The sequence below is a fragment of the Malaclemys terrapin genome, chromosome 5, assembly GCF_027887155.1.
Source record: "Malaclemys terrapin pileata isolate rMalTer1 chromosome 5, rMalTer1.hap1, whole genome shotgun sequence".
Taxonomy (NCBI): domain Eukaryota; kingdom Metazoa; phylum Chordata; order Testudines; family Emydidae; genus Malaclemys; species Malaclemys terrapin.
Genome location: NC_071509.1, coordinates 121443053 through 121587231, shown reverse-complemented (window position 1 = coordinate 121587231; position 144179 = coordinate 121443053). Strand labels below are relative to the sequence as shown.

The following is a 144179-nucleotide window of genomic DNA, read 5'->3' as shown; positions in this document are numbered from 1 at the left end:
GAAAGAAAGACCCCAGTGCAACACCCAGCAAGAGATCCGATACTACAGGGAATCCACTGAGCTACTAAACTAGCACCTGGAGAGAGGGTGTACCGGATTACAGAAAAAATTCTGTGCCCTTCCATATTCTTACTGTTAAGTTTTCTGGGAGTCCAAAGACCTCCAGTCAGTACACAGTTGCTGGGAAAGGACCAAGAGAGAGATTAACTAAGTATAGTACAAGCAATGCATCATTCAGGCTCTGCGGATGGACACAGAAAGAACTACTTACACTTTTTCGTTTGCATTTTGATTAACAGTAAGGTGCACAACAATACTGGGATAGACCCCAAGCAAAAATTAAGAATGAGCCTCCCCTCCTTCATAATTTCAAGGTCACCCCTTCCCACTCTCAGGCTTCCTGTTTCTCTCCCTACAGAGGGTAGAGAGCCAATTTAGAAGAAAGCAATGGGCCAGATTAACCAGCAGGTCCTGACTGCTTTGCACGGCTCCAGCAACAGCAAGCAGTCATATATCTGGTTTAAGTGATTTGCTAAACTGCATTTATATCTTTGTATCACTGAAAAGGGGAAAAAGCTGCAAAAAGGTAAATAAGGCTCCATAACCTTTCTATATGTTTAAACCAATCCTATAGAATTTAAAAGAACATGAAATCCCTGCTATAGAATTCTAGAGGATAGTTAAAGAATCCAATAGAGAGAATTTCATCCTCTATTAAAGTCAATAAGAATTTTCCATAGGAAAGAAAAGTTGTCTCTGCCCCTGGCGGAAACTACTAGAGCTCCTCTCCTTTACAATAATAGTGGTAGGTAATGGTTATTCCTTCCTTTCTCCTTCCCTCCCTTCCTCCATCCACAGGAAAGGTGGACTGGGCCAGTGGTGGGTCTCACCCCAGACACAGATCCACAGAATTGGTGCTATGCCCCAGCTTTGGAATGGTCTCTAGGAGGAACCCCTTCAGGATGCCAGATCCCCTAGAGGTCTCCTCGCTCTTTCTCCAGGGTAAGTCATGCGGCTTCACCGCCTCCTTAGACTGGACCTCGGGGACTTCAGCACTCCTGCTTCACACTGTGGGTTCTATTCAGCAAGTCCAGGTGAGCCAGGCCACCTGTTAGAGACTTGTACACTTTTTAGGGACCAATGCACCTCTCCAAGCATTTGCAGTGACGCTCACACAGCAATGTCGAAACAGTCGGGTTTATTAGTCCTCTGGAACATAGCATAGGAAGTCCTTAGGTTAGTCTAGAGGAATGAAGGTTAAAGCATAGTCCATTCTGGTTAGCTCAGAGCCCAGCCATGCTGTAACGAACCCCATTGTCCAAGCTCCATCTCTCTCCGTCCAACTGACCTCCTTCATCAGACTTTCAGGTGTGCCCCAACTGCTTCCTGCAGCCCACACTTAACCCCCACCTCAGACCCTTCAGTCCTTTGTTCTCCAGCTGGGGAAATGCTGCTCAGCCCCCTGCTGAGAGGCAGGGAAGTCCATCTCTCTCTGGATCATTGGTTGCTGAAATCTGTGTATGGGCCATTAGATTTGCTATTGTCTTCTCAGATGTTCCACTGATATGGGGAATAAGGCTCACTTAGACCCAGACAGCTAGGCGCTATCCACACCTGTGTCTTAGCCTGTCCTGAGAGCAAACAGACCTTTTCCATCCACTAGGTAACAAATAGGGGAAAGTGAAGCACATAGGCTTCACACACGTATTACAAGAAATTCCCAATTTGTCACAACCTGTCCCCTGTGAGAAGAATGCTTAGGGGAGGATGGCTGCTGGCAGGGTTTTTTTGGTCTGTGCTCCATTGCTGCTCCTAGCATTGACCAGCAACCTGTGCTGCGAATAGCACAGACAGAAGCAAAGGAGGATAAAACAAGCGTTCCGTCTTTGCACCAGCCCTGCTGCTGGGCTGAGCAGCAGAGAGGGCCCCGAGCCTGAAGGGGGTGGAATTCATGAGCCTGATTAATAGGAAAGTGCCCAGTGGAATTATATTCTTCATAAAAGGACTTGCTGCTAATGAAATGCTGTTCGTGATGAAAGGCCAAATGCAAGATGTAAACAAAACAGAGCATACTCTATCGTGCTTGGCTTCCAGGAAAGCTATTGAGTTCTGTAAAGTGGGCTAAGAGATCTACAGGGAAATATATACTCCACAAGTTCAGGGCTGTGCTAAAATATAATGACTATGACTTATTACAGGCTCTTCATTCTACCTGAAATTGAGTAGTGCACTTTAAAACCTCTTATAGTAATCTGGGAAGCCAGGGCCTAAGATATTTGCTTACAATTATATGTGAACTGTGCTGATTCATAGCCGCAACAAAACTCTTTCTCTTCCCTTTGGATGCACTTTCTACATGTTGTTGCACTGGAGCTTGTATACGTCCTTTCCTTGATCTCCATCTATTTTTGTTCAGTTTCAATTAATCCAAAGTATAATAAATTTCTAGCACACAAGGGTGCTAGAAAAAGATAATTGAACTTTCCTGGCACAGTCTCTGGGTTTGTGGTCACTGCTACTCAATATACTGGATATACCTAAAGCAGCATGCAATGACCCACAACTGTGTAAACAAGCACACCGTGGCTGTTGCCTTGTTAGTCTTTTTGTCTTTGAGTGACTGATTTTTTTTTCACATAATAAAAAGTGAATTTTGCATTCATGAAAGGTCAATGGGACATGTATTTATCCAAAGTGAAGTTGTATCAGACTGTGACGTGGCAGCTGCCCATCACTGGCTGGCAAAGGGTTAATAGCAGCCAACCAGAGGAAGGCTTATAAGCAGCCAATCAGGGCCAGGCTGGGTCCTATAAGAAGGGCTGCAGGGCAGAGAAGAGCAGTTTTTTGATGGTGCTTGAGGGAGAAAGCCTGGCTACCTGTAGAGGGAAGTACCTGGGACAGAGCAGTGCTGGGCAAGGGAGGAAGTAGAGCTCCAGCCTGGGTGGTTCCCAGCCTGTGGCCTTGATAGAGGGGCCAAGTAGGTGCTGGGGCTATGGGGAAATGGCCCAGGGAAAGCAGGTAGCGGCAGAGGGGAAGGAGAGGCTGTGAGTGGCTGCCAACTATGGTGTTCCTGGGTGGGGGCTAGAGTAGCGGGTGGGCCTTCTCCCCCCTCTCCCCTGCTTTTGCCCCACTGGCTGCCAAGGGAAGTGGCCAGCCAAAGGACTGCAGTTTTCCCCTGAGTGAGGGGCTGGACTAGAGCCTGCAATTTACCACTGTGGTGAGAAGTTGGGTGAAGGACTACTGGCTCCCCTGGAAGGGGGGGAGACAATGGAGTTGTGGCATAGCCAGAGGGCCATGCCCTGAAGAGGACACTGTGGTCTGGGAGCGATGGAGGTCTCTGGAGATGGTGGAGAAGCAGTGATGGAGAGTGAGACCGCTAGAGGTGGGTGCCCTGCTGATGGACAGAGCAATTCCTGGAGCAACCAGCAGGGGGTGCCACGGTGGTGAGCACAACCTGTTGCAATGAGCATCATGAGTACAAACTTTCCTGGCTGCCCTTTTTCAAGGGTATTCATTAGGGTTTCTCAAACTCTGTCCCATCATTCCCCTCCTAAGGGAAGGAAAAAATATTCAGGACTGGAAATTTGGGGGTTTTGGCAGTTTTTGGCAGAGAATGGAGCAACGAAGGGGAAGGATGTTAAGGCAATGGATATTGAATATATATTTCTACAAGATACATTGCAATGGCTGGTGTTAGGCATATGCTACCACCGTTCATGCATATTCACATTTGCTTCAGCTAGCCCTACCCTTTTTAACTTGTTCAAACTGTTGTATGCATAATGGAAAGGCCATGGGGATCAGAATAGAAGTAATAGTACCAGCTAAATAAGGTGCCCATATAGTCTATTTTTTCTGTCTGTTTGTACATCTGGAGTAAACAAATGCTCCCACTATCTGTATACAAACTCTTACCTTGCTTTTAACTGTTTGTAGAGTGGCAAAGTAACACTGTCCCTTTTACAGAGCTGTTTTTTTCTTTCCTGCAAAAAGGGGTAAATTCAGGACTTGAGTAAACTATCTTTAGGACCTTATTCGTCCCTCTTTTATGTCAACAGCAGAACTCCAGTTGACTTCATTGGAACTAGGATCAGCACACTGAAGTCATTATGGAATTATGTTGGGTTTTCTTGTACAGGAGATGAGTCAAATTTCATGGCTTATATTGCAAAGCATTTCCTATTATCATGTAAGTCATTGGTTACTGTTATGTCCTTTTCTTCCTACTCTCACCATGAGAAGAGGTGCCATTGGGGTGAAGCTCTAGGGAAAAAGTGTCTCAGGGAGAAAGGAAAATACTAAGTTTTGAAAATAAAATACATGTTGCACATATTTTACATAGTAAAAGTGGTCACTGGGACAGGTCATCCACACAGACAGTGCTAGCAATTTTATAGAATAAAAGGGAAGGATACAATTTTATAGGATAAAATGGGATACATCCCATTTTCTTTAGATGTATTAGCATGTACACGGCCCCATAGTATTAGTCACAGCATGAACTCATTTGTTCCTTTAAGCACCACATCCCCACAAGATCTTAGAGTTTTATTCCAGATAAGCAGCAGTACAGATCTGGAGATGATATAGAGTTCTGGCTCAGTGAACATAGTCAGAAACCTATACCATAAGAAGGTAAACTACATGAGCACACACAAAGGGAATCATGTTATGGCACAGCGCATCGAACCCTCAGCAAATGGTGTTGAGTGCATAAGTTATAATGCAGTATCTCAGATGTCCTTTCTATTATCTGTTTACAGATTGCCCATAACGGACACTATTGTAAAGATATCAGTTCAGAGAGATGAAGTTCACTGAGCCAAGACTGCATGAAATAACAGCACATTAACCATTCAGCTGGGAGTGGGGAGGACAGGGTGCATGACTCTCAACCAGGCTGTTGGCTTGAGGTGATGTTCCTTACCTAGGCCATTGTTTGCTCTTTCCTGCCTGGTTTCTTTTAACAACCCCTTTTGATATCTCTCAGATTCCCTTGGGGGCATACGGTATTTATAAAAATAAAGACAAGCATTTCCCAGTTTTCCCCACCGAGTGCCTCTGTCACAGTTCCACATTAACTGATTGAAGGGTATGCTTGACACCCACAAAGAATAATTTTAAACAGTCTCCTTCCTCTGCCTGTTCATATGGTTCTGCTGCTGTGCACTACTCCTTGTGAATGCTGCTGCCTGTAGGGTAAAGTCTCTTTTGAGTGACATTGGCGGTCAGGGAGACTTGAACCCATCTCACTGGGTTAGGGTCACAGTATGGTTGCTTTGCTATCAGCACACTCTTCTGGCTCTACTCTTCCTCTGCCTGAGTCATCTCTGCTTCCTCTTTGTAACTAACTTAGGTCTTTCTTCAGAATGGGTGTGGGCACAAACTAAACTTCAGCTGCGGGTAACATACTGTGCCTGTCTCCCCACCCAGCCAAGTGCATTTGCTGTCCAGGGTTTGACTTTTAAATGTTGCTGTTGTTGGTTGCTGCTGTTTGGTGGTTGCTCCAGCTCCTCTATTGCCTGCTACATTTTATCAATGGAATTATTTTAAATGGAGAAGTGAATGCAAGTCACTACAGAACAGTGGGACAGAGGGAAGACACTCTAGCTTTTTGCCAGGCGTTCTCTGCTGTGGTGAAAGTCAATGAATCACGTTAGTGGGCCAAGTTACTATTGGTTCAAAACATATCAGGATTTGCCCTGTGGTAGGTTCCTCCTAACTGCTTCTGTTTTACAAACTTTTGCCCAGATCATGAAGTCCTTAGCCAGGCAAAACTCACTGGGGTGGGTGTGTGTGTCTGAGAGGGTGGGATGGGGATGTGTGGTTTTTTTTAATGGAGAATTGTTCTTTGGTAAGGGTTTCTGCCTCTACCACTGCCACCCAAAGCCAATGAAGTTGATGGGAGCCTTTCTATTGTGTTCAATGGGCTTTGGATCAGGTCACAAGTGTTCCAGAAACAGTTGGTCAGTAGAGACTAGTAAACACTCAGAAGTAATTATCACTCCCTGATTCACCTTTTATAAAAATGTATTAGTGTTTGTAATGGGACATTGACCCTTTATGGCTAGAGAACAGTCTGGAAGGCCTGTTGCTCTGTTCCAGGTGTCCAAAGAAAGTGGATGAAGTCCATTTAAAAAAAAAAACACCCTGAAGCTGTCACTGGGAGAAAGGAAGATGACTTCAAGGAGCAGTTAGTGTTGGGGGGGCGGGGGGGGGAGAGAGAGAAGGTATTGGGCCATCCCAGACCATTGTGCCTTTAAAGGGACAGTGACCAGGAACACTGTAGAGTGGTGGGCCAAGGCTCTCCTCTCTCCCAGCAGGCCCAGACAGGTGTTTGAGATAATTAGACACACTGTGGAAGTGTCAGGGGAGTGGTCTGATGACTGACATGGGTGACTCAACAAGTAGGATCCAAGCCCAGTTAGAACGAGCTTGCTGAGAGGAGGATGACAGTTCTAATACTTAGTCCCAGAAAGTGTGGTGTAGAAGCTCTGGACAAAAGGGATGAGTTTGCTGGCCAGAGAGGCCAGGATCTGAACCACACAGCCCTATGAAGGAGGGCTGTGGGGCCTTGAACCTAGGAGTGGGTAAAGAGGGCTCTTCTGGAAGTGGGACTAAATTAGATCCCAAGAGAAGGGGAATATTTTAAAGAATTTTGAGTGATTGGATTATTTCCAGGGCACTGCAGTAGAATGCCATGCTGCATGGAGATATGTGTGGAGACTGCACCCTTTCTGTAGTAACGGTGCCACATATGACATCTTGCAAAAAGGCACTGCAGAACTTTGGCTTATTAGACATTAGTCATATTTTTTTTAAAAAAGTAAAGGATTTCTTAGTTATATTTATATTTAACCCACCACATAGAGCTGAGTAAACTTTTGTGTGTGAAACACTTTGCTGAAAAAAATGCAGATTTGTGTTGAATTCACCCAATTTGTCTTGGCTGAGTTTGTCGTTCCCCCCCCCCCCCCCCAAGAACCCCCAAACATTTTGTTTTGATGCTTTCTGAAGAAAACATTTCAATTTTTTTAATTTGAAATGCCATTTAAAAACTTACTTCAATTTTATTACAACTTCAAAATGAAACGTTTTTGATTTGGGCTGAATGAAACATCTAGTTTGACCTGAACCAATTTCTTCCTCTCTCGCATTTAAAAAAAAAATTATTTTACAGCCAGCAAACTGAAATTTATTAACACAGTTCTACCTCCAAAGTCAAAGTGCAGTCACAGCTACAGGAAAACCATCAAACTAAGATTCCAGAGCTCACCAAAATCCAGATTATTGTGTAAAAGCACAGTTCATAATACACTGTAGTCTCACTACTGTAGTGAGCTGGTAGTCTCTGTCCAGTTCATCGGTCCTAATTCAACTAAGCACTTTAACAGGTAAAAATTTTAATTTCAGCACATGCTGAAATCCTATTAACCCCAGCAAAGCTAAATGTGATCAAGCACTTTCCTGGAGCCTTCAGGTCAGAGTTGGAGGGGAAGGATTATTGACCGTGTACTTCTGTGGAGAGAAACTGTAGGGCTCTTAATCTGGTACTCTTTATAAGAACTATATTAACATAAAACCCATCATCATTTGTGCCCCAGATGTGATCTTCTCATGTCACCATTGTCTTGTCTTCAACATTATAAAAAAATCCTTTTCTGACAAACAACCTATAAACAAACACTTTAAACAAAAACTCCTTGCAATGATTACAGCCTTCCTTAATTCTGGGTCAGACCTGTTAAGGCCCCAATTCAACAAAGCACTTAATCCTGCAGTGAGGCACATCTTTGAATGATGCTTCAAGTACTCCATCAGATTATAGAATGATGGGTTTATAATGTATTCTAAATCTGTCACCAAGGATTAGATAGGAGAAAAAAAAATACTCTCCAGTCCATTGTTTCAAAAAGTTAATTCCTTTGTGTTTTTAGCAGCAAAATGAATTCTTCTAATTGGAAATGTGCAAACTCAACTTTATCTGGGAGGCGCTTAAATTCTATGGTGATAGGTGTTGTAGGAAACCCTCACCTAAAGTTATAACAAAACATTGCATAGATAAAAACTCATTGTACTGGCGGCTCTAGGCTTATTATAATTAAGTGACCTTAATACAGTTGCAGCTATATATCCCACTCCAGTACAATGATATCACACCATCCACGCACCAATTCCTGCCCCTGAGTGCTTTCAATCATAGAAGACAAGCAACAAAGGGTGGGAGGTAGGAGATCTAGTAAATATAGCAATGCTAGGTGTGTATTTTATATACACTTGATATATACATTCTTGTAATAAACGTTATCAATTTTAAGTGAAGTTCAGAAACTTCTCCCCCCATGTAAGTAAATGTCAGTTACATGGGCAAGCAATTTCCTGCACACAGACAGATCTACAAGAAGAACCGAAGGTTCTTCTAACTAATGCCCCCAAACTCACCCAGCATCCCTCCAGGAGTACTAGAGGAGTGTGTGCTACAGCAGCTATTCCCTCATCCTTAAAAAGGGGCAACATATGCTTTCCCTGTGTACTGCCAGTGTTTCTAGCTGTGGTTCCTCATACCCCTATGGGAGGCTAGCACAGCCGGCAGGACTGGCCAGGAATAGGGCCTTTGTTGCCAGCAAGCACTGTACTGGGGCACATAAGGTGGAGGAGGAAGACTCTTTACAATTCTCTACACAGGTGCAAGGAACCAGCCTTTTTTGGCCCTATAGTGGCCGAGGGATTGTGTCTTTACTTGTTTTATGAAGCAACCACCACACTTAAATGTGCTCAAAACAAGAAATGATCAGAATGTTAAATCACCATTCATTGCTTTTACAAGAGAAGGATAGATTTCCTCTGAAAGCAAAGGAGTTACCGGTATTACTTTTTTTTAAAAGAACATTATTTTATGTGAGACACAACAAGTTACATCACCTATTCAAAATACTGCTCCTACTTCCTTCTCAAACTAACGAGACTTCCATGCATTGCTATTCAGTATCATTCATACATAAAAGCCTAAATTGCTAAAGTAATATCAGCCATGGAAACTTAAAAAAAAAAAAAATTTAAATGGTCCCATTTAAACTGAGGGATGACTTTAGTTTTATTTGTAATTTAATTTTGAATGTGCTAAATAATCAGATCTGCCTTTGAACAGGAAAGCAGAACCAAACACTATAAACAAATCAATCACAATTAACTCCTTGCTCAAATACAGATCTGCTCTTGATTTGGATGAACCCCAGCTTATTTGGTTGTTAAAATTTTTACTTGTATTGGTTCTAGCCATTTCAGAGTGTATAGGAATTACATTAAAAACTATGCTAAAAACATTATAAAGATTGCAAAGTCAAGCACCTAGAAGTTAGGAAATACCAGATTTAAGGTTGGTTGTATAACCTTAATTCAACATTCTTGTGGATTATGGCACAGTCTTTAATTACATGAACACATCCTATTTTTCACACAGGAGCCTTACCTCAATGAATGAATAGTGATTTAACATTTTTTGTCTTCATTCATTTAATGCACACCATTTAAACCCTTTAATGAATATGAAATTGCATATTTTCTCATGGGTGTTTGTTGTGCTCAGCCCACTGTATCTGTGCATCACAAAAATGAACATAGTCTCTCAGATGTTGTGTAGTTAAGTGGTGTTATCTCCATTTTACAGGTGGGAAAACTGAGGCACAGAAAGAGTAGGCCAAAATTGTTGGAAGGGTCCACTAACTCTGGGAGTGAAATACTAAGGGCTTGACTTTTTTTTTCTCTTCAGAGCACTTAGCACTTTGTACATTCAAAGCAATGCTCCAGTTGATTTCAGCAGCAAATGAGAGTTTAGCACTTCTACAAATGTTGACCTTCAGGTATCTCAGGTTGCACATCCAGGAAATAAGGAATGCGCAGTTAGTGGCTGGTTGTGAAAAGGCTGGTTTAAGTGAGTTGCTCAGCATCACAGAGAAACTCATGGCAGAGGCAGGAATAGAATCCAATTATCCATGGTGGCATTAAACCACCCTCTTTTCTCTTCCTGCAGTACCCTACCCCATTCACCACACACCTTTCAACCACCGCAACAAATCAGGCGGGGACAATAGCCTCTTTCATTACACAACCTTGATTCCATCCTGGAGGATGGTCCTTCTTGTGCATTGAGTGACAGAGGGATCCTACGAGAAAAGTAGTATGTGATCATGTAATAAAAGACTCCATTGTAATACATACACATAAGGGGGATGAGTTATGGTTGTACAGGCAACCTTAATGATGGCATTTCCTAATTGTTTAGTGCTTGGTTTAGCAACTTTATGTTCTTTTAACAGTTCTGCATATTGCTTTAGACCTTAACCATATAGAAACAGCTTTTAGTTTACCAGTAAATTCATATTGATTTCAACTAAGGTTTTGAGTGGATGGTTTCTCCAGTCCAGCATGGATGTTTGAAAGCAAAAGATGCACCATGCTGATCTGAAAGTGGCCATTTCAGCACAATTCCTACTTGTAAAAACCCTCAGAACGTTTTGCTTTTTGTTTCAATGCAGAACAAAGACACATTTTGAAACCTTGAAAGCTGCCATGAACTGTCAACTTCCATTGACCTGTAACATACTTCCCTTTTTCTACTGAGTTTTTAAATGAACAATATACATAGTAGAAAAGTCAGAGCTGCCTTCTTAGTGGCTGATATCTGGGCTCAGGTCCTAGTGACAGACACAGGGCAGCCCTTGAGTGCTGAGGGGAAATTCTAAACCATCCTGCAGTTCCGCATTCCAGTCTCAGGCCCTGAATTCCAGGTTGTAGTCAGAGTTTGGCTCCCAAACTCTCCTGTCTTTCTGGGATTATTTCCATTCCTCTAGTAAACAAAAGACTTAATAAATGATTACTAGACATTATAAGCAGGTTATAGATTGTTATGATCACCTCAGTGGGAGATGCTGTGAGTAGTTGTAAGTAACCTGTTGACCTCTTGGATGCTAACAATTTATTAAAATCTGTTAATCATTTATTAACCCTTTATGAACTCATTGTAAATGAAACCTTTTAACATATTACTCTTTATATTATCAACGTTTCACATATGATGACTGAAACCAAGGGTGCATGGAAAGTGCTCTTAATGAGAACAGCACTGTGCCCGACTCTAGAGAGATGAAGAAGATATTAAATTGGTTGATGTATGCTGGATAAAGGGAAGGATAAAGTTCAGTACATCATGACATAAGCATTTTTTTTTTTTGCAATGGCATAACCAGGAACCATTTAATTATCTGCCAAATGATATCCATCTCTTTAAGAAGCACTTGAAGTGAGGGCAACAAAGGCATATGCATTGTGATATGTGTGTATGTGGACTTTGACCACAAAGAGAAAAGATGGGGGTGGGAGGGGAAAGGGTAGTGGAAGCTGAAAGAGAATTGAGCAATTCTATATTCTGAGCTCACTGAAGAAGAAAAATACAATAATGTGAAATTCTCAACTCACAGATCAGCTGATGGTTAGACAGGTGGTGAACTGTGGTGTTTACTCTGAAAAGCTTGCTTGTTTCATTGTCACTGACTCTTCTCGTCCCTCTCATCTTCGTTTCATTCAGCTGTCAGTATCTTGTCATAAACCAAACTAATAAGCTCTTTTGAGCAAGAAGTGTCTCTCTACTGTGTGTCTGCACAGCGTTTAGCACAATGGGGACATGAGCCCTGATCAGCACTACTGTAATACAATAAGAAATGCATTGACAGGTACGATAAGTTTATTTTAAAGAAGATCTGTTTACTTCAAGTGAGTAATGGGCATTAGGAACAGATGAAGTCCCAAGAAACGGAGATCCTCTTTCTGTGTGCAGGCATAGTAATCTGAAAACCTCATCAGGAGAAACATAGATGCCTGAAATGTAAGCAGAATAGTGGCTGAATAGAATATTTTCTTTGAGACATCTGGAGGCTAGTTTGATAATAAGGAAGTTCAGCGGTTTCAGGTAAACTTCTTTGAATTTCTTATACAGAGCAAACAGGCAGAGACCTAAACTCTGCCTTCTTGTGAAAAAGTAATTCTCTAGACTTTTCTTGCTGAGATAGCCAGCAGACGCTTGGGCCAAAACTTTCAAACTTGAGTGCCTAAAGTAAAAGCACCAAAACACTGTGAAAAAGATTTGTGGATCGTGGTGGACAATCAGCTGAATATGAGCTCCCAGTACTAGACTGCGGCCACAAATGAAAAACATGAGTAATTTCTCTTTACATCCTTCTTGATAACTAACTTTATTATGCAATATTCTTTTCACTGCCCGTATCTAACTTATGATGATGTCTTCAACACTTAATTCCAGTCCTATAATACTAGGTAAGAACCCAACAAATTAATACTCATAGGGGTCTGACATAACATTTTCCTGCACCTTTTAAAGTCACTTACAAAAGTCCAGCATGGATGGATGTAAAACTCTGCCATTCATATTTGGTAGGTATTTACAACCACTTTGCACTGGTGTAAGTGACTGCCCAAGATACAAACACAGACATGATGTATCAGGCTCTTTGTAGCTCTTCTTTCTTGTTTTCTTTAAGGGACTTCTCAGTCTGCTTTTGTATCAATTGGTGTTTGGTTATAAGATAATTGGTAAACAATGTTCAGTAGATAGGAAAACTGTACTGTTTGTCATTATTGGTACTGACAGTCCATCGTTTCCTTTGCTTCTAGTGGTGATGCATCTGTTAAAAGGACAAGGCCAACTGTTACAGACATAGCACATACTCGAAGAGTTGATTGCAGTGTTATATAGCAGGGGAAACATGAGCCTACCCACTCATATAGTACCATACAGGATATCAGCTGAATATATAATATGCAAGACCTTTAACTTAATAGGTGTAGGAAAGGCAGTAGACTGAAGGTCCCTTCAAATGGGTGTGTGACAGCAGAGAGTGGAAGAAAATCTTTTAAGATTAAACAAAAGGAAAGTGTCAAGTCATCTAAAGATATGTGGCAGGAGCCCCCAAAACATGCAAGTGCCATCAGATATGTGAAAACTTGTATGTATTAAAATAGCATATGCTTAAAGGTACCTGAGGGGATAATGAAACAGCAATGAAACTTGTGGCACAAGTGTAGTCATATTGAGACATCAGCACTCCTGTTTCACCTGCACAGGCTATGCATTCCAGCCTGAAAACAGGGCTCTCCTCTCAAGGGTGCAGTAAAATGCTTAAATTGAGTCCCAAGTTATTAACGCCTGCAATTCGCAGGAGCAAAAAAAGGAGACTAATGTTTGTATGACCCATTCGGTGGAGGAGTTGGTGTGGGAAGTCCAGGCAGGGAAAGAAGAGTGGTTAGATAAAAGTAAGTGTATTCATCCTCTCTGACAGTTACAATAATGCAGTGGGTGTAGTAGTGACTAACCTCATTAACTAGGAAGGCAATGTAGACAATCTCTGGTGGAGTGCTGCCATCCAGGTAATGTAATGTATCTGCACTGGCTCAGAAACTCAGATTTGCAGCAGGCAACACAGGTCTCTTAACACCTTTTTCTGAAGCATCTGCCACTGACCTCAGACAGGCTGCTGAACCAGATGGCCCGGGGGTCTGATCCAGAATGGCAATTCCTGTGTTCCAAGTATTTAACTAACTGCTCCCAGTTAACACAAGCATGCAGGTGTGGTATGACCTAAAGGAAGGTAGGAGTGGGTGTGGGTGTGTGTGTGTGTGTGTGTGTGTGTGTGTGTGTGTGTGTGTGTGAGAGAGAGAGATGATTCTCGTATGTGTCTCTCCTCACGGTTTGTTTCATTCTACAATATTGATGTGCTCTGTAGGGGGAGAGATGCTCAGAGGAAATGCTGGACTTGGCACTCAGCTTGCTAGGGGTGCTTAGGTTAGTCTAGTCTGAAAGAGTGGTTGTAGCTAGGTAGACAGGCTGCCAAATGGCATCTCTGGAACATCAATAGTTACTTCTCATGGTAGAGCAGCACTTTAGGTCTCAGAAGTGGCAGAGCACTGCCTATTAAAAGGTTGTCCAGCCCTGCCCACTAGACCTCATTTTCAGTTGCTTATAATTTTGGCAAACTTTAACTATTTGGGGTGAAATTCTCATGCCAGGTGTCTGCCTGAATTTTTGTTTTAAAAAACAAATTGCCAATAATAGTCACTGTCTTTCTGAAATGAAGCTAAGTGAAAAATACATTTTGCCCATCTTAAACTATTCTAGTGAAATATTCTAGATTAAATGGTCTATTTTTTTTGTATAGCTTTGCATGGGAATGGCTTTGGTGTCAGGGATGTGCCTTTTGCCATTCCTGTGAAAATTCACCCACATTTGGCCAAATTATATGTCTTTGAAAAATTCAGACATGCTCAGTAGACATAGATTTTAGCAGCTAAATTAATTGTAGATTCCATGTGCACTGAGCATGCTTCAGCCTGGGGTTGAGTGGGACTTGCTCTGCAATTGCAGCTCTGGGCTGAAAGCAGGTAGTCTGTTTCTCTTGTGCTCTCAGTGATCATCCCCTTCCTGGGCCCAGGCAGCCTATGATGAAGCTGCTTATTTCAACTGCAGAAGGGACAAGACCTGGATGTGTTGGGGAGTAGATGGCGACAGAGAGCCTGGAGGGAACTGGAACTGGAGTCTGGCAGCAGTGGACAGAGGGAAACCAAGGCAGTCTTAGTTCTGGCTTTTCCTAACTTTTTTGAATGACTGGCTTTGCCTTCCTAATCTTCAAATGCAGGTTTTCTGTTTGTTTTTCTCATGCATGTGTATTCGTATTTCTGTTTGAGATTTGGGCAAGAAACGACAACGTTTTGCTAGCATCCAATTATTACTGAATAGAGTTTTGCATTGTATTGTGTGTAAGCTTCAGCAGTGCTGGTGGAATACTTCTGAGAGACCAGGTCTCAAACAGCTTGCTGTTGTGTACTATTGCTTACCTCATGGTGGGTTATGCTGAGACCCAGAGGTCCACAATCAACTATCTTCCAATATTCCAATAACATTAAAAGTCTGCCCAGCACACACAAACAAGGGCATGATCTAGCATACAAAAATGCCACTCTGTTCTGCGAGAGCTATGCACTGGTAATGACTGCCTGATTGGATCCTATAAATGCATTAATCAGAAGTTTAGTCGACTCTTTTTTCAATAAAGATGAATTTACTATCAAATATTTTTCAGCTACTAGAAATGCTTAGTTAGGTACCAAACAAACATGATAGTTTTTCAGATAGCTTGTTGCTGGATGAAAGCTTTATCAATACCACCTCTCAGACAGAAAATCCAAGTATTGTGACTTTTAGACTAATTTTCCAGTATCTAACTTTCTTGAAACCAGAAATATTTTCCTTTTTATGATTAACCATGATAGCTGTAACAGAATCAATACCAGCTTTACCCGAATTAATTTTTAAACCCCTCTTGGGAACATCTCACTACTTTAAGATTCCCAGTTATGGATTCCAGCTTTGAGAACCTAGGGGCATCTCTCTCCATCTTAGGCTCCAAATTGGGTAATCACAACAAAAAAGGCCTTTAAAGAAAGTTCCCCGGGTGGTGTTTCCACATCAAAGAGCTTTGTACTTAACAGGTGTCAGAGAGAATGGAGAGGCACTGCTGCTTTCAGCTGACTCCCGTTCTCCATTAAGTCTTAGCTTGAAGAATGGATCCAGGGAACTCTTTTATTGGTGAGACTCCTTTGGTAATTCCTGCTGCTTTTGGAGATTGTAAGAAATGGCTGGCAGGTAAATGAACCAAGAAGCAAAAATAACCCAGACTAGGAAAAGAAGATGGACCAAATTCAGCTCCTACTGACTCCAGTGTAAATCCACAGTAACTTTGCTAGAGTCAGTGGAGTTACTATGGGTTAACACGGATGCATAATGAAGAACAGAATTTCGTCTGATGAATCAATTATGTGAAATTCTAATCCAAAGTACTGCTTCAAAAAGAATATATCCGAAGTAGTTCAACTTTGTGCCAACAGCATCCGTTCTATGAATACAGTACCGCGCTCAGGTCTGTAACATTCAGCGTGCACATTCACCAGTTTAGCTCCCTCTGAGCACCACATTTAAATATCTATAAAAAGTTGTTAGCACTCTAATGGAAGTATGTAAGCAATTAAGGTGGTATCCATAAAGATGTAGGCATTGCAATGCTCAGTGTTGCAAAGCCTAACTTTTAAGTGCCTAGAAAAATCACAGGCACAACACTGCAATCCCTAAAGCCAGTATACTAGGGGGGGAGCTGCCTAAGATAGCCAAAAGGAGAAGAACAACAAAAATGATTAAAGGTCTAGCAAACATGACCTGTGAGGGAAGATTGAAAAAACTGTGTTTGTTTAGGCTGGAAAAAAGAAGACAGAGGGAACATAACTATTTTCAAGTACATAAAAGGTTGTTACAAGGAGGAAGGAGAAAAATTATTCCTCTTAATCTCTGAGGATAGGACAAGAAGCAATGGGTTTAAATTGCTGCTAAGGAGGTTTAGGCTGGACATTAGGAAAATCTTCCTAACTGTCAGGGTGGTTAAGCACTGGAATAAATTGCCTAGGGAGGTTGTGGACTCTCCATCATTGGAAATTTTTAAAAGCAAGTTAGACAAACACCTGTCAGGAATGGTCTGGATAATACTTAGTCCTGCCATGAGTGCTGGGAACTGGACTAAATAACCTATGATTCTATGTAGTTATACTGATGTAAGTTTATAGTGTAGACTTGGCCTAAGGCCTCGATCCTGCAAAAGCCTGGTCTACACAGGCAAGTTGTTTTGCCAACAGGCAGCTTTTGGCGACGAAACAGCATAGGTGTAAACACTGCAAAGCCACTCTTTTGTGCCAAAACTTCTCCATTACAGCACCGTAATAAAACCACCCCGACAAGAGTCCTAAGGTATTTTTGTGCTGAGGCTTTAGAGCTGTAGTGCCAGTGTAGACACCGTGCTTGATTTTTAGCGCTGTTGTTGGCCCCCAATGGTGTCCCACAATGCCCATCCTGACCACACTGGTCAGCAGTTTCAAATCTGATGCCAGGTAAACAACTTTATGCCTCTCCCCCTTTAAAGTCCTGGGAATATGAAATTCCCCTTCCTGTTTTCTCAGTGTGCAGAGCTCACATTGCATCTTCCCAGCTGAACATGGTGGCTCCACGCCACAAACGATCTTCTGCTTGGACCATGGCAGAGCTACTGGATCTGATAAGTGTTTGGGGAGAGGAGGCTGTCCAGTTCCAGCTGTGCTCCAGCCATAGGAATTTCGATACCTATGGCGAGATTGCACACAGCTTGCACAAAAAGGGATTTGACCGGGATACGCTGCAGTGAGGAGCATAGGTGAAGGAGCTGAAGAATGCGTACCACAAAATGAGGGAGGCAAACAGTCTCTCCGATGCTGCGCCCCAGACCTGTCATTTTTATAAGGTGTTGGACGCTATCCTAGGTGGCGGCCCCACCTCCACCAGAAAGAGCACAGTGGATACTTAGGCGGGTCTGGAAAGTGGAAAGTGGACCTAACCCAGAGGAAGAAGTCATTGATGAAGATGTGGAGCCCACAGCAGAGTTGCCTAGTGGTGTGTCCAGTCAAAGCTGTTCTCCACTCCAGTGATGCCTAGCCAATCTCTGCAATTGCTTTCTGGCAAGCCAGAAGCAGGAGAGGAGACCCCTAGTATGTGGTTTTGCTTTGTGAAGTTCTGAAGCAGGTTGAGGGCAGGGAAATGTAGAAGGCTGGCTTTGTTTCTGTGTGCTGGGCATTTCCCCACACAGTTAGGCAGTATGGCAGAAAAGGGAGTTGATGCACTCTGAGATTTCATGAGAATCCTCCAGAGAGATCGTTAGCAAACTTTCCTGGAGCTATTCAGCAATCGTCTGCCAGAGGTTCCTTGGGACAGCTGCTTTATTCCTTCCCCCATTGAGAGACTCTCCCATGCCACTCTGCAATTACTTGGGCAGGGACCAAAGCTGCACACAGGTGAGCGACATAGGGACCAGGCCAGAAGCTGCAAACGTGTAGCAGATGCACCCTTGCTTCCTTGCTTATTCTCAGGACTGAAATATATCATATAGTGACCACTGCCTGTGGAAAACGGTGGGAAAGTTTAGAGTGTTGCGCGCGCACACACCCATAAGTGCCCTGCAACCTTTTCAGATTGCTTTTCTGCAATATACAAGGCCTCTACCGCAGAGTTCACTCACCATTCTTGGGGTCTTCTGCCTCATGTGTGCTTGCCTAGGGTCACCAAGACCGTGATAGGTATGTTACCAGCAGTGAATTAATGTTACTGTTTCAATGCTCTGTGGGTAGTTGACAATAGCGCTTCTGTTTATTGTGAATTATGCCTCTCCAGACTTCACCCTGAGAACCAATCCTCCAACAGCAGCTGAGCATCTGTGCAAGATAAGAAAATGGCCAAGACAGACCAGGGAAGATGTGTTCAGGATGGTCTTTCAGCAGTCAGAGGCAGAAAACACTGAATGCAAGAAGTGGAGGGAAAGCGACAAGCAGAAAAGACAAGAGAAGTATTCTTACAACAGGGATGCCACAGAGAGGCTGATTGACACTCCAGAACTTTAATCTCACATGCTCCAGACTCTCATAACACTGCAGACTGTGCAGATGCGTGCCCGCCTTCCCCTTCGCAACATTGTGAACTTTCCCATGCACTCTCCAGACTCCCTCTGTGCACTCCTTTCTGCCTTCTGGCACTTTGCACTTTCTCTGCAATCATTTCCCCCCGCATGGACAGGTTTTCAAATGAAAGCTGGACCATACTCCGCTATGAAAATCAGCCACCCCCCCACCATCTCCCCCCACCAACAGTGTGTGTGTGTCCGTGTGGTGTGGTTTATTGGGCAATAAAAGCAAAGTTTTTTGTGGTGTTTTTTAATTATAAGCATATATTGTTTTTTAAGTGTTTCTATGCAAGTTATAATACCTCATGGCTCCTGAAAATCAACAGGCACTTTCATTGAATCCTAGGCCTTAACAATCACAACTACTTCCTAGCCTACCAAATGTAATTAACCTTTGCAGCCCCAATCACAGTAACAAACATTACTGGTTTTCATCTTTGCAGCATTGCCTCAAGGCATCCTTGATTCTTATTGCCCTACGCTGCCTATAGCCCTGGGATCTGGCTGCTCAAAATCAGCAGCCAGGCATTGTGCCTCAGCAGTCCACTCCTGAGTAAACCATTTGCCCTTCCCTTCACAAATATTATGCAATGTAGTACAGGCGGCTATAACCATGAGTATATTTCCCTCATTCAGGTGTAACCTGCAATATAGGCATCGCCAGCATGCCTTTAATCAGCTAATGGTCAACAGTCATTCTGCACCTACTCAGCCTGTTGTTGAACCTCTCCTTACTGTTATCTAGGTTTCCTATGTAAGGCTTCATGAGTCATGGCATTAAGAGGTAGGCCAGGTCTCCCACGATCACTGTGGGCATTTCAACTTCCCCTATGGTGATCTGGAAAGAAAGTCCCTGCTTGCAGCTTTCTGTACAGGCAAGTGTTCTAAAGATACATGCATAATGCACCTTTCTGGACCACCCCGTGTTAATATCAGTGAAAAGCCCATAGTGATCCTCAAGCGCCTACAAAACCATGGAGAAGTACTCCTCCCAATTGATGTACTTGGTCGCAAGGTGGACCAGTGCCAGAATTGGAATATGCATGCCATCTATCGCCCCTCCGCAGTTAGGGAAACCCATGTCTGTATAGCCATCCACAATTTTGTGCACATTGCCAAGAGTCACGGTCTTTCACAGCAGGATGCAATTAATGGCCTTGCACACTTACATTAACGCAGCCCCAACGGTTGACTTCCCCACTCCAAACTGGTTTGCGACCGACCAGTAGCAGTCTAGAGTCACCACCTTTCACACTGCGATTGCCACACGTTTCTCCACTGAGAGGGTAGCTCTCATGTAGGTATCCCTGCACCGCAGGGCTGGGGCAAGCTCAGCACAGTTATAGGAAAGTGGCTTTCCGCAGCTAAAAGTTCTACAGCCACTGCTTGTCATCCCAGACTTGCATAACGATGTGATCCCACCACTCTGTGCTAGTTTCCCGAGCCCAAACGTGATGTTGCACTCTCTTCAGCTCCTCCATGAATGCCAAAAGCAAGAAAAGGTTACTGCTTTCCGTGTTGGATCACGTCAGGCAACTGTGACTGCCGTTACCTTTGTAACTCCACTGCCACTTGCGATGTGCTACTGAGAGCTTGGAGAGCAGTGTGGGATCCATTCCTTCTGATAGATGTGGTGGGGAAAGCAGAAAACAAGGGACGTTGAAAAATGCCGTGAACTGAAAATGGAAGCACGTGGAATGCTGGGACAGAAAGCAGTGCATCACAGGGCATTGACCCTGGACCCCCTACGCGCCGCAAACCCCTCCGCCTTCCCACAAGACCTAGCGGCAGAAGGGGGAGAGCGGCAATGTGGAATAGCTACCCAAACTGCACTGCTCTTATTGGCAACGCAAGCGCTGCAAGTGTTAACACACTATGCTGCCAGTGGAAGACAATGAGGCCACACAACAGAGGTTTTCTTAAAGTGCTTTTTTTTATCAGTGACAAAGCTCTTGGTGAAAAAACTCTGCCAGTGTAGACATACTCTTACAGTGTATACAGTTAAGCATGTGCACGCATCATTACGGTTGGCACATTAGTCCCCAATCCAGCAAGCCACTTGTGAACTGCTTAATTTTAAACATATGAATAGTTTCATTAACTTCACCAGACACTGCTTAAAGTTAAGAATCTGAGTCTCTAATCCATCTAATTGTCTGCCTGACAGCCACTTATGTCTGCATGGAGTCCCAGTGAAGACAACAGAGCTCCACACGCATGCAAGGGTGAAAATGGAATAGAAGCATATCTTGTCCAACTAAAACTATGCAAACTTTGAATTGTGAACACGAGTGTTTAAAACAATCCTCACAGCGAACATTGGGTGAGTCATGAGGAATCCAAAGGCTGAATTATGTTTGCATAAAACCCTTGTCAAATTTCACACAATTAACAAGGTCATGAAAATCATGATTGTAGATTTTTTTGTAAATAGTAAAAAAAGCCTCCAGTAGTACTAATTGGTCACTGGAGCTAGCTTGCCCATTTCTAGTAATTTTTTTTATCATCGCTGTAGCCTAAGATGGCTTCCTTTCATACAGCAGCTTTTCAGGTTTGCAAAGGTACTGTATCTCTGTGTGATGCATCACAAGAGCCGTATGGTAAAATTGAAAGCTTAAGGCACTCCTTGCAGCTACAGTGGAAAGCTTTTAACTTTAGAAATGGTGTCAAAGTAAATGTGTTTTCAGTGTCTCTGTATGTGCCAGAGATGTCTTTTTAAAAAAACTTCAGTGAACACACTGAATTCAATTCACTGGTTTATTCTACAACATTTGTCACTGGCAATTGTTCTTTTTCAGAGTGATTAAGGCAGATTTAGTTGATTGCTAGCAACTAAACCCATAAATTATCCTACAGCACAAGACTGATTGAGTTTTCATTATGGTTTCATTGATTGATTCTTGCAATAGATGCTCATGCAAAGTAAACAGCACCATTAAATAAAGATTTGTTTAATCTGTTTGCTGTTACCCTTTCTCCAGTCAAGAGAAGCTGCAGGCAAGAACCTATTGTTACATTAATAGTACTATGGGGACAATCTAAAACCAGAGGTTGTAGAAAATATTGCTTAACGTGACTAACCATTAGAGATGTAGGGCCAATTCCATCACTGGTGTAATTCCATACATTCAATTGAAGCTCCATCCACTTATATGTCTGAATTTGGCTTGCTATATTTAATAGCTTTTTCCGACTCTATCTATTTTCCTCTGTTCTGTCATTGTTTAAAACTGGCTCTTTTCCATCTATCCTGGACTCTTTTTTATTTTTATTTTCACTGTGTTAGTTGCTCTCTCTCCTCCCTGCCTTTTTGGTGCTAGATGCCTGCTTTTATTCTACTATATTGTATTGCTTAATACCAGGATATCATGCAGTCCCTTGGTAAACACAGGAAGGAAAAGAGACCCAGCTTTTCTGAGTTGCAGCTGTAGACTTCTACACCTTCCTAAGAGAATTTAAGGAACAAGTATATCTGAGTATGTGACAGCAAGGGTGGGATCCATGGAAGGATTTAGGCATTACAACACTGAGTGGCGCAGCACCTAGAAAATCCAAGATATATCACTGAGGTCCATGAAGTGGTTAGGCTCCCTGTTTGATGAGTAGGGAGAGATAAGCACCCAAGAGTGTGATCTACAAAAACTAGCATGCTAGGATCAAAGCTTCCTATGCCAGCCACTGGGAGATGCTGACCGGGGCAGTGCTGAGCCCTGCCCCCATGAATTTTAACCTTAAAAAGTAGACACTGAGTGAGTTTAGGCACCTACAACGTACGGATGGAGTTTTGTGGATTGCAGTGGAGCTAAAACTGGGATGCTGGCACCTAACTACTTTTGTGGATCCTACCCCATGTCCTTACTTATTGCCAAATTCTGCTCGCATGCACATCACTGTAAATCTGTAATAAATCTTGCATCTGATGAAGTGGGCATTCACCCACGAAAGCTTATGCTCCACTACTTCTGTTAGTCTTAAAGGTGCCCCAGGACCCTCTGTTGCTTTTTACAGATTCAGACTAACACGGCTAGCCCTCTGATATTTGACTTCATTCACTTTAGTGGATTTAATCCAGGTTTACTCCAAGAGCAAAATTGGGCTCTAAATCAGTCCTTAGTCAAATGGCCCCCTGAAGCCAATACAAATTATGCCTGAATGGGGAATTCAATAACTGCTCAGTATGAATAAACTATACCTTCTGGGCTACATTTGCTGGGCCTGACTTCACATAAAACTGCAGGAGGATAAAAGGGGGTTAAATGAGTTTGGTACTTTACAAATCCTTGGACCAGCTGGGGACCAGACTGGTTTCTAGTATAAATCCGAATACCCTCAGGACTGTTTCAATTTATGCCAGCTGCCCACAGATCCAAGAGCCTGTTGTGGCAGCAAGGGATCAGTTGAATGCAGTAGAATCATAGTTTCCATTCTCCCAGACATAAACCTCTATACTACAGGTTAGGGAATGGTGTAGGTGTTACTACAATAGGTTAGGAGTTGCCTGTAATAACTGTAGTAACTTAGGAATGTTGCATCTTGACCAGGTTATTGTGATGATTACTTAATCCATATTTTGAGTTAATTCAATAGCAGGAATGTCATAAAATATGCACAGGAAGAGGATTGGAGGTAGATCCTGATGTCTACTTCCTAGAAAAGGACAATACAAAAAAGTAGCGGTGCCATTTCAGATTTTGGGGGGGCAACTTTAACCATGATTCCAAGGGCTACTTAGGCACCTGAAAACTTTAGGTTTTTTTTTTTTTTTTTTCAGATAATAACTTAGAAATTAGCTGATAGGGCACTGTATCGAATTCCTATATAAAAAAAGAGGATTTAATAAATATTAGACTGACTCAGCTCTATACTAACATGTTCTCACATCTTATGTCAAGTCAGCTAAGGGACACTGGTTAGGTTTAAAATGTTAATGTATATTCTTTGTTACTAATTCTTGAATACAACAATTGAAACAATTGTAGAAAAATCTAATTACTTTCTGTGACGGGTTGGATCACAGAAACCGCCTTGGGAGCTGCCACCCGATGTGCAAAGACTACCCCTGCTTCTGTTTTCCCTGTCAACTCAGGACTCCAGCACCCTGTCTTGCTGAGCCAGACACAGATCCAGGGTCCGAATCACTTGTCCTAAAGCTGCAAGTTACCTGTAAACAGCTCACAGTAGTGTGCTTGTCTTTAGCACTCAGATGCCCAACTCCCAATGGGGTCTAAACCCAGATAAATCCGTTTTACCCTGCATAAAGCTTATGCAGGGCAAACTCATAAATTGTTCGCCCTCTATAACACTGATAGAGAGATATGCACAGCTGTTTGCTCCCCCAGGTATTAATACATACTCTGAGTGAATTACTAAATAAAAAGTGATTTTATTAAATACAGACAGTAGGATTTAAGTGGTTCAAAGTAGTAACAGACAGAACAAAGTAAGTCACCAAGCAAAATAAAATAAAATGCGCGAATCTATGCCTAATCAAACTGAATACAGATAATTTCCTCACCAGTTCCAGAGTGCTCCCTTTTACAGGCTAATCTCCTTTTAGCCTGGGTCCAGCAATCACTCACACCCCCTGCAGCTACTGTCCTTTGTTTCAGTCTCCTTCAAGTATCCTGGGGGGGGTGGGGGGGGTGGAGAGGCTCCTTCTTTAGCCAGCTCAAGACAAAATGGAGGGGTCTCCCACAGGTTTAAGTAGACTCTCTCTTGTGGGTGGAGACCCCCCTCCTCCCTCCTATGCAAAGTCCAACTCCAAGATGGAGTTCTGGGGTCACCTGGGCAAGTCACATGTCCCTGCATGACTCAGTCTTTACAGGCTGAAGCCATTGTCCACATGGTATCTTGCATGTCTCCAGGAAGACTTCTCATATGGATTGGAGCATTCCAAGATGCATTGTTCCCCAAGTGTTTCCTGATCAGGTACTTAACCTGGTGAATTCCTTCCTAAAGAAGCTGACCAAATGCCTCACAGAGCTTACTTAGAAATCAAGCAAGCATACAGCCAGTTATATCATACATACATTTATAAACGCCCCCCCATAAAGCCTTATGGGGTACGCTGTCACACTTTCTATCACTTTTTTGCAGTTCATCAAGCTTGGAATAGATCATTTAACTTTGGAAACATCTTAGTAGGGTAGGGGTTCCCAAACTTGGTTCACAGCTTGTTCAGGGTAAGCCCCTGGCGGGCTGCAAGATGCTTTGTTTACCTGAGGGTCTGCAGGTACGGCCGCTTGCAGCTCCCAATGGCCGTGGTTCGCCGTTCACGGCCAATGGGAACTGCGGGAAATGATGACCCAGCCCGCGCCACTTCCTGCAGCTCCCTTTGGCCAAGAATGGTGAACCATGGCCACTGGGAGCTATGAGGACCTCAGGTAAACAAAGTGTCTCGCGGCCCGCCAGGGGCTTACCCTGAACAAGCCACGAACCAAGTTTGGGAACCCCTGTACTAGGGTAAGGCACCATGAGTTTATTCTGAAGCTGCCTGGGGCTCTAGAGGTGTTACCTCACTACAAATAATAGACTTTCAAGTCAATTCCACAGTATTGCCAATCCCAAAAGTTCAAAAATCATGAATCAGGCTCAAGAAAAATCATGAAATTGGCTTTAAAATAATGAGATTATGTAAAAATACCAGACTTGGGGTTCTTTTTTTTTGCCGTCTGCTTTTTGAGACTTTAGGGTGCACTGGGGCCACATTTTGAAGCTGTCTCTACAGCCACGAGGACTAGAAACTTCATTTTTCTTTAAGAATGAAGGCTGAAATCATCACATATCCACCTGACTCCAGGAGCTGGGGCTTTAAGGAAAACAATTATCATGAGACTTATGACAAAATCATGAGAGTTGGCAACACTGCTTTTACTTCTGTTTAAAGGCTAGTTACTTTCCAGAAGGCTTTTAAACACACCACTACAGTGACTGAGCTGCAGTTCTAACAGCAGAATATTTAAAACCAAACACCAAGAACAGTTTATAGTTTAATGTTGAGAAAAAAACGGAGACTTCTGAGGTATATCAGGGCCACCGCAGGCAGGAAAGGAAAAAAAACAGGCACGGGAGCCCTGGCAGCTCTTCCTCTAGAACGAAAGTTGGAGGGTCAAATCTTCTAGTCCTTAATCAAGTAAAATTTCTATTGCCATAAGTGCCTCTACTCATAGATTAAACATCACAGTGAACATGTGATAACATGTGTGGTAAATAACTATACACTTCATACTTAACTACTGAGCTATCTTATCCAGAGTTACACATCCTGTATGCATTGGATCAGGGACTGGATTTTCTGGCATATTTTGAACAGTGCTGAGCACACAGATGGTGCCCAGTGAATAATGCAAATTATGACAATAATTGTTGACTTTATATGGAGTCTGTGGATGCAGTTTCTGTTCTTTGTTCTGAAATTGGCCTGAATACAACAGAAACCCTACGAATTTGAGGCATAAACACATCTGATACTCATACAACAGTTTCTCATTCCTTCCTTTTCTCAAACTCAGAACAAAAAATGACTGAACAAAATGGTTTTCAGTTAAAATGTAAAATTGCACAGCATTGCTGTACAGGTCAGCATGGGACAGAACCTGCCACACATTGGGAGTTAAGTGATCGCCTCTCATTCTCCATTCTTCCTAACCTCTGTGCTGCTTTTCATGCCGTCAACCATGACATCCATCCTAGGACTGTTTGCTGGAGTCTCAGAGATCTGGCCGCCTTGGTTTTGCTCCCATCTATCAGAGTCCTCTTTTTTTTTGCAGCATGCAGCGGAGAGAGAGAGGCTGGTCTGCTGGATAAGGAGCTAGCCCAGAAAGACCTGGGTTCTACTTCCCCCATGGACTTCCTGTCTGACCCAAGGCCAGTGCTTTGAGGACAGAATTTCAAAGGTTTTTAGGCACCCAAAGATGCAGCTAGATATCTAGTGGGGTTTACAGAGCACCTAACCTTCCAAGTGTGTTTGAAAATCTCACTAGGTGCCTAAATACCTTTGAAAATCTGGCCTTTAATCTGTTTGTTCCTCAGTGCCCCATCTGTACAATGGAGATAACAGCACTGCTCCACCTCCCAGAGGGACTGGGAGCAGAAATTGGTTAGACATTGTGAGGCGCAGCCTCAGATACCATGGTGATGGGGCCGCATAAGTACCACAGGTAGAGTGGGACCTTCTCTATACACTGCTAGCCCTTCACTGGGTTTGATCCCTTCTTTTCACCTACGCCCCCAAATCTCCCCCTTTTCTGAACATAACCTTGGCTCAGTGCTTTGCTGTATTTTTTCTGAGTCCCCTGTGTTCTCTCTAAAACAACTCCTCCTCCTCCTCCTCCCTCCAAGGAGGGATTCCACTTTTACGGGCTAAACTTCCATATCCTTAATTTAATCCCCAGCCCTTTCTTATCTTAATCACCCTGCCTTTATTTGTAAACAAAATACTGCAGGTCTTCCTGCAGGTTTCAGAGTGGTAGCCGTGTTAGTCTGTATCAGCAAAAACAATGAGGAGTCCTTGTGGCAACTAACAAATTTATTTGGGCATAAGCTTTTATGGGCTAAAACCCACTTCACCAGATGCATGGAGTGGAACATACAGTAGGGAGGTATAAATACACAGCATATGAAAAGATGGGAGTTGCCTTACCAAGTGGGGGGTCAGTGCTAACGAGCCAATTCAATTTAAGTTGAAGTAGGAAAATCTCAACAGTTGATAAGGAGGAGTGGAAATCACTTTTGTAGTGTTAATGAGGCCAATGTAAACAAGGTGGCCCAACTGTTCGAAATGGAGTAGATCAGGGTAGCTCTACACACTACAATAATTTGGCCTTATGTATACAATGTTGGAAGAAGGTGGTTACAGAGAAGACCGCCAAGTGTTCATACAGATTATGGTAAAACGAGTCAGATTGAGCTGCTTTTGGGAAGGTGATAACGGATGACTTATCATCTTGGTTATTAAGGGATGGGTGTTTAGAAAAGACAACGAAAATGTTTTAAAGTGCTGACCAACAGTGGGAAAGGGATAGACTTCCTCATTGGGATACAGACTGATTTGGCAGCAAGAGACATCTTTTTAGGCTGCTGGACCTAAACTGCTTAGCCATGTGTCATGTTCTGGGGCGCAATCCAGACCAGCGAGGAGTTGTCTCTACCTGCCCTGTAACCATGGTGTCTTACATGCTCTGCTATTGTGGCTTACAGCCTGGACACCAACAGCCAGCAGAAACAGACGCACTGAATGTCTGTATGCAGCTCTAATGCAGCAAATTTGATTTCAGCCATCTGCTTGTTACACCCCAGAAACACTCTGGTATCCAGCAGCTTGGGTTCACCTAGAAAGGTGACACAAACAAACGCCAGTCCTGAATTTTCCTAAAACGGTGTGTTCTGCAATATCCAGCCCTTAACACTGGATTAGTCAGAGGAATAATATGGTTCCTTTGTTCCTCTGAAGAGACAGAATGCATAGCTTATCACTTTAACTGGAATTAACCACTGCAATTCAAACACAGCCGAGGGCTGGTTTATATTAAAAGTAAAACGAGTTTGTTAACAAAAGAATATACTATGAAGTAGAAGAAATAAAGTTAGAAAGGATTACAAACAAACAAAAGTTAAAATGTGCTTTCTAATGCTAAAACTTTAACAAGCTATTATCTCTGTATCAGATAAGATTCTTACTACACTTTCTTCCAGCGCTATAGCTGACCACCTCTCTGGTCAGGAATTCTATCTACCCAAACACAACATGCTCAGTTTCTGTGTCTTCTTGGGTGAAAGATAACTCGGGTTCTTTGCTCTTCTCTTTCATAGTCCTTTGAACCTTTGAAATACAGTCTTCTGAAGGCTACCCTCCAAAATGAAGTTCATTCAAGCTGTGAGAAAGAAGACATGGAGTCTGGTAGAGAAGGAAGTTCTATGCCGGTTTCTTCCACCACTGCCATTTGCTAAAATGCAAACTGATCTGTTCCTGCCCTCTCAGATGCAAATGATGGCCATGTGATTGTTAATCAGCTCTGATGATATCTGGAGGCATTGACTTGTCCTTTGTCTTGGAGAAACCTGTTTACCCACTCTCCAGACTTGTCTGGTAAATATATTTTAATTCCATGTTTCCTCCATAGCTGCATGGTCCCTTGGCCATTTACCATACATACACCATGGAAAAATATGAACGATGAGTACGTTATTAGTTTTCCAGTGATACCTTACATGACACTTATCAGATACAGTTTATGAAATTAATGAATTGGGATACAATCAACTGGTCAAGCCAGCTGAAACTGGCCACCAGATACCAGCAAGCCGCTTGCATTGCTGTGCTGTGAGGGTCACACCTTGCAGTAGATAATATTTCCATACTCCATAAAGCAAGTCTTGTGCATTCTGTTGGTCTTATTGGAAATCCTGAGAGGTGAGCAGGCACAAGCCCGCCCACATCTAAAGGCCCCTCCCCTAGCCTTGTGGGAGAGACCACTGGACCTGGGAACCAACTGAATTCGGGGGACAACTAATGAGTAACAGGGTCAAGAGTGAAGGTGTGCATCTATTGGTGCTTGTAGTGTTCTGCTGGATGCGAGTATATCCAATTATGTCTTATTTTGTTCTGTTTTTCAAAAGTTTACCAATAAAACTTGCTTGTATTTAGGATCTCCTGCACTGAGAGAGGGAGATTGTGGGGGAGTGGTGGACAATTGCTGTTAAGGTCATCTTTTGAGGGTCAAAAACTGAAGAGTGATGTCTGGGAAATGGGACCCTCCTGGCATGGGAACAAGGATAGACTTACATAGAATCAATTGTATGATGCTGGTAAAAAATAATTTTTGGAACAATTAAAAAAAACAGCTCCTAAATCTCCGGTGTCTGAATAGTTGAAATTCAAGGGAGAGTTAAAACAGGCATCAAAATCGGATGCTAATCCCACTGTATCTTGTTTAATAGGAATAACACAAGCAGCCTCTTATTTTCCTTGTCTTTCAATTCTCTGTCATTGTCTGTCTGTTTCCCAGGACAGTGAACCCGGCTTGCTGTGCAGTCTCTGTAACCTGTCCATTCTCCATTGATCTCGAACCTAGCAGGTTATCTCTAGATCTTCATTAATTCTCTTTCGTAGTAAGAGAAAGTGCTCTCACAGCTACAGAGGTGAAGGCCTAATAACATACTAAAATATAACAAATTCCTTCATAGTGCTGATTTTTTCCATGTAAAAAGCAATCCTTGGTGTGGCTTATATGTATAAAAGTACCTTGGTGTGGTGTGTGTAGATATAAAGGTTTATATAATGCTCATAGCAGTGTGTCATTGCCATAGTACAACAGAGTCATGTAACACAATTTAACAGCATGTTAATATTTCTCGAAACCACTTTAATCTGGGTCTTAGATGAAGGATTGCACTGGGTAAATAAATCCTGGGTGCTGGGAAATTAATCTTTTACAATGCTTATGCTCATTGGTGGAATCCTTTCAAAGGGGATTTAGGAACCTAAATACCATTCACTTTCATTTAGGCACATAAATATGCAGATAGGTGCCTACATCCTGTTGATTTCAAAGATTTACTGAGGGTGGTTTTTTTAAAATTCAGTGTCACTGCTGACACTTTTCAAATTGTCCAGAAAGAACTGGGACATATAAGTAATACAACCCTATAAGATTATGTTTTCATTCCACTGGATATACTTTCTCTTATATACAGCAATGAATAGGAAATAAAACTGCTTGTTTTAATTCCTTAGGCTTTTCTCTAGGCTTAAATGATATAAAAGAAGCTAGAATCTGCTCACCAGGAATCCTGCTATCCCACTCTTGCAATAAAACAACAGAAATCCTTACATGTTGACATGTCCCCTCCAACGTGTGACAAATAAATTACAGCTATGATCCTCTCTCCCTAGCAGCAGGAGGGAGGGTCTAGTATCCCGCACAAGAAACCCTCCCTTTCAAGTATAATTGTACAGCACTGGTGAGTGAGACAAAACACCTTTATGTAATGCAATTATTGTTAGGAGGAAGAGGGGAGGAAAAACCTCGTCTTGAGGGCAGGGTTACCTAAAGGAAGAGATTTGTATTCTCAGTCAGCCTCCTCTTAGAGGGAGCAATAAACCAGGTTTCTGAACAACTGGCAGATTTGAAGCCAGTAGGAGGATGAACCAAATGAAAGTTTATCAAGCTGTACAGAGGTATTAGAAGTTCACTCATGATCTAGGATGTGCCAGCCTTCTGCCAGCATGGTTGTGAGGGGAAGAAACCCTGTTGTTGTTACGGGGACGGAAGACATCTCCGCGCTGAGCATTTGGTTCCTGTGTTGGATGGAAGGGGAAGTGTGACACTCCCTGAAGTCTAGCTCTCTGCCTCTTCTCCTCCTTCACTCTATTATCTCCCTCCCCCTTGCTCCAGTCTAGGTGATGCAATAAAAATAAAAGAAAAGCTGGTGCTTGGGGGATCCTGCTGACTTTTGGCCTCCTGTGACACCAAATTGTATTATCAAATTAGAGAACAAGTCTGATTATTTCTACTTCACAGCCAAAAAAAAAAAAATGTCTAGTGCATCAAGCCCTGGATTTTTTTTTAGTGAGGAAGGAGAGTTGTCTTATTTTCTATTCATGCCATATGATTGGGGGGTGGTGGTGGTATACTATGATGGCCAAAAATTGAAAGACTCTAGTACAACTAAGGTGCCAGATCTAGGTTTTTGCAACATTCATGTTTTGGTGTGTAAATCTTTTTTGGGGTGGGGGGAAGAGTGAGTTCAGTAGGAACAAGTAAACTTCAACTAAAAAAAAAAAATGCTTACGTGACTTACATAAGAACTGCCATACTGGGTCAGTCCAAAGGTCCATCTAACCCAGTATGCTATCCTCCATGAATTTGTATAGTTCCTTTGTTGAACCCTGTTATAGTCTTGGCCTTCACAACATCCTCTGGCAAAGAGTTCCACAGGTTGACTGTGTGCTGTGTGAAGAAATACTTCCCTTTGTTTGTTTTAAACCTGCCTATGTCCTATTTTCAAAAGTGAATTAGGCACTTGGAAGTTTAACTCCCATAGAAAGTCAATGGGACTTAGGCTCCTAAGTAACTTAGGGACAGTTTTTCAAAGGCATTTAGGTGCTTAAAAATTCAGATAGGCAGTTTCCAAAATCTCATTAGTCACCTAACTTCCAACTCTAGAAACTTTTGTGGTGTATCTGCATCTGTAGATGGTAAAACGCATTTGAAAGTCTGGTCCTTAGGCACTTTGGAAAATTTTATTGCTATTCTCTTTTCATGGTCAATTTGGGGGCTTAGAGGTAAAGATCAGTAGGATCCACCTTTCCCTTTTGTCCCTTGGGTATCTTGCATGGTCTTAATGTGTGTGAACTTAAATAGATATGCACCCACCACCATGGATTTGTTATGTCACCTGGATCGATTGGTCTTCAGCTGTCGTTAAGACCGCGCCGATCACAACATGTCCAGCATTCTTCTTGCATTCTTGCCTTTCTTCTCCACGTTTGTCTGAAATGTTTAACAGTGTCATCTTCCCATCTTCTTGGAGGCTGACCAAGTGGTCTTTTCTGTTCTCGCGGGTACCTCTCGGTAATGATTGTGGTCCACCTATTGTCCGTGAGCCGTGCTATGTGGCCCGCCCATCGTATCTTATTATATCTGCTTTCCATGACAATATCTTTCACACTACTGCGTTCTCTAATCATTTCATTTGGGATACGATCCAGAAGGGAAATTCCCAACATAGCTCGTTGCCCTTTCAGCTACCGACAGACTCTGTTCTTCTCTTCATCAGTGCCCACGTTTCACTGCCATACAGCATGGCTGGCAGAACTGCTGAATTGAAGATATTTGTACATGTGGTCTAGTTGATTTTTCCTTTGAGGATGTCCCTGATGGAATTAAATGCACATCCTGCCCGAATCCTTCGCGAGAGTTCTCCATTCATGTCTCGGTGCATATTAACTTCTTGGCCCAAATATATGTACTGTTCCACTTCTTCAATTTCTTCTCCTGTTACCGTTATTTGGGTTTTTCGTAAGACATCTGATCACATGTATTTCATTTTGCAGCGGTTCATTTTCAGACCAACCTGACTGCTTTTCTTGTTGAGTCTTCATAGCAGGCTCTGCAGTTGGTTGGTGCTTTTGGCAATTAGTACGATGTCGTCCGTGAATCTGAGATGAGATAACCGTTCTCCATTTCTGTTAACACCACTCCTCCAATTGATCTTGTTCATAACCATTTCGAGGCAGGTGGTAAATAGTTTCAGTGAAATCGTATCTCTTTTCTTTACACCTTTCTCGACTGGGATGCGGAGAGGACTTTCAAGGAGAGTAATGTCTGTTGTACATCCAGTATTCGCTTCCTTCAACAAACTGATGTACTGCGTGTTAATTCCCTACTCTGCGAGTACCTTTAATATTGCATTGAACTAGATGCTATCGAAGGCCTTTTCATAGTCGACGAAAGCAATGCACAGCGGGAGTTTGTATTCCCTCGCTCTTTCTAGGAGCTGGCTAAGAGTAAATATATGGTCAATGGTGCTGAAATTTCTTCGAAACCCTGCCTGCTCTCTCAGCTGTCATTCATCCAGACTCTGCCAGAGTCAGTTCATTATCACCTTTGTAAAGAGTTTATAGATATGAGAGAGCAGGCATGTGTTATGTATCCAGCTTTATTTTTGATAATGAATCAAAGGGGGGTGGAGAAGCTAATGATTACCTACACCATACCGGGGTCCCTGCCGTCCACAACAGTGAGAGCACTGTGAAATATTATTTTCACCCAGTCTCTGGGGATATGTCTACATGGCAGCAAGGAGCCAGCCGCTCCCGGGAGTAGGCAAACTCGGGCTAAAAATAGCTGTGTGGACGAAACTCTCCACTGCCAATCCCATTAGCAGTCAGGAGGCGTGCGGGTGCTGAAGCCATTGCGCTGTCCCGCTCTTCTCCCCACGCTCGCCCCATTTCAGGCTAAGGAGGGGGTGGTGGGCAGGGGACTACTGAATGCGGGAGTGGATCTGGAGAAGGTTTCGTGCCTCCGGGAGCAGTGTGTGCCCCCAAGGATGGGAGTGTGGAGCTGGCTCTCTCCTCCCTCTGGCAAATCAGCCCGAGAGGGTGGGGAAGGAGGGAGAGGGGCTTGCTTTGCACGCTGAAAGTGGATGAGCATCCCTCCCCCGCTCTCCTCCTCCCCTTCTCCTCCTCACTCTCTGCCTGTGGAGCTGGGACCTGGGTGCGTTAGATGCTGGACTCTCTCTCCGCCTGCTTTGTCGGGGATGTACTGAAGAGAGGAGCAGCTCCCCCGGGGACTCTCTGCTGTGCACCCCTCGCCTCCCTTTGGTGCCAGTTCTAACACGTTTGCAGATTGAAGACCCCGGCCGGCGGTAAGTAGCCTGGCCAAGGCGGTGCTGCTTCCCCTCCCGGACTGATGGAGCGCGCGGGGTGGGAGCGCTCGGATGCTCCAGGGTTTGTCCCCGAGGTGAACGGGGCTGGGGAACCTTTTTTGGGGGGAGGAGAGGTTTAGTTTGGGCGAAGTGGAAAAAGCCTCTCCTTGAAGCATGGGTGTGGAGCTGCTCGTGTGTTGGGTGGATCTGTACGTGCCTATCCCTGCGGAGTGTGATTTTTTTTTCTGAGTGGGAAGAGGGATAGACCCAGTCTGCTAGAGAGACAGGATGGTGGGGCTGTATGTGCCTTATGGTCGTGGCACCTTGCCCTGTCTCTGTGTGACCCGGGCTATATGCGCCTATATTGTCATGGTGCCCTGCCCTGTCTCTGTGTGACCCGGGCTATATGGGCCTGTATGATCTGGGCGCCCTGCCCTGTCTCTCTGGGCGGCTGGGTCCGTATGTGCCTGTCCGGGGGGGTGTGAGTGTGTAGTAGGGTGGGCAGTGCTGGGTGGGAGCCAGGTGTCCCCCTCCCCACTTGCTTGTGGGTTCTCTCGAGGGCGGCGCTGCCCCAAGGCGAGGCTTTGCCGTGGATCCCAGCAGGAGCCTCCCTCCTTTCCCACACCCAGCATGTGTTCCACAAACTTCGTTTTTACCCATCCGCTTAATCCCGCCTCAAGCTTCTTCGCCGGGGAGGCAATTACGGTGTCCAACTAGTGCAACTCTCGGGGGACAGGGGGATAAGGGACTGAAGGCATTGTCGTCTGAACGGTCACTGCACCCGTGCACAGAGATGGCTCATCCCTCCTCTCTCTGCTCGGGGTAATTTCCGCTAGGACACAGTGTCCAGGTAGCTGCATCCTTCTGGGGAAGGGCGGGTCTTATAAAACGGAATTGGAGATTTCCCCTGCGGGTAAGGGTGAGTGTCAAGTCTGGTTAGATCTTGCCTCACCCTAGTAGCTCCCAGAGAGATTGTCTGACAGTCAGAGAGAGAGATCTCATGCATTTAAACTGAGATTCCTATTTACAGCAATGTGAAAGCTGTTCTCTTTCTGTGGGAAGGGTGACAGATTTTGCAGTGTGTGTTAATGAGACACAAATCTCGCTCCTATTTTTTATTTTCGCATTTAAATGATCACAAGTTGGTGGTGGTGGCTGCAGATGTTTCTTTAGACACCCAGTCCTCCTACTCAGCATCGCAAGAAAAAGGGAGGTACCGGCATCAATAGACTCTTATTCTGTATGTGGGTGGAGAAATAAATGATCAAGAGTTAATTTGTTTAAGGGATACTGCTAGTGTTTTTTTTTAAGGTCTTTAATGAAGTTCCTGGTCCCACACCTGTTCCTGAAACCACCTGCCAATGTTTGTGGCTTTACAATCACATTTTCCTTTTCAAAATTATTATAAATGACTCTTTTACCCCTTCTGCCACCGGAAAGCCCCACACAAATAACAGGGGAAACTGATTATACAGGGTGGGAAGAGAAACTGACTATGGCAAAATGCTGTCAGAGGCACTAAGCAAGCATATAGGGAAAATAGATGTTTTTTTCGTTAATCTCTTTCAGTTCATAGATTCTAAGTCTAGAAGGGACCCCTATGAATATAGGGATATAATATAATTATAATAGGGGTTACTTGTAATAATAGTAGGTAAACAATTTTCAGAGACACGTGATTTTTGTTTGTTTTGTTTTGTTTAGTTTTTATGTTGATGGTGTGTTTTTAACCACACTGGTGCCTCTGAGTGCGGAGATGTGGAATATCATCTAATCAAAGACCTAAATCCCACAGTCCTTGGAACAAAACTCCCATTCACTTCAGTGGGAATTTTGTCTCAGTCAAGAATCAAAGGATCTAGAAAAGACCTTTTATGTCAACCAGTGCACCTCCCTGTCAGAAATGGATTATTATCTACAGTAAATTGACACCTCTTCATTTATATGGCCTTTTTTTAAAGGCTAAGCTTGTCCTACTTGGTTTGTGAGAGTACTGCATAAACCTGATGTGTGTCTGCAACACTGTTAAACTTGTTTGTGTAGTAGAATGTGAGAAAACTGAAAATATGAAGGCTGTTTGGAGAATTGCACTTATTGTTGTATCCACTTGTTGAACCACTTTTATTCTGCATGAAATATTGAATACTTCTCTGGACAGATACAGATATGTATGTCTGTAGATAGATAATATGTGTGTATGGATGATTGACAGATAAAATCTTTTTATAAATAAGGTTCCAGTCAGAGTTTGAACAGTCTTTCCTTCTGAAAAATATTTTTGTATTCAAAATGTTTCTTATTTTTTCCCCCTAGTGCTGTCTGTGTAAAGAAAATCTTTAGCCATGGATGTATTCATGAAAGGGCTTTCCAAGGCTAAAGAGGGAGTTGTGGCAGCAGCAGAAAAAACCAAACAGGGTGTGGCAGAAGCAGCAGGAAAGACGAAAGAGGGCGTTCTCTATGTAGGTAGGTGGGCAATAGAAAACAAATTGCTATTAACCTATTTGCTTCTGTTTGCTGAACTGAATGATCAGTGAAAGGACAAGGATCGAGAGATACCTTGCTATAAGTATAGAGTAACTCAGTAATAAAGCTACAGCAATGGAAATGAGATCAGAATTGAGTCCTAAGTCTGGAAGTAAAACCTCTGTAAAGATGGAAATAATTCTTGCTAAATCCATTGGTGTGTCATTGCATTGTTGATAGCCACCCATTATTTTAGCATGGTGCTAAAACCCTAGTACCATACCATAGATCTGTGCCATACATGGCACTGTACTATAGGAGACACGTGCCAAAAAAATAACTGGCTCACTGTCCAAGAGCCCTAACAGTTTAAGGGCACACAGGCTGGTACAGTAATGAACAATATACAAAGACAGAGTGACAGATGGCTTTATAACCAGAATGCTACCGAATATATAGATTTTAAAGAGTTTTATTTTTAAGAAAAAGTCAGTTAATTTGGCAATTTATCCAACCCTATCCTTCCTGCTGTAAAAGCAAAAAGGATTCAATAGTTGGAAGGGAATATAATCAGTTGTTTTTCAAGATTTTAAATAAAGATTCCTGATATTCATCATTCTGTGTACAAGCATCTCATTCCCTTACCTCCCTTGACTGAGTTTCCTTAATGGATACTTGTTACATTGTAGGCCCACAGCACCTTCCTTCCATGGGTCGTGAAGGAATGACCATAGCAACCCTTTGAGATAGGAGAATTATTATACTGCTTTTACAAATGGGAAAATTGAGACAAGGAGAGATTAAGTGACTTGCCCATGTCACACAGGGAGTTTGTGCAGAGCTGGGAATAGAATTCACATTTCAAATTCCTATCCAATGCTTTAACCACAGGCTTATCCTCGTTGCTTAGCAGGTTCCTAGCGCTAGAGAACTGTGTCGTCCAAAGGCTGTGATGAAAAATTCATAGGAAAGAGCCTGTAAAACACATGATGATTAAATGGTTGGTTAGTTAAAATAAACATATGCCTCTGTTTCCTCCTAAATTAAATTAGGTGATGGAAAAATGTGAACGAAATAATATATTCTTTTCAGCATGTGTCCTTTCTGTTTTTTCATGGTTTTATAGGTAAATACTGGTACAGATGCTGTGTGTTCCTAGGGAGATGTGCACAGATTTCAGAGGATGGTTGGAAACTGGAATAATTGCCTTGATATGGAAGTATTGGGTTTGCCACACACTCCTTTTGTTGTTGTCCCCCCCTTCCACACCCCCCCCCCCCCGAATCCCAATGCTCTTCCAGGTTAGCATTAGTTTTTAACAAATTATTTCTGCTCCAGATACTATAGACTACTCATTTTAGCCCATCTTGAACATTCTTTTCCAGTTAAGCCATAGCAAATTCCATTCCCAGGTAAGCACAGAAAGCAGTAATTTTGCAAACTAAATTTAAAATGAATATATGTTTCAATGTATGTAGGCATTTTTGCACAATTATCAGAATATCTTTTAGTATTTCATTGTCTATTATTAGTTTTCAGTGGTGTATGATTTATTTCCTTGTAGATCATGATAACGCTTCCATGATTTCTTTTTATTAGGTATGCTCATAAAGTGTATGCTGAGTTAATCTTCATGCCTTTTCCATTTGCTGTGATATTAGGAATGCTGAAACCCAATCCTGCTTCCAGTGAAATCAATGGCAAAATTCCCATGGTCTTCAATATGCTTAGATTGTGAATTGTTGGGGTTAGGGTCTGTATACTAATAACTAATAATAGTGCAGGAGTGATCCCACACTGGACTGATTTCTTTCATAAAGGAAACATAAACATATATGTAGTTTCACTGTAACAGGTAAGGAGCTACTGGCAAAAGATCCACTCTCCTTCAGCCCAGGAATGATGATAGCTAGTGTGTATTGCCTCTGGAAGTTCCCTGGCTGGAGTTGTAGTTAAAAATGTCAACTGATCTAGGTTGGCCTGATTCTCCTTCATGCCCTGATGTGAAAAGGGTAGCCATGTATTCCACTTTTTACCTACCCAGCACAGGGCAGTTCTCTTTTCTCCTGCTCAGCCAGATCAGAGGAAGAGGAGGAGAATGGCTAAATTCCTAAAGGATTGGTACAGTGGAACTCATGTATAATGGAGTGAAATGCATTGAAGCAGTTGTGGATTTTCATTCCACATGGCTGTATGTGGAGTTGCAGCTATAACTGGGTGCATTACAAGTGGGTTCTGTCATGCTACTGGTTGATACCTTCCCGAAAAGACGCTATTGAGACCAAAATTGAGAGGGTCTCGATAGTAATTTTTAAATTTCAGTAGTCAGCTAGTCAATGACTCTTTGCCATCAGTTCTTGGGGAGGGTTTAATGAGAAGCTAAAGTTTTTCTGTCCAAATTACCGCTACCTATTATTCAGAGCATAGTAAAAAAATATCTAGTGCAAAAAAAGATGGTAAGAGAATCCTATGGGAAAATATCCATTGTCTAGGAAGCAATGGAATCATTGTAATGGCTTAATCTTCTAGGGCACAAAGGAACATTTCTATCTATGGGTCAGAGGACTATGAAAGACTTGAGAAAGTTTGGATTTTATTTTACTTATCTTCATCCTGAATGCTGTTCTACTCTCCCATTGTTTCTTTCCTCCTTTCTTAGCACCTGACCCAATGTCCGTTGCAGTCATTGGAAAGCCCTCCCGGTTGGGCTTTGAATTAGGCCCTGAGTTAGCTTTTTTCTTACCCTCTGTGTTCAGAGTCTTAGCTTGTGTGCATCAGCATAGGTCCAGTGAAATCAATGGAGCTACATTGATTCACATCAGCTGAGCATCAGATCCTTCATAGTTAAGGTATAACATACAAAGGAACTATGCTGATTAGTGGTTACTAAGAGAAGGGGATTGGGATTCAGCAACCAAACCTGGATTCTGGTTTCTGCTCTGCCACTGACTTGCTGCGTGGCCTATGCAAGTCACTCAGGCCAGATTGTTTAAACTTGAGTCCCACTGTCTTCATTAGAAGTTATGGGTGCTTTGCACGTCTGAGTTTAGGAAGCTAAATATGGATTACTTAACCATGTTTATCTTTATGCAAATTTCATTTAAGTGAGTAAGGGCTAGATTCTGATTTCAGTGAGACTGTGTGAGGAGTGTGGTACTACTCAATGCAAGTAAGAGTATTTTAATCTGACTCCGAGTATAGCTTTGATGCTCTGAATCAGGGAGTACAGTCTGTTAGTCTTGGCTTCAAGCTCTCACTGTCGCCAGGGAAAGGGATGGGGTTTGTCCAGAGATGGCGTGTGGCAGAGTGAAGCTTTGTTGCTCTGGTTTCTCTGCTTGTGAGTGATCTTGGTGTAGGACAAAGTGCCCCCCCCCCACAGGTTTAACTTACATTTGGCCTGGCTAGCTCAGTATCAGGTATCTGGGAATGGATCCTCTCCTGGTCAGGTCCTACTCTCCACTGTACCCAAGCTCTGGTGTTCATATTTGTGTAGATTTGATCTGACCCATAGCAGGTGCAAGGCTACAAAACTGTACCTTCCCCATATTGTTTAGATCGTAGGAATGCCTCTGCTGCAGCCTTCTCTCAAGACATATGTTGGGTTTTTTTTGGCAGTAGAAAAGCTAGTGAGATAGCAAAGATATTCCAATTCTGTCTGTTGGAATAATGAGGAGTCTAATTCCTGCTAAAGTCCTTGTGGAAACAGTTCCCTATAGGAACACTCAGAAGCAGAAGCAATAATATCTCCTCTCTCCCGTGGGGTCATGCTTCCCTGTCCCCAACTAGCTGTTCCTTAAAGTGGTGCATACACCACTGCAGCAAGCAGGGCTGGCTCCAGGCACCAGCTTACCAAGCAGGTGCTTGGGGCGGCCACTTCTGAGAGGAGCGGCACGTCCAGCTGTTCAGCGGCAATTCGGGGGACGGTCCCTCACTCCTGCTTGGAGCGAAGGACCTCCCGCCGAATTGCCGCCGCAGATCCCGATCCCGATCGTGGCTTTTTTGTTTTGTTTTTGGTTTTTTTGGCTGCTTGGGGCAGCCAAAACCCTGCAGCCGGCCCTGGCAGCAAGAGCCTTAGCCAGCCCTATATCTGAATGAGGCTCCAATTCAGTGACGTGCTGAAAATACTCGGCACCTGTAAAGAAGTGTTCAGAAATTAATGCCTTGCCGGATTGGGCCTCATAGCCAACACAGAAAATAGCTACTTAAGTTTAATAGTGCTGACAAATACTATTGAAATGGGAAGGAAGGGTGGTAGCTATTATTTCTTGACTTTTCATCCAGTGGTCCATATTCTGGTTAGTGCCTGAAAACAGGAGTAATGTCCACCCCCCGTCCTCCTGTGTGGTCACATGAACAGTGTATATAGGAAAAGTAGTGTGTATGTGTGCCACTATTCTGCCTGAATTGTGTAATCTGTGCAGAGGGGCCATTGCTGAATCAGAGTGTAAGTGCAGACCATGTTTCTTGACTGCTAGTTCATGCCCTTTATCACCCTTTCACAGCTCCTGTCAGACAGGGCATGAGGAATGGCCGGAATAAAGGCAGCCACTTTCCGTCATATGCTCCCACTACTGGCTGCAACTTTACTTAGGTGAGCCCCTGGGCCTCTCCAGCCAGAATTTGTCCCACAGAATTCAGCCGTTGTCCTTACAGGACAGTATTCTGACACTGAGCAAAGCCTAAGTAAAAGGGAAGCTGTGCTACAACACAGCACAAGTCAGGTATGAACATGAAGTGTGAAGCCAGGAAAACTGCATAGATAGCTGGCTACTATCTACTGCCAAGTATGAATTTGCTTATCAGAATCTGTACTTTGGATGGATCCACTGGCCAAACTCTCATGTGGGCAATGGGCCCACTCCCCACTCTCCATAGACCTGATTCTTTATCTCAGTTATAGTAGTGTAAATCAGGACTAACTTCACTGAAGTTAGTGGAATTATACCTGTGTAAAGCTAATGTAAGTGAGGTAAGAATCAAGATATACGGTATATTCCTTTCTGGAGATATCTGCGGTGGAGAATTCCTCTGTGAGGATTTTTTGCTGCTTTACCCCATCTCTCCTCACCCCAGTTAAACAATTAAACATCATTATCAGGCTCTTATGTACTTATGTACAATATGTCACTTGAAGGATTTAGCCCATAGTAGCTAGGGAGTCAATCCAGCAAGGGTGTGAGCGCTCTGGCTCCAATCCAGCAAAGCACTTAAGCATGTGCTCAATTGTAAGCACATGAATTGTCCTATTGAAGTCAATGAAGTGCTTTGTAGGTCCTTTCTACAAGTCAATGGAATTGCTTGTATGTTTAAAGTGAAATGTGCTTTGCTGGATTGAGGCCGGGGCACCTATGACATGCAGGATCGAGCCCTGATGACCTAAGATGAATCCTTACACATTGAAAGGACTTCTTCCGCTTGTTTTTAATCAGATAGCTCAGAAACCTTGCAATGATACCATCTGGAATGGAGAAAAATAATCTTGTGTTTTTCCTTGTACAAATTGAAGAATGAATATAAAGAGGAAAGGACACCATTTCTTCACCCTTTCTTCTGATCATTAGCTATTTACTTAATTTTCAGACAGAGAGACAATCTTCTCCAAAGTACCTCGGGCAAGTCTGGCATCTTCATTTTCTGGGCTAGAGAGTGAAGTCATTTCACATGACGCAAAGAAACCATTCATTCTCTCTCTCTCACGGGATTCTTATTCTGCTCTTACTCTTTAATAACAAGACACTTTCAATGATGTAAAAGTTCATAAATCTGATAGTACAGATAATAAACCCCAGGGTTTAGGTTTAACAAACTGGCACCAGTAAAGTATGAAACATAATGCTTATGGAAACTGTGTGCTGTTCCACAATATTTACATTTATATTAGTGTGGTTCCCTAATGTGACAACTCTAAAGAATCATTGACCATCTCTTTCTTCTGACACTAAACAAGAAACTTTATTAGAATAAGGAAAACCATGTTAAACCTAATGCTACTTTCTCGCTGCTTCACTGTAGAGCTTCTGCCTAGAATTTTCCCCAGATCCTCTTGTTTGGCTTCCTACTACAGATTTAAAGAAACAGTGTACATGCACACTGTTGAAAAGCCCTGTACATAAAATAATGTGCGTATACTCTGTGTGTGACACATAAAAATTATCCAGATTAATAAAATAACATAGCTAGAAGTCTCTAAATACTAACTCCTTGGAAAAATGTTTTCTTATATAATAGTGTGCATAATAAAGAAACTAAATGCTTTTTAAAATTTAGATCTCAATACTGTCCCTCGAAGACCTAGTCCAATGGCATTATAAAGCTATTATTTTGGTTTCCATTGTATGTATCACATACCCGTTCTCTGCACTGTAAATTGCTAGGCCTGGTAGGCCAGAGATGGGCTCATCCCCTTCACATGTAGCTAAGTTATAGAATCAGAGAACTAGAAGTCTGGCATGGAAAAAGACATTGAGGGTGGGATTTTCAAAATCACTCCCTGTTTGGTTTATTTCTGCTCCCACTGATGTGAATGGCAGTTTTACCATTGACTCCAACGAAACAGAGCCCCTTTCCTTTCCAATGCAGGATTTTTCCCTACAGAGCCAGGATACATTTGCATATGCATCCCAAAATTGGTTTGGCTACCACATCACACTATATACTCATGTCCTGTATTATATCTATTACTGCTCACTGTTATCTCTAGGTGTCTCTCAGCATAAATGCCTTCCAGATTCCACTCTCATTAAACCATTTGTTTCAGATTACTTCCTACAGAAATATTAGCTTGCATTTTTCCAAAATGAATTTCATGACCATGTTTCTATTACCACTAGGCCCTTTTATATCATTTTCCAGCCCTCACTCTTTGCAGTTCCCCCTGATTAAGACCAGAGTAAAGACTGCAGGATTGGGTTGTAAGTCACATATGCTAACCTGGGTCCTGAGGCTACACAGCCTTACACACATGAGTAATTTTATGCATGTGCAACATTAGTGAAACTGCTCACATGAGTGAGGTTATTCATGTGCAAAAGTCTTTGCAGGATTGGGTGCTTACTTAACGAGCTGTTTACTAGAACACCTAACATAGATGCTTCCCCCACTCCACAACTCAAAACATGGCCACTTATCTTCACCCTTCATTGATGGTTCTCCAGGCGATCTTCAGTCCTTATGCCATTGCTTATATCAAACCCGATTTGAATTAATTGTAAGCATTTTACGAGACACTATGACGATTTATTAAAATCTAGCTGTGCTATATTTACTGCTTTCCCATCACCCACTCACTTGTACCAGTATTTGCTAACTGGTATTTCCAATGCTCATAACAAAATGATTTTTGCTTTGTTTAGGTTCCAGGACTAGGGATGGAGTTGTTCATGGTGTCACAACAGGTAAGCACACAAGTACATTATTTCAACTGTCTTTTTATCTAAATCGGATGGCTGATTTGTCATAATCTGTTACATGGGTTCTTCATTTTTGCACAGCCTCCACCATAGAGATTAACAGCCTTGTTTGGGCAAGTCTCTTTCTCCTTGAGTGTGGACAAGGAAGGGCACCAGGTGTCGAATGTGGGAGAGGGTGAAAGGAAATGTATTTGGGGGATATGGGGTGGAGTGGGATGCTTGTGTATCTGTCAGGAGGACTGAGACTCATGCTACTGGATGATTTGGGGGATGAGGGTATTGTAAAGTGGGTGACGGTTGGCCTGGGGGCTGGGATGAGAGTGCTGATGCTACCTGGGGATTAGGAACTGGGACCAACACAACCAATGGTGGGAGCAGAGGATGCAGAAGCTGGTGGTCAGGAGGTCACAATTAGGGATTGTGCAGAGTGGGAAGGAAAGGCTGTAGGAAAGTAGGGAGCATTTGAAGCATACAGTAGAGATCAATGTCAGCAGTCAATGAGTGATGGAGTGTTTAGGCAATGCTGGAGCTGCTGTGATGTATGCTTTCACCTTGTGCAGATCTACCAAGGCCCCAGAGGAGAATACATCTGGGGTCTGTATCACAGGTGGCACCTCTGCTTTTTGATCCTAGCCATGAACTCTTATTCTCATACTGATCTCAAACCTGAATGAGTCACAGGGTTTGAAACTCTTCCATGGCACTAGAGGATATGGAACTGGAGGATGGTTCTCTTTGCACCATTTCAATATATGAAGGGACACAGTAGAATGAACTCATAGGGCCTGATCCAAAGCCTATGAAAATCAATGGAAAGAGTCCCACAGATTTCATGGGGCTTTGGATTGGGTCCATAATGAAGAGTGGAAGTGATATTTTCCCAATTTTTTTCATATGTCTGTAGAGCTATATCTGTCTGAATTTGTATACAGCAGGTGATCTTGTGTTTGTCTAATCCATTTAATCTATCTGAAACTGGAGCTCTAGCTCTAGCTAGTAGCTGTAGGTAAAGGTGTCTAAGCATTTACATTTTATTGCTCTGTTTTCAACTGCTCAGAACTTTACAAAACTGTCACTTTTTGGCCTGAAATTTACCAAAATTGGCCTCTTCTTGGGGATGATTTTTTTTCCCCTAGAAATTTTGAGCAAAAACAGTTCAGCCATTTTTGAGAATAAGGAGAGGGGAAAATAACATTTCTCACATTATTAAAATGATTGTGATTTTATTTTTAAGAAAAATCAGGCCTGGCACTGAAGTAGGCAGGAATAGGAAGCTAAAAACTGGCAGGAAAATTGCCCTTTTGGGAGAAGTGCCTTTAAAAATCGTCATGAAATTTGCTTTGAATTTGTCACAGTTATGAAGATTTGAAAATTGTACTTTGCACATGTACAGTCTATTTCAACAACATTAGCACTTTACAATTTGACAAATAGGCTTCATGGGGCATGCACATGGCCTTATTAGCTGTACAGTTTAAAAGTCAGTGAATCTGTGGCCTAGTCTTCACTTACCGGCTGGTCCGGAGGCACGCCATCGATGTTCTGGGATCGATTTATCGCGTCTGGTTAAGACGCGATAAATCGATCCCGGATCGATCCCGGAAGTGCTCACAATCGACGCCGGTACTCCAGCTCGCCGAGAGGAGTACGCGGCGTCGACGGGGGGAGACTTCCGGCCGCGTCTGGACCGCGGTAAGTCCGGAGTAAGGTACTTCGAATTCAGCTACGTTATTAACGTAGCTGAATTTGCGTACCTTAGTCCGAAGTCCGGACTAAGTGTAGACCAGCCCTGTGCATTGAATTGATTTGAACAATAACAGCTGTGGTAAGGCAAAAATCAGTAAGCAATATGGTGCAATAATCAGTCAGATGCAAAGTCAGTGAAACTCTCTGATATCCACACAGAGCACTTAGGACTTAAGCTTGTAAGCTGTTTGAAAAATCTACATAGTACACTGAATTCCATGCAATTTATCTTCTTTGGAATGATTGACATGGGGCATATTTACACTGCAGCTGGGTGCATGCCTCCCAGTCCTGGCAGATAGACACACACTAGGTCTAAAAATAGCAGTGAGGATGATGTGGCATGGGTGGTGTCATGAGCTAGCCACCTGACTATGGACCCAGGGGTACAGCAGGCTGGTACTTGGGTGGCTAGCCTGTGCCACGAAATCAACACTACTATTCTTAGCATACTATCTCAAGCAGATCAGGGCATGTCTGTCTATGCATGCTTGTAAGCATGCTTCCAGCTGCAGCATAAACATTCACTTAAAGGCCTGAGAAAATACCCGAGCAAGAATTTCAGAGGTTCTGAAGACCACTGTGAAAGTTAATAGCTCAGGGTATGTCTACACTAGCCACCGGATCGGCTGATAGGGATCGATCTATCGGGAATTGATTTATCGGGTCTAGTGTAGACGCAGATAAATCAATCCCCGATAGCTCTGCCGTCGACTCCGGAACTCCACCACGGCGCGGGTACGTCTAAACTACCCGCCCGATCGGCGGGTAGCGATCTATCTATCTATCAGGGATCGATTTATCGCGTGTAGTGTAGACACGATAAATCGATCCCGAATCGCTCTCCCGTCGACTGCTGAACTCCAACTCGTCGAGAGGCGGAAGCAAAGTCAACGGGGGAGCAGCGGCCGTCGATCCCGCGCCGCGAGGACACAAAGTAAGTAATTCTAAGGGTACGTCTACACTATCCGCCAGATCGGCGGGTAGTGATCAATCTATGGGAATCGTGTCTAGTGGAGACGTGATAAAATCGATCCTCGATGGCTCTGCCATCGTCTCCGGAACTCCATGGTGGCGAGAAGTGGAAACAGAGTCGACGGGGGAGCGGCAGCGGTCGACTTGCTGCCATCCTCATGGCCAGGTAAATCGACCTAAGATACATCGACTTAGTACGCTATTCTCGTAGCTGAAGTTGCGTATCTTAGATCGATCCCCCACGCAGTGTAGACCAGGCCTCAGATAAGGAATTAGAAAAGAAAGACGTTTGGGATAAGACAAAGTCTTTTTCTATTGCCCACTGCCCCACAGAGAAGCCTAGAGGAGATAAACAGCAGTTGATTGATGCTCAACTATACAAAGTCTACATTTTTGAAGAAAAACGTGTTGGGAGGCTTATTTAGCCCTGCTTAACATCATATGCCAAATGAATGGTTGAGGAATAAGCAAGGAGGGGGTTTTAGCAGCAAAACTAAAACTACAGCTAAGCAACCAGCTCTGACAGTGCTGCAAAATTTAGTCTTCGGACACATACTGAGGCATTCTGAGTTGGTACAAGTCCTTGATATAAGGTTTGCAGCCTGACATCAATCTAAGCTGGCCAGAGCTCAGTTAAGGGTTAACAGGAGGAAGAAAAGGAAACTCCACTTGAACTAGCAGAGGATCTGTGGTGACTTGTGTGTCTGATGTGTGGCGTATCCAGACAACCAGCATGGGCATCCAGAGAAATAAGTGGTGGTGATGATGACCAACTGGATTTGAACTTGAAAAGTCCAAGGACATTTTGTGAATCTATGGAATTTGTGGCAACATTAGAATCTTTTTGTGCAGCAGCCTAGTAGGGATTAAAGCCGCCTATCATGAAGAAAGTGGAAATGATTCATTTTATGAATCCTGTGAGTACCAGTCTATCTCTGATATTCATGAGAAAGGGGATTCCAGCTGGATGCATTACACGTTTGAGAGGTTGGGGGGGGGGGGGGAGGAAATGTTAAATTTTGTTTGTAAGACAAAGAACATGGACAATGATGCAAAACATAAGGGCATCAGTTCCGCTAAATGCTTCTTCAGTGAAAAAAATTGACCATAAAAGGATCATTATGAATTTTAGGCAAACCAGACTAGAACATCATAACTGACTAATGCTAGGCCTCATTCAGCTCAGGAAATGGCTGACACCGAGCTGAATGGACAAGGCTTAGGGTTACTGATAGTAATTCCATAATATTTTTGTTTAATTCTGTGCAGTTAAGCTCCAGTAATGGACTTGGGTTGTTGAATGTAAATTAAAAATATGAAATGGGTAGTAACTTTGTACAATTACAGTGAATAGAGCAAACTTGCTACAAAAGCTGGAGAACACAGGTTCTAAAGTGAAGCAGTATAGTTTCATATGGAGTAAGTGTCTAGAGAACTTGCTCCCTCCAGTACAAACTGGGGAAATTGCGTTTAAGAAATGAACCTTTGGTATCTGAACAATTGGTCTGGAAAGCAAAGATAGTGGGTGAATTCAGATGTGGATTTCATTATAGCTAATGATTGTATAATATATGCTAATAAAGTGTCTTGTAGACCAGTCCATGGAAATTAATCCTGATAAATCATGCTATTTTCATCTAAATGTGTGATTGAAATATTAAATGTGATGAGTTGTGTCACCTTGAATTGCATTGGAATGTTTCATGTAACCCTGTGTTGGAACTAGAGGGGAAGAGATTGACTATTACTTAGCCAATAATTCAGGCAGGCTGCCTTAAGTGGCTTCAGATTGTACTCTCCACATTAGCTTCACCATGGAGTAATTCTGGCTCTCAGGTTCCAGCCAAATAGCCGATACAGCGAATATCTTGATTACCATCAGAAGGCTTGAGGCATTTCATATACATTGTCAGCAGCGACTACTGGGCATAAGATGGTTTGATTTTTATCAGTAATAGGGATGTATTATTGAGAAATGGCCTGGAGAGGACTGACGTTATAATCAGTCACCACTGGTTGCACTTTTTAGTCAGATTGCCTGCCTTGGAGATCAACTTGAGGGGACTTTGCTCAGCCATGGACTGGCAGCAGCCATGTGATTGTCCATGGTTAATTTGGCTGCACCAGATCTGCAATAACCCCGTGGGGCTTTTAGACGTGTAGAATAAAGCTGTACAATGTGGCCATGGATATTTGGCACTATGGACCCTCGCTGTCTAAGTGTGCTGTTGCTGTATTACTGTGGGGGCTGATAGCTTAACAAGACTGCTACGTAGAGTCTAAATTACTACATAGAGTTTTACATAGGATATGGTTTGATCAACCTGATTAGATTAATTTGATATTAATCCACTTCATTCTAATTTGATTTGTTTATGTTTATAAACAAATCAAATAAACTTTTGTTATTTAGTATAGATAGTAAAACGGAAACTTGTGTGGTTTGGATGGTTCTTCCTTGGAGTTAGGGTCCCTGAGGAGTTCCAGGGTAATAAAAGAGAGAACTCTTTGATGCACCTAGTGGTGGTGCATAGAACTGCCTTGTAGTCCATATAACTGGTGCCTGAGCAGGAATCTTGGTTTTTGAGGGAAAATTGACTTCTGTATTGCCCATTTCTTTCAATAAGCAACATGGGCTCCAGAAATTGTGAGGGCTTGGGATAGACAATATGAGCCCATCAACTTAAAGGATGACCAGTTCCCTGTAATCATATCAATACTCCTTACAAGCAGACAAGAGGAAATATTCGCTCAGTCTTTCTCTGCTTTTAGCAGAGGAGAGGGTGTGCACTTTGACATCTTCTCCACAACTGCAGTTTGCTGCACTTATATGAAGAGATCTGAGAGATCATTGTCTCAGCACCTCTAGCACCTGGTCTCATGCCAAAGGATGGGCCTCTGTGACTCAGTGGGAGACACCTAACCTACTTAGGTGCTTTTGAAAATCCCACTTGATACTTAGCAGCATCTTCAGGCACATTTGTAAATCTGCACTAAGTGACTTTTAAAATTGGGCTTAAGGTTCACATACATGCTTTTGAAATTTTTACACCTGAATATTAGCTAAAAGCTATTCTTGGCAAACCCAGTATAATACTAACCTTGTATTTCTGGGAGTGAACACGCTTTGGGTGGCATGCTTTACTCACGTTCTGCAGAAATCAGCTCTGCTTATTGTTTTGAGATGGAAGCACTTCAAATGAACATTTGTCTCTGGAGAAAGCAGCTTTCCCCAGGAAAGCTATTCAGCAGCCTCTTATGATTGTCGAGTTTTGTATCCCAGCCCAGACTAATGATTTGGCAATGGCGTCTGAGGTAGTAAGAGAGAAACTGGCAGATGGGGTATTCTCAAGCCTTCAATTGTGTGCACGGAGGCAGGCACACATCAGGTTCAATGCTCAGCGTTATCATTTTCTTTTGCAATGTGTTTTATTCTTCTCCCTCTAAGCCAGCAAGATGCAATTATGCTGTGCATTTCTGTTGGTTTGTCTTTCTGTTTCTTTACATACACTAGGTGCTATTAAATATGGACCTAATGCAACAATTTCTCCTGTAGATTGTAACAACAAGCTGTTTATATTGTTCCACAGTAAACCGTAAATCTCTTTAATGGCACCTATTGTGTGTCTTCTGTCAGGTTAACCTTGATACTCTATAGTGAACTCTGTAGCTACTCTTCTGGTTCCCATCTTTATTATGTGTGTGTATATATATATCTCCTCAATATGTGTCCATTTTATGCATCCGAAGAAGTGGGATGTAGCCCACGAAAGCTTATGCTCAAATAAATTTGTTAGTCTCTAAGGTGCCACAAGTACTCCTGTTCTTTTTGCGGATACAGACTAACACGGCTGCTACTCTGAAACCCATCTTTATTATATATTTTATGATTACATTACTAAACCCAGTGACAGCAGTCAGATTCGTTGTCCCTTTTCCTTGTTTGCATGCATGTACTAAACCTTTCCTGAAGAGAAATGCATCCCTTTTCAGGAAAAGAAAACATACGCCCAGAGAGAAGGCTTTCTCTATACACTGTAACATTTGTAACTATAGTCAGTAGGTAATCACCCTTGCTATATATCAACTGTTGTCACCTCAATGTAACCTAAGAAATGTGGTTTTAATAATGGCATTGTGTACGCGCCATTGTATATCATAACTGCATTAGTACATCTGTGGGGCCCCAAACTTCAGGGTATTTTTCCTTGTTTTGTCAGTGATACAGAATTAACTGGGCAGATCTTTAAATAGTGTAAATCTGCATGATTTGATTGAAGTCAATGCAGCTATGCTAATAGTTCTATTGAAAACAATGGAGCTATGTTAGTCAACAACAGCTGAGAATTTCGCCTCTTGTCTTCATCAGTGCTCCTGTTTTTGACTAGAAGTGGTCGAAGTTTTTAAAAACGTTTTTTTCAAAAAGTGCTTGTTTTTATAAAAATGCTAATGAAAAACATTAGACTTTTGGATAAAAATCAACACAACTGAAAAATCAAATCTGTTTATTGAGGTTTTGTTTAGTTGGTTTTGGATTGTGGTCCTCACCCACTTTTTTCACCTTTCCTGCCTCTCCCCCACCCCCATTTTACCACTGGAAGGAGAAAAAGGGGGAAGAGGGGGATAAATAACAAAAGCCTTTAAAATTTGTTCAGTTTTTAATTTCTTTATTCAAAAATGGAAAACTTCAAAATTTTTGTGATTCTTTTTAAATGAAACATTTTCCAAACATACTCACCATTTTTAACCAGCTCTGCTTTTGACAATTCTTTAACCCATTCTAAATAATCTGGAGAGCAAACAGCTAATTAGTTCAGGGCAGAGAAAGTACACTCAGAACTGTAGAAAGTTCTCTGGGCATGCACAGGTCCCTGCTTTGGCTGGAGTCTCTGGCTGCCTCCTCTCTGCCTTTCCCGCCCCCCCAAGGCTACATGTACAACATTGTGGTCCTGATTCATGGCTGGGGCTCCTAGCTACTACTGCAATACAAATAATAACCATCAGAAAATAGTAACAGTCTGAAGTTCAGCTTCCCCCTTCTATTTTTACTTCCACTGTCAGTGGGTATGACAAAGAGTTAAGAACATAAGAATGGCCATACTGGGTCAGACCAAAGGTCCATACAGCCCAGTATCCTGTCTATCGACAGTGACCAATGCCAGGTGTCCCAGAGGAAGTGAACCTAACAGGTAATGATCAAGTGATCTCTCTCCTGCCATCCATCTCCACCCTTTGACAAACAGAGGCTAGGGACACCATTCCTTACCCATCTTGGCTAATAGCCATTAATGGACCTAACCTCCATGAATTTATCCAGTTCTCTTTTAAACCCTATTATAGTCCTAGCCTTCACAACCTCCTCAGGCAAGGAGTTCCACAAATTGACTGTGCGCTGTGTGAAGAAGAACTTCCTTTTATTTGTTTAAAATCTGCTGCCCATTAATTTAATTTGGTGGCCCCTAGTTCTTATATTATGGGAACAAGTAAATAACTTTTCCTTATTCACTTTCTCTACACAACTCATGATTTTACATACCTCTATCATATCCCCCCTTAGTCTCCTCTTTTCCAAGCTGAAAAGTCCTAGCCTCTTTAATCTCTCCTCTTATGGGACCCGTTCCAACCCCCTAATCATTTTAGTTGCCCTTCTCTGAACCTTTTCTAATGCCAATATATCTTTTTTGAGATAAGGAGACCACATCTGTATGCAGTATTTAAGATGTGGGCATACCATGGATTTATATAAGGGCAATAAGATATTCTCTGTTTTATTCTCTTTTTTAATGATTCCTAACATCCTGTTTGCTTTTTTGATTGCCGCTGCACACTGCGTGGACGTCTTCAGAGAGCTATCCACGATGACTCCAAGATTGCTTTCCTGATTAGTTGTAGCTAAACTAGCCCCCATCATATTGTATGTATAGTTGGGGTTATTTTTTCCAGTGTGCATTATTTTACATTTATCCACATTAAATTTCATTTGCCATTTTGTTGCCCAATCACTTAGTTTTGTGCGATCTTTTTGAAGTTCTTCACAGTCTGCTTCATTTGCATATACTTCCTGCAAGCTGTCTTTTATTACCTAACTTGTTAATAAAATTTTCTAATGGGGACATTTGCTTGTTTGTTTTCCCCCCAGCTATTGTCTGTTGATGTTGTATAATCGCTTATAGTAATCTGTAGAATGAGCCATTTGATACAGGAAGCTGAAATTCTTTCTATAAGAAATTGAAGGAATCTAATTGCTGGAAAGAAATAAACATTTCCAAAAGAAGAGCAGTGAGTTTGTGCACCACTTGGGTATAGCTAGATCTGATTTCTGTTATTTTACTAGTAAAATTGTGGGTGTGGATACATCTTGTGGGCCAGATTTTCAGAAGAGCTTAGAGACCATTTGGACACCGAAATAAACTGTCATAGATTTTCCAAGAGAAGCCGCCGCATTAGATGCTGATCACTTTTGACCCTTGTTTAGGTGACTAAGTGGGAGATGAGCTCTTTTGAAAATCTGGATCTGTATCTTTAAAGCATGGAGTCATATGATCCTAATCCTGCTTTCTAGATTGACTTCACTACAGTGAAAGCTGCTGGTGTGGGAGAACCTTTGGGAGTGAATGACCAGAAAGATCACTGTAAGATTCCACCAGGCATAATGGAGAACTATTGATGTGTATGTAGAGTAATTGTATTGCCGTCTCCCTAGAGCCATGGGTCTGGCCACTAGTTCAGTTTGCTCTGATAGGTTTGGTTTGGTTTGTATTTATTTTTTGTGTGACATGGGCTTAAAACCCCACATTGGAGTAAAGATACATATAAACCTTTGTCTGAGAACGAAAGTCTTCAGAATGTTACTCACAGGCTGAGAAACAATGACTCCTGTTTATTAAGAAAATATTTTTTTTTAAATCCTGAGAAATTAATAACTGGAATTTGACTAGTTTGCTGAATTGTTTGTGATTAGCAGTAACATACAGTCAGTGTGTTCTGTGAACTATCAAAATGTGGTTTTTGCATTGCATTGAACGTAAATGTTATGAAATGTAGATGGGCATAATAAAGGGCCTTCTGCTAATAACCTCTGTCCCACACAGTACAACCTGATAACTAAATGAATGAATGAATGTGGTCAGTAAAGCCTTACCAAGCAACAACAGTTGTGCCAGAAATAGATCCTTAATTCTAGTTGTGCTACCACTATTTGTATGATCAAATGATGATGTTTCATTGCTTATGATTCACTTGGGATGTACAGAAATTGTAATGGTCTCACTGTCTAACCATTGATACTGCACTGTCGGCTTCTGTATTAATAAGCCACTTTATCCTCTCATTCCCTGACTAACCTTTATCTCCCAGTACTGTAATATATTCTTAATCTCTTGCTTTTCTACAGTGGCTGAGAAAACCAAAGAACAAGTGTCTAATGTCGGGGGAGCTGTGGTGACGGGAGTGACGGCAGTAGCGCAGAAGACAGTGGAAGGAGCAGGCAATATTGCTGCAGCCACTGGCTTAGTCAAGAAGGATCAGTTGGCCAAACAGGTTTGTGTTAGTTACCAGATTTTTATTTTTAAAGGTCAGGAAGTGACCAAATCAATGGGGCCTCTGTGAATCCACCAATGTAAAGGACCTGGGTGGTGGTGGTAGCTGGCTGCAGGTGTGTACGTCTGTCTCTTGATCTGGTGAGGGGTATTTATATAATGAGGTTGACACTGCTACATGAATGAGAAATGAAGAAGCAAAGGGCTTGAGGAAGTTAGGAGCTTCAATGGGAGTTGAGCTGGTAGCTCCTTTCTGGTTTCTTTGAAAATCTCAGCCTACAAAACATTAAAGTGTACATTAAGGATGGTCCTGAATGCCTTCTGATGGGTCAAATTAGAATGCTGGAACTGTATGTCATGGCTGCCATTTTGGGGATTGGACAAGTGACCTCCAGAGCTAAAAGCATAAGCTCAGGGGGTCTCAAAGTGGGGGTTGGGATCCCTGAGGGGGTTGCGAGGCTATTACATGGGGGGTTGCGAGCTGTCAGCCTCCACCCCAAACCCTGCTTTGCCTCCAGCATTTATAATGGTGTCAAATATATAAAAAAGTGCTTTTAATTTATAAGGGGGCGTCACACTCAGAGGCTTGCTATGTGAAAGGGATCACTAGTACAAAAGTTTAAGAACCATTGCATAAGCTACTACAGCTTGAGTTCAAGGGCGAACTCATATCCTCTGGATTGGGCACAGAAGGAGCAGTGTAACATACGTTCACCCGTTAATTACATTGGCATACTCAAACGCTAAGAAAGTTTTGATCCAAATCTAAATTTTGCAGCAGACTGCTACCTCCGTACCTATAATAAGATGAACTCAAAGTTGCCTCTGAACTTCTCTGACCTCTGCAGGTCAGATTCTTTTCTAGCGTGTTGTGTAAAAATAATTGCAGTTATTTTTGTTTCAGCCCAGAGGCTGCCATTATCAGTTGTCCTATACCACCAATTCCCATATTTTGGTATCTGATACACTGTCATTATATTTCTGTACTTACACCAGAGAAAAAGTATGGTCTCAGATATCAAAGCATGGTAACTGTCGGTAGATGATGACTTCTTAATGACTATCATTGTGTATATTGATCTCTTGGGACAAAAACAACCAAAAGACAGAAGTAAAACAACTCATGTTATGTATTATGCACAAATATTTTTAAAGTGATAGAAAAATAGGAGAATGTAAAGAAAAAAGCATTTGCAAAAGAATGGATTTTAAATGTAGGGCGTTACGCTGCACTTAGACTGAATAAATTGCTGTGTAATTTTTTTCCCATTTAATAGCAAGATAAGCTGTTAAAACTGAATTCTTTCCAGTAGCTCTTCTATATCCTTACTATCTGTTTTAAGACAGACAGAAATGCACTTTAATGAGTCTCTTTATTGTTTTAGAAAAAGAAGAATTACACTGCGAGTGGGCATTTGTTGCATAGGAGTAGGTTGGTCTCAAAACATCACATTAGTGGTTTTGTTAGTTTTTTCAAGCAATTTTCATGTTTTATTTTTCATCCTTTTAAATTCAAATGTAAAGAAAATGCTGCCAAAATGTGTCCCAGGTGCTTTCTACAAGCTATTTTGAAGCATTTAGAAAATTAAATACCTAATGAACTATCAGGGGAATGAGATGAGTGAAAAGTTATAGAGCCCACACCCTTATTTTCTGCTAAGTTTTGTTGTATCTCTTCAGTGGCTTTACAGAGAGAATTGCATTCTTTGCTGTTGGGTAGCTCTTGGAACTTGGAAGCATTCTATGCAGTGTCGTAGGCATCAATTTTATGACCATATATGATTACTGTTTCACTCTTAGCCACTCCTAATGTTTGTGATTCCTGACTTTTAAAATTATAACTTTAACATTACATTAATCTACAGTTATATTTCTTCCTTGTATTTTTTTTTAAGAAAAGCACTATTCTGTACTGATTTTACTGTCTAATCCTACTTTGTATAGTGAAAAACTTATATAGCTATGAAACTCATTAGCAATAACAGAATAAAATCCCATCCATAGAACCAAAGAACATCTGTAGTGTATATTTATATTATTCCACAATCCTATAAATAGCATAATAAATTCTAAGTGTAGTTGAGATTTTGTACTTTGAATGTGAGAACCAATTTTTCTATTTCTTACACTGTCATTATTTATCCATTCCTATTTATTTAGGCTGAGGTTGTCAAAGCCCTCTGGGCCTCTTTGACCACTCACCTCATTAGCATTCAAATCTCTTAGGCAGCTTTGAGAATTTCTGCCTTATTGTTTTCGCAGAAGAGGAGAAACCATCTAGAACATAGCAAGTTACAAAGTTCAGCTGTTTAAAATATTTTTATAGCAATGTAGGGTGGGGGCTTCTCCTGTGTATAATACAAAAATGAGTGAATGGATTTTGCTCAAATTTGCCAGGTAAATTTACATTTGGGCTGAGGACAAGAATGGAACATTTCAGCGAAAATTGAATATTTTTCAAATAGCACGTGTCTGAGCATATGAAATTGGGGTATACATTGGACATTTGGATGTAACTTTAAGTAGCATGTGTGTGTGTGTGTGTATATATATATATATATATATATATATATATATATATATATATATACACACATGCTACTTATATATATACGTCCTGTGCCAGTTAAGTGGGTTATAACCCCTGTTTGGTGCTCAGTCCATAGCGAGTAAGAACTTTCTACTCTTACTAGTAAACTAACTCCTTTAGCTCAATTGTTAGAAGTCTGTGCCTTTGTGTCCCAAGCTTCTCTCCTCATGGATGACTGATAATCAGGGATGTTACAAAACAAATGATCTAATATCCCTGTGTGCAACGTCCGAGCTTGCATATTGCTCTCACAACATTACTCATTTTGTAAAGTTAGAAATTAAACCATATTAATTGGAATTGGACAGAAAGAGGGTAATGAGCTGGGGTTCCTTTGCACACTTGAATCCAGGATGTTTGCTAGTGTGGTGTCACCTTCTGAGTTTGCTTCCAACTTTGTGATAAATTGTGCCTCCCAGTTCATGTTGCCTAAGCGCTTAGGCACAGATTCTGCAGATGACAGCATGTGAGCAAACTGATATAGGCTCAGAGGGACCCCATGTGAGCACGGCACTATGCCCACACATTTTCAATTGCAGGATCAGGGCCCATGAGACTGATGTGATCAGCTCTCTATAAATACCTGACTGCAGGACTAAAACCAATAGACACTAATATCTGTTTCATGTGACTGCTCTCTGAGGTTAGGAAGGGTTTTTGTTTTTGATGATCTTGAAGTATAAAGCAGGATAGAAATGAAATATCTCTGCATTACCAAGTCCCTCTTATTTGAACTGTTTGGACTTGATTCCCTCAAGATTTACAGTAGCACTTGTGAAGGATTATATCACTGATTAACCATTTCACTAGTTAAGTTATCGCTGGCATTATTCTCATGAGTGAACAGCAGTTTAGTTGTGCCTTTCAAATTCCTTGTTAGGGAGAGGGATCATAGGCCTAACGGAATGTATGCGTGTTCATATGTAGCTGCAAGACTACTTGTGGTATAGAAACTCTGGTCAGATGCCTGGGGAAATGCTTTCTGTGTGGGCTACATCCATCTGAAGGTGCTAATATTAATAATTAATAATACTTCCGTTCCTTCTAAGAAGTTAAAAACTGGCTGTGTATCATTCTACATGGTCTGGGAACATGAGAAGTACTGTTAGTGCTCTAACTGGAGACCAGACCAGAAGGCTTCTGTTACCATGAACTGCAGCCCAAATTCTAACACTATATACCCAGGCAAACCTTGACTGGGAAGTGGTTAGGTGACAAATCAAACTATGGTTGACAGGGCTGATTTGTTTATTGGCAGTTTCAGTGCTGCCTATGGGTTTTATGATTTGGAAGGAATTTACTTGTGGACAACAAAGCAAGAAGTGTCACACTTTATATTAAGTTCATAAATAATTTTAAAGAGTTAGAAAATTATTAGAAAATGTTTTAATAAATGGTTAAACAATTCCTATTGACGGTTATACAGTCAAAAAGGTCAGTAGGTTGCTTATAATCATTGCCTATTGCCATCCACGTGTGTATCATCTATAACACATATTACTCATGTAAAGTGAGAATGAGAAATCAAGATGCTGAGTTACTGAGTTCTATGTTTGGCTTCAACTTTTGTTTGGTTCCCCCATCTGTGTGCTGTATGAGTCATGTTTGATAATAACTCTTAATCTCATAATGATCAAGGAGAAAAATGGAGAAAATAAGATAATTATATTCACAGTAAGAGAATATGCTTTCCCTGTGTAGAGAAAGCCATCCAATAAATCCCTTGGGTGTCTGTTTGCTTCAGTACACACCGCATGTAGCTCCCATTAGCATCAAGGGGAGTTAAAGAAGGAGTACCATGGAGAGAACACACTAAAGTTGTGGTTTTTAACTCGGCTGATGTTACAGCTCATAAACAAATCTCAGGTGCATTTTATCTCTAGTAAAAGTAGTGATGATTATTTATGTTGTGATTGTATCCAAAGGCCCTATTCAAGATCAAGACTCGCGCTAGGCGCAGTATAAACATATGTTTAGACATGGTCCCTGCCCTGAAAAGCTTATTGTGTAATTAAATAGACTTGCATGCCTTCTCCTGAAGGTCTTTAGTTTTTTATATCTGATCGCTTGTAAATCCCACTGTAGAACAAAAAAAAGCTTTCCACTTTCAACAGTGACTCTGAAGTGGCAGGCGGAATTGTGCTTGTGAGTCTATAAATACAGTATGTGGGGCTGGGTGATATAGCTCATCAGTGTAATTACCATGCTTTCACTGGGGAAAAAACCTGTTATGTGAGGATTTTGTTGACTTCAATGTTAAATAATTCTTTCCTACAGGAAACGTTATTAAACTAAAAGCCCTTATTAGTATATATTGCACATGAAAATGAACACAAAAGCATAAAAACTGTAGGAATTTTGCGAGTTCCCTTTCCTTTTTTCCTCCTGATATAATATGGTCGTTGTTCTCTGGATTCTTCAGAAGACTTTAATCATTGTTCCACATGGCTGTTCAGTGAAGGGGGACGATTAGACCAGCTGAAGAACACAGCATAAAAGCTACTGTAATTCAGATGACTATTTTTATTACTTCTCATGGTCAACCAACTTTTTCCATATACCTGCTGACTTTAACCAGTCCCTAAATCTCTTTTTGGGGTCACCTTGACCAAATGACTCTACACATGGATCTTTGTTCCCCCTGTGTGCAGGGGAGCTTTGGGAGGCATTGTGCCCAATAAGAGGTTGTGGCTAAAGTACCACAATAGAGTTTTATGTGTGGAATGTTCCTTTTAATGTTGATGAGACAGGACTAACTTTAACTTGAATTAAGCCAACGGGCACCATAGTGAGTTCCATGCACTTATTATTTGTACACTTGGGCTGAATTCCAATTCTAATGGGCATTAGGTATCAACATCCCTTAAATGTCTTGGGCTTAATTTTTCATTGATGGAATGTTTGTTTTTCTTTTTCTTTCTCCTTTCTGTTAAACACACATTTTAAAAAATTGGGTGATGCATCATCTTTAAAGATGTCATCATCCCATAATGTGAACTAGGGCTTTTGGGTATTCCTTCAAATGTACTAATTAGCACTCCTGTAGCTGGAAGAAACAATAACTAGGTACACAGGATGATTTTGATCTAATTTAAAATGGATAGAAAATGCCAAAAACTGATCAGCAAACTCTTCCATGCATTCATGTCTGCTGATGATGTCAAGTAGTTTAGGCTCAAAATTTGACCTACAATAAAGTTATTATCTCGGGGAAACTGCCTCAAAATTTGAAATGTCGAATTTTAAAAAACCCAAACAAAATCCCTGTGTATATATTAGCACTACAGTAGAACCCCAGAGTTACAAACACATTGTTACGAACTGACCAGTCAACCACATACCTCATTTGGAACCAGAAGTACACAATCAGGCAGCGGCATAGAACTGCCCCCCCCCCCAAATAAAAACAAATACAGTACAGTACGGTGTTACATAAAACAAAGGGAAAGCAGCATTTTTCTTCTGCATGGTAAACTTTCAAGGCTGTATTAAGTTAATGTTCAGTTGTACAATTTTGAAAGAAGAAACACTGAACAAAACGTTATGGAACAAACATTTCAGAGTTATGAACAACCTCCATTCCTGAGGTGTTCATAACTCTGAGGCTCTACTGTAGTTCTCCTCAACACTATATAGAATATAAATTACTCATTTATGCCCTGTTCCAAAGCCCATTGAGGTCAATGGAGTGATGCCCGTTGATTTCAGTGGTAATTCAATATCTCCTAAATATAAGTAGAAAATATGATGTGGAATTTTTCTCAGGTGCTCGAAATTGGCCTAACTCTGCTTGTAATGAAGCCAGTGATGAAACACCCACTGAGTAAAACGGGAGCAGTTAGGTCTGGTCTACACTACATAGTTAAGTCCATGCAAGGCAACTTACATCGACCTCGCTATGGAAGTGCCTATACTTAAATTTCACTCCGGCTGATGTGACTTGCCCCGCTGTGCCAACTTAATAACTCCACCTCCATGAGTGGTGTAGAGTCAAGGTTGATGTAGTTAGGTCAACACATTGTTAGGGTACACTCTGCATTGCTTATATCAACTGTTACTAGCTTTCAGGGGCTGTCACACAGTGCCCCACACTGACAGTACAGTCCATACAAGTGCTCCTGGTGAGGACATGCGCACCTGACACAAAGAGCCAAGCATAGAAGAGTTAAGCCCAAGTATCATCATTGTGGCTTAGGAGTTCTTGTCATGGACCAGCAACCCACTGTGGTAAGCACTGACCAAACACAGAACAAAAGACATTCTTTGCCTGTTGTTACTTACAATCTAAATAACAACAGATGGATACAGACAGATGGGGGAGTGCAAGGGAACAATATTGGTCAGCTTGGTAGGATTTGTAGGAGTCATGGCAAAGAGAGTTTGAAGGAGAACAGTGAAGTGGCTTTATGGAGCAGCATGGGAGAAAGCAGAATGGTACTTGTTTAACAAGTGAGCAATCAAGGCTAGCATCATGGGCCAGTCAAAGGCAGGAATCAACCTTTCAGTACTGAATGAGAGATAATAGACATGAAGGAAATAGACTGTAAAGGGCCTTGAAAGCAAAACCAAGTAGCTTATGTTTGATGCAATAGAGAAGGGGGAGCCGGTCGAGAGATGACAAGAGAGTTGTGATGTGGTCAGAAAATCAGGCACTGGGGTGATCTTTGCAGTTATACTCTGAGTGGATATGGGTGGGGCAAGATGGCATTTGTTAAGGCCAGAGAGAAGGATGTAGCAGTAATTGAGATGATGAATCTGGACATGAGTTTTAGCTGTTTGGATGAATAAGAAAGACCATATCCTAGAGAGGTTATGCAGAAAAAGTCAGCAAGGTTCAATTATAGGATGTGAAGGCCTAGAGAGAGGTCCAAGTTGAAGATGACGCCCAGGTTACTGGCCTGAATGACAGGTAGGATGGTGGTGTTGTCCACAGTCTTCAAAAAAGGAGGAAGCAGGGGCATTTTAGTATTCTATTCAGTTACCAAACACCACACTTGATATCTTGTTGGTAGTTAGAATTGTTTCAAAAGACAAAACGTAATTTACTGTCTCCTGGTAGCAGAGATAGCAGGAAAAAAACATCCTGACTTCTAATCCCATTTGAAGGAAAACATGAGAAATACCATTCAAGTTTCTTTTGAGAAGTGACTTAATAGGATGGTTAAAATGCAAATGAAGTTCTTTGCTTTTAGATGGCCATCCCCACCCTACATACTATATTGCTGGCAACGATGTTTTACCAAGGTACCTGTAAAAGCTTCTCCATCCAGGGAGGCAGGACAGCATCTGGAGAGGGCAAATGCTAGGTCTTCTCTGCTTGCATTTCAGCTGGTGTTGCTCAGGGAGGTTCAGAAGTGGGGTGTGTGTGTGTGTGGGGGGGATTGTGGCACAATCTGTCCTTAGCCTTCCTGGATGATGGACAGTGGGAAAGGACTGGTCCCTTCATGGAGGAGATTGTTAGCGCTTTCCTTAGGGAAGGCAGGATACCAATAGTTTTAAGGCTCATGATTAGCCTCTGTCCAGAAAGCCATGTCTTGATGTGGACATTCTATTTGGTTATTGACCCCAATATAATCTTCAATAGCTGTTTATAGTCATTAGTAAGGTTTGGCAAGATAACTCCCACAGTAACCATATGCCTTGGACTTTGTTAATCTTGGAATGGACCTGAGTCTGGCATGGTGATGGCATAGATTATACTGGTTCATCTCCTGCTGATTGATGATACTGAATAACATGCTGATGTTTTTAGATCTATTTACTGCCTTGGATACCACCGATCATAAAGTATTATAGCAGTCTGTAGTGGAAGTAGGTGGAATGGCTCTTGAGTGGCTTCATTCTGTTTTCTCTATTTTAGGAGTCCCAGCTGCATAGTTTTAGGTGCTGTACAAACATGTAACAAAAAGTCAGCGCTTCCTTAAAGATCTTACAATTTAAGTATAAGACTGGAGAGTACAGAAAGGAAGGTTGGTCCAAGGAGGTAGCCTGGGACTTGAGAGTCCTGGGTTGGAGTCCTGGCTCAGCCACATTATTTCTATGTGCCCTTGGGCAAGTCACTTAGTCTCTCTGCTTTGATTCCCCATCTGTAAAATGGGGATATAAGCACTGCCCATCTCAAAGAGATGTTGTAAGGATAAACACATTGAAGATTGTGAGGTGCTCAGATGCTCTGGTAATGGGAGGCCATATAGATGCCTTATATTGAATAGGTGGATATCACTATTTTTCTTCTGGTCTAATTCTCTCCGTTTCTAGCTTCTTACATCAGCCCCTTCCCCCAGTACTCTCCTTTCTGGAGTTTGACTATCATTTGATCCATTGATTTACACCTCTACCCCTATATAACGCAACCCGATATAACATGAATTTAGATATAACGCGGTAAAGCAGCGCTCCGGGGGGGCAGGGCTGCACACTCGGGTGGATCAAAGCAAGTTCGATATAATGCGGTTTCACCTATAACGTGGTAAGATTTTTTGGCTCCCGAGGACAGCGGTATATGGGGGTAGAGGTGTATTTTAATTTTTTAGTTTCCATACTCTTTATTTTGCATTTTGTGCTTTTTTTCGCTCACTCATTCTTTCCTCTGGCCTCTCCTCCTCACTCCTGTACATTTAATCTTTAATATCCTTTCCAGTTAACTTAATTTCCTCCCAGCACACTAGAGGCTGATACATTTGTCTCCTCTAATTCTAGTCATACTTAGTGTGTGTTATATAAACCTTTTCAGTTAATGTGGCACCAGTTCTTTTTTCAGTGTCCCACTCCTTCCTGTGTATCTGTCTGTGCCTGTGTGTGGGATCTCATGCAAAGCTCACACAAATGTATTTTTCAAGATCTAAATACGGTAGCAAAGCCTATATTAAATATGCAGGGGGATGCTGCTTGCTAAGAGGGTGTATGAATTCAAGTTCATTCAGGGATAATTCATATTCATGCCGACTATTGCTATCCCTTCCCACTGTTGCACAAAGGATTCTTGAATGACCTCCGATTGGAAATAATGTTTATAACTTACAGGGGTTGTGCAAACTTACTAGTATTGTCTGTCCTGAGTGCTGGGGGTAGGTTTACAAGCCTGCAAATGTCATCAGTTACAATAGCAACATCCCTAGTTTCCTGCCTCTTACATATTGTGTCAGAGCCTCTTTGCCTATCTTGCTGACCTCATAGGACCAAAAATGTGTATTACAGTAAGTGCCCTTAAGATTTGACATTTAACCCTGATTCACACATCACTTGCTAGGACAGCAGTTTACATGGGATGCAGGTTGGTAATGACTGAAAGTTGTTACCCTTCTGAAGATGTGTAAAGTTAGTTGTTGCTCATTGTCCAGATCCTAGTATATATGTATCCACATAATAAAAAACAGTATCCTAGCTGGTACTTTTTGTTGGCAAGTGATGAAAGTTTTGCTGGGCAATGAGGCCCCATTTCAAAGAAGCAATGAAACATGTGCTTGAGTCCATCCATCCCCATTCAGCAAAGTACTTCATAGAATATCAGAGTTGGAAGGGACCTCAGGAGATCATCTAGTCTAACCCCCTGCTCAAAGTAGGACCAATCGCCAGACAGATTTTTGCCCCAGATCCCTAAATGGCTCCCTCAAGGATTGAACTCACAATCTTGGGTTTAGCAGGCCAATGCTCAAACCACTGAGCTATCCCTCCTCTCATCCACCCCCCTCACTGTGATGTGGTTTGCTGAATAGATATGAAATGGAGAATTGGGGTCCTAGATACCATGGTGATAGGTGCTGGAACTAAGGGTGTGGGAGGTGCTGCAGCACCCCCTGGCTTGAAGTAGTTTCCATCATAAACAGGGTTTTGGGTTTGGTTCAATGGCTCTCAGCACCCCAACTGTACAAATTGTTCCAGCTCCACTGTGATGATGGCAACATAAAGTTAGAGACCATCTAAGCAGAGGCCATGGGTTGAGTGGACAAAGAGAGAATACTGAGAATACATTATTTTATCACTCATACCCATGGCTTCTCTAGTTCGTGATTGAATCAAGCGGAAGTAGTTGTGTGGATGAACAGAATTATTCATGCTTTCAGATATATCAGTCAAACGTCATTCCTGAGAATTAAATTCACTACAAATTTAAACAGGGGAAAATGAGAACTTTAACAGTTGATTTATTAGGATAGATTTGACAACAATGAAGTTTGTTTATTTAGGGATTTGTATAACAACTCTTCAAACAAACATAGTTTGTTATAAAACATGCCTATTTCAATCATTAAAGAGATCTCATGAGAGAGCTAAATAAATCTTTGTATTCATAAATAAGAAGCACACATTTCTCATGATTACAGTTGTGTTATAAAAAGCCAGCGGTATCCAGGTGAAGAGCAAAGCAATTCTGGTGCCCTGTCATCTGTATAAAAGGCTACCATTGAACTATCTGTGCAAACTGCCTCCAGTGCTTTCAGCTGTATTATATCTGGGCCTTTAATTGACACCTAAACAAGAGAGAGTAAACTGGTTTGTGGCAGGGTACCTGGTAGGTTGAGGTTTCCCTCCCTCCAATATTTCTTACAAAATGTTTGTGTCAAAAGCTCCCAGAATATGTCCCAGGATCACAATTATTGAGAGAAAAGTAAGTGGACTACATCACAAACTGGAATGGGTTACCTAGGGAGGTGGTGGAATCTCCTTCCTTAGAGGTTTTTAAGGTCAGGCTTGACAAAGCCCTGGCTGGGATGATTTAGTTGGGGATTGGTCCTGCTTTGAGCAGGGGGTTGGACTAGATGACCTCCTCAGGTCCCTTCCAACCCTGATATTCTATGAAACATTAAATTTTGCCATCTGAGAACAGATATCTGAAACCTTTTTATATTTTTGGCTCTCTAATCTAAACTGTTACCTTTTGAGCAGTTGGATGCAATTATCGAAATGGGTCATTAGTTCACTGAAAATGGATATCTGTAAGAAACTCCAAATGAAACCAAGCCAGCAATGCTGTTTTCTTTAGGCCTTGATCCTGAAAGTGACTGAGCACTCCGACTCTGATCCAAATGCGTAAGGAGGTGGTTAACTTAGAGAACTGCTCAAGTGCTTTGCTGGATCAGGGCTGGAATAGTCAGGACTGAGCCCAAAATGAGCGGATGTAGCAGACATAGCTAATGTAGAACCCCTTCCACAGCCTTAGATATTGTAATATCAATGTGCTAAGATGGTGGATTAACCCTAGCCCTAAGAAGCAGCTCAAAGTTGGGCTGCCACCAGGAGCAGATCAGAGATTGACTCAGAGTGAATTTGGTCTCTAATCCTCCCCTTCCTTTGCTTCAGGAGCGAAGTAATCTTTATCAGCTAAAGGGCTCCTTTACAGCAGCACAGCTGTGTTGTCCACTGTGTTGAGAGGGTAGGGCAGAGACCAAGGATCCACCCATTCCCTGCTCAGTCCTTCCACCTGCCCATGATGGGGAGTACTGGACCTGCAGAAGCTGCTTTCTTCTCTAAACTGTGATCTGTAATGGAGGTGGCCCGTGCAGGTGAGTAAGGGGACATTGTACGCACACTAATTCCCCTGGGTGGGTGTATGAGATGGGTAACAATCTTGGCCCGTGTGATTATATAGTTATAAAATGAGGTAGAAATCATTCCCCATGGCAAAGTAAGTATAATTTGTGAAAAAATAACTTCTTCCTAATGAGTAGATTAGATGAGTGCATTTTTAGCAGTGCAAGGATTGTCGGCCCATGGAGGGAAGGGGGAAATAGTCAAAGGGAGAATCATCAACAATCCAAATGGTAATTTGATGTTGCTAAAGAAATCTGTGCTTTTACAACTGAAAGTAGAAAATACACACAGGGAAAAAATGACGGAGCTAGGTTAAGATATGGCCATTAGGAGGAAGTCTAAAGAATTAGACGTTTTCTTAATTTCACGTGTACCTTGGGGCAGAGGGCTGGCACCCATGTAAAAGTATAACTGGCTGTGGTGAGAGTGGATGCTGCCAGCATTCTGATCACGTCTATAATGAAGTGTTTATAATGGACAATGCTGAAACATTATAAATTGTTAACGATTAAGGCTGCAGTTCAGCTAGGCACTTAAGGGAAATGCTTAACTTGTAGCACATTGACTGCAGTCCAAACTTCTTAGGTACAGAAATAATATAGCATGGTTTTACAGATAGCAAATTAATTTGCTGTCTATGTAGTTCATATATACAGTGTATATACTATAGAGAGTGTGTATGTAATGTTTATGCATAAATACCAATTTAGTGTCATAATTCAACATATATTACAATAATTTAAAATGATACTGATTATACAGTGGGATTAAATCCTATAATTCATTACAGGATTTAATGCATGCGTAAATCATTTAAACATTAATTCTTTTGTTAGATACTTGTTTAACCCAAGTCTTATTGAATTTGTGATTTGTGTAATTGATGCAGAATAAATCTGTCTCTTTTTAAACAACGTTACCCTCCTAGTAGTATTAGTTTTAGTGGTTTGGTCACTTCTGATTTCGCTGTTGACAATATTTCATTTTACAAGACCATCAAGACATAATTAGAAGAGCTCAGATGGGCGTACAGTGTATAGAAGGAAGGGTCAGAGATTAACAAGCATAGAGGCTGAATTAATTTCCATCCCTTGAGAGAGTTATTCTAACAGGTCAAGGGAGAAGTCACTAAAGAAGGGATGTAAATATGAGTGGCTTCCACTATGCTCCTTATAGTGAGGAAAGAGGATTTTTCCCCACATGTTTAAAAATTTATCTTAAGTGAGTTTAGTGCATGTGAAAGGTGCTGGATTGACAACTCTGGAGACCAGCGGGCTCTATATTTAGCTACAGCATGGCCAGTGTCTGTCTAGTATCCCCACGTCACCCCATCAGTAAGCCTCTCAAACCTGATTGGGAATACCAATTTACAGGGTGAGATGGTAGTTTAGATTCTGTGCACATTACGCTTTTTGGTCTTTCTGTTAAATCTGACAGCCAGCTGCCAATTGTTATGCTGGTGTCTGTGACAGGGACATCAGACCAACAGGAACTGGGGAAAGACTGCTAAAAGGAGTTTAGTTTCTAGTCCTGGCCATTTGTTTCATCCTGCCAGCCAGTCACATCAGAGCTGAATTCTTCAAATGGTGATTACACAGCAATTATGCAACTTCACTATATTGCAAAAAAGTCACATGGGTTCATTTGTGAATATAAATGTAACAATTGATCATTCCAGCTGCCTTCTGAAGTTAGTATATTAACTGGTTTATTACAAGCGCAGAAAGGGGCTTTTTTGATGGCAGGGAGAATGAGAGGAAATGTATCGAAACAGATAAAGTAATGACTCTGTATCTAAACTGGTACAGTGGAGGTATTGCTCTTCCTATTGATTTACGTAGCATTTACTCACTAGTGTATGTTTTTTAGACAGGTATGGGCTGAGCATTGGCAAGAGAGGAGACATTTTTAGCAATGTTTCTTTCCCCCCCCTACACAGCATACATCTATGAGACAAGGTTTTTAAATTTCTGGAGTTCCCTTGGCAGATTTTTCTCAGGGCTTCATTTCAGATGCATGCTTTATATTAAGATCAGGTGGAACTTATAAATTTCTGCTGCCGCATAGGCTCAGAAATATGAGACAAAAATGTTTCTAGAGCAGCAATGGGAATAAAATGGAACGAGAGTGAAAATGAAAAGTGATCTGTTTTTGTTGGTTAGGCATTCATATTGAATGGTAAACTCCTTGACAATACCTCAGATGAGGAAACATAAATAGCTTTGCAGATATACCATTTGCTGTGTACTTTGCACCTAGCTTAACTATAGTTCCCAAGACTGATGAGTGATCCAAGCACAGGCAAAGTAACTGGAACGAACCAAAGACTTCAGTGGGCTTTTAAAGGTGGGTCAGGTTTGTGTCCAATGTTTGGTGATTTGCAGGTTAGCATCTAGAATGTGAACGAGGGCAGTAGGGGATCAATAATCCTCACTGGATATGTAGGGGGATAAGATTAAGAGGGCTCTTCTAGTCTACATGTGGAGGGTGAGGAAGGATAACTGCAGGTAAAGTTGTTTGTGCTATGTTAATGCTGAATTCCTTGACTAGTTTTTCTCTTAACAATTATTTTGGGGAGGGGCTTTAGTTTTTGTTTTTTATAATGTTGATGAATTATATTGAACAGGCATGGTCTGTTCAGCTGTGCTCAGGATTGCTGTCTAGACCTGGCTTGGCAGGGAATGGCTTATCATCTCTGCCAGCCATATTTTTTGTAGTCTGTTCAGTGGGATGAAGTGCTGCCAAAATCTCCATTTACAATTGGGGCAGGGGAAGGGAATTTTTGGAAAATACAAGCATGTGATGCTGCTGTAGAAAGCTTTGATTACAGGGCTCATATCGTTTTTCTCTGTCCTTAGTCCTAGCATCTCCCCTTGCCCCCATTTCCATATCCTTTCCACAGAATGGTGGAGGGAGGGCTGTGGGTAGATACTGGAAGGCTAGCAGCTCCCCCAATACACGTGTTTCATCCTGATGTCTCTGGTCCGGTCAGGGAACAGCCATTAATGCCACGGTGAGGAAGAACTTACATTTCACATGGGATTTTGATAAAGCTCTGCACTGACCTAACTTTGTTCCCACTGAAGTCTACAATAGAACTCCGATTGACTTCAATGGGAGCAGAATTTGATTACTTTTGAAAACCCCACTCCTAACGGTTTAGAAATGGACATCAGCATTTTATATGCATTATTTTAGGAGGTTTTATCCAGCACAGAAAGGCTTTGAGTGGCTGTTTTAGGGACTCAGATTCAAATGAGACTTGGGTTTGTCTGAAGGGACTTGTCTTGGACAGACTTGGAGCTGTGTGTGAACAATCATGTCTGCACAAGGAGTTGTTAGTTTACACAAGGCTGGCATGTCCCTGCCGATCCTGATTTGTACTTGCCAACTCATGGGAAAGCGACTTATTTGATATCTACTGATTTGGAAAAAATAACTGGGAATGGTTATATCCCTGGACAGCTAGGGTGCATGAGTAAACATCGTTTGAATGGAGTAATATGGATGTTGAAGGGACAAGCCATTTTAGGTGTTGAGGAAGGTTGAGAATTACTTGTTGCAAATACGTTTATTTAAATATTCAACATTTTGGTTATTTTCAAACTAATAATATTTTCTCTAACTAAAGCTTGATCCTGAGTTAAGTCTACCCTGATCGTGCATGAGAGCCACAGTCTTCCTCCCAGGGTAATCGCCACTGAGTCTCTACTCGGTGCAGCACACATTGTTCACATAGGAGTACAGATATGCCACCCCGTTGGGCCTTGTGTGCTCTGCAGAGGCTGCTTCCCACACTGTGCAGCTACTCATGACTGGGCTAGCCAGCACGAGGTAATAAAGAGACCTAAAACACCCCCAAGGCCCTAAGGCATTTTGCATGGCCAGGCAAGCAGAACATAATCTGCCTCTTAATATGAGAAGAATAAGTGTTGGCCACCAGTCACAGGGGATCATGCTGAATTCCAAACAATGTACTACCTGTAAGCTTAAGCACAGTGTGAAGGAGAGATCTTTAGCCCAAATACCATCCCCATGGAAACCCCAACTTGATACTTTAGAGTGTCATTTGTTTTTGTATCTTTTAGGTTTGTATCTCTTTATTTTGTTCCTCTCCTTTTTTATATACATAATTTGGAAAGGAGAATTTGACATTTTCCTAGAAACACACTTTTTTAAGTGCACTCTTTTTAATTGCAGTTCTCTGTTTCGTTCACGGAGCGTGATGCTGGATGCAGCGTAAGCTGAACAAGTCGAATTTTATTAAACCCTGTGGACTGCTCTGTCCACTTGGCTGCGTTGCTTCTAGCTTAACTCTCCAGCATCCCCTGTTTTCATTGGCTAATCCATTGTGCTGCACATGTGAGAGTTAATAAACATCTGACTTGCTGTACCTAACAAAATAGTGAGAACTCAGTTTTTCTCCGACAAGTCCCATCAATAACAGTCATAGAGTTTAAGACTAGTGGCTGGGGCTCCCGCAGTGGCAGGGAAATGATTAAGTGAGATATACCGGATAATCCTGGCAAGTGACCCCCACACATGTGCTGCGGTGGAAGGCAAACAAAAATAAACCCAAGGTCACTGCCAATCTGACCTGGGGGAAAAAATCACAGGTGCTGACTCCGTGAGTGCTCTGGGGATGGAGCACCCATGGGGAAAAAATGGTGGGTGCTGAGCACCCATCAGCAGCCACCCATCAGAACCTCTCCCTCCCCCCAGCACCTCCTGCCCACCGGCGGGCCCCGCCGATCAGTGCCTCCCCGCGCCTCCCAACCACAATCAGCTGTTTCGCAGTGCGCAGAAGGCTCTTGGGGGGAGGAGCGAGGACACAGCACGCTTGGGGGAGGGGCGGAATGGGGCAGGGTGAGGCCTTGGGGAAGGTGCGGAATGGGGCAAGAGGAGGTGGGGTGGGGCCTGGGGCAGAGCTGGGGGTCGAGCACCACCCCCCGCCCCCGGCACATTGGAAAGTCAGTGACCTGGGATAAATTCCTTCCTAATCCCACATATGGCAACCAGTTAGACCCTGAGCACATGAGCAAGAGCCAGTCAGCCAAGCACCTGGGAGAGAGAACATGCAGAGAACCACCTCAGAGCCTGGGCTCTTCCCATCCAGTGTCCCATCTCCAGCCATAGCCACTCCTGATGCTTCACAGGAAGGCAATAAAAACAAACAAACTGATTCAGAATACATTAGTGGGGAGCAGGGAGGAAATCCTTCCTGACCCCAGCCAATGGCCAGCTGAACCCGGAAGCATGAGCTTTTAGGAAAATAAGATAAACCATAAATGAGACCTAGGGCTGTTGAGCCCCCTACCATCACTCTGTCATACAATTGCTGTCATGCAGCAACCCTGTCGTTCTATATGCATCCGAAGAAGTGGGCTGTAGTCCACGAAAGCTTATGCTCTAATAAATTTGTTAGTCTCTAAGGTGCCACAAGTACTCCTGTTCTTCTTTTTGCGGATACAGACTAACACGGCTGTTACTCTGAAACCTGTCGTACAATCGCACTCATAAACTTGACCAGCTCTCTCTCAACTAATTAAGTTGCTTTCCCCCCACAACTCCTGTTGTAAGGCTGTTCTAGAACCTCACCCCTCCTATGGTTAGAAACCTTCTAATTTCCAGACTGAATCTGTTCATGGCCAGTTTATAACCATTTGTTATTGTGCCAACATTGTCCTTTAGCTTAAATAGCTCTTCACTCTTCCAGGTATTTACCCCCCTAATGTATTTATAGAGTGCAATCATATCCCCTCTCAGCCGCCTTTTTGCTAGACTAAAACAAGCCAAGCTCTTCCAGTTTCCTCTCATAAGACAGGAACTTCATTTTCCTGATCATCCTAGTGGCTCTTGTCAGCACCTGTTTACGTTTAAATTAATCTTTCTTGCACGAGTGACCAGAATTGTACACAGTTATGCATCCAAGTTGGTATTGCCCATTACTGCTTTCCTGAACCTGATATGCTCTTGGACTCAAGGAGAGAGTCATGATGTCATTACGGATGTCCATTGTGCCATCTCCCTCTTATACAAGTCGACTGAATCTTTCTGAGATCGTCCTTTGCTCTTGCACAAACTGCTAAAGTGGTTCAACTTGCCACAGTCCTTGCAATGCTGTCTTAGTGCGAGGTACTTCTTCTTTGCCTGCTCATGCTGCCTCCCATGGTAAATGCATCTCAGTAAATGGGCACTATTGAAAAACCTGTGTCACTCCAGTTTCATTCTGCTTTGGGGAGCACTAGTCTGCAGGGCTCCTAGGACTGATGTGAGGTTTGTGGCAGTGGTGAGCTTCAGAGTGCTGCAGGCCTCTTTGCCTTCTTCCCCAAGAAGGTAACATGACTGTTGTCATCCTCCTGCATGGCCAGGTCTGTGTACAGCTCAAACTCCTCCTTCCACGGGTCCATTGGTGGGATAGGCTTATGTCTGCAAAATCCAGGGCTCCAGGGGATTTGAGACTATGCTCCATAGCTCACAATGCCAGCTGGTGCACTTCAGAGAACTTGTAGGTCTGATGTTGCCACTATGTTCATTCACAAAAAGTGATGGTGAATTTAGGCTAAGCCAAACAAGCAGAACTATATTAAACCCTGTATTAAACCCTGTTAATAACTGCGAGTGCTGCAGACTGAATCTGAGAGTTGAGCTGGATTCTTTCCTTCTCATGAATCAGGAACTATTAAGTGCAAGCCAAATTGGATCCTTGATTACATTGAAACTTCAGATGATACTTTCGGTTTCATATGTGCAAATCAATTGAAGACTAATGGGGTTTGCAAAGTTGTGAGTGCATTGTTTGAAGATGGTGTGGCTGCATAGGAGTAATTTAAGGCATAGTTTGGCCTCTAGCATCTTTTATTAATGGTGATGTGTGGGAAGGAAAGATCCCAGGTTGGCTTTCAGAGCCCAGGTTGAGTTTTCAGGGCTGGCAGTTATTAAAACCCATTGTTTTACCTGTAAACTGAACATATTTGATCCAACAGCCATTGAGAGACAATAAACACAGAGAACCCTGATAGCATTTTGTACAGTACAGCATTCTGAACAGAACTAAGTTTTCTGTAATTTACAACTTGTGTTCTGCTGTGAACTGTTTCCTGCCTAGACGAGTCATTTTTGACACTGATACTAAAGTCATGGCTGAATTTCGAGTTTCTCTATATAATATATCAACAGTTGTTGAATTACAGTTTCTCATCTGCTATCTCTTCCTTCTTACTGTGAAGCCATCAAATACAATTCAAAGCATGATGGTTGAGATTTATTTAATTATATAGCTTAAGGAGCGTTTTGGGGGAGAAGGGAGAAATTGGTGATGGTTTGATCTTTGGACACTTTGAAATGCAGCATAAAACCTCCTATGAGCTCTATTTGTTGTTTGTATGCAATCACTGGATGTTGTGCTTGCTTTTGTTAAAAGCAAGAGGGGAACCCTGCCAGAATGTCATTCTTTATGTGACACAGCTTGTGAAGACAGGCTTGAGAAACTCAGACAATCAGCCCCAGAAAGACATTTTATATCTGCATGGGAGTTCTTTCTGTCACAGTCAGACACTGCATGGGAGCTTCTCAGATAGTCTTTTCTCTCACTTTTGGTATCAATAACTAACACTGTTGAAATTTGGAACTTATCTTAGCAGGAACCTAAGCTAAAAGAGTCTAGAAACCAGAATGCTTGGGAATACAGTGTTTACTAAAAACATGCCTACCCAATTATATGCAACTAGCAATCAGCTTTATCCAGTAGCATCAGATAAGGTTAATTGTTTATTATGTTCATAATATTAAGTGCCAGAATCTCCCACTATTCTCCCACTATACTACTATAGTACTTTAATAGTACTTTACTCCATAAGCAGTCTCACTGAGTTCAATGGGATTACCTGTGGAGTAAGGTGCTACTCAAAGTAATGAAGGATTTGGCCCTAAATATCTTTTGCAGGGGAGACTGGTAGAGGCAGAAGAATATGGTGATTAAGTATAGACTGATACAGTGAAAGCATCACATTTGGTAATCACAAAACAGAATGTAATTCTAATAGTCCACCCCAGCTGTATTTCTTCAGTCAAAATCTTTAAATAGATTGTTTAAACCAGCTGGCTACCCTGATTGAATTGTTTTGGGATTAGATATCTTTCCCTAGAGAACCCACAACTTGGGGGTCATTTTTTGAAAATCAGCCCTAGATCTCCTAGATACCTATAGATATAAAATGAGGATAGACACAATAATATCTGGTTAATGTGTTATGAAAAGTGATAATTAGTGATTCATGTGAATTATCTTCATATTCATCATACTGAAGATAGGATGAACTGAGCTGCTGCTAGAACTGTTGTGGTATTGCTGCATGACTTTGAGTTGCTGTATTTCACCCCAGAGAAGCTGCAATTCACTAGTTTGCAAAATGATTTCTATATAGACAATCAACTGATAAAGTTGTGCAACAAGAAAGAAGAAAACCCAGTAATTAACCTTTGAGAACAAATAGGATAAAGGAAAGTTTTACCACTGATCACTATTGAATAATTATTAGAAATAATTCTCGAAACTGGAAACAATTGGCAAATGTGTTTTGTCCCTCATTATGGCGTGATCGTATGGCATAAACATTTACAAACATTTTGTACGGATGCTGTTGTGTCCTGGGATCCCGATTGCCTTTTTGTCACTTTTCATATTGTAGGACACGATATAAGGTATTCAACATATGGGCAGCATATACTCTTTGCTAATATCTAGCACCAAAAGCTAACTACTCTTGTCAACCATGCCAATGCTAAAGGCCAGCTTTTAAAAAATATATAGGTACCTTCAGCCTGGTCAACACTAGAAAATTAAGTCAGTTTAACTATGTTGCTCAAGGGGTGAAAAATCTACACCCCTGAGTGGCCTAGTTAGGTTGACCTAACTCCCAGTGTAGATAACGTTAGGTCAACAGAAGAATTCTTCTGCCGACCTAGTTACCGCCTCTCAGGGAGGTGGATTACCTATTGGAGAACCTCTCCAACGGGCACAGGTAGTGTCTACGCTGATGCACCACAGCAGCAGCTATAGAGTTGTGCCGCTGTAGCATTTCAAGTGTAGACAAGCCTTAGGTATGCAAATAGGAGCCTAGTGAGACTTTTGAAAAGTGCCTTGGCAAGTTAGGTTCCCGTCTCCCATTAATTTGAAGGGTACCTGGGAAAATTCCACAAAGTGCCTATCTGTGACTCCAGGTGCCTAAATACCTTTGAAAACTTGGCCCTAAGACAGAGGTGGGCAAACTACTCCCGCGGGACCCTCCTGCCCGGCCCCTGAGCTCCTGGCCCGGGAGCCCCTCTCTTGCTGTTCCCCCTCCCCTGCAGCCTCAGCTCGCTCCCCCCCCCCTCAGCTTCAGCTTGCTCGCTCCGCCGCCAGCGCAATGCTCTGGGCGTCTGGGCTGCGAGCTCCTGGGTCAGCACAGCTGCAGAGCCCGGCCTGAGCCGGTGCTCTGTGCTGTGCGGTGGCATGGCTGGCTCCAGACGGGTGGCGCGGCTGTAGCACCGCCAGCCACCGGTGTTCCAGGCAGCACAGTAAGGAGGCAGGGAGCGGGTAGGGGCGGGGTTGGATAGAGGGCAGGGGAGTTCGGGTGTGGTGGTCAGGGGCAGGGGTGTGGATAGGGGTTGGGGCGGTCAAAGGGCGGGGAACAGGAGGGTTGAATGGAGGCAGGGGTCCCCGGGGGGAGTCAGGAAGGAGAGGAGGAGTTGGATGGGGCGGCAGGGGGCAGTCAGGGGTGGGGGGTTCTGGAGGCAGTCAGGGGACAGGGAGAAGTGGTGGTTGGATGGGGCAGGGGTCCTGGGTGGGCAGTGAGGAATGAGAGGAGGGGTTGGATGGAGGGGCACGGGTTCCGGGGGCAGTCAGGGGACAGGGAGAAGGGGTAGTTAGATGGGGCAGAGGTCCCAGGTGGGCAGTCAAGAAGGAAAGGAGGGTTTGGATGGGGCGGCAGGGGTCAGAGGACAGGGAGTAGGGAGGGTGGATGGGGCAAGATTCCTGGAGAGGGGGAGGGGCAGTCAGGAATGAGAGGAGTTGAATGGGGGCAGGGGGAAGTCAGGGGCAGGGGTTAGGGGGATGGTCAGGGGACAGAGAAGGGGTGGTTGGAAGGGGCAGAGGTTCCGGGGGGGGCAATCAGGCAGGAGAGGGGGGGTTGGATGGGGCGGCGGGGGGCAGTTAGGGGTGGAGGGTCTGGGGGCAGTCAGGGGACAGAGAGCGGGGGGGTGAATGGGGCAGGAGTCCTGGGGGGGCTGTTAGGGGCGGGGGCGAGAAGCAGCGGTGGTGGATAGGGGGCGGGGGCCGGGCCACGCCTGGCTGTTTGGGGAGGCACAGCCTCCCATAACCGCCCCTCCATACAATATCAGAAACCCGATGTGGCCCTCAGACCAAAAAGTTTGCCCACCTCTGCCCTAAGAGCTTGTCTACATTAGGGATTTTTGTTACACTGGTGCAAACTCCTGTTTTCAGACTGGAATAAGTCACACCAGCATAGCATATATAACAATGTATGCCTTCAGCGTGTAGCTGTATCAGTGTAGCTACATGGATGGAAAAAAATCCCTGACCTAGACAAGCCATCAGAGGTTCTGAGAGAGCACCCTGTGAGAATATGGCCTTAAGGCATGTCAGAGCTTCTCCAGATGCTTCTCAATGTTGATATGTGGCAATTGTGTTGAATACATCAAGGAATCTCTTAAGAGACTTGTCCTGTGATGGGAAGGTGCAATGGCATGTTGTTCTGGTGTCATAGTATAGCTCATGGTGGCCTTTGTTTCTGGAGAGACTGAATGAGCTCCAACAGGCATATGGAAGCAGCTTTCCAATTAACATGTCAATGACTTAAAGTATCTGGGTTAGATTTTTTTTTTTTTTTTTGGTAGACTCATGGGCTTTAGCCTGAAAATCCAAATCCCCCCCCCACACACACACAAATTGAAAGCTATAATAAGATGTTGTACATATATCCCCGTTCAAAAAACGGGAATAATCCAGTGTCAAAAAACAAGTTATTGGCTGATTTATACTACCATAGATTATATCAGCTCAGTGGGAGGAAAATGTTAACACTTAATTTTCCATTACTCCTTTCATCTTATTCCTGTAAACATGAAATGCTTTATTACAGTCAAGAATTGTACTTGCCAGACAGATGTTAAAGTTAATGATGCTATTGTAGGTGAAACTCAACAGCTGCTTCCTGTGGTGTTGGGATGTATTGCGTGGCTGTGTAAGTGCTAACTATTCTGAGCATGCGTGAGTACTGGTATTCCTGCCAGGCACTCTTATGTCTTTGCTCTATCCTGCATCTCTGGGTGATGGTGAAGCTCCAGAGGAAGCGATGGCATGTTTGTGTCAGGGAGCATAGGACAAGTCACTGAAGGTTATAGGGTGCTATTAGTTGGGTGTCACTGGCATTTCAGTTTAGTAACCTGTGCCAGATGTGAGACCTTGGAAGTGTAGAAACTTCCAAAGACTACTATACTGAGATTTGCCAGACACTATGGGCCCAAGGAATATTCATAAACTTTCATAGATATATAGATATGTGTGTTATGTGCCTTTGGGCGGTAGGAATTGTATTTGAGCTCCATGGCAGGGGAGGATGTCTGAGCTTTTCCAGGAGCTAAAATCAGAGGAGGGGGTAATTAGACCAAGGAAGTGGCAGAGGGGTAGTTAACTCTGGATCTGGGACATAACCCATTTTAGGTGACAGGTGCTATGAATTTAATGTTCTCAGCTTTATCTAAAGTGGATGTTTTTCTTCCAATTACAGCAGCACATGCCAAAATATTTTAATGAGCGCTCAGGAATGGAAAGTATGTTGTAGATCAGGGCTGGAAATGCTGAGCAGAGAATCCCACTTACCTGTCTTTCATGAGGGCTGTTTCTACTCAGGGCTATCACTCTTCCCTTTAAGAGTACTTAAATATAAAATTGATTAAGATAATTTTGTTTTCCAAGATTGGGAGGGGGGGGAATAAGCATCTGAGATAATTTGGTGCTTGTCCAGAAACCTAATTTGGCATTTCATTACACTTCCTGATTGGCAGTGCTGGTGTAACTGTGATACTAGGGACTGAGAAATATGAAGTAGAGAATAGGATGTTCTTATCAGTGAAGAACTGTTAGTTTCTTTGGCTGTGAATACATAAAACAACATGCAGGCTAGTACTGCACAGCAGTGCTTCCCAGTCGCTATCGCCTAAGTTCCAGTAGTATGATTCCTCAGATATTCTGTAGTCTTGGCATGTACTTCCTTGAAACATTGTTTTATGTGTAATATCCACTTATATTGTATGTCGTATGGTCAGTAAAGGTGTTCAAGGTCTTGCACATCATCAATATGACTGAACTGTATTTTCCTTGCTGGAAGACCAGCTTGTTTTCTACCTGAAGGCTTTTGATCTTTTTACTAAATAATAATGGTAACTTACTACATCTGTGTTGCTTTTGGTTTTCCTCCTTCTCGCTTTTTTTCTCCACTGCATCACTCATGTATTTTTCAGCCTTTGATTCCCTAGTCTTTTATAATGTGCTAGATCCTCATTGCACTTAAAGAACACCCACTACACTGGGTGGGGGAGTATGGAAGGAGCCAGGAGATGATCATAGGGGACCGAGTGAGATTTGGGTCCCATGCCAATTTTTTTTAAATACATTCTCTCTCTTCTCCCCCCCCCCCACCTTCCACCCCTTTAAAACTCATCTTTCTCTTCTTAGGCAATGCTCTCTCCTACTTTCCTCATTCTCTTTCAGACTGTCCTTTCTCTCCATCAACTTCTCTTTCTGTAAAGGGTTTTTTTTCTCCCAGGCCAGTGCCTCCTCCTGTTGGAACCTGCAGTGAGGTAGTACTTGTGCGCTTATGACATCAGTCCATTGTTATGAAAATAACTCTGAAGTCAGAGTCTTGTATTAGAACATCAGTGTCGTAACACTAAGCAGAGATGATAGGTTGTGAGGAAGGAAGCCCTGGCTTAAAGCTAAATCGGGTCTGATTTTCACAATTGCTGAGCATCCAAATCTCCAGATGAAGTCAATGGGGGCTGCAGGTGCTCAGCATTTTTGAAAATCAGACTAGACTATCATTGGTAATTATCAAGTATGGGGCCAAATTCTCAGGAGGGATTGCTGTCAAAGGAGGGAAGCTGCAGGATTTCATCCATGGTAATCAAATATATGCAGTCTGTCACAGTTCAGGGCAACTGCACCTGTATTTCCCTTCATTGGTCCAGCAAGGGCAGACACTCTCAGGTTTCCAGCTGTTGCTTTTCTTGGGTGGAATCTCCCTCCCACCCACCCCCATTCTGACTGGGATAACTTTCCAGGCTGGACAGTTCCAGGCCTTCACTGTGCGATTCCCAGCACAGACAGGTTGCCCTAAAACACTGACTTAATTTCTCTTCAGAGTCAGATAATAGTGTAATTATTACAGATATAACTCACCACCCAGCTCTTTCTAAGCAAGCATGTTTTATTCTTAAGGTAAAAGCATTACAGAGAAAACATTAAAAACAATAAAAGAACAATAAAAGAACCCACACACATGCTAATAAGCTTAGCAGAGTGCATCCCAACTCTCTCATGGGCTCTGGCAGGTGCAGTCTTTTTAATACCCCACTCTAACGGCCTCCTTGTGGTTACAAGTTCATCAGAACTTCAGTTCAGAACAAGCACCCAGTCTTATGAAGCCCCAGTAGGACAAGTCCTTCCAATACTCCCTTAAAGATGGGGGCCATCTGTTGACCAGAGGTCCTGTCCATTTGCTGGAGCAGGAAGAAGACCCTGAGGCAGGATAAATCCCAAGATTTTATCCAGTTTGAAATATTTTGTGTGTGTGTGTGTGTGTGTGTATTTCTCTCCAGGGGGTGACTTCAGAGGGTTGATAATGGAGGAAGTACATTAGCATCCCCTCTCCCTATTTGAGAATGTATATACAATGCCACAGCAACACATACACAGTTGCATTTTTAATACAATATACATTTTAACCCCAAAAATGTTAATCCTAATTCAGTAAGATTTACCTTACTTTAATAACACTTTTAGCTTAATTCCGTAAGGTTTGTTCAGTATATTACAGGATATTGTCAGTCTGTCACACACTCCATCTACCTTTCAGTTGCTTCTAAGTTTTCAGTGAGAAATATATAAAGGTTTTCTTCAGTGTCATAAACCTTCCAAATTTCACAAGGAGAATATCTTCTGTCCTGCCTTGCAGTGCATACTAATTCCATTTGTGGCCTCAGGATTTGAGTAATGGCTTAATACCTGGACTCTACTTGATAAAACATTTCACACATGAGCTTATTTCCAGCAAGATGAAATACATTAGCAGCATTGTTCTGCGCAAACTGTCTCTTGACAATATGTTCTCTGTACCTCATTTGTTATAGACCTAGGATATAGGCAGGCATTTTAAAGATAGCAGACACATTACCAAAAAAAAGTTCATCCAGCCTGACTTTGGCTCCGCTGAGCTCTGCAGAGCATGTTCAGATTTGGCCAGTCTGATACCCTATGGATAGACCTTCCATATGAACATGATTCTTGCTTTTTTAAAAGCTGGGGCTGGACCCTAGAAAGGGCCAAGAATCCTCTGTGAGGTTCTGAGCACCTTCAAACTCCATTTCAAGGCAGTGCTCCCAGGCTTGCTCCCAACTGGAGTTTTACCATTGACGTCAGTGGGAGCAGAGCCAGGCCCATGGGAGATGAAGTGCTTGGCAGCTTGCATGACTGGATAAAGAGAATAATCAACCCCCTACCTGTCAGATTATGGTGACACTGACAGGGCACTGTAGGGGAGCTTGTCGCCGCCAATGCTGTTCCTTTTTGGTGGATAAAAAGAAGACACTGGCTCTTGAGTGCTGTCAAACTTTTCATGAGCATTAAGGGCCACTCCCCGTGCCTTCCCAAATATTTTGAAATAAAAAAGAAAATGGTAAAAGAGCCTGGACCCTGCTACATTACAAATGGTTGGTCTCACCCCGGATCTCCCATTGCTCCGTGATGTCAGGGTGGGATACCTTATGCATGTCCCCATGATCCGGGCTGTGTCTGAAGACACACACTAGCCCACAGAGAGTAGTCTCAGGAAGACAGAAAAAATACAAAGTTATTCAGACATTGAGAATACAATCAAAGGATATACCAACAAGTTGCAGAAATCTAGCCTGAATTTAGTCTCACACCTAAATGAGCTACAACAATTAAATTGACTTTCATCGTCACAGCTCTATTATAGACTCTGAAAAACATGCACTACTACTTCAGAGGGTAACAGCAGGTATTTCCAGTCCATCTGCAATGCAGGGCAGAAAGCTTGGGTTTCAAGTCACTATTGGACAGACGTAGGAATACAAGGTACAGATTTTGTAGACAATGCTGATTTCAAATGTGGGAGCATGAACAGCCTCCCATATCTGGATGTCTGGATACAAATGAAGTGTACAAATTGATCACTTATGTGCCTCAGTGTTGATCTGAACATCCAAAGATAGGGTTTGGATGGTTTCAGACACCCAGGTTTCCAAATTGGAGTTCCCAATTATTCTAAGAACCTTCAGATTTTAATTTTAAAATTTTAATTTAATGAGGCTTCCAAAGAATTTGCAGTCTGTTACACTAGAGTGCTGGAGACCCCAGGAACTTCAGTGCAGAATGCATGGGGCTTTGATCTAGTGCAGCAAAAAGAAACAGTTAGTAGGTAGACATTGCTATTTCTGGGAAGTGAGAGTGGGCAAAGAGTGGCAGGTCCACATGGAGGAAAAACTAGTAGTCACCCAGGCCATTCAGAACTGTACAAGACAACACTATTAATAATGCACTTCAGAGTACTGGGGATTCCATTATGCCAGCTGACTATTCACATAGGTCAAATTCTGTTACCTTTACTTACGCTGAATAGTACTCACGATGATTCTGTCACTTTCACTCTCTGCGAGTGGCCCTGTTAATTTAGCATTATTTTACATAATTTATTTTTGATATTGAGATGTAAAAAGAAAACTCCAAGATACTGACCTCAGTGCATAATTTCTGATTTTTCACCAGTGTATAGATCAGAAAAAGGCTCTCTGTCCCTTTCTATAATAAAGCTGTGGAGAACTTGCAAAATTTTAATTCAGAAGTTCCGTCTGTGTTAAGCCCAAAATGACTGATCTTCTTTAGTTTTAAGTAAGGTGAATAATATTTAGAGTGTTATCTATCTCATGCATTTCAAAGACAAAGTTCATTAGACATCAGAAGAAGGGAAATCTTTTGTAACTTTTTTTTTTAAAGCAATACTATTTAAGTTGTTTTTCATTTAAGTGGAAAAAGGCGCTCTTTGTAAGGTCATGTATCACTTTTTTAACAACCCTTTCAAAAATATATGTGCAATTGATTTACATAGTCTGGAAAATTAGTCTAGTTAGTACTGCTTCTTTAAAGTATAAAGTTAGCCTAGAGTTACAATATTAGCTGAAAATTATTCATCATGACTTTTAATTATTTTATGACCAAACTATTGCTCTCATAAACTCATAGATTTTAAGGTCAGAAGAGACCATCAGAATCATCTAGTCTGACCTGCACATAGCAGGCCACAGGACCTCACCCATCAACTCCTGTAATAGACCCCTGATCTCTGGCTGAGTAACTGAAGTCCTTACATCAGGATTTAAAGACTTCAAGTTCCAGAGAATCCACCATGTTGTTATTACCACATTTTTTGAGAAACTTTCTTCTACATTTTGAGCCGTTTCTGTCTCCTGTTGAAGTATTTCCTCTGACTTCAATATCAGCTTTGCTGAACTTAGAGCACTAGATCTTCAGCGGGTATAATTTGCATTGCTTCATTAATTTCCCATTCTCATCCCAACACATCTATAAAGGAATACATAAATAGACCATCAGTAGTCTCAGTTTGGCCAAATTGATCTCCTCTGTATACCTACTGCTGGTGTTTTTTGGCCAGTGTGGTGTGGAGCATACTGTGATCATATTTGGGGTTGAGGTGGGATGACAGGCCAGAGAAAACCTTGCTTCCATCTCCACCTCTCCCTGGAAGGACTGGGGCACAGATTAGGCATGGAGAGCAGGAAATCCTTGCTTCTCTCACTCAGAGGATCCAGGGAGGTGAACACCAGTGCAAACACAGAGGGAGGAGAAAGAAATTGCAATGGAAACATACAAATATTTCAGGCCACATACTGAATTAATCCCTGCTAGGAAATTAGTGCCTTTGACCTGCAACAAGGGAATGCCCCTTTTACAGGAACTCAGTGTTATTCAATGGAATTTGCCTTGCAGGGCAGACAACCCGCAACTGAACTTGTGGGTCTTTAAAATCCCAGCCCAGGCACCTGCTTAACCTCTCAGTTGTTGCTGTCCCAGGTGAGCACAGCCCATGCTGTGGGCTGATATAGGCCACAGCCCTAACTCTTCCTTACGAGGAAAAAAAATTACATAAAATATTAGTTGAAAAAAAATAGTATTATTGAAAGAATGTAACATATTATTAGATTATTTGTCCAGTTCTAGTGTGTATCCTCCGACTATTCACACATACACACACATCTATACTCACTGTGGAGATCTAGGCATCAATTCATCTTACAGAGGAAATGCGTCCATTTTTGTGAATTTATGCTATCTTGAAATATGAAAGTACATATTTATCACACAGAGTGGTAAAATAGTCTCATTCAAAGCTCTGTTTGCTTTTTCCCCTTTATTCTCCATCCCATGACCATCAGCTATTTATAACAACTTGCTTTGTATGAAGAAGACCTTCGAACTCTTCTCCCCTCACCCTTTTTCCTGAGGTCTGCTAGCTTAGATCAGATCTTCTCATTCCTTTACTGGGTACCTTTGATGTTCAGCAACAGTGGTAGTTGCTATGACAACCAAAAACTCCACCCAGCTCAGAAAACAATATTTTGAGGGGGTGTTTCTCTGCTTACAAATGTACATCTGACACAAGGGACAAGATGAGGCAAGTGTGATCAAAATAACCCATATATAAGCCTCTTTCAATCCCTTTTAGTCTTTGCATTTTTCAGAGCTTTATATGGTTCACCGTTTTGGAGGGTTTGCATTGTTCAAAGGAGACCTTTCACAACAGAGCAAACCTGGAAGAAACCTTTGTATATAATAATAAATGAACGTGGACAATAATTTTTTTGTATTCCCATTGCCATTATTGGACCAGAACCTGAATAGGAATCTCAGAAGTTAGAAATGGGGGAAAGGATCATTCTGTCCTTCTTCATTTTAGGCTATGTCTGGGGATATAATTTCCAGCAAGAGAGCTAGCATGCCACAAATAGCTGAGAAGCCGTGGCTACACAGGTGGTGGCACAAACTAGTTGTTTTGAGTACAATTCCATTTGACCCCTTGGGAATATTCCTGGGTGGTTAGCCTGTGCCGCTGCTCATGTAGCTGCAGCTACCCTCCTATTTTAGCATACTGGCTTGATCAGAACTAGAGTGTACCCAAGCTGGAAATAATGCCCCCAGCTGCAGTGCAGCCATACCCTCAGTGAGGATTTCCCCCTATAGTACCTTTCTCGTGTATTGCTCAGTCTCATGTAGGATGACCGGATGTCCTGATTTAATAGGGACAGTCCCGATTTTTTGATCTTTTTCTTGTATAGGTTCCTATTACCCCCCCACCCTCTGTCCCAATTTTTCACATTTGCTGTCTGGTCACCCTAGTCTCATGTTTAAAGACTCAGGCAAAAGGGAGAGAAGTTTAGCTGCTTTTTGTGGCTGCAAAATCTCTCTGAACAACTTTGTCTTTTAAGAATTTGCTTATTATAAAAAATTATTTGGTGAATGATTTATACCATGGCAGCTTGTTCACCATGACAATTGCTTGGCGTTCTTGTTAGCTGTAATATGCTATTTGTGCAATGTGATTGGTCACCTAAGTCACATAGTAATATTCAAGCTCCTTGATTGGAGGACATCCAAACCCATGTGTGAAATGGCTGTGCAAATACTCTGGCAAATAAATTATTGCATGATTATTTGCATCACACTTTCATATGTATGGTAATAGAAAGTAAACAAAAGGGGTTCTGAATGCAATTGCAGTGAATACATAATTTTATTTGCATCAATGTTCTTGAATATTTCCTACAGTATTTTTTAAGCCCTTACCATAGGTGTTTTTCAGCATCCCTGCTCTACAGATATCTCTCCTTTACTCCAAGACTGTGAGATTGGAATTAGTATTAGTTGTCATTTTTCCAAGATAAACCTCCTTTAATTATTTTATGTCCATGTTTTTAATCCCTACAAATAAAGGCCCCACATAATCTAAGGCAAACTGGACCTAAATTCGGTTGTCATATTTCCTAGATTCTTTGGCAATCTGGTGCAACAGACTGGAAATTCTGCAGAAGCTTCATTTAAAATGCAGGTTTTCAAATAATTAAATATTGAAATGTGCAATACAATTAGGAGTGTAACTGCTGTGTTATGTGTTTGTTAGTGAATTTTATGCTATCCCATATTATCAGTGTACTGAAGAATTTTGTATATATGACAAGTTACTGTATTGTGGTAGTCGAACCTGGAGTTTTTTGGCAGCTGGGATGGAAGAAGCCAGGGCTTTTGGCAGAGGAGTGTGAGGAAGTTTGGGATTGTGGGATAAGCGCATTAGAGATTCCTGGTGAAACAGATAACTATGCTGACATTTAAATTGTCATCTCTGGATTTCAGACTTAACCCAGAGAAGTGAATGGGAGAGTTTACATCTCTCAGAGGTGTCATTTCAGGCAGTCTTCAAACTCCGGCTGAGATTATTACATCAGCTGCATCTGGTTCACATTTTCAAAGATATTTTTTTTCCCCAACCATAATGATGTTACAAAAAAACTTAAATTCTGGAGCACACAGCTTGCAGCAAAGGGTGGATTTTAGAACAAATTCTGCAACTGTGGAATTGCAGAAGGGCTCTGGCTATAGGTGTCTGTTTCTGTATTCTCACTGGTGGTCACAGTTTCTCCCAATTTATTACCACCAGTGAATTTTATTAACATGCTGCTTACTCCTCTTACAGATCATTAATGAAGACATTAAATAAACCCAGTCCCTGCAGTGAGCCACTAGGCACCTCCCCTTAGCTGGAAACACTGTCATTTATTATTACCCTTTCTTTGCAGTCTTTTAGCAAATTTTTAATCCACATGACCTTGTTTTTATGTAAGCCAATTTGAATGATCTTTTCAGTTAAGATTTTGTGAGGCACAGCATTGGATGCTTCATTAATATCCAAATCCATTAACTCCTGCCTATAATCCACTAATTCTGTCCAAAAAAAGCAGTCTGATCAAAAAAGATTTGTTCTTATAAACCCATGTGGCTTACTGCTGAGTTTTCTCAGGCTTCTTACCTTTACCCCCAGCTTTAAGCCTTTTGAGGGGGCAAGTGGACCTCCAGTGTGAGTTATTCTATTCCCTTCTTGTAGCTCAGTAAAGGGAAGTTTACAGTTTTCATGGGGCTTTCTTCTTACTCATGAGGCCCTGTTTGGGGAAGGAGAGTAATATTTCAATTCAACATTGTAAAAGCACCTCCTAGCACGTGATTAAATGAATATCAGTGGGTGTTAGTTATAAAGGACAATTGTACATTATGAGTCATTGGAACAGATCCCTGGTTGGCTAGCACTAAAGGAAAGGATTTTTAAAGCTAAAAGGACATTAGTTCTGAACCTTTTCAGAAAAGGGAAACTTACATTACTGCTTATCCTATTGTGTTTCAGTTTCTACTGAGTGACACACATGGTAACCCTTTGTTATTGGCTATAACTTTTTATGTACAGCAACAACTTAAATAAAATATTTTGGGAAACCATAATTCAAGTATTTAATTTAAAGTAGTAATTAAAGGCAATGGCCATGATTTTCAAAAATGACCAATGATTTGGGGCTCCTCAGTTAATGGGGGCCCAATATGAAATACCTTAAAAGGGCTTAATTTTCAGTAAGTACTGAGCACTCATCCAACCACACTCTGAAAATCAGGCCCCTTTAAAGTGTCTCAAACAGACACCCACAGATTGATAAATCCAGAATCACTAGCTACTCATGAAAATCTTGTTCAACATGTCTAAGAATTCCTAGAGCTAGTGTAAAAAAACTCAGCTTCCATGGAATTGCATACCACAGATAAACAACATTATTCACTCCCACCTCTATAAAAGTAGAAAGGGAATAAAAAGCTTGAAATAAAGCTCTCATAAATGGCTCCTTTGTTAGCACAGAGTGTGTAGGAGCCTCTCTAATACAGGGGATTCTCTACCGCTTGAATAGTATTGTACAGTACAATGAAAGATTCATGCAAAACATAGTCTGAATCTCTCTAAATATATACTACATTATGCAGTTTGTTGTTGGAAACTGTGCCCCTTGGTATTTCATTTGTAGGACATATTGTTCCATGAACCATGTTAGCCTTTAAATTGTTGCGCCTTCTAAGGGAGGAAATTAAATAATAGCACAGCTTTCATTCCCATGAGCATTTGCTAGAAATATACAAGTAGCTCCCAGTTTCAAAACAGAACCATACTAAAGTATTTTTGACAGAGACCAGGAAAGAGAGGACTTCAAAGATAGGGTTTTCTAAAATGACTACATCTACCCAAAACAGAAGGGGGGACTTTTACTTGGGAAGCACTCCAGCACATATTGCACTCTATGTTGGTGTGTTAATTTTTGTCACTTTGCTAAGAAGTTACTGAATTTTACATCTTCAAATTAACTTCTGTTCCACTATAAACATCATGCTGGCTATATATACATCTGTTAAAGTGACAAAGTATCTAGCTTTATCACTGTGGTTGCTTAGTCATATCTTGTAACTGTTTGTTATCTATAAGGGGTGCTGACTTTGGAGTAACGTGCACAAGAATCCGGAGGCAAATTCAGAAATGGAACTGTCTCTAGGAGAGATTAATTCACCTACAATATGCAGCTGAGATGGAGTCATCTGTAAGCATCCTAAAGAAATATACCCCCAGTGGAATATTGATTGACAATACATTAAACCAGTGAAATATGGGATAGACATTTCATCAACAGAATACTATCGTTATCTGAACAAACCTTGGAGTCAGCAAACAGTTACCTACTGAAGCATTGTCTCACAGCTGAATAACTTTCTTTGATGGTAGTATTCTGACATGGGGTGAGGGATGTCACACTCGTATATACTGGGGGTGTAGGTAGTAGAATAAAGAGAACCATCCATGTTAAAAATCCAAATGGCACAGAATCCAAGAAATACTCCTGCGATTCTCTTTTTAAAAACAAAAAAAGGAAGGGGTAAGATAACAGCAGCCTTTCACAGGGATTGCAGCAATAACTACAGCTACTGTACTCAAAAGAGCAGTGAGTGACTAAAGATAAGTAATTGTTGGGCTGTGTGCTTTAAGGACTGTGTTCCTGTGTTTGGAAGGTCTGTGTGGGGGCTGAGTGAACAGCAGAGGTTGTTACCCACTCTTGATAACTAAAAAGGGTGGGGGGAAGAGTTGAGACCGCCATAAAGGCCTGTGACTAAAGAAATGATGCAAAGAGCAAACAGACAGAGAAGCAGCAAACTGGGGAGTTCAGAAGGAGATGTGAGATGCAGAAGTGCCTGGATGTATATGAGTTCCATCAGAGGTGAAGAGATTCTTAGAGGTAAAAATGTCAGTGGGATACAGAATGGTCACCAAAGGATGCAGTGCAGTTCTATGTGTGTAGAGGTGATTGGAAAGTAAGTGTTTTCCCTGCCAAAAATGTAGACTTTTGGTTAAAAAAAAAATCAAAACCAAAAATTGTTTCAGCCCAAAATGTTGAGTCAGAAATGCTGCTATGGTGCTTTATCAGAGGTTTGGTGCCTAAATTCACCTCTGTGTGCCAGGATCCATGGCCAGACTGCATCTTCCATGATGCACCTTTTGCAGATCCATTGTGCTGCATCATGTGAGAGACAGTTCAGCTGGGGAGCCTGGCCCATAGAAGAGAACGGGACATGAGGTGACCAAACTACAGCTCCCATGAGTTACTGCAGTTGCCATTCTGAATAGAAATGTTTTGATGTTCAGGTGTGTGTGGCTTTGCAAGTCAAAATTTTATATGGCAAACAAACGCTTTTCATGCAAAAAAAATAATTCAGTCAAAAACCCAATTTTCTGATGGAAAAACAGATTCGGTGGAAAATATCTGCCCTACGTATGTTCTGTTTCTCTTCCTGAACAAAAAGCAGGACGGCTGTGTGTGTGTGAAGCACAATCTGGCTTCCTTCAAGCAAGAGAAGATGGAAGAGTTGAAAGAATGATTGAAGTCACATTGAGAAACCATGGAAGCCAAACCACCTCCTGAACCAAGAAGCCATCAGAGACAGTGCAAGCGGAGTCCATGCAAGGGATAGTTATGGAGGTGACAGAATGAAGTTAGAAAAATTTACCAACTAGGGAGCGTAACAAAAAAAGAAGAGGGGAGACAGCAATGAAGCATTGCAACCTTGTCAACAACAGATAGTCTTCCTTTTAGGAATAAGTAAACTGAGAACCAGACAAAAATGAACAGTAGCCTGATTAATGACCAAGAATCAAGTAATAAAAAGGAGCCTCCATAAAGAAATAGGCAGCAACATTCCTGATTGGTAACTCCATAGTGAAGAACCAGGACAAACAGGACCCAGGATTGTACGCTTCCTCCCTGGATGCCAAAAGTGATGATGTGACAAGAAGGGTGTAGTATATCTTAAATGAGTGCTGAGGAATTTCCACTAATTGTTGCCATTGTGAGACAGAGAACAGGACAATTCAGTTAAATCAAAGATGAGTTCAGGAAGCTGGGAAGGCTGGCTCGATGTACATGAATTTTCCTAGATCCTTCCAATACCAAGAGTGTGTGAAAATAGGGGATGACTGATACTAGAGACAAGCTGATGTTCTAGAGAAGAGGGTCTTGTATTCATGGATCATTGGAATGCCTTCAATAATGAGAAGAGACTCAAAGAACAGATTCTTCTTAAGCAAAAGTATCGGACATGTTTTAAACTAGTTTGGAAATTGGATGAGGTGTTGATTTCACCTACTCCAAACAACATGACATAGTAAAGTTACAGGTTGAGTTTTCCTGAAACAGAAAGTAAAGACTATGGAAGGAGTCTGTGAAAGAGAGAAGAACTTGAAGTGATATTCAGCACAGGAAAACATAATGAACTGGGGTTTTAATGAGTTGATGAGATTCTCACAAATGGAATGACAATTAAACAAGTACACTCTATTCAGAGACATAAAAAGCAAAGAAGAGGTGGGAAGGTGGTGCGATCTGTCAAAGGTTTCCAATATGTTCTACCACCAAGATAAAATTTGGTTGTGGAAGAAGTGTGGTAGTGAAATTCTTGGATAAGAGTATAAGGAACGAAGGGAGTGGAGCAGATAAATTTCAGGGAGCATCTAACACAGATCGCTAGGGCTTGAGAAGAGTGAAAATAAAGCTTTCCAGAACTATCAGTCAGGATTCCCAAAGCCACACTATACTTATGGCACTTCTTAGCTATCTCAATATTGTATCTGAGTAACAAATGCAGCCAAATGTGTCACTGGCTGTTTCCTAAATTACACAGAATATAAGAATGGCTATATTGGGTCAGAACAAGGATCCATCTAGCCAGTATCCTGTCTTCTGACAGTAGCCAGTGCCAGATGCTTCAAAGGGAATGAACAAAACAGGACACTTATCAACTGATCCATCCACTGTCATCGAGTCCCAGCTTCTGGCAGTCAGAGGTTTAGGGACATCCAGAGCATGGGGTTGCATCCCTGCCCATCTTGGCTAATAGCCATTGATGGACCTATCCTCCATGAATGTATCTAATTCTTGTTTGAATCCAGTTATACTTTTGGCCTTCACAAAATCCCCTGGCAACGAGTTTCACAGGTTGACTGTGTGGTGTGTCAAGAAGTACTTCTGTATGTTTGTTTTAAACCTGCTGCCTATTAATTTCATTGGTGCTCCCTGGTTCATGTGAAGGAATAAATAACACTTTCACTTTCTTCACACCATTCATGATTTATAGACCTCTATCATATCCCCCGACCCCCCTGTCACCTCTTTCCTTAACTGAACAATCCCAATTTTTTTAATGTCTCCTCATGTGGAAGCTGTTCCATACCCTTAATAATTTTTGTTGCCCTTCTCTGTACAAGGTATATAGTGGCATTATGATATTTTCTGTCTTTTTATCTATCCTTTTCCTAATGGTTCCTAACATTCTGTTAACTTTTTTGACTGCCACTGCACATTGAGTGGATATTTTCAGAGAACTATCCACAATGACTCCAAGATCTCTTTCTTGAATGGGAACAGCTAATTTAGACCCCATCATTTTGTATGTATAGTTGGGATTATGTTTTCCAATGTGCATTACTTTGCATTTATCAACACCGAATTTCATCTTCCATTTTGTTGCCTTATCACCCAGTTTTGTGAGATCCTTCTGTAAGCCTTTGCAGTCAGCTTTGGATTTAATTATCCTGAGTAATTTTGTATCATCTTCAAACTTTGCCACTTTATTGTTTACCCCTTTCCCCAGATCATTTATGAATACACTGAACAGCACTGGTCCCAGTACAGATCCTTGGGAGACGCCACTATTAACCTCTCTCCACTGTGAAAACTGACCATTTATTCCTACGCTTTTGTTTCTATCTTTTAACCAGTTACTGATCCACGAGAGGACCTTCCCTCTTATCCCATGACTTAAGAGCTTAAGAGCCTTTGGTAAAGGATCTTGTCAAAGGCTTTCTGAAAGTCCAAGTACACTATATCAACGGGATCATCTTTGTCCACATGCTTCTTGACATGCTCAAAGAATTCTAGTAGACTGATGAGGCATAATTTCCCTTTACATAAGACATGCTCACTGTTCCCCAACATATGGTCTTCATTTACGTGTCTGATAATTTTGTTCTTTACTATAGTTTCAGCCAATTTGCCTGGTACTGAAGTTAGGCTTACTGGAATGTAAATTGCCAGGATCACCTCTGAAGCCTTTTTTAAAAACAGATTTTACATTTAGCTACCCTCCAGTCTTCTGGTACAGAGGCTGATTTAAGTGATAGTTTACGTGCCACAGTTAGTAGTTCTGCAATTTCACATTTGAGTTCCTTCAGAACTCTGGTGAATACCATCTGGTCCTGATGACTTATTACTGTTGATCAATTTGCAGACAACATTACTATTGTTATTTATATTGCAGTAGCACTTAGGAGACCCCTGTTGTGCTAGGCACTGTACAAACACAGAACGAAAAGCCTGTCCCCGTCTAACACGGCAGCTGCAGCCTCAGCCAGAGAGAGTCACTCCTCCAGTAGTAGAAAGCATGGTCTTAGGGTTAAGGCAGTTGACTGACTTGGCAGATCTGGGTTCAATTCCTGGCTTTACCACAAGCTTCTTGTGTGGCCCTGAGCAAGTCATTTAATCTTTATATGGCCTGGTTCCCAATTTGTAGAATGAGTAGTATCAATATACTACCTTTCTGTCTTGCACATATATAGATTTTAAGGTCTTTGGGGCAGAGGCTTTCTCTTACTATATGTATGTGCAGTGCATAATGGAATTCCATTTTCAGTTGGGGCCTCTGTGTGTTATAATATACAGAGTAAGTAATAAAAATGACATCAAATGCTGGAACATCACTGGGCTTATTTCTAATATACGGGGCTTAATTCTGATCTCACTTACACCAGTGTAAACCAGGAGTGATTAAAATCTGTGAAGTTTTAACTAATGCAGGATAAGAATTAACCCCCTTGTGTTAAGTGCCTTGTGGTCTCTTTCTATTAAAGTGATTCACTGAAGACAGTGCACCAATATGTTGCTTCCCACATTATTTGTATATCTGTGAAGCACACAATGAGCATTGTTGGCACTTAATAATATTAGAAAGTAACTGAAAATAGAGTGCAAGGACTACACACACATGAGTGATGGCAGTATGACTAGAATACTGGGGATGTGTTGCAAAAGTCTAACTTTCTTTTAGTTTTCAGTTTCCCTTCCCTTTTGTTTGTTTATAAATAGCCAGAGTTCTCTTGTTTTCCCATTCAGTTTGCATAAATATTTCCCAGCAGAAATTTAAAGAGGAACGGCGCAGTCAAACGCAATGACACACCTGCTATTACCAAGACATTTCCTTTCATTACAGCGTAGAAGTTGGAATAGTAACTATAGCTTTTGTCAGTTTATTCCTTTCACATTCATTGTACGCAGCAGGATTCCTAAAGATGTGTTCTCTTGATACCTATACATTTTCTTTTAACATCTGTTATGTTTGTTTTTAATGCCATCATTTCCAGTATCAGATTCCTAGAGCAAAGGATGGCACTGATGCCAGCTTAGCTTTGCCTCATGCCACAGGAATTGCTTTACATGGATAAATGCAGCCACTGCTGAGTGGGATATTTAAAATATCTAGCAGCATTTTCTTTACAGGAAAGGCCAAAATCCAATCCACAGTACTATATTTGAAACTCCTGTGCAATGCTGCAGAAACAAAAGTGCCAGGGAAAATCACCCAAAAAGTTGACAGAAAATGGGTTTTTAATATTTAGCAATTATAAGGCCTTTGGTGTGTTGACCTGATAGCATTTTGTAAAGTCTTGTTATGCCCGGTATACAGATGGGGAAACTTCAGAGCAGGTGACTTGCCCAAGGCCTCACAGGAAGTCAATATCAGAGACAGGATTGTAACTCCCCCCCCCCCCCACACACACACAGTGTAGCCCAGGCCTTAGCCTGACATGTTTTTGCACTCATGCAGTGTGAGCCTTTACAACTCCAATCAATAGAGACTTATTTTATTCATGGTGATATTGCAAATTGTGGGCTCACCGTTAATTTGAAGAGCATTCTTAACATGTTTTGGGAAGTGTTTGTGACTTACCATGTTGGATACTAGATTTGTTGCTCAGTATTGAGTCTCATTTAGAGTGAGTCAGTGCAGTGGACCATCACATGTCTCAGATGTCTAATTATTTTCCCAGTAGCATTTGTACTTTGATATCTTACTACTGCAGAGGCCTGAGATGAAGATAACAGGTCTCCTCATGATCTGTCATCTTTCCTTGGGTTTCTACAAATGCTCATTAAGTAACCGGACATGATGTAAAAGACTGGCCAAGATTTTCAAAAGTCACTAGTGATTCTGGGGAGTTCAGTTTTTGGATGCCCAGCTTGACCCTCCTTAAAGGGGGCCTGATTTTCAGAAAATGCTGAACAGCCACCTTCTGAAAAACAGGCTCCTTTAAAACGTTCTCAAATTGGACAGCCCAAAAAATTAGGCACCTAAAATCACAAGTGTCACTTTTGAAAATCCTGGCACCTAGTATTTCTTACTCACAGATTAGGTTCTAAGTTCTAGGCCAGTGTTTCCCAAACTTGGGACGCCGCTTGTGTAGGGAAAGCCCCTGGCGGGCCGGGCCGGTTTGTTTACCTGCCGCGTCCGCAGGTTTGGCCGATCGCGACTCCCACTGACTGCGGTTCACTGCTCCAGGCCAATGGGAGCTGCTGGAAGCGGCAGCCAGTACATCCCTCAACCGGCCCCTCTTCCAGCAGCTCCCATTGGCCTGGAGCGACGAACCGCGGCCAGTGGGAACCGCGATAGGCCAGACCTGCAGACGCGGCAGGTAAACAAATTGGTCCGGCCTGCCAGGGGCTTTCCCTTCACAAGCGGCGTCCCAAGTTTGGGATACACTGTTCTAGGCAACTGAATTTGCGTTATATGTTGTACAATAAAGTATAAAGGCTTATCAAATTCCTAATTCTCAGGCAACACAAATCTGCTGTGCTGTAGACTTAACTCCATCACAAAACATAATTTTATATATGTGATTGAGATGTCAAAGAGAGGGAGAAGAACTATAGGTTAAAAATCTGCAGTGCCAAGTTTGAGGGGGAGGTGTATTTTTTTTAATGTATTAAATAAGAGAGATTTTGGGGTCCATATTTCTTTCACCAGTATAATTTGACCAACAACTTCAGAAGCCAGTGAGTTAATTTTTATTTGACATATCAAATAAATGTTTTAATATATTTTTAATACTGCAGTTACTTCTAGTTCTCTGTTTCCTACTGCTGATAAATGTGTTTCCATACACCAGACACCCTGGGAAATCTCAATGCACAGAAATTGTTAATGAAAATGGCCAAAAAAAAATTAAAGTTGCTACATTCAAAAAAAAATAAGCTCAGGCTTGCAGCCACATTACAACAATGCACAGACTTCATAAAATAGCTCAATCAATTCAATAGTTCTAGAAGTGTGTGTGTGTGTGTGTGTGTGTGTTAGGACTAGATTTTCCACAGAAAGGAAAAAACAAAGAAAAAAGTAATGTATTAAAAATGATCAATACATACACCAATGGGAGAAAAATAATCAGTGTTATAAAAAATAATTTGTTAAATGTCAGTATAGCAAATTGGAAAATGCAGAAAATAAAATAAATGCAATTCTGAACAGTCCCTCCCCTAATAAAAACATGGTCTTGATTCTGCAAAGACTTGTGCATCTGCTTAACTTTATGCCTCAGTAATCCCATTTATTTCAGAAGTGATCTCTGAGTGTGTAAGGTATAAATGTGTGTGTAAGTGTTTGCAGGATCGGGCCCCACGATGATCTACTTTCATTGATAAGTATCCTTGCCCAAAGGTTTTAGGTTGCTGTGCACTGAGATTTTTCAGGATGTTTATGGTATGCAGATACATTAACAAAAAACTTATGTGAGCGGGCATTGGATCAGGCTTCTAATGCAGAAAAGAGAAAGCAAAGCATTGGGAATATACAAGTGGAGGAAACCCTTGAATCTTACATGTTTTTGAATGTAAAGTGATATCTTCAACAAACTTTGAAAAGTTTGTTTGAATTAGTTTAGCAGGATCGGAAGAGGGGAGTAGAGGGTATTGGTACAATGATCTCAAAACTGAGTCTAGACTTTCTGAGATCCATGGCCTGACTTGGGGGTGAGGACCAGTTTAAGCCTGTGTTGGGTAGGTTAAGACAGGTTGACAAAATGGGTGAAGGAAAGCTTACATTATAGAGATGCTGTGTGACAGTGAGAGTTGAAGATGACACCGGGCAGATCCAGATTCTACTTGCCAAAGGGGAACAAAATGTCCAGCCCCAAAAGGGCAAAGGACCAGAATTACATCTTGAGAGAAAGATGATGGAGTTCAGGGTATTGACTAGCCCAGAGAAGCTGGATCTTGATGACTGGAGGGAGAAAACCCTAAAGACTTATGAACAGCCCCAAACAAGGGATAATGTGCAGCTACACTATCTCTCAGGGAGCTCCAATACCCAATGACTTACAGAGCTCTCTAGGATACCGGGGGAGCGTGCATGCTACACCATCCCTTAGGATGGTGGGGAGGCCTTGAATAAGTGTATTCCCTCCAGGGAAATGGTCCGGCCATAGGAGTTTGTCTCAGTCTAGACTACAGCATGCCTCTTTATTGGATATTGTTAGACCAATGTTATACAAGTATTATATTTTTTAATGATATCTATGTTTTCATGGTATATAATACCATTTAATGTATGATTAAACTACAATACAAGCCACTCAGTGCACATATGTTACCATACTTTTCCCAGACCAGAAATCAATGTTTCTTTTGGATAATTCCTGCACTGATTTCCCTCCCCGCTCCTCCATTTCTGATTTTATTTTATTTTTTATGCTCTAGAAATCTGCACGAATGAGAATTTTTCATCTGTATAGGTCCAGTTTCAGAAAAGCAGCTCTGTACAGGGAGAGCACTTAAGCATACACTTGAATATTTTGCTTAAGAAGGATGGACTTAAGCACATGCTTCAGTGCTTTCTTGAATTGCAGCCCTAGGAAAGGAGCTTGCAGATCTAGTGCAGACGCACTTCACCTTTCAGTCTAAGGAGTGAAGATCGCATTTCAAAGTCATTTTTGAAACAGGAATATCTGATCCTTTGGTTAAAACATTGCTAACTGCAAGCTGCTACACCAATGTGGTCCTTTTCCCGGTATCACCTTGGTGTCTCTTGGAACCCTAAAAAAAAGCACCAAATTTGTACAATGTGATAGGAATGCTAATAAAACAAGAGGCAGAGTCTCATAAGTGTTACCCTCCTATGAGACTATAGGATACTGATGTTTTTTTAAAATAAGTGGCTACAAGATGGTACAGCATGATAAAAAAAATAACCTTTTCACTCAGCTTGTTGCTGCTTCTTCCATCTTCCTCGTTTTACTGTATCTGTGGTTTTCATTTTATGTTGATCGCAGTCATCTTCCTTTTGGGAGGTTACAAAAAAACAACCACCTACCAGCCATATAAATCTGAGGACCTTTAACAATCACTGTCTAAAGGCCAAATTCAATACAATTCAATTCTGCATTTGATGGCATGGGAGCAGACCTGTGTGAATCTGGGTGGCTTTGGTTTGTGGGTGCTGGGGGTGTGCGCAAACTATTTTTCTTTTCCCAGCATCTGATGGGGTGTCCCTGGGCTGGCAGGGAGCTAGACTTTCACCATGTGTACTGACATCCATGCTCTGAAGGAGGAGGTATGTGATAGGGTGAGCACACCCCATTCCTGGGCTGACAGGGAAAGAATTAACCCACTTTCCCTAGAAAGGCCCATAGCTATTTGTATTGATTGCAAAGACCCTCGAGCGGTGGAGACAACTGAGAGGAAGGGGTGGGCTCTATGTAGGAGGTCAGTTGCTAGAAGCACAGAAGGAGGTGCGTACTGGGAAGGATCCCTTCAGTAAGACTCTCCAAAGAGCTGAGATGGGGAATGGGCTGAGGAGCTATTTGTGCAGAATTTTTTGTTGGCTTTTCATTGCCATACAAATAGAATCATAGAATATCAGGGTTGGAAGGGACCTCAGGAGGTCATCTAGTCCAACCCCCTGCTCAAAGCAGGACCAATTCCCAACTAAATCATCCCAGCCAGGGCTTTGTCAAGCCAGGCCTTAAAAACCTCCAAGGAAGGAGACTCCACCACCTCCCTAGGTAACGCATTCCAGTGCTTCACCACCCTCCTAGTGAAATAGTGATTCCTAATATCCAACCTGGACCTCCCCCACTGCAACTTGAGACCATTGCTCCTTGTTCTGTCATCTGCCACCACTGAGAACAGCCGAGCTCCATCCTCTTTGGAACTCCTCCCCTTCAGGTAGTTGAAGGCTGCTATCAAATCCCCCCTCATTCTTCTCTTCTGGAGACTAAACAATCCCAGTTCCCTAAGCCTCTCCTCATAAGTCATGTGCTCCAGACCCCTAATCATTTTTGTTGCCCTCCTCTGGACTCTTTCCAATTTTTCCACATCCTTCTTGTAGTGCGGGGCCCAAAACTGGACACATTATCCAGATGAGGCCTCCCAATGTCGAATAGAGGGGAACGATCACGTTCCTCTATCTGCGGGCAATGCCCCTACTTATACAGCCCAAAATGCCATTAGCCTTCTTGGCAACAAGAGCACACTGTTGACTCATATCCAGCTTCTCGTCCACTGTGACCCCTAGGTCCTTTTCTGCAGAACTGCTACCTAGCCATTTGATCCCTAGTCTGTAGCAGTGCATGGGATTCTTCCGTCCTAAGTGCAGGACTCTGCACTTGTCCTTGTTGAACCTCATCAGGTTTTTTTTGGCCCAATCCTCTAATTTGTCTAGGTCCCTCTGTATCCGATCCCTACCCTCTAGTGTATCTACCACGCCTCCTAGTTTAGTGTCATCTGCAAACTTGCTGAGAGTGCAGTCCACACCATCCTCCAGATTATTAATAAAGTTATTAAACAAAACCGGCCCCAGGACCGACCCTTGGGGCACGCCGCTTGAAACCGGCTGCCAACTAGACATGGAGCCATTGATCACTACCCGTTGAGCCCGATGATCTAGCCAGCTTTCTATCCACCTTATAGTCCATTCATCCAGCCCATACTTCTTTAACTTGGCGGCAAGAATACTGTGGGAGACCGTATCAAAACCTTTGCTAAAGTCAAGGAATAACACATCTACTGCTTTCCTCTCATCCACAGAGCCAGTTATCTCATCATAGAAGGCAATTAGGTTAGTCAGGCACGACTTCCCCTTGGTGAATCCATGCTGACTACTTTCCTCTCCTCTAAATGTTTCATAATTGATTCCTTGAGGACCTGCTCCATGATTTTTCCAGGGAAATAGGGGGCAACTTTCATTTGTTTAGCCAGCGGGACAAATCTCACTACTGGCAGATGGGAAACTGAGCTATGTTTGTCTGGATGATGGGATGGGGTAAGCTCACCTACCTACACAGTTCATATGGGATTTGCTTCCCTTAAGATTCAGGTTTGGGTTTTGAACAAAATTCAGCTAATTCTTTGGTTTCTGGCTGAAATCAACATATTTTATAATGTGTTGAAAAGTTCAAATTTCCTACCCTGCAAGGCACCGCACAGTATTCTCTGGGCCTGTACTTTCTTTTTAAGGCCAGATGGGACCATTAGATACCTTGTCTGACCTGCTGCATAATACAGGCTGTCGATTTTCATCTAATTACTACTGTATTGAACCCAATAATTTGTGTTTTCTAAGGCATATCTTCTAAAAAGGCATCAAGTCTCTCTTTGAAGACATCAAGAGGTGGATAATCACCATTTCCCTTGGTAGATTGTTCCAATGCTTAATCACGTTCGCTGTTAAAAAAAAAAAGTGCCTTATTTATCTGTCTCTAATTTCTATCCATTTGTTCTTGTTATACCTTTTTCTGCTAGATTAAAGAGCTGTTTAGAACCCAGTATTTTCTCCCTGGGAAGGTACTTGTATCCTATAATCAAGTCACATCTTTATCTTGTTTTTTATAAGCTGAACTCTGAGTATTTCACTGTATGGCATCTGATCCTGCCTTTGACTCACTTTTGTGCGTCTTCTCTGTGCCCACTCCAATCTTTCAATTTGCTCTTCAAAATGTGGACACCAGAACTGAAGACAGAATTCCACTATCAGGCTCACCAATAGCATAGACAGAAGTAAAATCACCTCCCAACTATTACTCACTGCTCCCCTGATTATACATCCAAGGATCACATGATCCCTTTCGTAACAGCATTGCATGGGCAGTTCATGTTCTGTTGCTTCTCTGCAATGATCTAAATCTATTTTGGAGTCACTGCTTTCACGGATACAATCCCCCATTCTGAATGGGCCCAGCTTACCAAGCAACCCAGATCATTCTGTATAACTTCACCATTCTGACAATTTTTGTGTCCTTTACAGATTTTATTGGCAGTGATTTTATATTTTCTTACAGATTATTTTCTTCCCAAATATTGAACAGCATCAGGGTGAGAAGTGATCTCTGAGGGGACTTACTAGAAACACTCCCATTCAATGATGATTCTCCATTGACAACTACTATTTGAGATCTGGTACCACCACTTCCCCTCTCAATTTTGGGTAGAATGAGGCAGGTGCAAAACTCATTCTCACAAGAAGTGACTTAAGTGCCTAAACTACCTCACTCCAGGAGAGGGTTCCCAGCTGTGGCTTGCAAGCAGAGATAGGTGCCTACCAGTAGCCTGGATTTAGGTGCCAAACTCTGTGAGGGGGATGAGTTTAGGACACACCCATACTCTTGACATCTCTCATTGGCTAGCTTAGGCCGCTCCTTGCCTAGCATGCTGGCTTTTGTGGAACTGTCACAAGCACCTATCTCTCCCCATTCATTGTATAGCAAGCCTAGGCACCTAACTCAGGCTTTGTGAATTCCAGTGTTGTTCCAGTGATTTTCTAGGCACTTAAAAATTAGCTGTTGTAATGCTTAGCATTGCAAAGCCTAAATCCCTTTGTGGATCTGGACCCAAGTGCCTTCTCCTGATGCACAGCTTCTTAGGTTCTCAGGAGACAAGCTGCTTCCTGTAGGCCTCCTAAAATATGTGAGAGACTAGGCATTCCAGTGATGACAACCCAAATAGTTCCAGAAGATTGTCACCAGCATGCATACATTCTTTGTTTTGTAAACCAGAAGCCCTGGAGTATGCAGTGCTTGCTATTAATTTTTTTTACCCCCTGTTTTAAAAAACAAACAAAAAACCTAATTCAATTTTTAAAAGGCTACAGTAAGGATGCCCAGATAAGAGAAGCACTCAAAAGTCTGGACGGGCCACACGGTTTCACATGCAACTTTAACTCCATCAGAGTGGCCAGCTTTTGTGATTTTTAAATTGCAAGCCTCATTATGTTTGGTGTTTTTCTTAGAACCCCAGTTCCTATAGTCGTGTGCTTACATAGGGTGACCAGACGTCCCGATTTTATCGGGACCGTCCCGATATTTCCTTGTTTGTCCCGCGTCCTTGCAGCGCGTACGCTGGGCCCAGCCTGGCCAGTCGCGTCTGGGCTCTGCCCAGCTGGTGCAATCCCGCGGCGGCCCCGGGGCGGAGGCATCGGCAGCCCAGCCCCGTTCGTTCCCCTGCGGGACCCGAGCGGGACGGGGGGGCTGGGGCCTGCTGCCCCCGCTCCGGGGCCGCCGCGGGATAGCACCAGCTGGGCAGCAGCCCAGACGCGACTGGCCAGGCTGGGCCCAGCGTATGCGCTGCTGGGTCCCTGCAGCAGGCCCCGGCTCGGGAGGTTCGGGGGCGCCAGAGCCGCAGCCGCGGAGCGCCATGGCGGCTTCCTCCCCCGCGGCAGTGGGAGCTGCAGCAGCGGCTGCTCCCGAGTCCCACTGCCCGGGGGGGAGAACAGCCGCCGCCTGGCCCCACGGGCCACCCCCCTCCTCTCCCTACCGCCCGACTGAGTCCTGCCTGCTCGGGGCCAGGCCGGGCTCTCACTCACCCCGGCCCCGCGCTTCCCCTGAGTCTCCCGGGGCCTCCCTCCAGCACTTGCGGAGGAAGGTTTTTTTTTTTTTTTTGGCCCCGCCCCCTGCCACGCCCCCCCCCACGTCACCCCCCCCCCCCCCGCGTCCCGATATTTGTCTTTGGTGATCTGGTCACCCTATGCTTACATGACAATTTCAGTTTTCATAAAAAAAAAAAAGAAGTTCAACCCACAGGATTACAGAGAAAAGCTTGAAAATAAGGACCCTAACGGCTCACAAACCAGAAGTTAGTGTTTTTTAAGCCACTCTTGTTGTTCTGGGGATTATGCTTTTATTGGTACCTGTGGAGTCAGATACACACCAAGGGGCCAGATTTTCCAAAAACACTCATCTCCTGTTTAGGCACCAACCTCAGTGGGCCAGATCTTTGAAAAAGGCTCAGCATGCTGAGAGTTAACCTCTTTTGAAAATCTGGCCCTAGCTGTGGATGCCGAACACTTTAAAAAATATGGTCCCAAGCCCCAAGTTTAATGTTTGATGTAGAGTGTTTGAATCAGGCCCATTGTGTCTGGCAGCCATACAAGGAAGGTGAAATGCAAAGCCCTAAAGCTGATACATATTCTTTCTTGCTAGTCCAAGTATAGCCTGCATCAGCATCTCATTAACAGGAGTGAAAGTTTTGTCTCAACTGCCAAACTTGCAGCATTTGGTACTACTCAGCAGGTTCACACTTTTTTTTTTTTTTTTTTTTTTTAAAACAAATGAACAAATTATTAGAAGCAGAGCTTATGTCATGGTCACATTATAGCAATTACTGTCACAGCACAGTACAGAGCAGCATCCATCCAGACTCACTTGGGCCTGGCAGGCATTGAGTTACATTAAGGGTGGCGCACATCTGCACTGTCCTGATGGAAGTCCAGAAGACATTGTGTCTCAAGTATGCACCATGCATCCTGAATCTACTAGGAACTCAGGGCGAGTTCACCCAATGCTGCTCATGTTATTTGGATGTAACAGGTGCTCTCCACCAAAACCAGCCAGCATGTTGTTGATCTGGGCCTGCCTCTTCTTCACCTCGCAATTATAGCACTGGTAGCTAGGAACAGTCCTTACACTTGTGGGAGTCCATGCGCTCCTTGTATCCTCCTCCTGAATAACAGCAAAGATTCCAGCCACAATCTGACCCTCAGCCTGGGAGCAAGTTCCTTGTCACCAAGTTATAACGTCTTTATCACTCCAAAAGTAAGCTTTTCATGTCTTTGACAAAATTTCAGAGTCAGTGGTGCCATGTGAAATCAATTGATTCCTTCTGCAATAAATTGTTGCCAGTATCTTAAGAAGTGCAAAAGCACTCTGTATGACTAACGTCTGACTCATATGAAACCTGCATCACTAACAGTATCTATTACAGTCAGAAATCAGTACTTCCCTTCAATTTAGAAGATATTTTGGTGCTGTGTGTGTGTTAGGGAGGAGGTACTCATAGGCCTATGTAGCTGGTGCAAAATATAATCCTGAAAAAAGACCAGAAATGAGGGATTCATCAGAAAACAGGGAAGTACTTCGATAATTGAATTGAAGAAACAGCTGTCAAAGAACATCACATGCTCTGTATTAGCTGGGGGGACAGTGTATGTTGTAGCACCCAGGTTCATTCCAGAAAGATAGCTTTATTTGTGAAGGACCTGATTCTCCACCTCTTTACACCAGTGTTGTACCATAAAAATTCATTATCTTTGTACTTGGAGGATCTTACTTTTCAAACATGCTAGGGAGTGGACAATTTAATGTTGAATTCAATTGCTGATCTCAGTGTCCCCCTCTCTAATACTTCCATCCCCTGAGGTCACACATGCATGATTTGTCATATTCTTTTGAAGTGATCACTTGATCTCATATGTTTTGTTTATCCATGGAATTATTACCTTTCCCCCAATCTTGCTTTAATTTCATCAACCCAGTTGTTTTGGATTTTGTGCTGCCAGTATAATATCAGTTCTTAGGGAAGAGAGAAAGAAGCACTTTCCTCCAAACCAAATCAGACACTTTTCCCTTCCACTCTTCCCCACTCTCATTTTTTGTTTCTCTTTTCAACTCCCCTCCCTCTTTCCTGTCCGTCCCTCCCCAAAGTATATCAACAATTGGGAAAACGTTTGGAACTAGTGGTTTGGGTGTTAACCTGGGACTTAGAAGACCTGGGTTGAAATCGTTGTGCTGCTACAGACTTCCTGGGGAACTTCAGGTAAATGATTTATTCCTCTGAGTCTCAGCTCCGCATGGGGATAATTCCTTGCCAGGGTGTTTTGATAAGCTCATTAAAGATCGTTTAATGGATGGGCACATAACTTCAGATCTCTTTTATCTTCCTTATATCTTTTCTGTTCTCTTTATTTAGGCCCCAGTTCTGCAAAACCCTTAATCACATGTGTAACTGTATGTGTGTGAATAGACCTCTTGATGTCTTTGACTTCATTAAGACAACACAGGTACCTGATTGCACACTTACTCACATGCTTTGATGGATCTGGACCTAAGAAAGCAGCACTCCTGAAAAGAAAATGTCTGTTCCTGTTCCTTTTCCCCAGGGATCAGTCAGGTTCTGGCCCTGATCAGTCTCTGTGGTCCCAAGACACCATGGCCCACTGCAAATGTTAAATTTAAAGTTCAGTGGGTCACAACAGTGAATGTGTTCTTCAACAGTCAGGACCTAACTACCACATGCATATACCAGGAGATGCAAGGGGGTGAAAGGATTTGAGCAGCGGTTTCTGATACCTCTCAGGAGTGTGTGCCCTCACTGGACTATAAAATACTCACTCTCAATCTCCCCTGTTGAAACTGTTCCACTCTAAACAGAGTCCCTTGAGAAGGGGGACTGGACCCTCTGTCTTCCATGTCCCACAGCTGGGCTGGGAGTTCTTTGAGCTGTGCGCTGCCCCATTCAGCTGTATGCACCCGTCTGATTTCACTATCTAACAGCTCCATGCACCAGTGCATGTACTGTGAATAGATGTAGATGGGAATGAAGTATTCTGTGCCTACCCATGTCCATCTGAAGGGATGTATGTCTCTGTACACAGGCGGGCGGGGGAAGCATTGAACCATTTCTCTTTGGCTAGAGAAAGGTTGCAGTTGCCTGCCCGGAGTTCAGGGCTTTGCAGCAGAACAGCACTCAGATGCAGGTGTGGGGGAATTAGCCCCTTACACCTGCACACAGCAGGAGCGCTGCATCAGGGTTTTTTGTGGGCTGAGTTTGACAGTGTTCCTTTTCCTTCAAGACACTCTGCTGAAGTGAATCACTCTTAGACTTGTGATTTGGACTTGGCTGAAAGAAGCCAAATTTTTACCTTTGTTCTGATTGAGGGTCACCACGTCCTATTTCTCTGGCCTTTAAAGGGACAGACCATTCCTTTCATGTCCTGTTCTGCTTTACAGTAAGGCACACTAGCAAGGCATGTCAAATCGTGGTTTCACCTCTAGCCTGCCTGTCACATTCTCCCAACAAGGAAATATCCCACTGCTTAAGTCTAAGGCTACATCTATACTACAGTGGGGGGTCGATTTAAGATACGCAAATTCAGCTACGTGAATAGCGTAGCTGAATTCGACGTATCGCAGCCGACTTACCCCGCTGGAGGGACGGCGGCAAAATCGACCTCTGCGGCTTCCTGTCGACGGCGCTTACTCCCACCTGCGCTGGTGGAGTAAGAGCGTCGATTCAGGGATCAATTGTCACGTCCCAACGGGACACGATAAATCAATCCCCGAGAGGTCGATTTCTACCCGCCGATTCAGGCGCGTAGTGTAGACCTAGCCTAAGCCTCCCTGACTGCTCATAGGTCATAACAATATATTTGGCGGTGGCAACCAGCAAGTCAGATTGGTAGATGGTGAAAAACACTCAGTTCAAGCTCTAAACATCCTGAGCGAGCTGCATCCAGGAAACAAAAACACAGTAGGGTGAGGCGGTGGAGGGGCAGAAATCTCTGCTGAGTGAAGTTTTGTGGGCACAAGAAAAACACTCCAATGCTTTGGGCCAGATGCTGTTTTCACCAGCTGAGCATCTGGTCTGATCATGTATAAACTCTGTAGCCATTCCATAGAGAGAGATTTTGCAATAGGGGTATATCTTGCAAAAGTACTATTTAAATGTTAATATCCCCATTGTTTTAAATGTTTTTATAAGTTTTGTGCCAATGAAATGCAGTTATACTGGAACAATAAAGACATTAAAAATATGCAAATGGCTAATATTCCTTACATGCCAAAAAGCTGGCATCCAAATAACTTGTGTATTAGCTATGATGCTAGGAAGGAAGAAAATAGATATTTCCCCAATTCTTCACAGAGCAAAGCCTGGCAAGTGATTAACGACCACAGTCTGGCAATTAACATATTGGAGGGGTTAAAGGAATGAGTTTAGTTCCTCTCTAGGGTCTGTCTCACCACTACAGTACTTTATGCTTTATTGCTTTATGCAGTTGTTACCCTTGATAATACTAGAGTAGTACAGTGGTTAATCAGAGTTGTAGTATTTAGGAAATATTTAATCGTTGTTTTCATGGCTTCCTGTCTATACCATATTGTTCATTTGCTTTGTTTGTTTTTATGTAACTACTGTTCCTGGGGGGTTTATATCCCTTCCTTTATTACTTTGATTTTCTCTTTTATAAACTAGCCAATGGATGACTAAACATGTGGGCCAGATTCCGTTCTCATTTCTACATCAGCAAACCTCCATTGACTTCAGTGGAGCTACTTCTACTTTCCACTGGTGCAAGTGAAATCATGTAGAATCGGGGCCTAGAAGATCTGCTCTGACCTAATATGATGACATGGGGAAGTACATGTGCCTAATCAGGACAGTCTCAGCACTATGGGTATTGTGTACCTAGTGAAAATGAAGCTGCTTGGGAAACGAATGTGTCCAACAATTGAATGGTTGGCCAATCTTTCCCCAAAGCCACATCACTATCTTACTTTCAAGTTGGTTAATGCAACACCTGTGTGTTTAATTAGAATTCTATAACAATGTACAATTTACTTTTCAAAAGAATTGGCTGGGTTAATAACTTAGCATTAGGGACTATAATGGTTTAGAACAAATTAAAACCTTAGTTAATATGCAACAGTTGCTGTACTCTGATGTAAATGGAGCTAAACAGATTTACACCCGGTGAGGAGCTGGCCCTATATGCCAATAAAACAAATATATTTAAGAAGAAAAATGACTTATGCCAAAAAAATGTTAATCTCTGATGTTTCAATTCTCTAGCAATCTAATTCTTGCAAGCTGGCATGTGCCAGAGCTCCTATGTCTAATCTCTTATCTCAAACAATAAATTGCCAAAAACACTAAAAGGGAAAGTTAATCCATTAGTCCCAGTGGTGGATATGCTTGGGTCTCAGTCGTGACTGACAGTGGGTCTGAAGTTTTGGCAGAAAATGACTTAATGGACCAACTGGTGTAAATTGGTGTCACTTCATAGACGTCAATGAGGCTTTGTCAAAATATACTAGCTGAGGATCTAGCCATCGTGTGTGTGTGCGTGTGTGTGTGTGTGTGTGTGTGTGTGTGTGTGAGAGAGAGAAATCTATTTTAATCTAGAGTATGAGGCCAAACCAACGTAAGGAAGTAATTTCTCTACTTGGAAACAATAAAGTAAAGTACAGAAATAAACGGGAAAAGGTTAATCAGCATGGGAATTAAACTGCAAGGCCTGAGTTCCAGGATTTAAAGACTGAACCCTGTTGTGAAGGTAGGTTATGTTAAATGAAAATGAGTCGTCCTAATAATTGCAGTAATGTGATTAATACTTCACTTGTATGGACCATTATCAGATTCCCAGCATCTGGCAAAGGTCTCTCTGAGCCACAGCCATGGTGGAACAGAAGGGAGAGGCCCTCTTCTAAAATAGTGCAGGAGCTGGCCAAATGCTTCAGATATTCTGGGAAGGCCATGCCTAAGGGTATGTCTACACTACGAAATTAGTTCGAATTTATAGAAGCCGGTTTTATTGAAATCGGTTGTATACAGCCGATTGTGTATGTCCACACAATAAAATGCTCTAGGTGCTCTAGTCGGCAGACCGCATCCACAGTACGAGGCTAGCGTCGACTTCCGGAGCATTGCACTATGGGTAGCTATCCCACAGCTATCCCACAGTTCCCGCAGTCTCCGCCGCCCCTTGGAATTCTGGGTTGAGATCCCAATGCCCGGATGATGCAAAACAGTGTCGCGGGCGGTTCTGGGTACATGTCGTCAGGCCCCTCCCTCCCCCGTCACAGCAACGGCAGACAATAGATTCGCGCCTTTTTACCTGGGTTACCTGGGTTACCTGTGCAGACAACATGGAGCCCGCTCAGCACAGCTGAGCTCACCGTCACCATATGTCCTCTTGGTGCCGGCAGACGTGGGACTGCATTGCTACACAGCAGCAGCTGCTAACTGCCTTTTGGCGGTAGACGGTGCAGTAGACTGGTAGCCTTCATCGGCGATCTGGGTGCTGGCAGCCGTGGGGCTTGCCTTTTGGCAGTAAATGGTGTATTATGACTGTTAGCCGGCCTATTACAAGTCGGGTCATCGCACATTAGCAGAGTCTTCCCTGAGCAGCAGCTCATGCAATAGGCCTGAAGACCATCGTCATACACCGCCCCGTATTTGCTGCCAAGCACCCAGAAAGATGCCGAGGGCTATCAGTCACGCTGCACCGTCGTCTTAAGATGTAAAAAATAGATTTTCTCTGTATTCATTTGCTTCCCCCTCCCTCCGTCAAATCAACGGCCTGCTAAACCCAGGGTTTTCAGTTTAATCTTTGGGGGGGACCAGTCTGTGACAGTTGTTTGTGTCTCTCCCTGATGCACAGCCACCGTTCTTTATTTTAATTCCCGGTGCCTGTACGCCATGTCGTCACTCGGCCCCCCTCCCTCCTTCCCCTAGGCCGTCAGATACTACGTTTGCGCCACAGCTCGAGCCGAGAAGCGGTTCGCGCCTTTTCTTTGAATTCTGGGTTGAGATCCCAATGCCCGGATGATGCAAAACAGTGTCGCGGGCGGTTCTGGGTACATGTCGTCAGGCCCCTCCCTCCCCCGTCACAGCAACGGCAGACAATAGATTCGCGCCTTTTTACCTGGGTTACCTGGGTTACCTGTGCAGACAACATGGAGCCCGCTCAGCACAGCTGAGCTCACCGTCACCATATGTCCTCTGGGTGCCGGCAGACGTGGGACTGCATTGCTACACAGCAGCAGCTGCTAACTGCCTTTTGGCGGTAGACGGTGTAGCATGAGTGATAGCCGTGGGGCTGGCAGCCGTAGGGCTGCATTGCACCAGCCCCTTCCAGGCGATGGTATATTATGACTGGTACCCGTCGTCATCGTACTGGAGTGGCTGTCAATCATGGCCACCTGGGCAGACATGCTACTGTCTCGATGATGACGGTTACCAGTCATAATATACTATTTTCTGCCAATTGCCCAATATTGTCTGCTAAGCACCCAGAAGAGGCCGAGGGCGATGCTGGGTGCTGGCGGACGTGGGGCTGGCAGACGTGGGGCTGCATTGCTACACAGCAGCAGCCCCTTGCCTTTTGGCAGATGATGGTATATTATGATTGGTACCCATCATCATCGTACTGGTATGGCTGTCACTCATGCTGCAGCGTCGGCTGCCACCTTAAGATGTAAAAAATAGATTTGTTCTGTGTTCATTTGCTTCCCCTTCCTCCGTGAAATCAACGGCCTGCTAAGCCCAGGGTTTCCAGTTTAATCTTTGGGGGGACCATTCTGTGTGACAGTTGTTTGTGTTTCTCCCTGTTCCTGTACCTGTACGCCATGTCGTCACTCGGCCCTCCCTCCCTCCCTCCTTCTCCTGGTCCATCAGATACTACTTTCGCGCCTTTTTTCTGACCAGGCGCCATAGCTAGCACTGGGATCATGGAGCCCGCTCAGATCACCGCGGCAATTATGAGCACTATGAACACCACGCGCATTGTCCTGGAGTATATGCAGAGCCAGAACATGCCAAGGCGAAACCCGGACCAGGCGAGGAGGCGATTGCAGCACGGCGACGAGAGTGATGAGGAAATTGACATGGCCATAGACCTCTCACAAGGCACAGGCCCCAGCAATGTGGAAATCATGGTGTCACTGGGGCAGGTTGATACCGTGGAACGCCGATTCTGGGCCCGGGAAACAAGCACAGACTGGTGGGATCGCATCGTGCTGCAGGTATGGGACGATTCCCAGTGGCTGCGAAACTTTCACATGCGTAAGGCCACTTTCATGGAACTTTGTGACTTGCTTTCCCCTGCCCTGAAGCGCCAGAATACCAAGATGAGAGCAGCCCTCACAGTTGAGAAGCGAGTGGCGATAGCCCTGTGGAAGCTTGCAACGCCAGACAGCTACCGGTCAGTCGGGAATCAATTTGGAGTGGGCAAATCTACAGTGGGGGCTGCTGTGATCCAATTTGCCAGGGCAATGAAAGACCTGGTGATAGCAAGGGTAGTGACTCTGGGCAACGTGCAGTCAATAGTGGATGGTTTTGCTGAAATGGGATTCCCAAACTGTGGCGGGGCCATAGACGGAACCCATATCCCTATCTTGTCACCGGAGCACCAAGCCACCGACTACGTAAACCGCAAGGGGTACTTTTCAATGCTGCTGCAAGCCCTGGTGGATCACAAGGGACGTTTCACCAACATCAACGTGGGATGGCCGGGAAAGGTACATGATGCTCGCGTCTTCAGGAACTCTGCTCTGTTTCGAAAGCTGGAGGAAGGGACTTTCTTCCCGGACCAGAAAGTGACCGTTGGGGATGTTGAAATGCCTATCGTGATCCTTGGGGACCCAGCCTACCCCTTAATGCCATGGCTCATGAAGCCGTACACAGGCAGCCTGGACAGGAGTCAGGACCTGTTCAACTACAGGCTGAGCAAGTGCCGAATGGGGGTGGAATGTGCATTTGGACGTTTAAAAGCGCGCTGGCGCAGCTTACTGACTCGCTCAGACCTCAGCGAAAAGAATATCCCTATTGTTATTGCTGCTTGCTGTGCGCTCCACAATATCTGTGAGAGTAAGGGGGAGACCTTTATGGCGGGGTGGGAGGTTGAGGCAACTCGCCTGGCCGCTGATTACGCGCAGCCAGACACCAGGGCGGTTAGAGGAGCACAGCAGGGCGCGGTGCGCATCAGAGAAGCTTTGAAAACGAGTTTTGTGACTGGCCAGGCTACTGTGTGAAACTTCTGTTTGTTTCTCCTTGATGAACCCTGCAACCCCCCCCCCCCCGACCTGGTTCACTCTACTTCCCTGTAAACCAACCACCCCACCCCACCCTCCCCTCCCACTTGCAGAGGCAATAAAGTCATTGTTTTTTCACATTCATGCATTCTTTATTAGTTCCTTACAGAGGTAGGGGGATAATTGCCAAGGTAGCCTGGGATGGGTGGGGGAGGAGGGATGGAAAAGGACACACTGCATTTTAAAACTTTAACTCTTATTGAAGGCCAGCCTTCTGATGCTTTGGCGATCATCTGGGGTGGAGTGACTGGGTGGACGGAGGCCCCCCCACCGTGTTCTTGGGCGTCTGGGTGAGGAGGCTATGGAACTTGGGGAGGAGGGCTGTTGGTTACACAGGGGCTGTAGCGGCGGTCTCTGCTCCTGCTGCCTTTCCTGCAACTCAACCATACGCTCGAGCATATCACTTTGATGCTCCAGCAGACGGAGCATTGCCTCTTGCCGTCTGTCTGCAAGCTGACGCCACCTATCGTCTTCAGCCCGCCACTTGCTCTGTTCTTCCCGCGATTCAGCCCGCCACCTCTCCTCTCGTTCATATTGGGCTTTTCTCATCTCCGTCATTGACTGCCTCCACGCATTCTGCTGTGCTCTATCAGCCTGGGCGGACATCTGCAGCTCCGTGAACATCTCGTCCCTCGTCTTACGTTTTCTCTTTCTAATGTTCACGAGCCTCTGCGAAGGAGAAACATTTGCAGCTGGTGGAGGAGAAGGGAGAGGTGGTTAAAAAAGACACATTTTAGGGAACAATGGGTACACTCTTTCATTACAAGGTCGCATATTTCGGCTTGCAGGCAGCCATCGTAGGCCACAGTGTTTTGGCTTTTTTAACCTTCTTAACATGCGGGAAAGGTTGCAAACAGCAGCGCATTTCCCATATCAAGGATGAATTGGGTTGTCCATTTAAAATGGGGTTTCAATGTAAAAGGAGGGGGCTGCGGTTTCCCGGTTAACATGCGGCACAAACACAAGTAAACCCCCCCCCGCCCCCCCCACACACACACGATTCTCTGGGATGATCACTTCACCCCTCCCCCCCACCGCGTGGCTAACAGCGGGGAACATTTCTGGTCAGAAGAGCAGGAACGGGCGCCTCTGAATGTCCCCCTTAATAAAATCACCCCATTTCAACCAGGAGAGCTTTCTGGAGATGTCCCTGGAGGATTTCCGCTCCATCCCCATACACGTTAACAGACTTGCTTGCTTTTTTTTTGTAATGTTTACAAATATTTACAAAGTTACACTCACCAGAGGTCTCCTGTGTGCCCTGAGGGTCTTGGGTGAGTTCGGGGGTTACTGGTTCCAGGTCCAGGGTCACAAACATATCCTGGCTGTTGGGGAAACCGGTTTCTCCGCTTCCTTGCTGCTGTGAGCTACCTACAGTACCTCCATCGTCATCTTCCTCGTTCCCCGAACCGTCTTCCCTGTGTGTTTCTCCAGTGAGAGAGTCATAGCACACGGTTGGGGTAGTGGTGGCTGCACCCCCTAGGATCGCATGCAGCTCCGCGTAGTAGCGGCAAGTTTGCGGCTCTGCCCCGGACCTTCCGTTTGCTTCTCTGGCTTTGTGGTAGGCTTGCCTTAGCTCCTTAATTTTCACGCGGCACTGCTGTGTGTCCCTGTTATGGCCTCGGTCCTTCATGGCCTTGGAGATCTTTTCTAATACTTTTCCATTTCTTTTACTGCTACGGAGTTCAGCTATCACTGCTTCATCTCCCCATATGGCGAGCAGATCTCGTACCTCCTGTTCGGTCCATGCTGGAGCTCTTTTGCGATCCTGGGAGGACTCCATGACGGTTACCTGTGCTGATGAGCTCTGCGTGGTCACCTGTGCTCTCCACGCTGGGCAAACAGGAAATGAAATTCAAACCTTCGCGGGTCTTTTCCTGTCTACCTGGTCAGTGCATCTGAGTTGAGAGCGCTGTCCAGAGCGGTCACAATGAAGCACTGTGGGATAGCTCCCGGAGGCCAATAACATCGAATTCCGTCCACACTACCCCAATTCCGACCCGCAAAGGCCGGTTTTATCGCTAATCCCCTCGTCGGAGGTGGTGTAAAGAAACCGGTTTAAAGGGCCCTTTAATTCGAAAGAAAGGGCCTCGTTGTGTGGACGTGTCCAGGGTTAATTCGGTTTAACGCTGCTAAAGTCGACCTAAACCCGTCGTGTAGACCAGGCCTAAGAGAGGCTGTTACTAAACCTGTAGCATGTGCCGAAAGCTGCTCGGTCAGTCATGGCCACACTCCTGTGCCAGCCCAACACATTCCTTCAGGGAGCCAGAATGGTGCTGTCAATGCTGGTTGGCCTCCTCCCTATTTCTGCCAGAGCACTTGCAATTAAATTATGGAAGCCTTCTGTACCCGCGTGCTAGATGGAAGGGACCCCTGTTCTTTAATTTAAACCTAAGAGTCGTCTTATCTCACATACAGTTGCAAGCAACGTTTTTTAAAAAATGAATTAGCATTATTTTAAGGGTGCTCTACACATTGACAGGACTCATCCTATTCATAAGAGAAAGAAGGAAATTCCTCTATTGCAGTACATTTATTCCCCACTGTTGTAAGATGGTTGGAGGGTGTGGAGCCAGCCGGCCATATAGATGGACAGACAGACAAAATCCACTTTGTGTGGGAGAAAAGTCGAATGGGTGACTTCAAACATCTAAACAGAACTTTCCCAGTGCCTTTCTCAAACTGGTGAGTCATATAGTGCCTTGTTTTAGAATGTGCTGAGAGATTAAGTTCACACTTTTACTATGTTCCTGAAGAATAAAGTCATTTTTAAAACACTGCATTCATTATTTACTCTTTTCCACAGGAAATTTCAATAAGGCTATGATACAGGAAGATTTTTGTTGTTTGTTTGTTTCATGTTATTGGGAATAACTGACTGACATACCGTACAAAGATGGCTACATGGGCATTTATTCATGCATACGTGAATATTTTTTAAAGTAAAGTTTTGGAGTAAAATGGCCTTTTCTGAGCCTCCAAGTGGTGTCCACTATTTGGCTCAAAAAAAGATTAAGATTGAAAGACCTTTCCCCAAATTAGCCTGATATTCTGAGGTTTTTCATTCCACTCTAAGCCCTACAATGGTCGCTATTAAATCCATGTTTGTTTTTGCAAGACTGGGGCCTTAGTTATTAAGGGACTAAGGTCCTGAGAGGTGTTGAGTACCTGTAGCTCTTGTTAATCTATGAAAATGGCCCATGCTTACTACACTTTGAGATCAGGACCCCAACCCCTTAATAGTATCACCTCTGTGAGCTGAAGATTCAAGTCTCTGCTAAACACCTGAAAACGCCCTTCACTATTTTGATGGAGAGGTTGTATGTGAATCCTCTTATAAGAAAATAATGTTCTCAGAATGCACATAGGGCCTGATCTGGGGCCCCGTGAAGTCAATAGGAGTCTGTCCACTGCCTTTATTGGACTTTGGATGAGACCCATAGTGCTCAATCCTGCAAGGTGCTGAGCATTCTGGCCCCAACGCATCAAACCACTCAAGCGTGTGCTTTATTTTCAGCTCAAGCGCAGTCACATTCAACTCAATGCACTTAGCACGTAGTTAAAGTTAAGCAGATCCTCAAATGCTTTGCTGCAGGGAGGCAGGGTGTTCAGCATTCCCTACACAGAATTGAGGCCATTCATTACAAAGTGAATGTTGTGGTGATGAATGAGAGTTGAGTGGCTCTCTAGCCATTACCTGCAAGGTGTTGGGCAGGAATAAAGGGGCAGAGCTTCCTTGTACTAGGTTAGCACTCACGGTGTACTATGTGATGCACAAATTCGTTGTGAGGCATAGTCACTGCCTCAAAGATCTTCACAAGCTACAAGACAACTCCTAACTCTTTCGCATTTAAATTTAGTTCTATTTTTTCCAGAAAAGGTGATGAATAATGTCATTTCTCAACCCTAATGTCATTTTTTGTTGGAGAAATCTGTATGTTATTTATATTAATACTCCAGTTCATTCATCAGAACTAGTGTCCGGGATTAAAAATGGTTAAGCAATCAGAAAAAGGACTTTCTTTTCAATATTTAAACTAACTGTTTAATGATCAAAGTTTTTATGATTTTAAAGCAGCAAGATAAATGGGTTTACAGTATCTAATATTTGCAGTTGTGACAGCAGCAGTATGAGATGTAATGTCAAAGACTAAAGTCCTCCCACTTTTTAAATGAGCTGTGAGTCATTGTAGTGACACAGGCTAATTTAGGACAAGTTAACTACCATTACTGTCTACACAGGACTTACTCCAGATGACCAATTAAGGTATCTCCCTGACAATACGAAGTGCAGGAATGTTACTCTCCCCCCCCCCCCTTCTTTTCCACAGAGCTAATCATTGATATCACATAGAAAAATCATGTTAATTCCATAGGTGTCCTATTTATGGAGAAATACACAGCTAAAATATAGGAAAAATCATTCTCTTCTCACATTTTAATTAAAAAATATCAAACCAGATTGTCTATGATTTGCATAAGTTCTTGCATCTTCATAGGTCTTATTATGAACTAAAGAATATACTTTGTTTGAATTTCATCTCTTTATATATGATTTTTAATTTATTCCTGTAATTTTCAGTGTTGCTATTTCATAGAAAGGACAATAGGTCAGCCCTTTTGTTGGTAATTTAACATGTATAAACACACATAGATAATGCTGAGCCTGTGTATTTCAGTGGAAAGAGGGTTTGCTTCATATTTCAAAGGGCATATATTTAACTCATTAAGTGAAGGTTTTGCTTTTATTTTTTTTTACCAATTGGTGATGATAAAGTAATCCTTGGCAATTTCCTAAAGCAGCAAGCAAGCAAACAAAACAATCAGAAAGAGAACAGTTCATCTATATAAAGTTATAGTGCTTGATTCACCACTCTGTTACTCGAGTATTATGCCTCTGGAAATACATTGAATTAAATGGGAGTGATTCCTTGCTTAAAGTTAAGTGTGCACTTAAGTGCTTTGATGGAACAGGGCTTAAATGAGCTAAAATGAGTTGCTTGGTAAACCTTTTTGGTCTGTGAGCAATCATGGTAAATGTAACACAAAAAACTATTACATTATAGTGGCATCCATTATAGTAGTCCATGAAGAAAACACAACTGAACTGAAATGAAGATGAGCTGTTTAAAAGTCAGATTATATTTACAGGTGATTAAGCACATAAGTGGCTTTCTCTGTGTGTGTGCGCGCTTCCATGCACACACCACATTTATTCTTAGCCTCATGTTTCAGGTAACCTCACATTCCTTTGATCTATGCCTAGGCAGACCCAATCTTCTAAACTGCATATGTACATAACTTAACCAGGTGAGCATCTAACTAATCATTTTGCTTGTGCATTTACTCCTCTTGGGCAACCAGTTGTGGCAAACATGCATTCAGAAAGGAACACGCACAATTTACTTGCATGATTTTGAAGATTTGGATCTTGTGCTCTTATCTGAAGGATCAGCAGTTAGCATGAACGGAGAGGATGATCTTTAAAGTTGCAAGAACTGAAAGCAAGCAGAGTTTCATGTATTATCTCAAACTAGATGTACTAATGTCAATTGCAGCAGGAAATCTTTTGGACTTGTAATGATGGGTAATCTGATCCTGTTACTCTTGTCCCCCACCCCCAGCCCTGAATATCAGAGTAAACATGTAAAATACCAAAGGGCTCTGCAGCAGCAACAGTGAAAGCTTAAAAACTGAAACTACTATATTGCTCTAGACAGCTTGTCAGTACTGATCACATCAACTGCAAATGTGACTTGTAGGAGAAAGAAGTGTGGTTATTAGCCTCAATTTTCTAGTACTGTGTGTGTGAACTACACACTTTCTTCCACTCTACTTTTCAACTGCATATTATAAACTCTTTAGATAGAAGCCCATGATAATTTCTTGTATTGCATGGTAATGGGGAAGGTTACTCTTGCTCAATTTCAGTTAAACTGTTGTAGATTAGCTTTAATTGAGGTTCATGCCATGAAATCAGAGAAAAAAAAATTTTTTTCTTTCGTCTCTCAAATGTTGGAGGCAATAAGCACACCTCCGAGGCTAGTACTTTTCCTTTCATCAGAAAATATCTGGCCTTAACCATGTATCTGTCCTGTGTTTTAAATGATTGAATGGGTATGAATACTTAGTCTAATTTATATTTTTTAAGCACATATCTCACTGCCTAACAAACACATCCTTTCCTTGCATCCCCCCACAGTTTTATCTAGTTGGATTGGAAACACTTTGGGACATATTTTTCATTGTGGCGCAGCAGCTACAGTCACAGTTTCTATCCATGCCCCCTTTCTTCTGTATGGATAAGGCTCCCTGATGGGAGGCGTATCCCATGATGCACCATGGGGGGTTTACAGGCACAATGACTATGTACCCATTTTTGCAGACCCACCTGTTACAGCCATGGATGAACACATGGCTCTTTAAAAATAAACAAACAAAAGAGCTCTATAATAGATAATGATGGTTATCATTGAGATCGGGACAACCTGCCAGGCTATTTTAGTTATTATGGGCTGTACGAGGGGTCCCAGTAAATGAAATACAGAAATGTCTCCACCCCACCCCAACGAGTTGAATTATCTTTCTTAAAGGCAGTAATTTAGATACTTCAGCTAGAGCAGAGAGAAACAGGACACTACACTATGCTAGTAGGAACCTAGTTTTTCCAGCCATTCGATGCCATACTCTGTATGGTGCAGGGTGCAAGGAGGCTTGCCCTTTGAGCTACTTGATCAAGGCTAGGCACAATCACAATCTGGCACCCAGGAGAGTACAAGGATTGCATCCTCCTAGTGCATATGGGGGGTGCATATCTTATAGCATACTTGTCAACATGATATCTGCAGGTAGGGTACATGCAGGGCTATGGCCCCTTCCTTTCCTCCACGTAGAGAGAAACAGAAGAGAGCACACATACGGCACTATCCTAAGGACACGGTATGTGTACATCCCTTTATGCTTCTGGGAGCTGCGGAAGGAGGGGTGGAATGTCCTGAGGCAGCACCCATTCTTCGTGGAGTTCTCCCTGCAGTATCATGACTTGAAAGGCCGTTTTGTATGCAATATGTAGAATCTGGCCCTAATGGTCCCATTTGGGGATACTGTTGTGGTTAATAACAGACGGGAGAAGGATTGTTCTAGCTAATCTAATTATGAGCCATCATTTGTTCCTCTTAGACTCTATAGAAGGAGATCTAAATGCTAATCTTAAATGGGCTTTATAAACAGAAGGCTCTTGCTGGTGAAGGTCAAGCTGTAACAATTCCCTTGGAAGACCTGTCAGTGGCTAAATTGATCTTCTCACCATGTTGATTATGCTGTTATCCCAGCTTGGATACCTCTGGGTCTTGGCTCTCCTTTTGCTCTGACAGTTTGATATTGAAAGTCTGTGTTGATCTCTTTGACTCTGCTGATCGCATCAGGTACCTACAAATGGAGGGGCAGGAAGAACTTTTTATACTTTTACTGTCACTATTAGAATAAAGGGGAGTCTAGCAGGAGTAAGTTACTATTGATGTGCTGCCTGTATTTTAACAAAGAGCTCCCACAAATATTTCCCTGTCTGTGTGATAAATCTTGTATTATAGTTGGGAATTTTCCATTGATTTTTTTTTAATGGAAAATGCAGCTTCTGCAAAATCAAAATGTTCCCTGAGAAAATTTAGTTTTATTGAAATTTTCCATTTTGGGTTGGGTTGACCCAAATTGAAACACTTTAGTTGTTGAAATGTTTTGTTTCATTCTGGGTCAATTCAATATTAATCTCTGTCTGCTTGAGTTGCTGAGGGGCCCCATGATAGTTGTAGTTTGGCTGCCTTGTGCCCCCTTTTCTGTGGAACAGAATCCCCGATTCGAGTACATATCCCATGATGCACTATAGTCTCCCCTCTGGCTGAATTGACACAGTGCATCATAGGAGTCTCATTAACATAGTACATAATGGGAGATATAGTCCGCCTGGGGAGCACAATCTGTAAAGCAGAATGGCGGCATGAGGGCACCCAGACTACAACTTCCATGAGACACCACTGCATCTTGGGGGAACTCAGATTAACGCTGAACCAAAATGAAATTAAACATTTTGATTTAAGGAATGTTGGAACAAAATTATTTGAATTGAAATTTTTAGGAACTTTCCATTCTGTGAAAAATTTGGCTATTATAACTCTTAATCCTGATTTGGGACAAAAATGAATCTGGAAATACTGGAATTTTCCATGTGATGGCTCATTATGTACCGGGGGCCATGTGTGCTCAAAAGAGCAGAGGTGAGGGAATCTAATCACTTATTCTGACATTTAAACCTAGATACTTGTTCATAACCAAGGAATGAGGGAGCAGCACTTGCAAACAAACCTATAATACTGTAAACTTCTTGAGAATACTTTTACTTTATCTCTGAAAGCTAAAATGGGTTTATAATGAAAACCATTTTTCTATCCTTAACTACTGCAGAGTGCTTGATACTTTCAATACTATTACTGCCTGATGTATCACAGTGTTTGCCTTGTTTAATTTGAAGTAGGGCATGGGCAGTGGGTTATCCTCGGTCGAAAGACTCATTTATATTTTCAAAATACTTGCCATTTGGCCTATTCCAAACTGGATGGTGGAGCAACAGAAGAGGTGTAAAAAGACTCTTATACAGAGACCACATGGGCATAAATCCAGAATCAGTTCATTGTGCTCAGCAGAATTATGCATGACTTTCTGCTATTATAACTGAGATCAGAATCTAGCCTGGAAAAGACTATTCAATTATCAAAGTTACACCCGTCCAGTGTAGGGTAGAGGAAATAGGAGATACTAATCAGATACTCTATTCAATCTGAACCCAAAGAACAAATAGAAACAATATATGTAAGTAACAATAACATCTGTTTGTTGTGATTTACCTGTTGTCCCTCGTTTTATATTTAGATTGTAAGCCCTTTAGGGGCAGGGACAGTCTTTTTTTCTTATGTATACAGACAGTGCCTAGTACAATGGGACCCCTGCTCTGACAGGGGACTCCAGGGACTTTTACAATAAAATAATCTTCCAAAAAAATGTCAGCATAAATGTCTTAGATATTTTTCATGAATGGCTCATAAGCATTAAATATGTCAGTATAAAAATGACTTTGTTTGCCCTTTGCTCCCTCAGTAATAAATACATCCTGGCTAATAAACACTTCAGCATCAGAATACAATTATTACCTTGTAAACAGAAGCCAGCCCTAAGAATCATCTGAATATATGTGATCACAGCACTTTTTCATCATTCTTAATGGGCAGGAAAATGTGTCAGGATTGGAAGAGTTAGTAAATTGTAACTTTGAGGGAGCTGCTGTACTTACTGATATTACAAATTTAACTTATTTCTTTTATAAGCTGCTTTTGTCAGTGAGTAGAGATGAGGTAACCTATTTCTGACTGAAATAACTTGCATTCAGTGCAGTTGTCTTCTACTGAGACGTCTGAATGTGTTTATTAAGCTGACCAGCTACCCACATGGTGCTATAATAAACGTGACAGGACAAGCAGATTGCTCCTTCTATTTTCCATGGGTAGCCAAGCCTAAATAAAACCCCTTTCTTTTCTCCAAGAAAACACTAGATTAACTTTACCAGTTTGACCAATACTTTGTGAAAATGTTGGTCACTGGGAACTTCCACACACAATGTTTGCCAGGTTTTTTCCCCCACAATGTTATGTAGGGGGAACCAGACATTTTGCCCATCCCCAGAAAACAAGGTGGACTTTGTAGTGATAATGCCATTGAGGATTTTTGGGAAACCTTTACCTGGATTTTCTCGGCTGTAGTCAAATACACTTGTAACTATTAATGGATGTAGAATGTAGTTGGAATCCATTATATGTAAATACACCGTATTACATTGTTAAAGGGTGAAATTATGACTCCTTGCCCACTCACCTGCATGATTATGGAAGCGGTAACATTAAATGGAACGACCACCGTTCTGCTGTGTGAGAGGGCCAGGAAGCGGAGAACCCCAAAAAGGAATATTATGCAGCTTCCTTTGCACTGCAGAGCCATGCACAGTAGCAGCCCCATACACAAAGATATATAACGGGGCATGTAGGCAGGCTGTTTGGAGCATGGTCTGTGAGTCTTTGAACTGAGCAGATCCACTAGCCACAGATTCCACCAAGGCAGGAGGAAAGGGGTGGCAATATCACATCCTGGCCACTACTACAATCTGGAAACGTTAGCAGTAGCCATGGAATGTCTGTGTGGGTACTTTACATTCTGCCTCATGCCTAGGTTAGGACTCTGTGCCTCCACCTTATGTTTTAGATCACAGATACTTGAAGGAGGCAATGCCCATTTCACCCAATGTTGTTAACATTGTAGCCTTGTAGAAAAATCAAGTTTAGCATTTCTGGTTACTTAGAGCTGATGCTATGGGGCAAGACTGAGTCCTCATGCTCTGCCTTTAACAGCATGCTTATCACAGCTTTACTTTTCTGTAAAATACCCTCATTTTAAAAAAACGTTTCTGTGCAAAAGAGCAAGCTTTTGTATTAAAAATAGATTGTCTTCAAGAACCCACATATGTGAGCTTTTTAAGGCTTGTGATGCAAAGATTTCCCTAAGGATTCAACTTTCTGTGTGTTTTCAAAATAGAAGTTGATTTTTATTGGAAAATGTTCCGTGAGGAAGTTTCTAATAACAGAACTGAAATATCAGAAGCAATTCCTTTTGATAAATGAATGGGGATGTTAAATTATTAGCTTTTTCATGCAGGTAGGTAGGGAAATGATTTTACGCTCCAAGTAAAGCTGGTGCATTTATTTATATTATTACACTAAATAAATAATGATACTGGAAACACCTCCATTATTGTAATGTTTTCAAAGACATTGTTTCCTCTTCTCGAGTCTTAATTGCAGAGGGAAGAGATGGCTTGGGCAGCGAGGCTGTCATTAAAAAATAAGTGTGGGAACCTGTAGAGCAGTGTTTCAATGTAACCAATTAGAAATGTGACCTTGGGGAGCACCATTAGCAGTTTAACTAAATGCCAGTTCTGTTCAACTTGACCTCAAAATGGATACATGTGGCATTTTGAGATGGCGGTTACAAATGGACAACACTGATAACACTGCTCTACAGCCAAAATGCTTCTGAAATAAATGTAGTCAAACTTTACTAATTCTGGGTCACAGAACGAAAATGATGCTTAAAATTGTTGATTGGCTCTAGTTTTTAAGATGTGCTATTGGGTCAGTATATACGACCCTTGACTTGGGAATGGCGGACGATAAGTGAGTTATAAAGGGAAGGGATCTCAATTTAAACCAGAAATGACTAAAATACATCTTTGACTGGATCTATGAATAAATCTATAACTGGGTTTGGACAGTACTTGCTTTTTAGGCAAAACAATGAATGATGCAATCTGAAGCTGGTATTGCATCATACATGATATGAATTGCATCATGTTATTCCTAGAAGTCATGGATGATGCAATCATAACGAAGCTTACATCACGCTTCTGAACAAATTGCCCTATATCAGCTCTAGAAATCATACAGTGTCGTGCTCTCTTATTTGTCAGTGTTTGATTTTGCAAAGGGACACATTTCTGTTTAGCCAAAGTGAGCAGAGATGCCTCGTACTTGTGTGAACAGTGCAGATAACTTCTGCTATGTTTGTGGTGAAGTGACTTTTGCATCACAAAAGCGCAGTATAACCACTATGGTTAAGAAAGCTTATCGCCTTTATTTTGGCTGCAAAAATGGAGATCAGGACAAGAGGTGGGCCCCACACATATGCTGCAACACTTGTGCAACAAATCTTCGCCAGTGGTTGAACAGGAAAAGGAAATCTATGCCTTTTGCAGTGCCAATGATTTGGAGAGAGCCAACAGATCATACCAGCAATTGTTACTTCTGCATGGTGCCTCCAGTTGGGAATACAAGAGGCAAGCCAAGAAGCGCCGAGTAGACACTGAATAGGACTAAACTATGTACATAATAGTTTTTTGCCTTTTGTTTCATAATAAATTTTATTTATATAACCCTTTTGCTGATTTTTAAAGTGTTACATAAACAGGACAGGTGAAATATTATCCTGTAAAGCAACCATAAACACCTGAAAAGACCTAGGTTTACAATTTATGATTAAAACTCTACTATCTACACAATATACATAGACATAAAATGTAAAAACTTAAATATCTTAGAAACAGTAGCCAATCAGTTGTTTTAATTGTCATATTTGAATTCAGCACATCAAAATACATAATAAATAGCACATTTTATCTCTGAAGCAGACGACTTCTCAAAAATTGTAGACCAGTGTAAACCTTTCCCAGGCAGCCAGCTCTTTCATTTGTTTGGTATCATGGCTATGTTTTTGCTTCTTTAAAAGAAAAAGAACGTGAAGTTTAAACTAGAGTAACTTGGAGTCTTTAAATCATGATTTGAAGACTTCAGTAACCCAGTCAGAGGTTATGTGTCTATTAGAGAATTGGGTGGACGAGGTTCCGTGGCCTGCAATGTGTAGACTAGATGGTCTCTTCTGGCCTTAAAGTCTATGACAGGGGTTGGCAACCTTTCAGAAGTGGTGTGCCGAGTCTTCATTTATTCACTCTGATTTAAGGTTTCACGTGCCAGTAATACATTAACGTTTTTAGAAGGTTTCTCAATAAGTCTATTGTATATAACTTACTAAACTATTGTTGTATGTAAAGTAAATAAGGTTTTTGAAATGTTTAAGAAGCTTCATTTAAAATTAAATTAAAATGCAGAGCCCCCCAGACTGGTGGCCAGGACCCGTGCAGTGTGAGTGCCACTGAAAATCAGCTCGCGTGCCGCCTTTGGCAGGTGTGCCAGAGGTTGCCTACCCCTGGTCTATGAGACATTAATGTTATTCCGAATGCCACTTTGTGCTCTGTTTCACCAGCTCTGTTGGTTTCCTGGGCTTGGAGCTATAAAGGAATTTTCCTTCCTCTGAAAGAATTTCCCACTGGGCTGGCAGGAAATTTGGTCTCTTTTTAGGCATTCTGTCCATCATAATCCAGATGGGCATTTCAGGTCTGTGATAAAGCTACTTAGCAGACAAGCTGCTCATGAGCTGTGAAGCCCTTCGTAAAACTCTGTTGGCACACCATTCACTTCATCTTTATTAATGGTGTTGGCAACTTAAGTTGCTTTCTGTGGTCCTGTTACAGATAACTTTAGCCTGCACACCTTCTTTCTTGTGCAGCCTCAAGAACAATTTCAGGCACAATTTGGCTTGGCAGATGGATTACTAGCAAAATCTGTTCTTTAATGATAGGGAAGGCAGAAATGAAATTTCTGACTCTGAATGAAAGAGTGCAGTAGTTGGAAAATATAGGCCCTAAATACTAAAGTGCTGGATGAGGCGTTAAATAACACTTTTTAAATTATTCCTCCCAAGAACACACTTTGAGCTGCTTCAATCAGATTCAACGTAGGCCACTTGCTGTGGAGCAGTCAGTGGCAGCTCTGCCTTCAGGGTAGCTGTGGGTTGGGGCATTGCCCTGCTCAGAAAAGCAACAATAATTAAAAGATCTTTTAAAAAGATTTACAAGTTAGAGTCTACATTTTCAAAGCGATGAGTGATTTTGGGGGGCCTCAATCTTTGGGTGCCCTGTCTGACACCTGAAAGGGGCCCAATTTTTCAGAGCAATGCTTTGAAAATCAGGTGTCCAGTTGGGAACCCAAAATCGTTAGTCACTTTTGAAAATGCCAGGCTAAATAAAGATCCCAATAATATGGTTCGTAAATGTCCGGTAACAGCTTCTAGGATTGTGGTGCAGTGGCTCTAATACGCATGGTTGCACACATCAGTTGGAGTCCCTATACGGTGCAGTTGCGGAGAGCAACACAGACGAAGCACTCGAAAGTTTCTCTTCAGTTAAGGCAGGCACCGCTAGAGACCTGTGTGGAATATTGAGAAGTGCCCAGGATTGACCTAAATCTGTTGTGCTGGAAACAGCTCGTAGGAGCAGTGGGGCTGATCACAACAGTCTTGAAGGGGGCACACACCTTCAGATAGGATATTTTATATCCAGGATGGGCAATTTGTCTCTGGCATAATTTTTCTTCTTGGCATATTTGACGGAGATGGCTTCTTAGTAACTGGAAGGAGAGAACAATGAACTATGCAGAGAGACCCTCCCACACACACACAGTCTGGGGAAGCTGGGATGAGGGTAGTGCTTTCTGTCACCTATGCCATTTGGCCTTGGGGGGAGAAACAAGCCAGAGACTCCAGCTGGTAGGATCAGAAGCAACCAAAGCAGGGAACTTCGGACATTCAGAGAACTGTCAACATTTTGAGCGGTCTTTCTCTGCCCTGTGTTGATTGACTATTCCAACCCTCCCACTCTGCCACCCTCACAGTCTCTTCACCTCAGCTTCACTTAATATCTTACCCGCTTTTCCCCTGTCCTGCCCACCCCCTTTCCCTTCAGTGTTCCTTCTCCCTTCACTTTTCTTTCCATTTAACTTATCCCCTCTTAGATAGATATATATTTGGTGAGGGGTTTAGCTATCAGGGAACTGACATGCATTTGGTGCCATGACAGAGTTCACACTCTGTGTTTTATCTTTTTCTCCATCCTGTGTCTGTCTTGTCTATTTAGACTTTGTCTACACAGGAACTTCATCAGCAAAACTTTTGTCGTTCAGGGGTGTTAAAAAAAATGCACATGCACACCCCGAATGACAAAAGTTTTACCAACGAAAAGCGCTCTCCTGCCAACAAAGCTGCTGCCACTCATGCGCAGTGGAAGATTTTTGTCATCAGGAGAGCTTAGACAAAACCTTAGAATGTAAGGCCTTTGAAACGGACTGTCTGCTAATCTGTTTGTACATTGCCCCATTCCTGGTTGGTCTTTAGGCACTATGGTAGTAAACATGATTAATGATAATGAAAATAACAACTTACACACAGAGGGTATGAAAGTGGGGGCCTTTCTCATGCTGTTCTTGCAACACAAGGCTCCATGCTGAGTGCAGGAGATCTGTTCCATTGAGCTTGTAGCTGGTGATTTCAGAATACGGCGTAAAGAGGAAGAGAAATTAAAGTTAAGAGAACAAAGAAGACCCACAGAGTTTTGTTTTAAGAATACTTGCTGCTAAAGTTTGTATGACAGTGAAATGTGTTATGAATTCTATTGTAAAATGTGTCATTTTGAAGTGTTGCATAGAGTTTTAGATATGTGACTCCCTTAAATCACAGAAGCATGTGCTGCTAAACCCCATGCAGCACCACAACACTTTGACACTGTGTTCCTTTATTTCAAATAATTCTAGGAAGAAAATTAATTATGAATTGAATAATAGATTATTTGAAACTACTGTGTTGCATTCTTAAGTGCACCAGAATGTTGCATTTTTCATGTTATACTTTAAAGAATTCCCAGGTAACACGCCCCATTGGGTTCACTACTGGTGTTTGGGTTACCATGCCCCAGTTAGACTCATCTTTGATGACAATGAAGTTTCAAGTCCTATGCCTAGTTTCAGTTCCCTTTATGCCTCCGTTCCAAGCAGCTGTGACAAATGTGGATATGGGTGGGATGGGGAGGGGAATTCTCAGAATCCAGATCTCAGAGTATTCATGCCACCCTCATGGTACCATCAAAAGACACTGAGAAATGAATCATGATGATAGGGTACCAGGGTATAATGCTACCCATTTTATACATTAGTTCCATTCCAAAGGCAGCATTTCAGGACCTGTTAGTCTCTAATCTGTATGAGCCTGGGAAGATGTGTTTTTTAGTTTTAAATATAATTGGTTTTCCACATTTTATCTGCAGCATATATTCGCTTTAGCATGGCTGTCATATAAATCATAGGCTATCAGTAATTGTCCTTTTAGACTGGTTCATAGGGTTTATTTTTACATTAAACTCCATACTGCAAGTCTAGAAATTGAGTGAAAATATTTTAAGTCAATTTCCTTTAAAGTCTATGTAAAGTCTATGTCTATGTAAACTGATTTTATATCTATTTCAGGTTTATCAACAAGCGTAAATCATCATAGCAGTGTTGATTTAACCAGAACTATGTCATTTTTATACTAGCTAACATCTGGTTCTTCGTATCAAGAGTTGTGCATCTTTCAATTTAGGACCAACTTGCTCAGGCAAAACTCCAAATGAAGACAGATAAGAGTTTTGCCTGAACAAGAACTATGGGATTTGGCCCATACAGAATATTCATTCCTGAGAATATTCACTCTCTCTTTTAATTTATTGTAGATACTAAATAATAATATTTTCAATTATAGGGTTTGAATCCAATGCCTTTGAGATTGAGTTGCAGCTCACTGTTAGCCTATAAGAGGAGAGATTAATAAGACTGGGACTTTTCAGCTTGGAGAAAATAAATAAGGAAGTGTTATTTACCCCTTCTCATAACACAAAAACTAGGGGTCACCAAATGAAATTAACAGGCAGTAGATTTAAAACAAACAAAAGGAAGTATTTCTTCAGACAACACACAGTCAATCTGTGGAACTCTTTTCCGGAGGATGTTGTGGAGGCCAAGACTAACTGGGTTCAAAAACTAACTTGATACATTCATGGTGGATACGTTCATCAATGGGTATTAGCCAGGATGGGCAGGGATGGTGTCCCTAGTCTCTGTTTGCCAGAAACTGGGAATGGGCCATAGGGGATGGATCACTTGATGATTACCTGTTCTGTTCATTCCCTCTGAACCACTTGGCTTTGGCCACAGTCAGAAGACAGGATACTGGGCTAGATAGACCTTTGGTCTGACCCACTATGGCTGTTCTTATGTGCTACTAATTCTAATGGAACTACTCATGGAGGCAGATTCTATTTAATATGCATAAGAGTATTAGTATCTGGCCCATAGTATCCTTAACTTTGTGCCATGTTCTAAAATTGAAAAAAAACCCACAATGCTGTGTATTTTGATATATGTCTTCCCTCTGACCAGATTGTTTGTTTGTTTGTTTGCACATACTGTGAACATGTTAGAACTGTTATTAAGTGATGCTCATGTAAATAGGACTGGTTCATCAGTCTATAATATAATCTTTTTGGAATAATCATTTGCCTTATTTTTATCCTAAAACCTCCCCCATTCGAGTGGCCCAATCCTGCAAATGTTTAAGCACATGAATAGTTTTACTCCCACAAATAGTTACATGGAAGTCAATGGGACTACTCAATTGACTAAAGTTACTCATAGGCATAAATGTTTCCAGGATTGGACCCTTCCAGTGTAATCCTCAAAACAGCTTAATTTATTTGCTGATTTTGAGCTAGACAAGTCCCCATGGTACTGGAAAGTTTCCTAGGGAAACTCCAGAAGTTGACACTGATATCATTCCCATGAGGTGAGCGGTTTCTGGACACATCCATGTGGAGGAGTATTGGGGAAGGTGGGGGTGAAGTTGTAACCCTCCAGCAATACAGGGGAATTCATCAGTTTTCTTGTGGTACCTGCTATCACAGGTGCTGACTTTTTTCTCTGTGCTGGTGGGTACTCCTCTCCACCCACTCCCCTCGACGCTAGCGGCAGGCAAGGCTTTGGGGGGAAGATGCCAAGTAGGGCTAGGGCATGGGCGGGGCCTTGTGGAGAAGAGGTTGAGTGGGGGCGGGGCCTTGGGGCAGAGCGCGGGTGGACTGGGGAGCGGGGGCATGGTCCAGGCACCAGGGCCCACAAAAGATTAATCCGGACCTGCAGGTGCCGAGCACCCCCTATATTTTTTTCGATGAGTAGTTGAGCCCCGAAGCACCCACAGAGTCAGGTGCCTATGCCTGCCATGGTCATATGTTTGGAGAGTCAGTGCCACCTTTGACTTGGCATCATGGCGCTTTAATAAGATGTGCTGCCATTGGGTCCTGGACTGCTCCGTATTTACTACCACTCCTGGGTAGAGGGCACAGAATTTGTAGACATGAATTACGACAAGGACATTAATTCCCATGCAGATTTTCTGAGGTCACTCCATGGGGCTGCCTGGAGATGATGCCACCTAGAGCTTCACCACCAACTGTCCATGTCCCCTAGCCAAAATACCCCCACAAGCTGAACAGTATTCATAAAGGGACAGCTGCGTGCTAACATGGAAGGGTGATGCTGCACTGGCTCTTCTTCCCTAGTCTCTGACTGTCTGGGATCCACTGTTCTGGGATTGCCACAGCTTTCGTACTCCTGTTGTCAAGCCGCAGAGGGGATGATATGGCCCTTTGCCTTCACAAACCAACTACTCTGTCCTTAATGGGAAAAACAACACTGAAATAGACATATTTTTCAAGAAGAAGAACAGGAGTACTTGTGGCACCTTAGAGACTAACAAATTTATTAGAGCATTATTTGTTAGTCTCTAAGGTGCCACAAGTACTCCTGTTCTTCTTTTTGCGGATACAGACTAACACGGCTGCTACTCTGAAACCTGTCATATTTTTCCAGGTGAATCATAAAGAAACCCGTGACAGCTGTTGCTTTTCTCTCCTGTTTTAAACATTAGAATGAAGAAGGAATCTTGCAGGAACGAATGATGGATAATACAGATATGCCAGTGGACCCAGATAATGAGGCGTATGAAATGCCTCCTGAGGTAAATCTTCCTTTGCTGTGCTCTCTGAATGTATGTGGCTAATGGACATCTGAGCAAAATGGCACAATCAAACCCAACAGAGGAGATCTGCATCAGATTCACACTTGGCCGTAGGACTCTGTGCATAAGTACTCTGTTATGCAATTAATAAGTGAATCCGTACTATTTCTGTGTGATAGAGCCCATCATTAGGATAAGTGCTAACCCATTGTTTTGTGTAGCTAGCTGCCTTCAGCAGGAAACTGTAATTCCTGGAAAATAATAATTCTTTAGAGCCAAATGTTGTCCTTGGAAGCATGCTAACAGCTCCTAATGTAATTAACAGGAATTGCTCATTCATTGGAAGGCAAAGGGTGGCTTTTAGTACTGTCGCGGCGTGGTACCTGAAAGAAAGAGGGAAGGCCACCCAGTCTAACCAAACCCTTTTAATGCAGCCAGAACTCCTCCTTTCCCCCACAATAGTACCTCCCTAACCCAGTGCCTATGCAGCACCACCTCTTGCATTTCTGATTTCCCTCACCCAGCTTCTCTCAAAACACAGTATTACATTATTAAATATTTTCTGTGCAGTAATGATATTTGAGAGAACAATTGTACTTACACATGCATGTGCGCACACACACAGACACATTCCAGAATACTCCACAATAAATTTCCTCTTTCTTGTATTTGGTAAGAGATGGGAGGAAATTATACCTTTTGTCAATGTATGAGTTCAAGAAAAAAAAAAAGTATGATGACAGTATCTTCTTTCAATAGTTTCCTAATTTTATGGATAACATTTTATAATACACAGCAAATCACTATTACTTCCTTTGGCTCATGCAATCAAGAAAGTAAAATCTTTTGTCTCATAGTTTCCTTCCACTAATGCTGAATTACTTTGGTCCAACTATATATAACAGGGGTTGGCAACCTTTCAGAAGTGGTGTGCCGAGTCTTCATTTATTCACTTTAATTTAAGGTTTCGCGTGCCGGTAATACATTTTAACGTTTTTTTAGAAGGGGTCTCTCTCTAAGTGTATATTATATAACTAAACTATTGTTATATGTAAAGTAAACAAGGTGTTCAAAATGTTTAAGACGCTTCATTTAAAATTAAATTAAAATGCTGATCTTACGCTGCCAGCCCGCTCAGCCCGCTGGGTGGAGGTTGGGGGGTTCAGGGCTGAGGGCTGGGTGTGGGGGGGACTTGAGGTCAGGGCAAAGGGCTGGGATGTGTGTGGAGGTGCAGGGCAAAGGGCTGGGTGTGGGGGGGTTCAGGGCAGAGGGCTGGGTGTGGGGGGGACTCGAGATCAGGGCAGAGGGCTGGGGTGTGTGGAGGTGCAGGGCACAAGGCTGGCTGTGGGGGTGGGTTCAGGGCAGAGGGCTGGTGTGTGTGTGGAGATGCAGGGCAGAAGGCTGGGTGTTGGGGGCAACTCAAGGTCAGGGCAGAGGGCTGGGGAGAGTGTGGGGGGTGCAGGTCAGAGGGCTGGGGCTGTGGGGGTGCAGGGCAGAGGGATGGGTGTGTGTTGGGGTGGGGAGGTGCAGGGCAGAATCCTGGGGTGCTCGGCTCGTGGGGGGTGCTCCCAGCCCCCTGCCCTGAGCAGCTCATGGCAGGGGGCTGGCAGGGATATGACCTGTTCCACCCCCTTTCCCCAGGCCCATCCCTACCTCTCTCAGCCTGCTCTACAGAGCAGCCACCACGCTGCGCTCGGCTCTGCTCCTCTGGGAGGAGGAGGGGCTGGAATGCACCACGTTGTGAGAAGAAAGGGTCCTGGCCCCCCGCTCCACTCAGTCCCCCCGCCCACCGCTTTCTCCTGTGGGGGCAGGAGGCAGAAGCTTGATCCTGCGGCAGCCAAGCTTCCCCTTCTCCCCTTTCTTTGCACAACGTGGTGCATTCCGGCCCCTCCTCCTCTTCCTCCTCTCAGTGGGCAGCAGTGTGCCACTCAGAATCGACTTGCGTGCCGTGTTTGGCACGCGTGCCGTAGGTTGCCGACCCCTGATATATAGTATTACTACAATGCATGGGGTACCACCGTGAGTAATCAGACTGGCTGTTTCACAGAATTGCCATGCATGGGCTTGATCATGAAAGGTTGGGAGCATCTAGGGCCTGATCCAGCAAAGTACTTAGACATATAATTAATTTTAAGCACCTGAGTAATTGGAATCAATGGGGCTACTCATGTGTTTATAAATAAGCATATGCTTAGGTGATTTACTGAGTCAGTGAGAGTACCTGCAACTCCCACTGGATTGCACAGTGCAACAGGAATTTCAGGTACCCAGGCTCTCGAAAGGTCATGCCCAATTACTTTATAATTAGATATATCTTGGAAAAAGAATAATAATTTAAGTTCACAAATGTAGTAATTGCCACTAAGACCCTGATCCAATTCCCACTGAAGTCAGTGGAAAGTTTCCCATTTAGCTCAGTACAAATTGGATCAGGTCCCAATGAATATGAAAGATCTGGCTGAAAATAGTTAATTCACTATTGAGTGTGAAAATACTTGAAGCGTACAGCCTGCTTATCTGCCATGACATTTCAGTCATGTAGATTTTCACAGTAAACTCTTCTAAAGCAGCAGTAGGAGAACACTTCAATCTCTCTGGTCACTCAATAACAGACCTAAAAGTGGCAATTCAACAAAAAGCTTCAAAAGCAGACTCCAACGTGAAGCTGCAGAACGGGAATTAATTTGCAAACTGGATACCATCAGATTAGGCCTGAATAAAGACTGGGAGTGGTTGGGTCATTACAAAACCTAAACTTAATTTCCCCAATACGAATTTCTCCCTATTGTTACTCACACCTTCTTGTCAACTGTCTGTAATGGGCCACTCTCTTACCACTTCAAAAGTTATTTTTCTTCCCTTGGTATCCTGCTGTTAACTGATTTATCTTGTTAGACTGACCTTACATGAAAGGATGGGGGTTGCTGTACCAAGTGTATTTATACCTGCTCCTGTATTTTTCACTTCATGCAGCCGATGAAATGGGCTGTAGCCCACGAAAGCTTATGCCCAAATAAATTTGCTAGTCTCTAAGGTGCCACAAGAACTCCTCATTATTTCTTCTAAAGCAGTTTTCTGTCCTAGGTACTGATCCTTCCAATACAAACTCATGTACTTAATTTTTAAGCATACAAATTATCCCATTGATTTCAGTGAGACTATTAATGAATTTAAAGTAAAGTGCATGCCTAAATCCTTTCCTAGATTAAGGATTAAGATTGCTGCTCATTTCAGTGGCAACATATCATCAGTGAAGCTTTTCCTTCAATACATTACAGCAATACATAAAGGTGGCTTAAGCGCATGTTATATACAGAAATGTGATTTTCTCTTTGCTCATTAGTTCTCTTGGGAATTCTCTAGATATCAAAAACTGTAAGTAATCTTAGCCATTGATATGGAAGGCGAATGGCATGTTAACCTCAGGGGAAGTCTAATCTGTAAACACCTTTTTCTTGTAAATTAAGTACCAGGTATTTGGAAAACAAGCTAAAGTAATGCCAACCAAATAAAGATAAATAGCCAGATTGTGTTCTAAATAAAATCAGTCGCCTTTTTTCCATTGACTCCAGTGGGAATAGAATTGGGCCTAAAATGAGACTTTTTTCTAAGTGTTAACCAATTTTGATTTTTGCTCTCCTCAATAGGAAGAGTATCAAGATTATGAACCTGAAGCATGAAAATCTCTTCCCTCTTTCTATCTTCTGAAATCTACTAACAAAGACGTCCTGTCCTGTACAAGTGCTGAGTTCCAATGTGCCCAGTTGTAAACTTTTCTTTTATTTTTACAGTTTTTACAATGTATTTTGAAGTCTTCCATCAGCAATGATTGGAGTGTCTGGGTCTGCACCCAGCTTTCATTCCAGTGATTCCCTCCCACTGAAATGAACAATTGGGCGGCAGGGCCATTGTCGTGCTGTGGATATTGTGGCTTCAAGTTTTAAAAGTAAAAAAAAAAAAATTTAAAACCACCTAAGTGTCTATTGCTTATTTCTAAAGCTGTACATGTTTTATTGCTAGATTGTCAGTAACTTGGTATTGTTTCTGATTCAAGGATTTTTTTTTGTTTCTTATTATTACTCTGTCTCGGGGTTAACTTATTGTGAGAATTGTTTATATATACATATATAAAGTAATTGAGCATGAACTATGCACCTATAAATATTAACTTAACATTTTTATTGTTTTGTGATGTGTTTTATTAATATATGTCTGTAAATAATGGTGTTAAACTGAAGCAAATAAAATGTAATTCACTAAAAAATGAACTTTCATATTAGTGGTGATTTACAGCACATTCTTTCCTTTCTAAGAGTATATGTTAAATAATTCAGGATAAGTATCTCATTGTGAAGGAGTTACAGCAAAAAAAATTATACTAGGAGCACTATAAAAGATGGGAGGATGGATTATACGCCAGCTGAAGATATGGCCCTCTATGTTTGTGGGTGTGGTGTATTAAATAAAAGTTTACAAAAGTTTTGATAGTGACAATAAATTTGCAGTCATAAAGAATCAAGAAACAAAAGTGGCCTTCAACAATTTAATGCAGCAGTTTATCAGGAAATTGTAAGAACCTATGAAGAATCATTGTCTAGAGGTGGTTAAAATACCAAGATATGGAGAAACCAGCTGAGTGATGGATTGGTTGCACCATATTTGTGTCAGGTAAAATTTGACTATAATTTGTTTTCCCAAAAATAGACCCAATTGTATGGTTACTGGTTTACAGCACTGAATGTTAGTTCTTTATTAAAGCTAAGTATCTCTATATTCACTAAAAGAAGAACAGGAGTACTTGTGGTACCTTAGAGTACCACAAGTACTTAGAAGAACAAGTACTCCTGTTCTTCTTTTTGCGGATACAGACTAACACGGCTGCTACTCTGAAACCTGTCTATATTCACTGTGCTGACTGGGTACACTTCTCTGTAGTGGGATATATAAATATAAAGAGACATTTTACTTCTCTTTCCCTTCTTATTCAGGATACTCTTTTCTCTTGGATTCAAGTTTTACCTCTAACCTGCGTGACAGTACTTTTTAATCTAAATTTTTGTGTTGCATATTGTCACAAGTAGGATTTTTACCTTTCCTCATACCCTCTCTTTCCAATAAAACCTTGCTGGTATATAATGCTTTGCACCTGTAGATCTTAATGCAGGTAAATATCATTATCCCCATTTTGCAGATGAGGAGACAGAATCACAGAGAGGTGATGTGACTTGCCCAAGGTCACAGAGTAGGTCAGTAGCAGAGTTAAAATAGAACCCAAGTCTCTTGAGTCCTGACTCAGTGTCTTATCTGCCAGGCAACACTGATCATTTTTCTGGTATTGGCATTCCCAAAATTGAAGGTAAATTCCTGGCATGGTCTTATTAGAATTGTGTACTTGATGTGATGTGTCTGCAGTCAAAAAAATGAATCACATTGGCATTTTGCTTTCACTTTGCATTGCAACCTCACATTTAATTTCCTGTCTGCTATCACTCCTAAATCTCTTTTAGCAGTGTTGCATTTCTGAATAAATGATTGAAATGAGAAAGAATTCGAATAGAGGACTTTTTTTGAAATGGCATTTAAAATTTTTCTCAATCATTTCAGCTCATGACTTTTCATCCACAATAATGTTCTTTACTGAAACCTCAGAATTTAAAAATCAGAAAAAGTAATAATATAGCTCCTGGTCTACAGCTCACTAATGTCAATTTGAGGGATGGGATTTACTCCATTGTCTTCACTGGGCTTTGGCTCAGGACCTAAATCATATCAAAGTGTTTAATAAAATCTCTTATTTATCCACTGGATCAGGGATTCCCAGACATCTTCATAGTATGAACCGCATCACAGTAGAGTATCTTAGACTAGACACCTACGTTCCCATTGAAAGTCCTTTTTCCTTCCCATTAGCCATTGCATAACATCACTAGGGCAACTATAGCAATTGCATCAATGGAAAATTGATATCAGAAGAATGTTCAATTTAAGTTTTATAATTATGATGTGGTTTGGCAGACAGAAGCAAATGAGAAGATCCAGCACCATGGAGCCAAGCCGACAACAAACACTCCATGGACCAGCAATGGGTAACAATTTGAGAACTGTTGCACTAGGGCTGAGATTGGCAACGCTACCTATGGGGGATCAGATGCCTAATTCCATAGGAAGCTTTGAAAATCTCATACATTTCTGAGTGTCTTCTCTTCCCTGCACCTCAGATGGGGGTAGCCTTAATTTTTCTGAGTCAGGAAATCAAAGTGAATTATTTAGGGAAGATATGCCCAGCTGCTGGGAGTGAGCCCAACTCCTCAAACAAGCCATGGGACAGGCTCGTGAAAAATATGAGCTATATAAATTCACCCCTGAGACGGGCCAGACCTCTGTGCCTCTAAGAGTTAATTCTTTTCTTTCTAACATAACATCAGCAAATCATTCATAGTATAATAACATTTTTAATATACTATAGGTGATCTCTTTGGTTCATGTACCTCTTGAAAACATGCCCTCAGATGGCCTGAAAGGCCCATAAGTTCTCTCTGTTGCTATGGCAACACAGTGTGATCCAGTCATATAGTACTGTGCTGTATTTTAATTAGCTTCCTCTAGGGCTGCCTTACCGTCTTTTTCAGGTGTGCTAAATGCCAATTTGTCTTATTTCCAGCAGTGCAATGAAAACAAATGTGTGGACTGCAAATGTCAGAACTGAATTAGACCCTGGTAAAGCGAGATCTAAACAAATATTACAGTAACATGATCTTAAAAACAGTCTGCCCCATATATATATATTTAAAAAGCAGTAGTGCAATTGTGATACTGTTTGCTTAAGCGATATCTGCTGGTGAATAGTGTATAGTTTAAAGTGAGTAGACTTGACTTAGGAGTCTGGTTTCCAGGTTATCAAGGGAACTGAAAGCAATACTGTATCCTCCGATTAAATGATCAATAATGAATCTCTCCGAATTCCATTTTTCCAGGGAAAACAGTGTGATGCTTTTTTTCCTATTTTGACATCCTTAATTGATGTTTTAATGACTCCAAATTAGACTCATTAATTGTTTTTATTACTGTAAATCATGGTGTCATTAAGATTTGCTGTACATGCTTTTGATGCAATGGTTTTGAGAAAACTGTATTTGCCAAAGGGAAAAATGCAAGAAATGACCACCACAAATAACATACTGAGACTTCAGCAGTAACATTCCCTCTAGACATTAATATGAGGTCAGGGTAAATTGCAATGTACTGTATCTGGAAAAATAACGTGCATATGATTAACACTCCTCAGGATGTACTTGTTTTACTCACTGGGACATGCATGTGCTTTCCTGGGGTTCTTTGGTCCTTGACTCATCTCCACATTGCATTTTCCTGAGTGTTAATGTAAGTAATAGTTCTGACTCTTTCGCTCTGGCAAACCTGATAGCAAACCCAGATGTTTCCTGACTAGCAGGAAAACTCTTTGGGTTACATTCATCCCTGGCTTAACAGCAGCGATGAATGGAGCCCAATGACTCAAATATCAAAGAGTAATTCTCGAATACAGAGCATCAAAAGTGGAGGCTACTGCCTCCAAAGGCTTTGGTAGATATGCTAAGCGCTATTTGTTCAGTTACTGGAGCCCTTCTTGATACTGTCCACAACTGCACTTCTTGGTCTTGCCTACAGGTATCCATAAAATATTTATACATCACACAAAGTTATCTGGCTACTTTGGGACCTGATCCAAAGCCCAGTTACAGTCAAACTCCCGTGGACTTCAACCACCTTTGAAACGGACCTCGTCTTAGTGGCTTCTATAGCACTCATAACATGATATCTAAGCTCTTCCCAGGCAAAGCAAATCAACATGGTGAGGTCCCAGTGGATTTCTAAGAGTTTCCTGGTCTTCTCTCCATATTGGGAAGGGAGGAACTGTTGGGAAGTGGAGGGAGGATTAAGATACCATTTGTCTAGGTCGTATCTTCATCAATAGTGGAATGTGTTGGCAGGGCTGAGACTGAAGCCTATGACTTCAGAGAATGTTAAGTTAAAATGTGCGGGATGTGTCATCGCTCCAGCCCCTTTTATATTGACCAGTTGGCCCACTGCTGAGGGAATATTCCAGGGACCTGATTCAAAGCTCACAGACGTCAATGGGAGGTTTTCCATGGAATTCAGTGGGCTTTGGATCAGAACCAAATTCTCCCCCTTTAGAATGCAGAGGGAAGGTGTGGATGGTAGAAGTTCAGTACATCAGGCTCCTTAAAGAGAGCCAGCCCTGATGGCGGGGCCAGCTCTTCAGGTGGTGTACATTGAGCACAATATCATGGACTTCAGTAGACCTGCACCCATTTACACCAGCTAAGGATCAGTGTTTGCTATCATCCATTTTTGATTGAGTTTAGCATGACAAAACCATTGCCTCTTCCATCAGCATGGAACCTGCTGCTGCTAGAACATGGGAAGATCAATCCTTTCAGCACTATAAATGTAGTTCCCAGATGTATCCACAACTCAGATGTAGAGCTGGAAAGCACAGCAAGGAACTTTTTGCGAGTACTGCTTTATGTGCCCGAAGAGAATGGCTTCATCCCCAAAGAAGGCAACCCGGAGTTGCTGCTTAAGAAAATGGATATCATAGGGTAAATTTTCAATAATCCAGCCCTTTTATTTTTCTTCCGCTCTAAAAGAAAATCTAAAATCTAATGTAAGATGAAGTATCATCTTGTGGTTAAAGCATTGAACTGGGACCCAGGTGATCTGGGTTTGATCACCGGCTCTGCCAGACTCCTGTGTGACTTGGGCCAGTCCTCTGCCCTCAGTTTCCATCTATAATATGGAGATAATAATTCCTTTGTGTATCTTGTCTAATTAGAGTCTAAGTTCTCCGGGGCAAGGACTATCTCACTCTGTGTCTGTTTGTCAAATGTCTAGAGCCATGGAGCTCTGATCTCAAGTGGAGCTTTATATGCTACTGTAATACAAATAAAAATAAATATATGCCCAAGATGTGAGTCGCATATTAAAAGATTGAATGGTGCTCTCATTTATACTGCTGTGAATCAGGCCTAAGTACATTATTTTCAACAGTCACTCCTGAATTATCAGTGCAATAGAGAAGATTTAGCCTTAAATAGCTCCATGTTTGTTTCTTCGCATAGTGTTTGTCATATTCTTAATCTGTATTTGATGGTTCACTTTTTTTTTAATTTAATTTAGTTACTTCAATATAAAGAAGGGGTGCAACCATCACACACTCATAATGAACATTTTTAAACTGCTTAAAACCAGTCATAAGCCTTTTTGCAACAAGCCTGACATTCATTGTATAATTCAAAAAGGCTTCTTTGATCTAAAAAAATCTAGCAGATGGAGAAGCAGCAGGTGGAATCACAGAAGAGATCACCAGAAGGTAATTAACGAGATAGGTATCAGCAGACCCAGTTTCCTATCATGTTGAGGGAGGTTCTTTAGAAATGTATTCTTCAGTGGAAACACAAAGGCTGACTTTGTCCTTTCCATTAATGTTTGAACCTATCTATATGCCAGATTCTAGAAACAACCAGTACCTGTGCAGTATATTTCTCTGGAAAGAGGGAAAGGGAGTAAGACTGATGCCTGGTTTGTTTGGTCTGTCTTATCCATAAGAGATTTATGTGCAAAAGAGCATGGCATCTACTCATTTCCATTATTTGCCTAAGATCTTTGCTAAAGAGAATGTTGTTGATTGGCAGCACTGACCTCATTAATAATGTTGGACTATTCTGATACTTCTGCCTGCCCTCAATTTCTCTACTTTCTCCCAATTTCCTTCCTTCCTCCCTTCTCTTCCATTCTTTTCCCTGCCTCACTGCCCAGTTTCAGTTTCACTGGAATGCATTGTTCCAGGTGAAGTGTTCTAGAATATTGTGAGGAGGCTGTAGCAGGGTCTAGAGAGCCCATGAGGAAACGGGCCAGGAGACAGTTGTCTCTCTGAGCAAAGCAAAGATCACAGCTCATGCCCTCCTCCAAAGCCACGGAGGATTCCCTGGCTGCACAAATGTTGTACGTGGGGTGGTAGGATCTGGGAACTACACAGCACAATTGCATCGCAGAAGCTGTATCTAAGGGGACTTGAGTGGGGTCAACATGGGTATTAGGAAGGCAAAGGAGTAAGTTAGTGTCCAAGATTGGAGATAAGAGCCTGGACAAGATCTCTGGCTGTCAGGGCAGGGAAAAAAGGACAGGTGACCCCCACCCTCCCTACATTGCACTAACACCCTGTGTCCATTACCTGGGGGAGGCATATGGCTCTGTACCACTTAAAGATTCCCCTACACATGTAATCCCCAAGCAGCCACTTAAACTCAACTTAGGGATGTTTGCTCAACCAGAACACTGCAAGTAGCCTTTCTATACCAGAGTATTTTCCCTATTATTTTCCATTTCTTTCTCTATTTTCCCTCTCCCCACCAACTCTCTGCACAACATGAATAGATCACAAAAGGATATTTGAGAGAATATGGCAGGTTGCATTTACACACTATATATCAGTAGCACTGAAGGGGACTGCATAATGCAAATATGAATACAATGCTGTATTGTCCACCTTGTTTTTATTCATACACAGTGAAATGATAAACCACCTAAAATATTTAAAAACCAAAATGGATGGTCAGCAAATGTTAGCATTTGGTAAGATTTAACCTACCATCCAGTGAAGCCACCCTTAAGTCATCCTGATAATCAATGTTAGACAAATACTTGCAAGCAGCAACCCTAACTCAAAAGACAAAACATTTATGTTGAACTGCTGGGGATACATTTTGTTGGTTTATGGTGCAAGAGTAAAGAACAACCATTTATAAATGCCATGTAATAAGGTCAGAATAAAATCGTATCTCACTTCCCTAACTAAGTGGCAATTTTAACTGGCAGGGGAGATGTGGCAATTTCTTCGAGGCACTTTTGCATCTTGAAGATCTGCTACTCAGATTGCATTGGGGCTATGTAACAAAACTGAAATAAATAAAAGCTCAACTTTTCATTTATCACCTAAAAACACCCTGACCAAGTATTGCACAAAAAGCATCAAATTTCATCTGAATAATTGGATGTTCTTCGGTGTGAAAGAAATGAAGATAAATTCGACAACCTTTAATTTTCTTTTTCATTCTCAGTCTCATGAAAACCCAGCAAAATCAAATGTGATGATAATCTCAGGCTGTTACAGTCTGTGAGATAGGTGATAATCTTGCAGTGCACAAAATGGAAAGAGCTCCTTTTCCAATATATTAATGCATCTCTTGGACAGATGGGTTTCTTCCCTGCAGACACCTGTTTTCCCCCCATTATATTTGAGTTCTTTAGTGTCTACATGTTTATAATTTTGGTTTATTGTTGGGTGCACCAGCTGGAGAGTTTCAGGAACTTTTTGAAAACATGGTTGGGCAGAGTTCATGGCGTCTGGAAGTATTCTCTGATTTTCAGAAATGTTCTATATGTTAGTGTGTATGTGTCCAGTAACAGATACGGTTTTAAATATCTTCATGAGGACAAACCCTCTTGGAAAGGTTTTCTGTCTCCCTAATTGTCCTTCTTTTCTCTTTCCCCATAAAATTTTTGTGTGCTTTTCAGAGCACTCTATTTTTACAGGTAGGTTAGGTCCTAAACATTTCTGTACTGACATACTTATGTGTGTGTTAACAGATACGTTCAACCCAGTGGACATCAACTACCATTATGTATGATGTTTGCAGCAATGACAGTAATTGTGGTATTTCTTAGAATGTGGAATGGTCACAAATATTTAACACAATAATGCATTTTAAGGGCATCCAATGTACATTTTCAAAAGTGACGTAGAAGCCTCAGTCCTATTCTCAAAAACCATTTAGGCTAGGTCTATACTGGGAGTGTTTTGCCAATATAACTGCACCAACAGTCAGTGCCCAGCTATGATGGTCAGGGATCACCTCTCTTCCCATCCCTGACTGCCAGCGATGACTGCAAAAGTTTGCAGTGTAGATCTGGCTTTGTGCACAGAGTAGCTTTTGACTTTCATGAGGCTTTGACTTTTTGAGCATGACTTTCAATGGGACTTAGGGTACCAAATCTCTAGGTGTATGTCACCCTTCAGGTCGAGGTGTGATTGCAGCACAGCTAAAATAGTAACAGACACAGCAACACAGGCTCTCTAAGCACAGCAAGGATCCCAGGTATGTACATGCATTGCTAGTTCACGCTGAAGGCCATGCCAGGGCATCTGCACTGCTATCGTTAGTGTGGGTATGTTGGGCTAGCACAGTTGGCGTTTAGGGTATGTCTACACTGCAGTCAGGTGATTGCAGTACATGTAGACAGACTCAACCTAGATTTAGTATAGCTAGCTTGGGTATGGATAGCAGTGCATCCGTGGCAGTCTGGGCTTGAGCGTGGGCAGTAGAAGTGTGCCTAGAATCCTGGGTAATTACCTGGGCAGCTAGCCCATGCTGAAGAATGTGTTGCTGTGGCTTCACTGCTCTATTAGTATCTGGGCTAGCTAGAATAAGCTAGCTCAGCTATGTCTCCACGTGCTCCACTTACAGCCCCTGAGTGCAGTGTAGATCTAGCCTTAGTTATTTTCACACAATTTCATATTCTAGCTGCTCTTGAAGTTCCTATTTGTGACAGCCATGAAAGTATTAACTTGCAAAAGGCAGCTCTTGGAAGGCGTTCGATACAGCATTGTACCCTAATCAACCAGCTAGTGCAAGTTAGTGCTGATGAAACCAGAGTGAGGCTGAACGTTGCCCTATGGGAGATGGGTAGAGCTCAGGAAGGGAACTTGGGGTTGGCTGAACAGAGCGGAGGAAGGGTGAGGGGGTTATATGTGGAAAGCAGGGAGAAAGTGTACTTAACTTTTGGCAACTTGTTTGTTTGTCTGTCTGTCTTTAGCTGGTTGTCTTATCTTTTAGATTGTAAACTCTTTAGGCAGGGACCATCTTTGATTCTGTGATTATGCAATGCCTAGTCCTATGGGGCGTTTAGGCACTGCTGGAATACAAATGATAAATAAATGACAACGATACATAATGCTTCTAAGGTGGAGTTTCACCAGGTGTGTGTGTTGTCACTAGATACCCTGCTGGAGGCTGTTGTGGATGGAGTTTTGCAGGGGACCAGAACACATTCTCCAGCTCCTGCAGTGCCGTTAAGCAATTCTTAAACTGTTCTTTGTCTAATTTGCCTCCAGGCTCCTAATTACTGTGTCTGTAAACAAAAAGCAGGTGTTGCAGCCTTACATCAGATTTAAACTTACTTAATTGCGGAAACGTTTAGCATCGTTTAAGGCAAGTTACCTGAGATGCTTCTCTTTCGTTGCTGCATTTCCAGAGGCAGCTTTCTCCTACTGACTAGCAAAGGCTCAGCCTCCAGAGAACATGCTGACCTACCGCAAGGTTGTTCCTGGCCCTGATCAGGTGTGCAAAGATGGGAAGAGGGCACAATGAGCTCTCTCTCAGACACACTCCTGTGCATGGGCTGGGCACAATGACAGCCCTGAACCCAAGTCTGTAGGAGGCCTGCACAGGCTCCTTTATAGATCTATCCCCTTCACCTTTGGCCAATAAAATGAGGTGGACAGAGGAGAGTACGTGCTGCATTGTTAGGAAGGGTTGCAGAGCTGCCGTAGTTTCTAGAGCTCTGGGTGGCATTGTGCTTCCTTGAGTCCTTGCCGTAGTGGTATACCCGTGCACTGCCCCCAAGGCAGGACTGGCCTGGAAAGGTTGACTCCTTAGTGGGCTTTAGGTCAAGGGACTGGTGGCAGCTATCGGACATTTAAAAACAATTGCTAAGTTCAGCTTCTGCTCCATCATAGCTTCTGTAGGTGACAAACAGCGTTGTACAACCTTATTTGCTGAATCTGGAGCGGAACAATTCCAGAATCTACCATTTACTCACTAGCAAAGGCTACTTAATACTTCTGTTAGTCTCAAAGGTGCCACAGGACCCTCTGTTGCTTTTTACAGATTCAGACTAACACGGCTACCCCTCTGATACCATTTACTCACTGTCACCATGGACAAGACATCTCACCTCTGACTGTTTTCCCCCTGTGAAACGGGGATGGTAACACTCATTAAGTGTTCTGACATCAACAAATAAAAGTATAATTTTTCTTGTTATTGAAGCAGGACCTAAATAGGTTCCTTAGGCTTATCTGCCTTTTTGCATCCATAGATTCTGTGCACTAGGGAGGAAGGGAGCAATACAGAACTGGATACAGATGTTTTGCTGTTTCCATGGTTTGTCTTTTT

General features: G+C 42.4%; 1 protein-coding gene across 1 annotated transcript; it reads left to right on the top strand.

Annotated features, from left to right (window-relative positions):
* Nucleotides 1-33540: 33540 nt before the first annotated feature.
* On the top strand, nt 33541-134192 carry SNCA (synuclein alpha). The gene is made up of 6 exons (XM_054028852.1): nt 33541-33965; nt 36279-36428; nt 43781-43822; nt 53952-54097; nt 129835-129924; nt 133572-134192. Exons 2-6 carry the CDS (start codon nt 36308-36310, stop codon nt 133602-133604), a joined length of 432 nt encoding a protein of 143 aa, XP_053884827.1. The 5' UTR covers nt 33541-33965; nt 36279-36307; the 3' UTR covers nt 133605-134192.
* Nucleotides 134193-144179: the final 9987 nt, after the last annotated feature.

Coding starts and splice junctions, on each gene's coding strand:
- SNCA (XM_054028852.1), top strand. CDS start 36,308: ATGGATGTATTCATGAAAGGGCTTTCCAAGGCTAAAGAGGGAGTTGTG. Junction 54,098..129,834: donor AGGATCAGTTGGCCAAACAG/GTTTGTGTTAGT, acceptor TTTAAACATTAG/AATGAAGAAGGAATCTTGCA. Junction 129,925..133,571: donor CGTATGAAATGCCTCCTGAG/GTAAATCTTCCT, acceptor TCTCCTCAATAG/GAAGAGTATCAAGATTATGA.